The 103,605-nt window shown below is 31.6% G+C and overlaps 4 protein-coding genes and 1 long non-coding RNA gene across 7 annotated transcripts in view; 4 read left to right on the top strand and 1 right to left on the bottom strand.

The window, feature by feature from the left end:
* Positions 1-9,042: 9,042 nt before the first annotated feature.
* Positions 9,043-10,907, top strand: LOC134697381 (uncharacterized). Its single transcript, XR_010103106.1, has 3 exons — positions 9,043-9,141; positions 9,888-10,038; positions 10,729-10,907. It is a non-coding gene; the product is annotated as an uncharacterized LOC134697381 (long non-coding RNA).
* A 68-nt stretch (positions 10,908-10,975) lies between these two features.
* LOC134697910 (low-density lipoprotein receptor-related protein 4-like) lies at positions 10,976-21,030 on the top strand. Its single transcript, XM_063560197.1, has 14 exons — positions 10,976-11,016; positions 11,390-11,568; positions 11,936-12,175; positions 12,873-13,041; positions 13,634-13,761; positions 14,262-14,418; positions 14,908-15,017; positions 16,585-16,768; positions 17,460-17,638; positions 18,114-18,362; positions 19,310-19,475; positions 19,622-19,749; positions 20,148-20,304; positions 20,896-21,030. The coding sequence occupies exons 1-14, from the start codon at positions 10,976-10,978 to the stop codon at positions 20,990-20,992; spliced, it is 2,184 nt and encodes a 727-aa protein (XP_063416267.1). The 3' UTR covers positions 20,993-21,030.
* A 3,207-nt stretch (positions 21,031-24,237) lies between these two features.
* On the bottom strand, positions 24,238-35,931 carry LOC134696613 (hyaluronan-mediated motility receptor-like). The gene is made up of 9 exons (XM_063558481.1): positions 35,819-35,931; positions 30,317-30,635; positions 29,539-29,603; positions 29,087-29,152; positions 28,022-28,696; positions 26,566-26,782; positions 25,879-25,965; positions 25,123-25,209; positions 24,238-24,771 (listed from the first exon to the last, which is right to left on the bottom strand). The coding sequence occupies exons 2-9, from the start codon at positions 30,632-30,634 to the stop codon at positions 24,496-24,498; spliced, it is 1,791 nt and encodes a 596-aa protein (XP_063414551.1). The 5' UTR covers position 30,635; positions 35,819-35,931; the 3' UTR covers positions 24,238-24,495.
* A 3,811-nt stretch (positions 35,932-39,742) lies between these two features.
* Positions 39,743-82,637, top strand: LOC134696344 (centrosomal protein of 135 kDa-like). Of its 3 annotated transcripts, XM_063558072.1 has the most exons (25): positions 39,743-39,881; positions 43,237-43,559; positions 45,951-46,118; positions 47,446-47,675; positions 61,547-61,675; positions 62,765-63,001; positions 64,790-64,855; positions 65,258-65,408; positions 66,431-66,705; positions 67,682-67,807; positions 68,148-68,237; positions 68,638-68,700; positions 69,101-69,352; positions 70,395-70,546; positions 71,044-71,314; positions 71,949-72,004; positions 72,508-72,676; positions 73,223-73,333; positions 73,772-73,957; positions 75,788-75,997; positions 77,352-77,554; positions 77,802-77,906; positions 78,107-78,277; positions 78,894-78,915; positions 79,930-82,637. In XM_063558072.1, the coding sequence occupies exons 2-24, from the start codon at positions 43,244-43,246 to the stop codon at positions 78,898-78,900; spliced, it is 3,744 nt and encodes a 1,247-aa protein (XP_063414142.1). In that variant the 5' UTR covers positions 39,743-39,881; positions 43,237-43,243; the 3' UTR covers positions 78,901-78,915; positions 79,930-82,637. The 3 variants fall into 3 exon arrangements, with proteins under 3 accessions (XP_063414142.1, XP_063414140.1, XP_063414143.1); XM_063558070.1 differs by lacking the exon at positions 78,894-78,915; XM_063558073.1 differs by lacking the exons at positions 39,743-39,881; positions 43,237-43,559; positions 45,951-46,118; positions 47,446-47,675; positions 78,894-78,915 and adding an exon at positions 51,798-52,012.
* Positions 82,638-103,011: 20,374 nt separating this feature from the next.
* Positions 103,012-103,605, top strand: part of LOC134697909 (uncharacterized) — a 1,851-nt gene continuing 1,257 nt past the window's right edge. Inside the window, exon 1 of the mRNA XM_063560196.1 lies at positions 103,012-103,605. This exon is cut by the window's right edge and continues 1,257 nt beyond it. Within this exon, the coding sequence (XP_063416266.1) occupies positions 103,012-103,605 (594 nt within the window).

Raw genomic sequence — 103,605 nt, 5'->3', positions numbered from 1 at the left:
TATCCTAGATGAAACAATACGACACAATGAGAGGATAAATGACATCAAAATTATCATCTACAGGACCCTAAATCCTTCATCAAAACACGCACCACATAGCAAGCTATAAAAGGCAGCGAAATTAAAGGCGGATCCCCCCTTTTCATAGGAACAAAATGATTGATTATATATGGAATCGCTCAAGCATGACTGGAGCGCCCCCTCTCACTAGGTCAGTCAGTGGGCCCCCTTATGAAAAATTCTGGAACCGCCACTGGAATCTTTCAAATGTACTTCATAGTTTAAAAATGAGTAAAGGAACGCTTCGTATAAGAAAAATCGTGATCTTGGTGTGATCGTGTTGTACAAAATTTTGCAGCAGTGTTGAAAGTGCATTCACCCCTCGGTTTCTACTCAGGGTATACGAATTTTCCAAACCGGTGAAAAAATCTGTACACCCCTGATAACAGCAAAATAACGAGTAGTACAACCATTCAAATTGCAACGATTGGGGGGGGAGAGATCAGCAAACAATCGACAACCACTAAACTACAAGCTTCTGGCTTTGGTCAGACATTTATAGAATGTGACTGCGTTTAACATGTTTTGACCGCCTAACTCTCAGCCTAACTAGAGGCAGTGTTGCAACTGCATAACATAAAAACAAGGTTAAAAAATAAGTTGCAAAATGCTTGACTTATCATATCGATACAACGAAAAACAAACAGTTAATAAAATACTGTAGACTGAACTTACCGTTTTAGAAAGTACCTGCAGTTATTGAGTATACTTACAGTTATTGAGTATACTTGCAGTGATTGAGTATACTTGCAGTGATTGAGTATACTTGCAGTTATTGAGTATACTTGCAGTTATTGAGTATACTTGCAGTTATACTGAGAGTACTTGCAGTTACTGAGAGTACTTGTTGTTACTGAGAGTACTTGCTGATACTGAAAGCTAGTTCAATTTAATTACAACTACATATATTTATAATAAAGAAAAATCTGTTGTGTTTTTTTTTTGGGGGGTGGGGCGGTATATCGCTCCTGACAGCTCCATTACAGATGTTTCATTGTTTGCATTGTTCAAAGTTTAAAAAGCAAGAAACATTAAATTAATATGAAAGAAATTTGAGTTTAGGTCGATGGGTAATAACACAAAGTTCACAAAAAATAGGGACCTCTACCGCCTTATAATTTCCTTGTAATAGGAAGATGTTGTGCGAGTGCCAATGAGACAATTCTCCATCACAATAACAATTTATTAAAGTAAACCATTATAGGTCAATATACGGCCTTCATCACGGAGCCATGGCCCACACGGAACAACAAGCTATAAAGGGCCCCACAATTACTAGTGTAAAACCATTCAAACGAGAAAACCAACGGTCTAATCTATATAAAAAAAAACGAGAAACGAGAAACACGTATAAATTACATAAACAAACGACAACTACTGTACATCAGATTATGTCTTATAAGTCTTCGATCGACCATAGTGTAAAATAACAATTGGTACGCCAGGCGGCCGTTTCGTTGAAAAAAGACTAGGACTACAATAGTTCTGAGTTGATATAGCACTATATATCCCCGATCGTCTTCATCCTCAACGCCAAATTTCCCAAACAAAGAAAGACACCTACTGGCGAGGTTAGACGTTGAGATTTGACTTGTGTTCCTTTTGTTTTCTTTTTTTCGAGTTCTCAATGCTTTTAAAAAGGTCATTAAAGAACAAACTGGAAAAAATAGTAAACACAGAGCACTAACATATAAAATAACTATGGTTTAACGAATAATATAACCACATGTTCAAAGAATATGTAAATGCAATGGTATCATAAAAAGAATACTAGCAATTTCTGAAAACCCCACTCAAGGTGATCTATACCTGTTGAAATCCACTTACTGGTCTTGACCTCTGACATCGTTGGAAGCATTTCAATCGGCAAAGCTCGGCAGATTTGCCGAGGTATGCTGAATGTCATTCTCTCGCTCACTCTCTTCTCTTATTTCCCTCTCCCTATTGATTTCACTAACTTTTTTCCTGCTCACTTTTTCTTACTCTTACACATTACGAAAGTGTGTTTGAAAAGGGGCGACAAAAGTAAGCAGAGGAAAATAACAAAAATAAGTCAAAATTGTAAACAACTTGGTCTGGTAAAAACTTAAAAGATAAATAGTTTTGCACACGACAGCAGGTATATTCAGACACAAAATTCTGAAAAAATAGCATGTTTAACAACAGGCAAAATGGGTAAGCTTTGCGGAAAAAATATCCCTGCCCCTCCCACCCCTCCCGAATATCCAATGGTTTTCCCGTAAAACTCCCATGTCGATCTTGTGTAAAAAGTGTAATAAAAAAACGCCGAACTCTGAGGAAATTCAAAATGGAAAGTCACTTATCAGATGACAAAATCAAAAATTCAAAAACACATCAAACGAATGGATACCAACTGTCGGACTTGGTATACAGTCATTTTATTGTGTGACAAATGGTGTAAGGGATGGGGTATATTTTTAAATGCACACATAATGAATTCAAAGACAGCGATGTTAATTAAGATCTTACCTAAGTTCTCGAACGTTGTGCTTATTTGTCTGTTTCGTCTTTAAAATGATGTAGGAGTATGTGGTATGATTGCCAATGAGAAAATTCTCCACCGAAGACCAAACAAATATTATTATATGTCTCCATACGGCCTTCACCAAAGACCAAAACCCATACCGTGTATAGTGAACTTTATAATTGTTTATTACGATTGTCGCACGAACATGTCAACTCGACAAAGATAGCATTCTTTGCACCAAATATCCTGGTTTATTGTACTTAAAATCCTTGAGACAAAAGCCAGATGCGTTTTCTGTTTGTTTTTCAACTAAGAAAATAAAGTACAACAAAATATGTTGATACAGTAAAGTTCTTTTGAACAGGGAATAGCTTCTAGCAATATTCCATCAAACGAAGGCCATCTCTTATGAATATTATTGCATGCTGGCAACATTAATATTGACGCAGGCCCGTTTCTTATAACGAATGGTTCCAATGTATATATATGGCTTATTAAATACTTGTCTAGTAACTCGACAAATACGCCATTTATTCAACGCTTAAACTTGGGTTTTTTTGGACGTACTCCACCCGTTATTTTTATAAATTCGTCAGTGAACTAGTGAAAGGTAGTACAATATGGAACTCTATGAATGCCTTATGTTGATGATCATCGTTATATGCAGTGGTCCCAGCATTATATGCAATGGTCACAACATTACATGCAGTTGTCACACCATTATATGCATTGGTCACAACATTATATGCAGTGGGCACAGCATTATATGCAGTGGTCACAGCATTATATGCAGTGGTCACAACATTACATGAAGTGGTCACACCATTATATGCATTGGTCACAACATTATATGCAGTGGTTACAGCATTATATGCAGTGGTCACAGCATTATATGCTGTGGTCACAACATTATATGCAGTGGTCACAGCATCATATGCAGTGGTCACAACATTATATGCAGTTGTCGGAACATTATATGCAGTCGTCACAGCATTATATGCAGTGGTCACAACATTATACGATTTTTGTTGATGAAGGTGATGATCAGTGGTTGCAGTCATGTTATTATTAAGGCAATATACAATATATAAAACTCTGGTTAAAATAAGGAAATTAAGAAGTATGATTAGTTTACCAGGATCTGCTTACCCTTCAGGAGCACCTGAGATTATCCCCAGTTTATGTTGTGGTTCGTGTTGTTACGTCTTTATTTTTCTATGTTATGTCTTGTGTACTATTATTTGTCTGTTTGTCTCTTCATTTTTTAGCCATGGCGTTGCCGCTTCATTTTCAATCTATCTTTCGCTCCTCTTTATCCACAAATTTATTCTACACCAGGGGCATTTTGAACTTGTTTTGATCTTATTTCGATGATCGTTTTTTTATTATATCCCCAACTTTATATGTATATACGTATTAAAAGCATACATATCTAATTGTGCATTTCTGATTCTTTTATCCTAAATAAACATCTTCAGATTACTCGGGACTACAATGTAGATATATCATGACCCACTATCTTTCAAAAAGAATCGCCAAATATCTGTCTGAAGTAAACTGTTCATTGTATTTTGGAAATAAATTTGATATGTACATTGTAATAAAACATATCGTTCTAGTGTTAATCTGTAATTTAAATAAGAAAAAAGTATAATCAATATAAAAATATGAAGATGTTGTATGATTGCCAATGCGACAACTCTCTACAAGAGACCAAATGAACGAGAAATAAACAACTGAAGGCCACCTTACGACCTTCCCCAATGAGTAAAACCAATACCGCATAGTCGTCTGAAAAGGCCCCTAAATGAGAAATGAAAAAAAAATCAAACCACAAAACTAACATGATCAAGATTTTTATCTTGTTTTATAGCAAAAACAAATACATATCCTTCCCATTAATATATAATACCCAGTCCTCCTCCCCACAAAAATAAATTAGAAACGTTACGTTAATATGATTATTGTAATTCACTAAATATATACAATGATTAGGTACAAAAAGTTGTAATCTAAGCAGATTTGGATGCCTTGAACTGTGAAAATATTTATCTCTTGGTCTTCTATTGCGCATAAAAAAAGGTATTATCATGACGTAAAATGAAATGACCCTGTAGCTGTTTGTAATTCGAAATACATTTTGAAAGTTCAATTGGACATTGAAAAGCCAATGGAAATGACTATTTATCAGGGACAATGTGCTTCAAAAGTATATAAACAGAAAGGAGTAATGTTTGAGAAAAAAGACTTGAAACAACTCATTAACTATCAATTACTATTATAAGCACAGAATGAAAGTATTTCAGCTATTGCTGCTTACAATTGGTGAGTATAATATACTGGTAGTTGTTTTAATTATAATTTTAAATAGGGTGTCCATTGAAAAACCAGCCAGTGGATGGCACATGACATATTTTGTTTTCATTTTTTTTCCATCTATTTCATGTCACAAATTCATTCTTTCTCAAAGTTAAATTTTGTTTTTTTATTAACTGCAACAAATAAAGAGAAAAAAATACATAGATTGCACTGACAATTCATTTAAAAGGGGGGATAACTCTTCATTTTGTAATTTTTGTTGTTGCGTTGAACCTAAAAATCATTTCCTGAGCCATCCACTGTTGATTCAAAAATATTTTTGACATATATATATCCTTTGTATGATATAAACCTTGCATTGGGACCAAAAATTCAGTGGGGAAAATTAATGTATGTTGTGCCACCCATATCATCGGATTTGCCTGATATTGACGTGGACAGTTAACATCTAAATAAACGAAGCAACAGCTGATATATTGAACATATTAATACTTCTTTCAGCAATTCTATTGACCGCTCGTACCTTTTTAAAATGAAGCACTTCAGCATTTCATACAAAATGTACTTCGGTCAACACTTTTACACCCCAATAGATTTACACAAATAAGCGTTCAATTTTTAAAATAATAAATATAGAATTTGAGAAAAGTTTTTTATTTTAGTTTTGACTGTGAATAAACAACCCTGCATAATGTAATTTGTCCTAAACTTGCATGAAATATTTGTCACTGCATGTTACGAAACAATTAAACAATCCTTACGTAAAAAGGAATACGTAAAAATGGATTAAACTAAAGGACTGAATAACTGTTCATTTGCACGTATTACAGTTGACGTGTCTCTAAATCCATGATGTTTGAATTAACAGGAATCGCAAGCCTATATGGCTATCCAGAGGACAAAGAAAACTACACAGAAGAGAAAGACAATTCTTTAAGGAAGAGAAGCTCAAAAGGTAGAGTTTGCATTTTATTTTTTTGCTGTCTCTTCCTAAGTTTAAGTAAATCCTTACGTACAGTTAACTCTGAAGTTCTTACGGAAATTTCAGATATTTAACTATTTTATTTAACTTCAGTACGGTACTGAAACCTAGGAACTCGGTCATAAAACCGTTAAATTAAGTTATCGGAGTACATAGTTTGTGCTCGTAACACCAAATTCAGCATTTTGATTTCGAAGTACGAAACCTTCAAAAAAAATTGATAAACACAAGGCCTAATCTCAAAAGTGAATGTACTTCAAAGGTGCAACTGTATGTTTAGGAAAGTAATTTGAATGAAGGTTTGATAAAATGATTTTTTTTTTTAATTCTATATATGTTCCGGACCATATGAGTATTTGGACCATACGCGTATGGTCATGACGTAAAAATTTAATATTGATGCCATAGTTAGTTTTCATCGCTAGTTACATTCGTGCATGTAGGCTTGGATGAAATTCACATCGGTTTCAGTTACAAGTAATTAACTAATTGGAACTATTTTTAGAGAATAGAAATTTCTGAAATATAAAACCAAAAACTAATAACATATTAAGCTATATTTTAAGATAAAATTATGACAAGAATTTCAAAATGAGTGACAATTTAAAATTACTATTCATGTAGACGTTACGAACAAAAATATATATTTTCTTTTCAATAACTTGGCATAGTTAAAATCATAGTTTTCAAACTGTTTAGAGAAAGTTAGAAAATTATAAGCAAACGCTCTCGGTTTGGTGTTACATGTAGGTAAAATACTAACATTTCATGCATGCTTTTAATTTATTTTTTAAGTTGGAGGTCCAAAATGCTATACCTGCTCCAACATTGCTGATCCGAGTCAGTGTACTCAAACAACGCAATGTCACGTAGACGAGGTAAGATAACAGGTTTCTTTATAATATAAGAATAAAAAGGAGGCAACTTTCTATCAAAAACTAAGTGACGTGAAAGGCAGCACTCATGGGTCCCCATACGGTCTTTCAAAGAAGTATGTCTGGTAAGGACCGATTTTGGCCTCAAATTTCAGGTTCATCTGACGAAAGATTTTGACCACTTTTAAAACACTCAAGTGTCTATTTCATTTGATTCAATTAGCTTATTTGAAAGATTTTAACTGATTTAGTCATTAAAAACGGACCAATTCAAGCTCAAATATGAAAAGTCTACAAAATATGCCGAAAAATGTCACTTTTCAGATGGTTTTTGTCAAAAATGATAGTGGTCGCATCCGTGTTCATCCTCAACCTTTATATTTTATGTTATGTATTATCATCAAACACTTTCGTTTTACACGGATACCGTCTAAAATTTAACTAAAATGCTAGAATTGTGAAGATTTCAGTAATTTAGCATGACTTAATGGTGCTAGTACCCGATATATGTGCATTATATTGTCAAAAACGGCCCATATTTATGTAGAGAAGCATTCTACAGTCCAATAAAAAGATTAAATTTTAACAATTTTGTAAAACTGCTTTATTTTGGGACAAAAAAGGGGTCTTACTGGACCTACTCCTTTAGCAAATCTCATAACGCATCATGGTTCATGAACAAACCAGAACAAATATGACATACAGCAACAAACAACAACTACTATATTCAGGCTCTTCAACTGGAACAGGCTAATACAGAATGTGGTGGGGTTGAATATGATTTCGTCTTGGCTTCATTGTACGATGTTTTATCTTAAATGTTCAAAATATTGACGTACATGTATTGGCATTACTATTCGACACATTGTACGATGTTTTATCTTAAATGTTCAAAATATTGACGTACATGTATTGGCATCACTATTCGACACATTGTACGATGTTTTATCTTAATTGTTCAAAATATTGACGTACATGTATTGGCATCACTATTCGACACATTGTACGATGTTTAATCTTAAATGTTCAAAATATTGACGTACATGTATTGGCATCACTATTCGACACATTGTACGATGTTTTATCTTAAATGTTCAAAATATTGACGTACATGTATTGGCATTACTATTCGACACATTGTACGATGTTTTATCTTAAATGTTCAAAATATTGACGTACATGTATTGGCATCACTATTCGACACATTGTACGATGTTTTATCTTAAATGTTCAAAATATTGACGTACATGTATTGGCATTACTATTCGACACATTGTACGATGTTTTATCTTAAATGTTCAAAATATTGACGTACATGTATTGGCATCACTATTCGACACATTGTACGATGTTTTATCTTAAATGTTCAAAATATTGACGTACATGTATTGGCATCACTATTCGACACATTGTACGATGTTTTATCTGAAATGTTCAAAATATTGACGTACATGTATTGGCATTACTATTCGACACATTGTACGATGTTTTATCTGAAATGTTCAAAATATTGACGTACATGTATTGGCATCACTATTCGACACATTGTACGATGTTTTATCTGAAATGTTCAAAATATTGACGTACATGTATTGGCATCACTATTCGACACATTGTACGATGTTTTATCTTCAATGTACAAAATACTGACGTACATGTATTGGCATTACTATTCGACACATTGTACGATGTTTTATCTTCAATGTACAAAATATTGACGTACATGTATTGGCATTACTATTCGACACATTGTACGATGTTTTATCTTCAATGTACAAAATATTGACGTACATGTATTGGCATTACTATTCGACACATTGTACGATATTTTATCTTCAATGTACAAAATATTGACGTACATGTATTGGCATCACTATTCGACACATTGTACGATATTTTATCTTCAATGTACAAAATATTGACGTACATGTATTGGCATCACTATTCGACACATTGTACGATGTGTTTGTCTCATTGAACGTCGTTGTAGTTTGAACGCCGACTTAGCTTCACCGTAAAAGCGAATTTTATTAGTGTCATTTGTACGCCGACTGGTTACAGTGAACAACATCTTGGCGGCACTTTGTCATATCGTAGCTTCAATATACCACGTCTTGACTTCATTTGTACAACATCGTGTCTTCGTTTGAACGATGTCTTGGCATCACTTTTACTTCTACAGTCATTTTCAGTATAAGCGTTTTAACTATTTTTATAAGCGTGAGTCTTTTTTTTTGCAATATCTCTGTTAACCTCTTTGTTGTCAATATTCAGCATTATGTAATTAAATACAAATTGACTTTAAATTTCATGATTGCTGTTATTAATGATCTTAAATATCATTCCAGTATTGTAAAGAATCTGTTGTACCAGGAAGTCAACCTCAGAAATTCAATCTGGGATGTGAAAAGCTTATGGTAAGTTCGAATTTAACTGATTTGTGTCAATGGTAGCCAAACAGCAGTAGGTTCAATGATGCTCAAATGTGTTATTCATGGAAAATTTTTAAAAAAAAATCAGGGCGATCCAAACACTATGGTCTTAAACGATTTAGCTCGTTTAATTTTCTTAAATTGTGACCAAAATATTACTTAAATGATAATGAAATTTCAAGAAATGTGTACCACACATTTAAAAGGAATAATTTCCTTTTTTATATAGCAGATTAATAAGCACATATCTTGAGCAGCTTGGTGTCTCTCTACATATAATATGAGGTGAAAACGATCTGTTGATTTTTGATTGAGGTAACTCCCTTAGGTCTTCTCTGTATCCCCTTGAATGATGTAGACATGATATTTTGGATCAATTATGACCATTACCTCAGATTACGGTTACTTCCCCTTAAACTATAAAATTATTACCTGCTGTATCCGAGCATTCATGATTCCACAAATGACTCCAGCATAACATTATAGACATTATGCACTATTTTCATTGTGTGTCAAGAAGGAATTCCTATATTCGCGAAACCGGTAACAATTTTTACCCACCCCCTATGATACCTTGAAAACAGCCGTTTAGGAATTCTGTGAAAAGTTTTTGAGTCGGCGGCCTAGTTTACACATCCATTCCATTAAAAAAAAAAATTGCTTAATATTGTAATACAGTATATTTGTAATAAACTCTAGAAACATATTTAAATCATCCATTTTATATCTAGACTTGTGCTGGGCTTGACAGTGGAATTATTATCGGGAAACGCCATGAAAATACCCGGTCAATTGACGGGAACAGAAAACGACAAACCAACTCTAACTGTAATAGATGTTGTTCCAGTCATCTGTGTAACAACAACTTATGTAAAGCTGAAAGTAAGTGAGCTTTATAATTTAAGATTATTGTTTCCTAACCTTTCCTGTGATATTATTTGAGTAAAATTATTGTTTCAATCGATTATGATTCATATGAACATAGTCACCATCTACAGATTGAGTCTGGGAGTTGACATTGGTTTGGTAAAAGAAAATAGACTCTCTCGTGTCGTCTATATGTCTCAATGTTTATGGTGACGAGTAACATTTCATTATAAACTGTAAAATCCTTGAATGCTTACATCCACTTTATTTAAACTTAGGTGGATAGCTGTCTAATACCACACCTCCTTATTTTATAACGTAGTTCATTGACAAAAAAATAATTCTTTCAATTCATTAATTCCGCGAATATTATAGTCGTGACATGACTAGATTAAACCATAAGTTCTTATTCAAGGCGACATCGGTTGCTGATTGGTCTTAATATTTCATTCACAGTTTTGATGAAGTTGTGAGTTCGAACCGTTGGTTGCAGGTGAATTGCACTTCAATCTTAATTTCTAAGATTGTCAGTTTTCTTGCTGAAGGTCTGTAATTTCTACGGGGACTCTGGCTTCCTCGAACAATGAAAACTTTATTTTATCCACGATATAACCAATAAGGATGTAGGTGGAGTTAAGGGTCAACAATTAACTAATCATGTAAATCATGACGTCACCATAACTACTTATTTATAATTTTTAACAGATCCAGCTGTAATTCCAACAGTCCCAGGAAACCACCAAACATATGCAAGATTATCGGGCGGAGCTAATTCATATATGGGTCGGGTTGAAGTATTTCATAGCGGTTATTGGGGATCTATTTGTGATGATGACTGGACAGGGGTTAATGCAGGAGTCATTTGTGGAATGCTTGGATACAGCAGGTAACAAAGCGAAAGTAAAACAGTAACTGTACATGTATTTCGAGAATTTTTTTTTTTTAGGAAAACATGTATATGAGATATAAAGAGGAAAAATATTTCGTAATTATGTAATGTAAATGTAAGCGATTCTCAAATTGCTAAAGAGAGGACAATTGTGTACTGGTGATTCCATAATTAATGACTAACATATGAAAGAGAGCAAACGATCAGCGCTTACATCACTGTTGTTCTCACAGTCACATTGAAACCTCCAAAAAGAGCAACTCTCATCTCACATAATCTTTATAGCTAAAGGTGGTTCTGTGCATCGGTCTGCGCGCAATTCGTCAAACTGGTTGAATTTCTTGAACTTGCTTATAAACCACATACGTGTGACATGTGATGCAATATGTATACGTATCAATCAATTAGAGGATACTTCCAAAGACGTCATGCAACTTTTCCTTTTTTTATTTTACATGTTCTTTTCTTTGCAAACAGAGAAGGATCTGTCGGCGTTTCTGGAGCTGCATTCGGAAGTGCTCCTTCTACTGCACACATATGGATGGACAACGTCAACTGTACAGGATACGAAAATAACATCGATGAATGCCACTTTAATGGTTGGGGAAACCATGATTGTTCCCATGGAGAAGATTCTGGTGTTGAATGTTCTTCCGGTAAATTAAAAAAAAAATCATTATATTAGATAATTATTACTTTTTTTTAATTTAATTTGATAAATCATTTTGAAAAAGATTTGACCTTAACATATAACTGTAATCGATGTTTTGTTCTTCGTGTATTTTCGAAACCGGGATTGATAGAAAATAACTAGTTACGTGTTTACGAAACAATGTCAAACAGTCATACTATTATGTAAAAGCCGCTACAGTGGCCGCTTGAATAGTCTGGAAGAGCGTGTGTTTTTGTGTCGCTGGTTATCATATCAAAAACCTTAGCCATAATTATAGTGAATTGAATTGAAGATTTGAGATATCAACAATTATAGATAATGACTATAATGACACCATTTTTTTATTCCAGCAAGTCCAGAAGACAATATGATCTTCTTACTGGATATAAATGGTGACGGACTAATTTACAGAATGGATTTATACACACAAAGCTATGTCCGAATACCAATAAACCGCCTGTACACACCAACCGCCATTGACTATAACCCTATTGAGGGAAGAATATACTTTGTAGATGGTCGACTTAAACAACTCGCCAGTATGCATTTCACTGGAGACGACATTAGAGAACTTAAACAACTTGATACAAGTAAGTTAATTCGTGTTCCTGGTATTTCTTCTTTCCGTTAGGCAATGACCGTGGTATATAGCGTTACGCATGCCCGTTCCTTCGTTGTTTCTAGATTTGATGCATTAGTTGCCTGACTTTTTTATGTATGTGTCTGTCCCAAGTCAGATACTGTAATTCGGTGGTTGTAGTTTGTTTATGTGTTACATATTTGTTTTTCTATCATTTTTTTACATAAATAAGGCCGTTAGTTTTCTCGTTTGAATTGTTTTACATTGTCTTATCGGGGCCTTTTATAGCTGACTTTGTGGTATGGGCTTTGCTCATTGTTTAAATTCGTACGGTGACCTATAGTTGTTAATGTTTTTGTCATGTTGGTATTTTATGGATAGTGGTCTCATTGGCAATCATACCACATCTTCTTTTTTATATTTTGTTTTGCTACATATTATGTGTACCTTTTAAAATGCAATACGCGTTTTGTATCGAAAAACCTACTTTTTACAGACTATAGACAATTCAGGGAATTTGTGTCCCTAAAACATATCTAATTTTATATTTACATTTTTTCATATATATAACATGTTTACGTCAATATAATTTATTTTGACGTTTGGAATAATACAATATTTAGTCATGTATTCATGCAAAAAACATTTTAAGAATCTTTGTGTACATCGTTAGTTAATCCTTACATTTTTGTCCAATGTTTTAATAGATGCGGATTTAGAAAAGATTGAAGTTGATCCCATTAATAGAAGACTGTTCTACGCGGACACTGGAAATAATCAAATCGGTTCACTGAGTCTGGATGGGTCGGATTTCCGTATTATTGTCAATAGTGGTTTAGGTGAACCTAGAGATGTCGTTTCGGATCCAAGACATAGGTATATGCTTCTTTTTTTAAATAGAAATGTTATGCAATTGAGAGGTCTATCGATGATTTTCAAAAAGGGACTGTTGAAAAATCTCAGCGAAAATACAAAACAGTCAAATATCAGAAAAAAATGTACTTTAAAGTCCCAGTTTCAGCCTGCTGGTGGCCAAAAGCATCTGTTACTTTAAAAAAAAAAAAAAATACAGACTGGAGAAGGATGACTTAATTTACAGTTTGTGGCTCTTAGTTATTTAATAAAAGAAAAAAGTTTGATATTCAAGCGAAATGCATTAAAAGAGACAAATGTCACCCTATTAATATTTTTGAATTGATATACTTTGATGTTATATAAATGTGATGTTCATGTATCATTGCTGCATGGTAATAACAAATGATTATATATAAAGCCATGTTGATATAAAAGATATCAATAATATATGAAAAGAGATTTTTTGGCCCATGATTCTCTATTCTTTCTTTTTTTCCCGATTTTTCTCTTTTCTTCCTCTTTTTGGGCCTTATTCTACACTTTTTATACATAATTATATATTTTGCAAACCCCATACACAACATCAAAGACAATTTTCTGTTTTGATTGACAGCATAATATACTGGTCTGACTGGGGATCGTCACCAAAGATTGAGAAAGCAAATTATGATGGAACCGGAAGAACAGTGGTCGTGAGCTCTGATCTAAAATGGCCGAATGGAATGGCAATTGATTTCGATGGTATATATATTTATCATTTCCTATTGTCATTTTCCAGTCAGTTTAAAATGAGATATTTTCAAGTTCATTTGTTTGAACTTCAAGTTTACAAGGAATAACATGTATGTCGTAACAGTTGGGAAAATATAATCAGTAAAATAGTAAACAAAAAACAAAAGTTTTAAGTACTGAAAAAAAATCATCTTTTCTAAAAAAAAAAAGATCAATATAAATACTCTAAAATACACTGTATTTGTAATAGAATTCGAATTTAGCTTGAGATAGTTTTGTTCTTATTCTCATTTATGTGTCAAAATGGAAAACAAATTGTTTAGTCTGAGTTTCGCTGCATTGAAGACCTATTGGTGACCGTCTGCTGTTGTCTGTTCTATGTTCGGGTAGTTGTCTCTTTGACAAATTCCCCATTTCCATTCTCAATTTTATTTAATTTGTTTTATTTTTCATATCTATTGTCATAATATCAGCACATGTAACTAAAAAATTTTTTTTTTCATTATCAGAAAACAAGCTTTACTTCGTTGATGCTGGTACAGACAAAATTGAAAGCACTGATTTAAATGGAGGCAGTAGACATACAATATACACAGAAACTGGTTCCCATTTCTTTGCTATCTCAATCTTCCAACAGTATCTATATTATACAGACTGGACGGAACAGTGAGTTGTTTATTTCATATAGAGGCTTTATGTCTAAGAGGAGATAATTAAAACCCGAAAGGATATGATTTTTCAAAAGGTTTGGATTACATCGCAATATTAATTGTTTTCAGCCTTCGTTGTTTGATTCTATTGGGCATATATGTTTTGGTGATAAAGAGTTGAAATCTTTTGTATCATATGCAATAAAATGTTTAATTATGGTACTATATATTTTAGTTCTGGTATATGTGGCGAGTGAATATATTTTTGAAAGGAGATACCAAAGATACCAAAAGGAACATTCAAACTCATAAGTCGAGAATAAACTAACAACGGTATGGATAAAAACGAAAAAAAGACGAACAGACAAACAAAAGTACATAAATCACAACATAGAAATTTAAATATTGAGCAACACGTATATTTTAAATCGTTTTACGATAAACTATAATATTGAGTTCCAAAACGATCCTGCGATTCAAACCCATTAAATAAAATATTTTGTAGCTCTGTAATGAGAATAAATAAGGATGGGACAGGTAGGACGCATGTTGGAGCTGCGACATTCAGAGAACTGGCAGACATCAGAGTTCATAAATATGGATACGGTTTGCCAGGTATAGATACATTTATTATTCTTATATTTATATAAAAAAAACATTAGATATCTGTATCATATCCTTCATTTCAATTATATCTTTTTCCAGGCTTGCCAGATAAGAATTTAAAAGTTATGTGAATATTTATATTCTGCAATTACCTTTTTCCCGAATTTGTGTTAAGATTGGCCCTATGTTGCACCCTTTAAATTTATTTGTATATGGCTAAAACGATAAAACATTTTTATGCCCCACCTACGATAGAAGAGGAGCATTATGTTTTCTTGTCTGTGCCTCCGTTCGTCTGTGCGTCCGTTCGCTTCAGGTTTAAGTTTTTGGTCAAGGTAGTTTTTGAAGAAGTTGAAGTCTAATCTACTTGAAACTTAGTACACATGTTTCCTATGATATGATCTTTCTAATTTTAATTCCAAATAAAAGTTTTGATCCCAATTTCACGGTCCACTGAACATAGAAAATGATATTGCGAGTGAGGCATCTGTGTACTTGGACACATTCCTGTTTGAAATAAATTTCTGCATGAAGTTAGAGTGAATCTTGAAGTACATCCACTTTTTTTTAAACTTCGATTGTTGTTTCGTTGGCAACCATACCACATCTTCTTATTTCTTATACTGTTCATGCTGTTTGAGGATAATTTAAAAAAAGACTGTTAGACAAATGATGATATCAATATCAAGACAATTGTATGTAAAAGAGAGATTTACCCAAATGTGTACTAGGTAGGTGCGCCTAGTTGTAATTTCAACATACTAACTCATTTCGTAATAGAAATTCATTTCACCTTACCCATGTTACCCGGACACATGCCTTACTTTTAGCAGACCGTTCGTTTTTCTAACTCCTTGAAATCATTTGATTCGTGAGAGTTGTAACAAATACCCATTTCAAAGGCCTTGAGTCTGACTTTGTCTTTTTAAAACTAAAAACTCCACGCACAAGCGGTGACCATGCTTCTTCGCTTACATACACGAGGAAATCAGGGAGGTTCGACGACAAAGAAATGAGAGACGAAAATATTCTTTAAACTTATTGTTCATCATATTCCTCAAAGGCACCAGGATTATAATTTGATTCGCCAGACGCGCGTTTCGTGTACATAAGACTCATCAGTGACGCTCATATTAAAATAGTTATAAAGCCAAACAAGTGCAAGGTTGAAGAGCATTGAAGATCCCAAATTCCAAAAACGTTGTTCCAAATACGGCTAAGGTACTCTATGCCTGGGATAAGAATAACCTTAATTTTTCGTAAAATTCTTAGTTTGGTTAACAGAAAATTAATAAAAATGACCATATAATTGATATCTATGTCAACACCGAAGTGCTGACTTCTGGGCTGGTGATACCCTCGGTAACATTTATCACTTTGATACAACATTAAATGAGTAAGACCATATACAAAGTTGATGTATGCTTTGGATTTCAAATATTTTGGCCACGAGCATCACTGAAGACATGTATTGTCGAAATGCGCATCTGGTGCAACAAACTTGGTACCGTTGATTTTATTGCTGAAAAAGTGTTCACAACGTATTAAGTAATATAAACAACACATGTTTGTACAGGTGTTGTCACTCCCTCTCCAATTGTCATTGATGAAAGCCACATGTTTGTACGGTTAGTTGGTAGAGGAGGACATAATGAAGGAACTGTACAGGTATTTGTCAATGGAGTTTGGGGAACAATTTGTGACGATCACTGGGGAGATGTTGATGCTGGAGTTATTTGTCACATGCTTGGATTCGGAAGGTAAGCAACCTTTTTTTAATGTATAAAATACACCAGTTGAAAATGCTATATACTTTATCTACCATCTATCAGTAGATTGGCAATTTTCAAATGTATTTTTACGACAACCAAGGAAATGACTAGCTAGCACGTGGAACCAGCAGGGCGTGTCTTTTTGGGGATCTGATATTTTTTTGACTTGTTAAGTACATGACAGATGGGATTGCAAAAAATATGATTACACAATGCAAAATTCATCAGTGTTACTTACTCGTCACCTGTAAGGGCAAAGGTACAGTTTGTCTGACATAGGAGTTGTTCCCTTTTCAAAAATCTTAACAAAGTCGAACAATTTGTTCGTAATTTGAAAATGGACCGAACTAAGAATTACATTATATAGTCATACTAACGAAGGTAACAGCAACGACTTATTATTTAACTAACACAAGTATTTTTAAACTCAGTGTAAAAACTCATCAAATATACCATTCTTATAAACCGGATTTGTTTTATCTCTAGAGAACATGCAGTAGCCGTTTCAGGTGCACTATACGGTACTTCACAAGCAACGCCAGTATTTCTAGATGAGGTGGCATGCTCAGGAGCGGAAATTATTACGACTTATTATTTAACTAACACAAGTATTTTTAAACTCAGTGTAAAAACTCATCAAATATACCATTCTTATAAACCGGATTTGTTTTATCTCTAGAGAACATGCAGTAGCCGTTTCAGGTGCACTATACGGTACTTCACAAGCAACGCCAGTATTTCTAGATGAGGTGGCATGCTCAGGAGCGGAAACACATATTGCGCAATGTCAGTTGCCTCAAGGGTGGTCTATTCATGATTGTAAACATGATGAGGATGCTGGTGTGAAATGCCAATATAGTGAGTAATACATGTACAATGAAAAGGGATTTTAATGTTCATGAATTTTCCTAAAAACAATATGGCGATTGATTAGTGGTAATATTTTAATAGAACATTTAAAGTAAGTTTGAATCTTTTGTAACTTTTGGTTTTATAGACATATATGACAATTGGCTACTAGAGACATATATGACACGCACCATTACAATATACACGTCAATATTGAGCGAATATAACTGGCTTAAAACTAAAGCAACCGTTTCTAGTGTCTAAATGGGGTTTACAGAATTTAGTTGAATGGACACAAAGTGCAGAATAAAAGAGGTATAGACTACCAAAAAAGTGTTAAAATGTAAAGTTAAAGGAATAATGTCAAAACTTTACTTGAAAATAATAAATAATATAGAATTGAAAAACCCTTCATCGATACCTTCAGTCATGTGTAATTGTAGTAATTGTTTGGCTTCATCTTCGAAATAATAAAATTTTGTAGATCCGTCAACAATTCGAACATCCATCATAACCACAGACTCAAAAAGGTCGGAAATATACAGATTAGACATGGAAACCGGAAGTTATTCGGCCATTCCAAACTTTAATATCTCCAATCCAGTCGCCATTGGTTTTGATAGTAGTCAAAAGACAATATACTATTCAGATGTCCGTTTGCATCAATTAAGGAGCACCAATATTGATGGTTCGGGAATGAGCATCGTGAAACAACTAAATGGTGGTATGCTTTGTTTAAATATTCTATATCATATTTAGTTTTAAAAGATACCACTGGGAGAACAAAAAAAATCTAAGAAAAAGACACAGCGCCATGTCCAAAACTCAAAAAAACGAAAATAAATGAATCCACAGTAACACAAAAATGATTAACAGAAACTACTTGAAAACCATGGGCTAGTTAATGTGTTAATGTTACTACCTTACCGGTTAAAAACGTTGTATTTCTTTTTTAAATTATATTCATTGGTAACACTATATCCGTGTACGTAACTCATTTCCAAATGACATGTCCTACATGTATTGAAATGGCTTAAGGTAAAAGTTCTGGTCAAGCAAGTTTTCCCTGAATTTGTGCTTACGTTTAATACTTGCATCATTGTTCGCATGTTTATTATGGCGCGAGCGTCGGAATTAACGTCGATCAAACATATATCCGGATGAATGCAAACCTAGAAAAGCGCTTAGGACGCATATAATGTCAACAAGTTGGAATATTCAATATTAACTTTTCATTGATAATTGGTTGTATGAATCACTAAGAACATTAGATATTTGGTTTTCTAATTGTTGCAGGTCTTTTGTTTGCCTATCCATCCTTACATCCACTTTCTTTGAACTTTTGTGAATAGTTGTCTCGTTGGCAATCATTCTTTATCTCCTTACATTTATAGGACTTCAAGAAAAGGATATATTTCTTCATTCTCATCACCAAATACATCGATACAGAGAAGGCATGTAATGCAAAACATTGAATATATAGACGTAACAATATAGAAAAAAACAAATAAGTTTGGTGTTCAGTTACAAAGCACGTACTTCTAATAGTCATGACTTCAGTCGTTAATGGCTTATTTAAAGAAGTGTCACGTATAACATTTTTTATTATAAAGTAAATATTATCAATATTTGATACAACTTGAGAGGGCTCCAAATTAATGTAAAAAACATAATTTTAAGGTATCCCAGATGGTCTTGCTATCGACGAAAAAAATCGACTGCTCTTTTATACGGATTATGCAAGGGAACTTGTTGCCGTAATGAATTTGGACGGAAGTAGTGAACGCAATGTAACAACAACAGGAATTTCAAACCCTCGTGGTATAGCATTGGATACAACAAATAGGTAAGCCTGACCATTTTTGTGGATGAATCATGAATGTCTTCTTCTTTGAAATCTGTATATTTTATTTCAACTTTGAGGAAGAATAATTGCAATTGACACAACATTGTTGCTATTATTTATCGATTTTACTCTTTATGTTATTCCAGAATTATATACTGGACTGATTGGGGAAGCAGTCCAAAAATAGAAAAGTCCGGATATGATGGAACAGGCAGACAGGCTATTGTAACTACTGATTTAAGTCTACCAAATGCTGTTGTATTGGATACTAATAGTACGTAATTACAAAACAAAATCATGTTCATGTCATAGTTTTGCACGAGGTTTTTCCCTTGTTGCCCTTAAAGCGTTTGTCGTTTTTTATGAAAATTATAAAAAAAATTATATAGGATATGGCACATGTGGTACTTGCATTTTGTAAGTTTTTTTGGCGCACTCAGAAACAGTCATAACCGCTTTTCAAATATTTTTGTATATAACGTTTTATTATTTACATCATCACGTGTGTAATAAAAAAAAGTACTGAACTTTTTCCTCATAGCATTGTTTATATATATTCCAAAGATCATCAATCTTTCCCCAACAACAAGTGAAGTAACTAGAACAATCTTTCGATACGTCTCGTTAACATGTGAGGATTTTTTGCCATTTATTATACATTTATTTTTACAGCGGGCAAAATTATATTTGCTGACGCAGGAACCAACAAAATTGAATCTGTGAACGCAGATGGGACAGGTAGACAGGTCATATTTGAGGACACTGGTGCTCACTTCTTTGGACTTGACCTAGATCAAACATACATTTATTTCTCGGATTGGAACAAAGAGTTAGTGGAACCTTTATTGCCCTTTATTGTTTGTTACTTCGATCATTGACTTTCAAATGTTTGGTTTTGAGCTCTACTGATAAAAGTTAACTTCAAAACAGAAAAGCGCTATTCGGCTTAAAGCATTCCTGGTATAGATTAATGCAGGATGCACTTCAGACGCATACATTTTATCAAGTGTAAATTGGGAATATCCAATATTATTGTAACACTAAAGAATTTATAATATTTTGTTTTATAAATCGTATCGTAAGATAATAATAATACTAATATTCATATATCATTGCGGACAGTGCTTCGTCCATTCGTGATGAGTAAAAGCATCGCCTCGTTCATACTATAAATCGATGAGTATCTTTTATTAAAACTTTTATTAGGGCTTTTTAGTTTTGAAGTATTTAGATTTTTCGATTTTAAAACACCACCCTCTTTTGTCAATTATTAAATGCAAAGCAGCCATTTATCCTTTTGAGATAATGGGCCTTAAATCTAACATCACATAATCAAATTGTATTAATAAGTGTGATTTTAAATACATTAATGTTGGTCAAGAATATTTTACTATAAAAAGTATCTCCGATATTCTTTCAGAGGTATATTGAGGATTAATAAAGATGGGACACATGAGGTGAACATTGGACCTCCTTCATTTGGTAGAATGAACGGCATCAAAATTATAAATGGTTGAACAAGTAAGTATTCAAAATATATAAAAAACAAAAAAATACTGAACTCCAAGGCAAATTCAAAAAGAGAAAGTCCATAGCTTTTAATCAGCTAAACAAGTGAAAACCAACTGCCATATTTATTACATGGTACAGGCATATTTTTTGTTTAAACATTAAAGAGTAAAACTATGGACTGGCCATCAAGAACAACACCAAACAACAGAAGGGAATAAACTCATCATAGATACCAGGACTAAATTTTGTATATACACCAGACGCGCGTTTTGTCTACAACAGACTCGTCAGTGACGCTAGAATCCAAAAATATTAAAAAAGCCAAATAAAGTACGAAGTTGAAGAATTATCTGTTCTGGAAGGGCAAAGATTTTCTCTGCTGTGCGTTGTGTTAAAAATGACAGTAAATCAAAAAAGTCATAATTATTACATAGAATTATTAATAAGTAATGATGTATTGTTAACTGTGTCCCAAATATTTCATGTAAATCTAGTGTATATTACATAGACATGCTGATACAAAATGCATACGGTCTAACGAAGGGTAAACACAAAAGGCAAACAAATATTCTATGCCCTGTGATTGATGTACACACGCTAAATATGCATCTTTTTACTTTTGTATTTGTTGTTATAAAAAAACTAAACATAGCTGAGAAATATCTTACCATAAAAGCATATAAAACTAACTCGTATATTCTAAATACTTTATTTTATGATAAAACTATATTACTAAATTCTTATTATTTTGCAGAGCACGAAAACAAGGTTTTACACATATTTTTTTAATAAACATACTTTCAAACATAGTTTTTAAGTTTTTTGTGTTAATATCATCTACGTTGGAACCAGTGGATTATCTGATTAATCCAATCAACATAGATATATAATTGAATCTTAAAGTCCGAGTCGATGACAATCGAGATTGGATAAATCAGACAATCTACCAGTAACTATGCAAGAATCGGTTTCTCTTATGATTATTAAATACATTTTCATGTTTGATAGACAAACATACCCTTTGAGTGCGTTCGACATTCCACACGGTTGCCAATGTCACTAACATTTCTTAGAACATTTTGAGTTTCTTTGGTTAGCTGATATAGGTAATGACCGTAAACTCCTCCAATCATCTTATGAGAGAATCGACAACCACACGTTGATTTTTTTTTTATAAAATGAGTCCGGAAAGGGTTAAACTTAAGCAGAATTAGTGAAATAAGTTTTCCAAGTTAAACAAATTTGCAAAAATATAACACACCAACGCACAGACGAATTCGGTTTTAATAATCGTCGATCGGATAGTATACTGTCTTCAAAATTATGATTGAAAAGACCCGTTTTACAGTGATGTTTCCCCCTCAAAATGCATGGTTGATTATGCCAGTAAAATTGTCAATATATGATATGCACCAATTTCCTTACTTGTTTCGTATATACAAAAACCGTTGCATTTGATGGATGATACAGTTACATTATATGATCTTATATCATACTATGTTTGTGTCGCCAAACTAAACGATTTGTGAATACAGTAAGGATGTAGATATCACTACTTTTATTAAATTTATATTTATAATTTACATCTTGAACATCTGGAACATGCATTTCGTGAAGTTTACTATTGTTTATATGCTAACCAAATCATACAAATTATTAATCGTCTGAATGGGCGTTACAACTCGTTTTTACTCTAAAATTGGGATTTTTTTAAGGATATTTAAAATCAAATATCAACACGTTAAATGTATATATGAGGCATATAACAATCGCGAATGTGTTAGAGATATGAAATAGCACAATGACCACTTTACCTTGAATGGTATTTTATTTACATCTAGAAATACTAGCAATTAATAAATGACCTCTAATAAATGATGACTGACTATCAAGTACAATTTTAAGCGTTAAAATTTAGAAAATTATAAAGCAAATCAAAACATCGTGCTGTCGGAAATCTTGTCCAGAAAAGCTCTTAACATTTTTTTAGCAACACTATATGATATTATATATAGTAAGTTTTAAATACGTCTGTTTAGTCTACAGAATTGTATATGTCATCGACAATGAATTGATGTCATTAACGAAATGGCTTACAGTATTTAGTATTTAACTAAAACAATAAAATTTTGACAAAGTATTTACTTTGACTCTTTAACAAAAATATAAAAATTTCAAAAAATTTAAACCAACCAATTTATCAGAAAAATTACTGTGGTTATATAGCAGTAGGTCAAACGCTAATTTATAATCCTGGTACCTTTGATAACTATTTGATCACTGAGAAGCTTAAGATTCCCTTAACAACACAACGTAATTAAAACGTTTAGCTGATTTTACAGAGTAGTGTTAGGTATCACCTTAAACAAAACAATATACATTACAAAATTGTCCTTTCGATATGAAACAAAAATTAATATACACAAATGCTTCAAAATGTATGTCATCTTGAATCCAGCAAAATGGAAAAACTGAGAAGTAAATACTGTAAATTTGAATAACAATGAATGTGGTTTTCATGGAGACAACATTACAACAATAACAAATTCCCAATAGGCATCTTTATGTCAAGAGATGATTTAACAAAATAAATCTTTTCATATAAAATATATATAAATTGTAAAAATAAAAGTATAACAAGAATACCAATTGTTGAATAAGTGAGTATACAAAATACTTAAAAGGTATAACCAAAATACCGAACCCCAAGTCATATTCAAAATAGGAAAAGTCCATGAATACGAACAAAATCAAATCAACTGAACACGTCAAAAACAAATGTCAATTTTCCTTAGTCTGAATTATTATCATTACTTTTTCAACAAGCTATATGAGTATCAAAGATTGACAATCTACACAAAATTCGACGAATATTAAAACAAATGTTAAAGTGTTTCAGAGTACAGCAGAAGATAATGTAAAAATGTTAACTGGATTAATTTAACAGAATATTTCTTGTACTATCGGCTTCTAGAAAGATTGTTGATTTTTACCAACTGCAAGAAGCAAATTCATTGGAAGCAAAAATCTTTTTCCTAGATATCTGAAAAACCATCGTTTTCCAGACGAATATCAGTTGTGTCATGAAAGGATTGATGCCTTCGAAAAGCTGTATACTACTGTTGCCTTTTTTTTTACAGCGTTTGGTATTTCAACGAAAAACTTAATTTGATTCGATTTGGATATGCAACTTCCGTATCAAGTCATGGAAATTAGTGTTTTAAAAAAAGGTTGTTCAGCGGGTAGATGAAAAAAATTAATATGAATATTTTTCTAAAAAAAATAAAATATTAAGATTGTGTCCCCTTAAATGTTTCGTTATCCTTCTCAGCACATTACTTTCATATCACAATAATAAATGCAATCCATTATACAGCCTTTTTGGAATATAGTCTTTACAACTGTTAAAAAAAGTAGGCTAGCAGTAAACATTCTTAACAATAACCGTTAAATTTCCACATGGAACGGTAAAGGTCACAATAAAGTACTTTCTCTGTTTACTTTTAGCTTAACGTTTTTTCTTGATTGGTTGTACCACACTTTTTACCATCACAGGACCATCTGATGTAAGCCTCATGGTAGGCCAAACAACAAAGTCCACAATATCTCCAGACACTGTGAACTCTCTCATTAAGTCTTTATCTAGTTGAACTCCATGAGCATAGCTGAACTCGAAGGCGATTGGTGGATCTTGTACTTGTGTTAACCAACAAATAGCTATACACTCTTCTGCAAAATCTTTCATCAACCCGGATAGTTCTTGTTCATTCTGTCTGGCATATTGCTGAAACAATTAAAATGGTTCATATGTGTACGCTGGTTTATCTTTTCTAGTTTTTTTGTGTGTAAAAAATACCTTTTAAAATAGATTGGTATGTGTATATAATTATAAACGGATTGATATGATTGATTATTGTTTTATTGACAACAGTCCAGTAGCGAAAATTGCATGCATGTTTGGAACTAGAACAAATTGACAATCAATAGGAAAATCCAAAAATGTATAATAATTGAATGTTGTGTTGTTGCACTACCTTGGGTAAGGGGAGGGTTAAGCGCTCACACAATGTTTAACCCGCCACATTATCTATGCATGTTATAACATCATGACATATGAGTTTGACATGTTTTTTACCTGAACAATGGATGGCAGTGTTTGTTGAGCATTTGATTTCCTAATATTTCTAATCGTTGATATATCTATATTGCTGGCATTTTGATCCTAAAAAAAAAAAATTACATGTGAATGAAACCAGATTGCACTTAGTTGTTCAATAGTTGAATATAAATAATGGAGGAGCTTATTATTTAAAACTCATAACAGTCGATACAATCAAGATGCAAAGAAGTTTACTAAAAATTAACTTGCTATTTAAGGATTGACTATTATGATCGAGCCCAGTATTCGTTTTATAAATACCCACCCAGCTTTCAACCATTCAGGTTAATATAGAATCTTTGGAGATTTAATGTCACTATTATGAGCTTTGTCCTGTCTTCCTTGTATGAGCATTTCTCTTGCTGTGTTAACAATGTGTCCGAGGAAGAGGATGAACAATTGGAAAAATCGATGATCGTAGCAATCATTTTTTTTTTTCAAACAAAAAGACTTAGAAGAGCACTATGTTGCTCTAAAAGGTGCTCTCATAGTCATGTTCACATTTATAACCACGTTCATACATCAGAGATATAAAGACGAACGTTCACGAAGAAATAAGATACATGATATTACAAAGACTGCATGTATTTTCGGGTCAAATTATGTCTTCCTGGTCATACTCCTTTCAATGTAATACAAGTAGTTATACTACATGTACTATTTTATAACATAACATACTGAACGACAACGTAACTACATGAGCTTTGGGGAATATGAACAAAACATACGAACCAGATTGTCTGGAGAACAACATGTGAGCGTTGATATGATAGTTTTCTCTTGGTCTTCTACTAAATGTTTACAAAACTGTAGCACTCTCTGTCCAAAAATAAAAGGATTAAGAAAAATATAAAGTTCGGTAGTCACTGGCTTTAAATGTGTGTAGTAGCAATTAGGAGTGTTCTTAATGTACACTTCCCTCTATTTCATTAAATCAAGATTACAACTTCGAAAGCAAAAACAAATATTGAAAAAAAAACATAATATAACAATGTCACGAAGCGATCTAAATGAGGAAACTAGTATAAAATATTCTAATGGTTTTAAGCATTTGAAATGTCAGTTAGAAGAGTTCCACATTTCCACTAAGCATGTCAAGAAGGCTGTTATAACGGAATGTTGAATTTAAAAGACATGCAATTTGATTGATTGATGGTTTTGCCGCCTTAGTTCTAATTGGTCCAACTTTTTTTCATTTGCTTGTTTACGCTTTTTCAACTTAACAGTATCTCTGTTTTCATTCGAGCGCCACTGATGAGTCTTGTGTTGACAAAACGTCCGTTTGGCATACTAAATTATAAGTCTTGTAGTATATACTATGAATGTTCATAGCATTGTGATTTACTCTTAATAAAGCAATAAAATAAGTTTTGTAGAAGGAAAGAATTACGAGTTAATGAAAATTACTGAATTAAACACCTCAAAAATTGACATGATCTCCATAGCAGCCATTTTTTCTCTTTCACTGCTGCTACCCACATCGTGATACGAATCAGTAAGTTCGTCGAATATATCGGTCCAAAGATTGTCGTACAGTTGTTGGTACCTTTCTACTAGTTTTAAGGGTCTGTTGGGGTCTCCAAGATCTGTTATGTTTGGATCCCCGTCTAACTTGCTGGCTGATAAAGAGCTCAATCTAAAAACATAAAACGTACAGGCTGTTGGAATATATACTTGAACATCAATGTTGTTTTATTCCTCTATTTTGCACGTGTTCAATAACAATAACGGTACCATTTTTTTCTGCACCAGATGCACATTTCGACAATTAATACTTCTTCAGTAATGGGCGAATTTTTTGAAAATCCAAAGCTCATTAAAAAAAATTAAGAGCTTTTTAACAAAAAGACAAAAATGTTTCTCAAATCGGGTAAAAAATCAGAGCTTTGCATGATCATGGTGTATTTGTATTCCTAAATACAAAATATTCAGTTCCAAAACGTGAAATTGAAATAGCAAATCTTATTACACAATCCGTATTTCATATACTGGATACTGGGTTTGTGATACTTTCGTGGACCAACAGTCCAATCTGGTTGAAATCATTATACTAGTAATAAACAAATAGACTACTGCTGCAGGTAAAGTGCAATGCGTGCATAGCTGTGTTACAACGTTTTATAAATCAACAAAGACAAAAATATTAAAACAAAAAAATATTTTGAATTAATATCTACACTGAGGTGGTATTTTTAAACACGGAGTATCATCTGGGACATTACTAGAGCGCCTACTGTGGTTTGAGACGTGTCTTAATAAGAAGAAATCTGGAAGACTTTGAAAATTTGTTATTTGTCTACGTCAAACACATAAATTGTTAGGACATGACCGAATCACGAGTGTCAATGAGTCAACTCTCCATCCAGTCACAATTTATAAAAAGTAAACCATTATGTTCATATTCTGGAGCATTAACCACAAGACTTAAATAAAACACCATTTAAAACCGTGAACTATGAAGCATTTGTTAAAATGATAAAAAAAATTACACCCTCCCCTAAAATATAAATAAATAAATACCAAAAGACTGAAAAAGCGATGCTTTCGCAATCTACAAGAGTGTCTTTTACGTGTAAGAGTTAATTGCTCTCTCCTAACATGGGTCATCCATGTATCGTCCCCTCTCGACGGACTATCATGGTTTCTCAAGACCATACTCGCAAATGATGTCGAGGGAGAGCCACAAATTCAGTCCCTGGAATCCCCCCCCCCCCCCCCCCCGAACGGTGATCTCATTGACAAGGTACCATCGTGTTTGTAGTCTGAAGCGCTAACCACTACACCACGGTTCTCCTTTTTACAAATGATTGAACGTGTAATGTACATTCAGGTTGCATTTGATTAGTAAAAAGACATTAAACATACATGTACATACCTGTTTCGTAGATCGTCTAATTCTTCGTTTTTCTGTTTCAATTCATTCTGCATTTGCCCAATTTGGTCCTTTAGAGACTCACACTCTCGACTCTTTCTTTCATTAAAATCACTACTCCTTATCAGTTCATTACCAATGCTTTCTAATTCTTCGTTTTTCTGTTGTTTGTCTGCCCTAACTTGTGTAAGTTCATTTGTTAATGTATCTTTCTCGTATAGAAGTTCTTCCTTCAACTTTTGAAGTTCTTCCCTTTCAAGTTTTTCTTCTTTCTTGGTTTTCTGGTGAGCTTTTTGCTCCTCAATAAGTTGATTTTGTAGGCTTTTTAATTCTTGTAAAAATTCTTCTGACTTTGTGTCTTTTTCGTTTGGCATTTCTTCTCCATTTTGTACTACGGTTTTTTCAAGAAACTTTTTCTCGTTTTCCTCAATCGTTTCTTTCAGCTTCGTAATTTCTGTATGAGCCTTTCTCAATTTTTCTTCTAAAAATTGGATTTCCATTGTCCGCTTATTCATCTCTATTTTTCCGAGTTGCTCCGTTGTAGCAATAGTTTCCTTGTTACTGGTTAAATCCTGTTGTAACTTTCTATTGTCATCCTTTAGTTGCTCTATTACATTATCTCTTACTTTACTCAATAGTGCTTTTTCTTCTTGTTGTTTGGTAAGTTCTTCTTTCAATCTATAAACCAATTATTCAATTATGAAGTGCAAGGATCACTTCCCAGTAAGCACACAAGTTATGCTATGAAAAACTCTTATTTCTTATTTATAATAAAAATGACACAATATATCAAAAACGGGTTTCTTGCGTCATAAGCAACTTCAAGATTAAATGGTTCTAGTGAAGTTATATTTTTTTTTAAATTCTCACTGAAAATAAAAACATTCTACTTGTACTACAGTATCAAATTATCAAATTAACCGATCAAATCAAAACGGGAGAAATACATTAATTTCAATTAACACTATTCCATATCAGAATCGAAACTTTAACCAGTGTGGATATGTACACGAATTACAGTCAGAACTCATAAATTGAACTATGCAATTAACTCATCAATAAACTCACTTCTTTGCACTGTCCTGTAGTTCAGTAATTTCTACGGGTGTCAGTATTCCATCTCCGTTCTGGCCACTGTGATAGATATTGAAAGTAAAGGGTATCAATGAAATTAATTCACACACGGATCTCTTTTCAAATAAAGGCTGTCAATCCTCACTTAAATTGAAGGCATAATAGATTCGTTTGTATTTTTTTAAGAAGTTTTAAGAATGCCTGAAGATGGATTTTGACAAAGGAATACAGAATGTTTTCAAAGGAATGTTAATTTACAACAACAAAAAATGCACTTGGTGTAGGACAGAAAACAGTTTTTATTTTAAAGACATAGCTATTACATTTACAAAAAAAAATTAGAATTAGTATAAGTATAAGTATGTTTATTTCTAACTCGAATGCGTTTTAAAAAGGTTTCTATTCAGAACGTGTGAATAAATCGAATGCAATTGCATGTAACTTACTCTGAACGTTTTCTTTTATTACTTCTGCCTTTTGATTCTTGTCCTTTCACTGGTGTTGCCCATCCCTGTCATGAGAATACATGACAAATATTATACAATTTATCATAATGTAATTAACTCTGTCACGAATGGAACCTTTTCGTGTGTTCAGAAAAAGTTGGGGGGGGAATCGAAAATAATTAGTCCAATAAAAACGACAACTTCTTAGTAAAAATAAAACGAAAAAAGGACAAACAACAACAACAAAACTTTACATAATAAATTCTAAGCCATAAGAACGCCCCCAAAAAACGAGAATCAACTAATGTGTTTCGGAGAGGCAAGCGGTTCCTGTGTCTAATGTGTCACCCGTCATGTTGCTCAATCAAGTGAAAACCCAATAATAGGTGGTGTTCGGTTAATGTTAGAATTGAGGGAAGGATCGGAAAGTGATAACGATAAGTGGGACATATCAGTGGTCATATGTAACACGGGTATTCCCGCCATAACGAACAATCCAATTCATGATGTCATTATGATGGCATCCGTAAAACTTTCGAAAGCCTGACTAAAATTCAACTTTAACACTTAAATGGAATACGCATGTATGCATATATTTGTGAAAATAAAAAACTGAAGTCGGTGATTTTTGATTCACTAGTATGATTAGTATATCCCGCAACTTTGCATACAAGCTAGGAGATTTACATTAATGCAGAACTAAGCACCAATTAAAATACGTCAAAGAAACTAACTTTTCTTTATTTGGAATTTCGGGTAATTGTTTGCCTCATTTTACCTGAAAAATTTGTTGAGCTTCTTCAAAATTCTTCTGAACGTCTTTATTTGCAAGAACTTTGTTTGACGACTTCTGGATAGATTCTGCTAAATCATAAAGCGCTCTGGGAAGTTTTAATTCCTCATAAAAACCAGGAAGAGTGTTTTCTTTCTTTTCTGTTATTTTTAACGATTGTAATTTGTCAGCACTGTTAGATAATTCTGTTGCTGTATCCATGGCTTCCGGTTGTTCTGGTTTCTTAATTCTCGGAGATTGTCGTGTCCCTTTTGCTGGTGTCGTTTGGGACATTTTACCCTTCTTTTTCCCTTTATCACTCATTCTTGAAAAAAATATATAAAAAAAACAAACATTTTTAAGATATTTTTTCAGAAGGCAGAAAGAGGAGAGTTTGGGTAGGGTTCAAAGGATAGAGAATAATTGGCCAAAACTGCAGAACAAAATGCAGTAGTAGTTATATTTCTGTAGCTATTCGGATTCCTTGCATCGTTAATGTATTTTCAGATATAAAAAGCACACAATATGATTTACGAACTGCATGTGTAGCGTTCTAAGGTAGTAATGTATTATTAAAGACTATAAAGATATATATGTATTGCATACTATAACAGTTCAATTTTGAATAAAAACTCTCTGAATTTAACTGTTCGTTTTCGTTTCCTGGTTTCAATCGGTTTATATATCCCGGCACAGGTCTTATATATACATTTTATTAATAGTTTATGGTACAGTATCAGTTTTCTCATGATTGAATGCAGTATGGTAACATACAGCGTACATTTATGTCATTTGGTCTCTGGTCGAGATTCATAAGCGTAATTTTTACACCACGTATATTCCTTTTTACATACGAATAAAAAAGGGGGAAGGACAAAGTGCTACTAGGTAAATTAAATGACAATATATGACAATGTAGTCGTTTTCTGAGTTTGTTGTTTAAATGTACACATTGTCATTTCATTGCTTTCCTAACATGCAGTGTGTAAAAGAGGGACGAAAGATACCAAAGGGACAGTCAAACTCATAAATCGAAAATAAACTGACAACGCCGTGGCTAAAATGAAAAAGATAAACAGACAAACAATAGTACACATGACACAACATAGAAAACTAAAGAACAAACAACACGAACCCCACCAAAGAGGTGATATCAGGTTCTTCGGAAGGGTAACCAGATCCTGCTCCACATGTGGCATCCGTCGTGTTGCTTATGTGATAACAAATCCGGTAAATATTCTAATTCGTAGGTCACATTCATGAAAGGGAAGGGGATTGTAGTTACGACGTAAGGAACATATCCGATATCATTTGTGAAACAGTTATTCCATAACGGTCAACCAACTCGTGATGGCGTCCGTAAAATTTACGAAGGGATGATTTCAACTTCACCATTTGGAACTCTTGGTTTAATAGCTTCCTTGTGTGCAGCAACCCTCTATCAAGAAAATCATGATAGGAAATGCAAGCACGGGAATATCGTATCAATTGGGAGATATATATACCCCGTATGCAGGTGCTGCTGGAATGTTGCTACTTAAAAATGGAAAGTTCACAATTGGAAAGCTGAAATCAGTGTAAATCAGGTCGACCAGTCTTTCAATATCATCAAAGTCACACTATTGATTGCTCGAGATTGATTGTGATATTGCTTTTCATGTATGTTTTCATTTATGCTTTTAATATGACTTACATTTATATTAAAGTAAGAGATGTGGGATATAAGGGGTAAATAAGTGGGGATGTGTGATATAGGGGTAAAAAGGTAGGGATGTGGGATATAAGGGGTAAAAGGTAGGGATGTGGGATATAGGGGATACAAAAGTGGGGATGTGGGATATAGGAGTAAGAAGTTTGATTTAGGAAAAGGAAGCGAAGTGGGAAGTGGAATGTTGTTTGTACCTTATAACATTTTTATTGTTGTTTAAGGAGGTTTACGTAGAACATTTTTTAGTCTATATCATATGTACTTCATCCAAATTCGTTAGTTCTATTAGTGGAAGATTACATTGTTTTAAAACTCCTTTAATAATTGCACAAAGATTCTTTCCGTTAATGCATGCCAAACTATAAACACTCATATAGTAAGGTTTGCTACAATGTACAAAGTAATAAGTGTTAGTGCGGTGACTGAAGGCAGATTTTTTTTTCAATTTAATCTCCCCACCGAACACACACCTATATTATATATCATTGGAAAGAGGAAATCGTGTAGTATAATACTATGCCTGTCGTCATGAATTGATATGGTCACATTTTTTTTAAATTGAGGTCAAAGGTCATATGTAAAAATCTGTGAAAATTTGGGAGGGTTTGAATTTTGACATTTTTTTTTTATTTCTAAACTATACCTAAATACAAATGATACTGTTTTGGCTTTATTAAGTTTGTTTTTATACATTAACCTTAATCATTGATATTTTTTTTTATCAAAATAATTCCTAAAACGACGTTTTATAAACAAAACTTCAAAAATCAAGTTTTCAACCTATTAAATGTTTTGAGCACCTTAACCTTATGAAAAATTTCAATTTCGGTTAAAAAATCAAGTGTCATGCATGGCAATACTTTAAAATTATTTTTTAAACTATCATTTTGGTTGAGGTATCAAACCAAAGCAATATAACTCTTCAGTCAAATATGACCTCAAATTGAATTTGCGGATACTTTAGGTTTTTTATAGACTACTCACTGTTTTTGGTTGTTTTTCACAATTAATACTGCTTCCATAGTATAATCTGTTGTTGTGTATTTAACTCTGGTAAATATCTATTATATTATAGGTTTTGTACCTATATCCCCCCTTTTTTTCCTTGCAAAGTACCACAAACTTTAAACGTATTCCATATAAGAAAAAGAAGATGTGATATGATTGCAAATGAGACAATTACGTGTAACTTTCCAAATGAGACCAAAAGAGACATAAATTTACAATTATAGGTCCCGTACGGACTTCAACAATGAGTAAAAGTTATACTGCATAGTCTTAAATTCCCGAAATGAATAATGTAAAATAAACGAAAAATTTATCGACTTGATTAATATACAAAATAAATAAGAAAGAAACACATATAGTTTATAGAAACAAACGGCAAACACTGCATTACCGTCTCGTGACTTGAAACAGACACATACAGAATGTGGCGGGTTATAACTTTTTTAAGGGCGCGTCAACACTCCCCTAACCTGGGTCCTGGGACCGTGTGTACCAGTGCAAAAAGCTTTATACCTAATCAACCGTCATCCCCATCATCTTCTTTTTCATCAACCGTCACAAGACATGTTTTAATATTTCTACACATTTCACTCATGGCCACAGGTCTACACATGAAAGGTGCTGCTCAAAGCAAACACCTTATTTTGAGTTTTTCTTTACAAGTACAGACAAGGTATTGTAGGAAATCCGAAGACATTTGTTCCTAAAAAATAACAGCTTCAAACCATTCCTATCAATTCATCCAAAATTCAACAGAGCTCTAAAGGGGTTTTTGGAAACTGCGATGGCATCCATATGCTTGTCTGCAAATATGATGGGAAAACATTATCCGAGACGAACACACTATCTTGAATTTGCTCAATTTCATGGTTGGCAACACATGAGATAGCGTACTAGCGTCGGACCTCATTTTTAGAAGCTTAAAATCCATTGGCATTCAAAGTTTCAAAAAGGTGTTTTAAACAAAACTCATGGTACATTTGTAATGCCAATCCTAAATGAAAAGGAGGGGGGAAAAGGCCACACAAACGACTGACTCAACATTTGATTAAGATTTACGCAATTTCTCTGGTGCCATTTTCCGAGAATAGTCTTAGCTGTATGCAATTTCATCGAGTAACCATAAAATGAATTGCAATAAATACGAAGGCATTGGCTGAATTGAAGAAGGAAGAGACAATTCATCCGAAGTTGGGTATTCTTCTGTAGAGTCTCGATGTCTTTTCTAAGCATACTTGCAGCGGAATGAAACATTTGTCCGCGATTTGTATCTATTACAGTTGACATTGAGATTCCGAGGTCAGTTTTCAATTGACTAGCAGCTGATATGACATCTCGAATAGTTGTTTTGCTACTAAATATTGTTATATTTGCCTTGAACTTGTTGAAATTGTTTGACAACTGAATTTCCATAAAAATCAAATGATGAAATTGAGAAAGGAAATGGTGAATGTCAAAGCGACAACAAACCGACCATATATAGAGCAGACAACAGCCGAAATGAGTTTAGACTGCATTTTACAAGTAGAATGTTTTAAATCTGAATCAGCAGGAAGGAAAGATCTATATTTATCAAGTAACGGTGTCATGGGAATAACCATTAAATTGTTTTCAATAGCCAAAAAAAAACTTAGTAAAAGTAGTATCGTGATCTGATATATCTGCTTCCACGGGTTTGGATTTATTTTTTTTCGTTTTTAGCAAATAATTTGTAATGCAATCAAAACGACAGTGCTTTAAGTTTAAAAGATGGACGGGAACCTGTTTTAACTTTAACCTTATCTGACACGGATAAAACATTCTTAATACGCTCATCTGATTCAAATTTCAGTGGATTTTTTTAAGCACTGCATAAAATTTAACGACTTTTGTCTTTTCTTTGGACTAAATGGAGCAAGTTGCAACGGACTTAATATATCACGGAATATTTACTGAAACTATCCGTCAATTATTTTGATTTTACAATAAGACTTTTCTGACAAAGTATATTTGATGTTTTATAACAAAAAACCATAGAATATAAACATATTCAAACAACGTATGTGGCATATATCAGTGTACATTAATGAAAATATGTGTATATAATAACGAAAAAGGTAGTAATTCCATGTATCAGTTGAGAGCAAATTATTGACTAATACACAAAATGTGACGGAAGGCAAGTGATTCAGTTCCGTGTTGAAATTGAAGTTTTTTTCTCATTCTTATTCCATTGATTTCTTAAGGTTTCTTTCATATTTTGGTTCCGAAATTTTTATCACTTATTAGTTTTATGAATTACTATATGCTTAACATATAATGGGATAATCTTTATAACTACTATGAAGAAGAAACTGAAGTTTGTGTCTAAATTTGCAATTAAAATTACCTCAATTTTGAACAGTCCAAACTTCGCAAATTTTATAGATTAGAAGAAAATAAAAAACGGAATAGAATATTTTGATATATAAAATTAGCTCCAGGAAAAACTATTTCCATTAAATTTAAGCAAACATACACAATTTTTCATTTTGAAAAAGGGGGGTTGAAACTCTCCAATATACTACTAGTCATTAAAACGACTTTTTAGAAAAACGTGACCGTACGAAATTTTGACGACAGGGCAAAAACGAAAGAAGACATATTTGTCTTTAAGTTAAGACCATTTTCAGCCGTGTGTTATTTGGGGAGATTAAACTCGCGATCTAGACGACTTTTTACACTTCTGTCACCGCACTATGTGTACAGAGAATATAAAATATATAGTTGATATAAGATACACAAACTTAACTTAAAGTAACACGTGCACGTACTTGCTAACTGGTGGTCCAAATTTTTGTCAAATAACTTGAGTTTCTAGTCGACACAAACCCTACTTTCTCTTTCTCGTATAGACTATCGACATTTGTAAACAATTGCCTTCCTTGTCATGTTCATTTAAATGTTTAAAACTTTATAAAAATTAGGCCAAATGAATTGTACAATATGTTAAGGAAATGTTCGTTTAATTCGTTCGTTTGACATCTTTCAACCATAATCGTGTATATAGGTGATATAAATAAGAATTTTGAATATATCTTTGTTTAGCTCACCTGGATCGAAGGGCCAAGTGAGCTTTTCTCATCACTTGGCGTCCGTCGTCAGGGGCGGATCCAGCCATTTAAAAAAAAGGGGGGTCCCAACCCAGAGTAAAAGAAGGGGGGGGGGGGTTCCAGCTAATGCTCCTATTCAAATGCATTGATCGGCCAAAAAAAAGGGGGGTTCCAACCCCCGGACCCCCCTCTGGATCCGCGCCTGGTCGTCCGTCGTCCGTCGTCGTCGTTGTCGTTAACTTTTTACATTTTGAACTTCTTCTAGAGAACCACTGAATGGAATGAAACTAAACATGGCATGAATGTTCCTTATGAGGTACTGACCAAGTGTTCCCTTATTTCTTTGTAGCCGATCCATCATTCAAGATGGCCGCTAGCGGGGGACTTAGTTTATCATAGGACCCTATGGGAAATGCATACAAATGACTTCTTTTAGAGAACCACTAAATGGATTGAAACCAAACATGAGATGAATATTCCTTATGAGGTGCTGACCAAGTGTTGTTACTTTGTAGCCGATTCATCATCTAAGATGGCCGCCAGGGGGGACTTAGTTTAACATAGGACCCTATGTGAAATGCATACAAATGACTTCTTTTAGAGAATTACTAAATGGAATGAAACCAAACATGGCATGAATGTTCCTTATGAGGTGTTGACTAAGTGTTGTTACTTTGTAGCCGATCCATCATCCAAGATTGCCGCCAGCGGGGGACTTAGTTTAACATAGGACCCAGGGGAAATATATACAAATGTCTTCTTTTAGAGAACCACAGAATGGAATGAAACCAAACATGGCATGAATGTTTCTTATGACGTGCTGACGAAGTGTTGTTACTTTGTAGCCGATCCATCATCCAAGATGGCCGCCAGGGGGGGGCTTAGTTTAACATAGGACCCTATGGGAAATGCATACAAATGACTTCTTTTAGAGAACCACTGAATGGAATAAAACAAACCATAGCATGAATGTTCCTTATGAGGTGCTGACCAAGTGTTGTTACTTTGTTGCCTATCCATCATCCAAGATGGCCGCCAGCGGGGGCTTAGTTTAACATAGGACCCTATGGGAAATGCATACAAATGACTTCTTTTAGAGAACCACTGAATGGGATGAAACCAAACATAGCATGAATGTTCCTAATGAGATACTGACCAAGTGCTGTTACTTTGTCGCCATTTCAACGTCGAAGATGGCCTCCAGTGGGGGACTGAGTTTAACATAGGACCCTATGGGGAATATATACAAGTTTCTTCTTATAGAGAACCACTGAATGGAATGAAACCAAACATAGCATAAATGTTCCTTATGAGATGCTGACCAAGTGTTGTTACTTTGTGGACGATCCATCATTCAAGATGGCCGCCAGTGGGGGACTTAGTTTAACATAGGATCCTATGGGAAATGCATACAAAAGTCTTCTTCTAAAGAACCACTGAATTGAATGAAATCAAACATAGCATGAATGTTCCTTCCCTTATGAGATGCTGGCCAAGTGTTGTTACTTTTAGCCAAATTTTGTATTTTTTTTATATGATTTCAAAAACCCAAGTAGAATAAGGTGAGCGATACAGGCTCTTGAGAGTCTCTAGTTTTTTACCAAAACAAGTTAATATCTAAACAAACTGAAATTACACTTTACATCAATTATGATTGGTGTCTAAATTGCTTATTGAAATAAATAAGAACAAAAGTTTTTATTGAACACACAGTTGTACCGATGCAGGAAAGCTTAAAAATAAAGGTTAGTTATATTAGCTAATATTTGGCCCCGAAACTGCATACATAGTGCAATTTTCCAATGTTAAAAAAACATGATTTTATAAGAAATTATAGGATTTGAAATTGTTTAAATCAAAGTCTTTATTATTTGTCTTAATGTGTTAAAATAAGTTTACGAATATAATAGTAAAAACTCAATTCTATCAAAACATATTCAAGACAAGACAAGAAAATTTATTACAACTTAGGCACACGCATGGTGCTACAAGAGGATAACAATTAATCATTAACAATTACATATATACTTATACATTTACAAGCAAGACACACAATAAATACATAAGTGATATCATACAATAAAACTGAAATACATTTACATGTGTCTATTATATAACAGCCTCATGCCTTGTGGTCAAATTCAGAAACATGGATGGTTGACTAATTTCTATTCTGAACTAAAGAGGCAATCGGCAATCCTCAAGTGAATCCGCTTATCTCCTTCTTTCGTTAGATGAAGGTACAGAATCGGCCGAGTTGTGACGAATTACTCAAGAAGGTCCAACAGTTGCCTATCATATCTTCTTCATTCTTGTTCAAGTCATTTTTTTTTTAATTTTGCGCGGGAAAGGGATGTAATTTCATAAAAGATTGTTTTTAGTGGTTTCATTGTTTTATCATTTTGTTCTCATGTCATAGTCTAACGAAGTTCGTGTATAATTACTTTGTGTATTGTGGCAATATGTTTTCTATACGAAAGCCAACAAATGAATACAACATCATCAGTATTAATGTTTACCAAGGATTATTATGAATTGAGCCTCAATGACAACAGTTTGATATTATACCAGAAACACATATATATGAGGGTACTTTTGAAAAAAAAATGAGGGTATTTAAAAAAAAAAAGGAGGGTACTATTAATATGGCCTTCCAAATACCGTTTAGACCCCTAACATCACTGAAGAGACATTTATTGTCGAAATCCGGATCTGGTGTACTAAAAAAAATATTGACACCTTATGCTTGTGGCATAACATCGTGGCAACAATTAAAAAAAATCTGTTTAGTAAAAATATATATTAGGATCCATTTTTTTCATCTTGTGATCAATTTTATTTGGCAATCGCCAACGGCAGTCAGTAGGGTTAAAGAACATCAGTTTTTCGACCTGTTAGTCAATGCGTTTTGTTTAAATATTCTTTTTCACTTTTTTGGTCTGTTGGGAAATGTTGTTTGCGCTGTTTTTAGACCCTTCTATACAACGATTTTTTTTTTACATGCACACGTATAAAAATTGCGGTTTTTATCCAACGCAATCAAAGGTTTGAACGTAGTTTTCAATTTAGACTCTTATATATATATATACATGTATGTAGTATATGAGGGTAGTAATAACAAAACTTGTCGTGGCATGTTCCCCAATGACAACAAACGGTGATGTGGCCGATTAAGGGAATCTGGGGAGATGTTTTGATGTTTGCCACTTGAACCTTATTTCGTTATGAAATGGGGATAGTGCAACTACCAACATGTGCTATGTGACCTAGACACTTCGGGGGCCCTCAGATCCCTTGTCGAGCTTCGGGCGTACATTTTAAAATGGGCTGGCTACGCCACTGGATACCTCCATGAAGGAATGACGATAAAAATCTTCTCGGCCAAATGATGTTAATTTTAGTGCATGGCGATAACATGTACAGTTTTTAGACGATAAAAATCGACTGATTTGATAATCGCGTTCATTGTTTATTAATAATTTTTTACTGGCGTTTTATTAGAATCCATATCATTATCCTTATATATTTATCCTATAAGTTTTTTCATGATTTCGGCTTTCACCTGAATAAGTTCGTTGTTGTATACTTCTTAAAGTAACTTTCGATCGGGGGCTTAGCTCTACTTTAGTACCGGAAGTTAATTATTCCGCCATATTCAAATAACAAAACTTGTCTTGGCATGTTCCTCAATGACAACAAACGGTGCTGTGGCCGATTAAAGGAATCTGGGGAGATGTTTTGATGTTTGCCACTTGAACCTTATTTCATTGTGAAAAATCGAAGTGTAAGAAATGAAATTTCCATGAGAAAACACCCTCGAAAATAGATCTACACCTAAAATCATATTGAGCCCGATCATTTACAGTAGATCTTCCGTAAAGGTAGATTTTGCAAATCGATATGACCAAAATGTCAACTTTTGAAAATATTTAAGGTGTTTCCTGTTTGAGAGTACGATGTCTATTTGAATAACTATTTATATTCTGTTTTTTGTTGTTGTTGCAACATGTAAATTATTTACAGTAAAAGACCTTTAATCTTGAAAATAAAATTTTACTACATTTGTATGTTTAAGACTGCAAACTATTGATAATTTGGTATTTTATGTTCCATTCGTGATCAGATGCGCTCTAATTAAAGTTAGTTCTCTGCACCTGCTGCTGCACTTGATCCTCGTTTATGTGTTGCACATAGACTTCCACACATAATTGACATATATAAATAAGGAGGATCAAGTGGTGTGAGTACCTTGTCGCTATTTGTCTGCAAGTACTGGACATCACAAAAGTTCCCATAAAATTTTGACATCATGATTGATAATAGAAAAGTGATGTATAATTGAAGTCAAAAGTTCAAGCAAGATTTTCAGCAAATATAATACACCATATCGCTATTTGTCCGCCATTTCTGGATATCACACAGGTTCCTGTTTCTTAAAATTTTGACGTCATAAAACAAAATATCTGACGCCACAATGGAAAATGGAAAAGTGATTGTTGTATGTGTCAAAAGGTCAAGCGGCCGAATCGGCCGGCCGACTAGGCTAATAGCGATAAGATGTATTGATAAAATGATATTTTATTGTAAAACAGGATGTAGGTTCATGATGCCTATTTAAGCCAATTTTTCTACTTGTACCTGGGTCGCACAGACACTGCCATAACTTTAGGCCATCAATTTTGAAATTTCAAAAAAACAACTACAGCATGATCATGATGATGCTATATGAACCAGGGCCACACTATGAACTGATGAATAACTTGCTTAACCAAATTGAAAAAAAACCCAGAAATTTAAAATGTCATTATACAAATTATGAACACCATGAACACAGCAATGTACAGAGCACTTTAAAAAACCACACAATAACAATTTCCATAATAATGTGCCAACCTTTGTACTTCGTTGTCACAACAGGATATTGAGGTTATACATTTTTTGTAGTCATGAATACAATTTTTCGGAATCCATTTTTGGGCCATAAAAAAGAATAAGTATGTTTGCCCTAACCCTACCTACCAAGAAAGTAGCTGCATACTCAAAATCTGTTATGGCCTTGATTTGAAAAAGTTTTTTTAATCAGATTGGCATGACAAACAAACACTTGACACTTTAATTTCTCTTTGTCTTTTAAAAAAAAGAAAATGCCTACCTACCTACATTTACTCATTGTCTCTACCTTCATGACCTTTGGGTAGGGTTTGGGCAAATCAAATAATTTTAAGTGTGGTTGTTGTTTGCAGTAAAGACAGGATTTGTTGATTTCATATCAATATCAGAAATATACATTGTATTTGATTAGAGCAGGTCACTCCAAAAAATGAATTGAAATGGTCATACAATAAAACTTGACATAAAACTTTTCCTTCTAATATACCAATTGAAATTTTAACATTTACAATGTATACAATCCTATTCCTCCACAATAATGATATATAATTAAATCTGAGCAAAATGACTCTGACAGGGTGAACATGAATCTGGGGAAATGTCTTTGATACAAAAAAGCAATCCGCACAAATGACCCTGATTTTGTTGAAAAGTCATTGCAGTACGCAGTCTGCACGGTTATCCAATAGTCTGATGCCCCAGACTAGTAAAGTTTCGTTCAGATTAGTAAGTTTTTGCAAAAATTTGTTTGGACCAACAATAAAAATGTCAAAATATTGGTCTTCGGACAAGTACGTAAAAAAGTTTTTGGTGCAGACTGACACCCTAGTCAAGATTGTAAATAGACTCTAAACCTAAAGTGAATTAAGAGTGTTGGCTGATTTGTTATTTAGAATTCAAATTAACAACTGTACTGAACTCCCAGATAATGATTACTGTTGCCACCCATCAAATCTGTTGAAAAATGCTTTTCTGTAGTTATAAAATTTGATTTTTATAACCTTTCAGTCAATTTCCAGAAAACTTTGCATTAATCATGTTTATTGACCATGCCAACATAAAATTAACTGACAATTATCATGATTATATCCTATGATCAGTCAGGGGACTTACTTAAATGAGTAATTGTCTAAATCACTGATTTAAGTAACATTATTTACACAAAGGTTGAAAGTAAGAGTTGTCTTTCTTTAATAAACACCCATTTAAGTAGTACAAATTAATCACTTGAAGAAGTGATTTAATTTTACTGTACGTAGGTTTAAATATAGAATACTAATTATCCAGCATGTCCAGGGACTAATTATTTTTCTAAACTTATCAGAACCAATATCTGTGTTGTCTAGGATGACCAGGTCATTTCAGGTGATGACCTTGTACTGAATCTAGGATAATGACATAAAAATCACTTGTTTAAGTATCATACCTCAATTTCTTTCCCAAAAATTACTTCTTTAAGTATCATTATTTTAATAACCCAGAATAGTGAAATTTTAAACGGGAACAGTAGAATTTTATTACATAAATTATAATAATAAAATCTGAAAGATGAAACCTTGAACTTCACAGGAAAAATACTCCCACTGCTGGAAAATATCTTTCAAAAAGGTATCAGTTCATTATGTAAAGCCTTATAGCATTTGTTCAACTAAAATAGAGTTTGCAGCTAAATGATTGCATTAGAGGCATAAACCTTCCTACATGTACTTAAAAGAAGCATAAAGGTAATTTTTTTCAATTTTACCAATGAAAAGATATTATTTAAACCTATGTCATGTATGTGTTTAAAATTTTGGTAAAACTAAAAAATCACAATTTATGACAAAACTTTGAATTTGCTACTTAAATAAGTGATTTAAAAATCACTTATTTAAGTAAGACCCCTGACTGACACATGACTGACGATAAACGAAAAAAAATTCTTTGTATAAGTTATACCTGACTGTATTAAAATAAGGATGTGCATTTAAATTAAGTATTCTTTTAAGTTTTATTTTAGATATTCCTCTTTATCATATACATGTACATGTTTATCATAAATGATAGAATATTTTTTTTTAGGTGTGTACATTTAATGTGTCTTTTATATGCAACCTGGTCAAGTTATACTTCCAACATCAAGAGTTCTATAAACATGCAATAATTTTAACATTTTCAGCACCAAATTCATCATTGTTCACTTATTAAATGTCACAACTGGGGCATTTTTATCTTATCCATTTTTCTTTATCTTAAATCTTGTATTTCAGTTCAAACATGACGGACAAGACCTCAGCACAGGCGCAGCAGAAATTCACTAATCTACGTAAGAGATTGGACCAGCTTGGTTACCGCCAGACACTAGGATTGGAATCTCTGCCATTGGTGGAAAAGTTGTTCGCTGATCTGGTCCATACTACTGACAGTCTGAAAAATGCCAAACTAGAGTTAGGAAAGCAGACAACAGAAACAAATGACGTTGAAAGTGCAATAGAACCTTATAAAAGTGACAATGCTAAACTTGTAAAGGAAAATAATGACCTTCATCAACAGCTTATTAAACAGAAAGATGAATCAGATGCTATAGTCAAGGGTAAATATAAGATTCAAAGGGGAGATAATTAAGGGTAAAATATAGAATTGCAGGGGAGATAATTTGAAGAAAAATGATTGATTGTTGTTTGTTTTACATCCAATGGCAGATAAAAAAAAAATGGTTGATAGTGATTCACAGTATGACTGTTGAGTGGAATAAAATGGAGTATTTTTGTCAATGAGGCTTAAATTAAAATATTGATTGTTTGCCCTTTACCGACCGACCCTATAAATTCGTTGCGCCTGAAAATCTTTTATTTGTATTTACCACTAAGATTTTATTTTAATTTATTTTTTCGTTCCTACCAATAATCTTATATTTGTACTTCCCGCTCAAAACAATTATATCCAGAATTCTCAAGTTTTATTTTTAACGTATAAGGTCCAGTCCGTTTGGTATCACCTGAGCGTTTGACATGAACACTTGCATTTGAAGTTTCAAAGCATTTGTTTGAAATCGATGTTCAGCATGTGAACGCTTCCTTAAATCACGTACGCTACTCTGTACCTTTATAAGAGCAGGGTTCATTTACAAATAAGTTCGTTTGATACAAAATTATCAACGTGTGTACAAACTTATGTGTAAACGGACATTGTGTTCTATGTAGGGATGGCCTTTTGTGATCTGCAGATCAGGATGATTATGTTAAGGATGCCGCTATATTATTTATATCTGATATGATACAAAAGTGACAAAACCCTGAAAAGTGGAGAATATCTGGCAGTAAAATCGCCAAGTTGTCCATACAGATCATTTATAAATGCGATGTAAAATACGTGACAATTGTCAGAGTTTTAAGTCTTGTAGCATTTTAATTGGAAACAAAGGCACATAGATGTTTTTAACACTAGGGACTTTTTCTATGTATGTCTGCCGGGACATAGATCTAATCAGTACAAAGTTACTTTTACAGAAAATCTTAAGTAAGCATACAAGGTACGTACGTAGTACAGAATATAAGTGCAAGTTCAAACTCTTCAAAGTTCCAGACATATAAACGTTGAAGATATGCGGCACAGCTCTATATTTCGATATTTTGAAAACAAATTAGTACTGTGCATATGAATTAGCTTCACATTCTACGTGATATTTTTTTTAAACTAATAGTCCCAGAAAACTTATTTGCAAAACAAAACGAACACAAATGACATTATGCAGAGTTTGTATCTATAAAATAAAATATTATACCTACCTGCCTACCCATGACAAATAATATACCATTTGTATATATACCGAGCCAAGTTATTTTTTTGAGGAAAAAAATAAAATATTTTACCTACCTACCTACCCTGTTTCAAAACATAGGGTCGGAAAAGGGCAAACAAACAATATTTTAATTTAGGCCTGAGAAACATGTATCAACATGAAATGTATTTGACTCATTTAGAGGTTGCATTTGATATACAGTCATTTAAAAAATTGACAAATGTCTACACAGTTTGTCAAGCTCAAATATGTGGTGCTTTTCACTCATTCTTATAGGAATTTAATGCTTCTTTTTTGTGATTTGATAGGTTTTTGAAAGTGTCTATAGTGGACACATTTCAGTATGAAGTAATTGGTGCTTCATACAAAATATGCTTTGGTCAATACTTTCAACACCTAAATGAAATTAAAAAGAAAAAATCATATCTTAAATTATAATACAACATGTAACAGTAAAATTATAAGTATGAAGAAACTATAACACTATAATTACATTTGTTTCATTATATATGTTATTCTGATTGGCTAACTGCACATTACATGTTATTCCTTAAGCAATTGCTTTACACAATAAAACTTATCAATCATGATTATAACACGAGGTCCGACAATAAAGTGCACAGGTGAATTAAATAGAAAAATGATAAAATTTTTATTTTCATGAGCCTAGCTTAAAAAATGTAATTATAAGTATTGAATGCTTCTTTTTGTAACTTCATAGGGTTGTAAAAGCGTTGACCATGCACACATTTTTAGCGCTTCATACAAAATGTAACTTCGGTCAACGCTTTTACACCCCAATGAAGTTACAAAAAGAAGCATACAATTCTTAAATGAACACAGTCAAAATTTGTACTTGTTAGGAAAATGTTCTTTATAAATTTGCAGCAGCAAATATCTCATTTGAATAGACCTGTCAGTGTTCTTTCTACCCAAATGGCCTTTACCATCATAAAATTTGAGGGGAAAACAATGTACAGTTTAAATAGTTTAAATGATGTAAACATGCTGTCACACCATCAAATAGGGATATAAGAAGCTTATTACTGTCATTGTATACATTTTATTCACCTTGTTCTTGTCCTGAATATGCATGAAACATTTGCCACTGGACGTTAAGCAACCAACAATCAATCAATCACCTTGCAATTTATCTTATTTCATATACTTATATATTTCTAGAACTAAAAGCCTCTCTAAGAAAACTAGAACATGAGAATGCTGATTTGAAGTTCCTAAACAATCAATATGTACAGAAAGCAAGACAATTGGAGAAAGAATCCAGGGAGAAATCAGACAGGATTCTCCATCTACAGGAGAAAAACTTCCATGCTGTTGTTCAGACACCTGGTAAGACGAGAAAAAGAAGCACATGTTTTGAGCAGTCTGCACCAAAAACTTTTTCAAATATTAGTCCGAAGACCAATATTCTTACATTTTTTTTATTGGTCCGAACAAAGTTTTGCCAAAACTTACTATATTCAATGAAATTTTTCTAGTCTGGGGCATCAGACTAATGGCTAACGGTGCAGACTGTTTGAGGGATTCTGGCCAAACCTTAAATTACGTTTAGAAAATTGTATATGTCAAACTCCATGTGTATTACAATTAAGTAAGTGTTCAACCAAAAGTACTGATATCAAAGGTCAGATGATTATAAAATTTTTAATTTGTAAAAAAAAACATTGGTTTATTATCATGTGAACTGCCATTCATAAAACTAATTGTAAATTGCAAGAGTTACCTCTCTTTGCATTAAAAGCGCAAAATATTGGAGGGACATTTTAACTCAAGTCCAGAATTAACGGACAAAGCCTTTGCTAAAAACACCTAACAAAATCAACAGCTAAGAAAACCAGTCAAACAATAGTACACAAAACACAACACTGAAAACTAAAGAACAAACAACAGGAATCCGACCAAACACTAGGGCTACTGAGGTACTCAAGGATTTAAGTATGTCTTGTAACCGTGGTAACAGAAAAAAAACTTTATACATCTTTGATATTCAAGGATTTAAGTATGTCTTGTAACCGTGGTAACAGAAAAAAAACTTTATACATCTTTGATATTCTTTTATTTTTATTAACATCAGAATACTTGATTTAACTTCCTTACACCACAGTATAAAAAATATTAATTGCCACCAAATGCACCCAAAAATTGAGAATTCAAAATTGAAAATTTTGGTTTATAAGGGGAACAAGCTATGAAGTTGACAACAAATATTATTTTTGATTCTTTTTGTTTCCAACATTTATAAAAGTGAAATTGAGAAATAATATTTTACTCCCTACTTATGTTCTGTGCAATTTTGTCAAAATAGGCTGAGAAACATTGATGAAGTATAAACTTGCACATCAATAATACAATTAGCCAATTACAATTAAGCATCCTTTCCTGTGTAAATATAATAACATTTACATAAGGTCAAATGAACTATGGAATTCTTCTGTTTGATAAGATGTAGTCTGGTCTGAAATACACACAAAATGTTGATTACGAGTCCATGCATTGAAAAAAAAATTATTTAGTTATTTATGCAATTTGGATAGACGTTTAAGTAGGTAATGAATAAAATGTGAGACTTTGAGGCCATTTACAAAACATGAATTTAACAGCTAATGCTCCATTAATGTTTAACAGATTGTAAAATTTCTACATTATTATATTTTAGGAGGTAAGAAAAAGACAATCCCCTTCAGAAGACAGAGGATGGAAATAGACACCATTGTCCCAGAATCTGATGGTCCAAGTAGATTACTTATCCCCAATCCAGAGGACCCCTACATTGCTGATCTACTACAAGTGGCTGATAACAGAATAGCAGAGCTGGACCGTGAAGTCAGAAGGCTGAATGATGAAAAAGATATTACTGAAAGAAAAGTCAAGAACTTCAGAGAACAGGTAATTGTGTTTTTTCGATTTTATGATGATGATGACAATGAGAGAAAGCTAGGTCAAAGTCAAAAGTCCTGGACCTTCCAGTACCAAATGTTAATTTGAACCCCTGACAATATATGATATTATTGATATCTTCCGTTTCCAGTATGAAAAGGGAAATTTAGAGATTTCATACCTTATTAAAAAGAAGATGTGGTATGATTGCCAATGAGACAACTATCCACAAAAGATCAAAATGACACAAACATTAACAACTATAGGTGACCGTACGGCCTTCAACAATGATCAAAGCCCATACTGCATAGTCAGCTATAAAAGGCCCTGATAGGACAATGTAAAACAATTCAAACGAGAATACTTATGGCCTTACTTATGTAAAAAAAATAACGAAAAACAGGCACATATACATAAATAATGTGCTGGGGTTAAACATGTTAGCGGGATCCCAACCCTCCCTTAACCTGGGACAGTGGTATAACAGTACAACATAAGAACGAACTATAAAAGTCAGTTGAAAAAAATGACTTATTTTGAGTCACAGTTATTTCCCTTTGCTGCCATTTTGAAAGTCAATGTGTACAAATTTTCTCATTTTATTTCATGATGATGATGATGATGATGATGATGAGAGAGAACAAGGTCAATTTGGTTTATACTATTCAAGATTTTAATTTTTGATACATAAATGTTCACTTTTATTTAACTGTTTAAATACATTATAATTGATATTTGGAACTTCTCTGCACACACTGATTATTAACTTACTTAATCATGAGCTGATTGGCTATTATGACAAAAGTGTGTCAGAAATCATATCTGATATTCTTCTCCTCAGTCATCATTCCATCATTACCGTACTGAACAAAGAAATAACATGATGGGTGCTGTATACGGTGCAGGAAATGCTATCCTTCTGGAGCACCTGCTTGTTAGGACAAGAACTGATTGATATTATAAAGGATGAATCAAAGAATGTTTCAGGATTGAAATCAATTGATAGTGCATTCTTATTTGAATACAAATATCATTTTCAGATTTGAATTAACATTTAAATAAAAGATTAATCATCTTTTTTTTTATTATTAGTACATGTATCAATATATTTGTATTGAATTGTATCTGTAGTTTATTTTACTTCTACAGAAAAATTTCTTATGTGACTGTTTTCTTTCTTGATTTATCAAGTTTAAGGGGAGACAATTAATATTTTTTTATTTACAAGTGTTTCAACTGTGTCTTGCTTTTGATGAAAGTGGCTCAAGCAGGAAGTTGTTATTGCTTTTACGTTGTCACAGTAATTCTCAAGGATATTTTAAATCAACATGTTATGGATTTTTCTAGCATTACAAAGAGTCCGGTATTTGAGTCCAGTATTTGGACCCATTCCCAGTGTCAAAAAACAAACATTTTCCTAAATTTTTTGGCAAAACAAACAATCTCAAAATTCATTATCATCATACTTCATGACAGTAAGTCATGATGTGCTAATTTTTTCAATCATTAATTTTTTGCCAAAAATAATCAAAAAGAAATGTGTAAATTTAGATAAAAACATATCTGATAGACAAAAACAACACTAACAACAATGGATGCCAAAAAAATGAAATGTAGACATTACTTTATTGGATCACATTCCAGGAACTACTAAGTCTATGCCTGAATTTGCCGATCAAATAACAAAAAAAACAAGCAGGTCACAAAATACAACTATAAACATGATGAAATATAAAACTAGGTTTTAATCACATGTGTGCTTGTAGAACTCATTATTTTGACATTAAAAGATCTTTAGTTCCTTGTCGTTAAGTTTTAAAAAAAACATAAAGATAAAACAGAAAATAAAATTGTAAATAGCAATTATGTAGTTTCTTACTTTTTTTACAAAAAATATTTTTTTTTATAAAATTTAAAACACTAAAATTCACACCTGGTATATTTATTGTTTTTCCAAATTTCATTTAAAAAGACATTAAAAAATCCTAAAACTGGCCAGGGTCCTTTTCTCACCAAAAAAAACCCCAGAAAAAACTGCATTTGGTCTAGTAAACAATTCTTAACTGAACCAGACTTATTTTTAATAGACATCTACACTTATGATTCTACCAATATTAAAAAGTTTTACTAATCATTTGGTCCTGTAATGCATATCACTTAACTGGACCTAATCAATTTTTACTGAACTTTGCCCAATGTCTGGCAACCTTCGGAATGATTGTTGGCAACAGGATGCATAGCATCATTGTCAAAACTTGTTAAGTTTCCTGCTTATGTTGGTTTGATAGGAACTACATTGTACTTACATTTTACTTGTGACTATTCAATTATAAGGGCCAAGGGATAGAAATCATTCTCAAGTTATGTCAACTAGAAACTATGTATCAGTCTCTATATTGAGTATTTCTCATAGCTTTGGACTTTTTAATGGCATAAGATTGGTGATAAATACCTTATGAAATCTTGACAGATCTCCATCTTTAAAAAAAAATTGTTGAGAGAAATGTGTGGTGAAAGAACTTATTTCTGAATTATTTATCATGCAGTATTTTATCTTACATAACTTGGAAGGAATGCTAAAATATAATTGTTAATTTTGATTCATAGTAAACTTTGAATTTTGTTTTTATTAATTGAGGCATTAATTTGTTAAAATCACATGTCACTCAGTGTCATATAGTAAAGGCACTTTATATAGTGTTTACAAACCATCTACTTAGATGATATTACTAATTTTTACATGCTTGGGTTCAGTCTATTTATTATATTAGAAAAAAACAGAAAGATTAAGAAATAGTCAGATTTTGTTCTCCTCTCTAAAAGTGAGAGATTGTACCTCCTGTCAGTTAACTTGGGCTTTCTTACAATATTATACTTGATGTGCACACACATAAAATGGAACCTGGCCATTATAGAGGGTATACTCAATTCATCTAGTTTGTTTGTCAGTCAGAATAATCAGCACTTCATCCCTCAATGAACTATGTTGTTATTGTTGTATATCACTCTGCGTTTGTAATCAGGAATAATTTATATTTTGTCATGAACTTCTAACCTTTGAGTGCACACATTCTTCAACAGTACATGAAGTTGTGCACCTGAATAATCTAAAGACTACACTAGCTGACAACACACAAAACATGTCTTCTCCATGTATTCCAGTCTTATTGTCAGGTTGTGTAACATACATTTTTATTCTATTGATATATAGGTCATGAATCCAAATATAATATTTTTATGTGCTAAAAAACTAATCTGACATGATTGACCTCAAAGAGTTCATTCATATATATATTTATGTTCATCTATACAGTCATGACAGAAAACTATTCTTATTGGATAATTGATGTCACGAAAAACGATAAGTTATTGAATTTTAATGATGTAAATTTTAGAATAATTTTCTTCCCTAACAACTCGCTTAGTTCTGCTGACCTATCACTATCTGGAAAAGAATTAAGAAATTCAAGTTTGGTCGTAAAATTATCAAACTGTTTGTTGAATTTTCTAACACGGTGATCGACTCCCTTGGCGATACCATAAAAACTTTACAGATAAACGCTAGTGTAAACTTATAAGAACCTCTACATACTTATCGTTGCTGAAAAGTACGCAAACATTTTATTGATATGTACGACTGATAAAAATAAATCTCTCAATATATATTGATAGCTTTGTTCAAAACCAATACACAAATATTTTATCTGCAACGTTCAACCACATTTTAAATTTGTCACGAAGGGTTTCAATCTTCCCTATAAATACAAAATGCACCCAAATTATTAAATTTTCTCTCTTAGGTCTTTTTCTTTTAAACAGTATAATATTTTATTCCTTTTAATTTGTTTTCATTTCATATAACCCTATAATGTCTCTCTTTGTATAAGTTTACATAATTTAAAACTTAAAGGTATAGGCTTTTAACAGGTAACAAGATTGAGGGGCCATTTAAAGGGGGATTATAACACAATATTTAAATTTATTGATCAATGTTTTAATCAGATTAGAAAAGGTCACTTGCTGACATAAACCTAAACATTGACTTTATTAAATAGCCTATTCAAAATTTTATTTATCAAAATATTGATTGGTTTGTTGAAAGCCCCTCATGTGAGGCCCCTGCATTCGTCAATAAATCCAAATCTATTACAAGTCCGTACATGAATGGGATATAGGGGATATAGTATTTGTAGTAAGAAAGATCGAAGCGGGAATTTGTCACAGTATATGCATGTTAAATATTTTTCTCGACACACTAAGCCTAATCAAGAATTGTGGGTCATATTCTAATTTGAAGGACTTTTGGCGGGGCATAAAAAAAGTAGATTTCTAAACATTCATTTAAGGTAAGTTTTCCATTTCATTGCAGATCTATATTTAAACAATGGTTTTCAATCATTGTATTGTCAATTACTTGTATGGGTTATTGATTTCATCAGAAATAGACATTTGTCTTTTGTTTACTTGTTAATTTCCTCCAGGTTAATAGCAGTGTCCTGTTAGCAGGGAAAAATACCTTGATTAATTAATAAAGAAGATGAAACACTTATTGATTTTCAGTTATCACCTTGGCAAGAACTTTATAGATATAATTTTGTATTGAATATATTTCATGTTAAATTGCATTGATTAGAAAAATATTTATTGTCTCTTTCCCTTTCATTTTAAGTTGATGCATTTTAAACCTCAGACCTCTTTTTACAAGAATTTATATATATCATTAAAAGCAGATTTGCATATACTCCATATTAACCATTGTTAAAGCAGATTCAAATTGAAGGCCTTTAAACTGTTTAAATTCCAAGTTTAGAATTTAAATTCAACTTTGCACTTGTCATGTGTCATCAAATGTTTATTGAAATTGATGTAAATGCTTTGAACAGTTTTCTGAATTGGGCACAGTAATATCTATGCATATACATGTACATGTATTTGAATTAATTTTCCAGCAAAGCTGTAGGAAGGAGTTTGGATTTAAAATATATGTACACATATATATATATATGTAAACTAGCTAGCATGTATCAGTTCCTGTCTAAGGACTACTTAAAAATCATTTAAAATTTAAATTGATTCATTAGAATTTTAATTATGAATGACTCTTAATTCTATGATATCATAATCTTGTGTGCAGGTTTAAGCATGATTCAAAGTTATCTGTTTAGGGCAAGTTGACAAAAAAACTTCCCTTTCACTATTTATTGAGAGGTGTGATAAATAAAGATGCCATTGATAAGTTATAACAATAGAATGTATGATTATGAATAACATGAGCAAAATGATGAGTATTAAGAAATGAGGATACAAAAATGTTTTTGCCATGTCCTTAAACAATCATATAAAAGATATAATCACAAGTGAAAGAGCCACAGGAATCGTATAAAAAGTTGCAGTCTTTATAAGAAAATAGTAACATGTTTAACATCTTGACGTCTAGACAGATCGTAACATACCCCCCATCCCTTTTCCCCTTTCCAGGCCCCTTCCTGAAAGTTTTCTATTTGAAATTGAAATTACTTTTTACTAGCTTATCAACTTCGAATTTGCAAGTTCTAGCACCTCATGAGGCAGCTGGGTTTGTATTCTCTCTAGACCTCTTGCTTCAATTTCATCAATAAAGCTGGCAGCCACAATATAGCCATATAGTGCTGAAAGTGGCTTCCTGCATTGATAAAGCTGGCAGCCACAATATAGCCATATAGTGCTGAAAGTGGCTTCCTCCATTGATAAAGCTGGCAGCCACTATATAGCCATATAATGCTGAAAGTGGCTTCCTCCATTGATAAAGCTGGCAACCACAATATAGCCATATAATGCTGAAAGTGGCTTCCTCCATTGATAAAGCTGGCAACCACAATATAGCCATATAATGCTGAAAGTGGCTTCCTCTATTGATAAAGCTGGCAGCCACAATATAGCCATATAATGCTGAAAGTGGCTTCAAAAACCAACAAATAATCGTCAAACTTATCACATGTATGAAATGCATAGGTAATCAAAAGGGAAAACAAATTTTTTGGGGGGCATAGCTTGATTATTATATTCTCTTTCATTGTTTAAGAAGTCTCTAGGTTTTAGTCACTGTTCTATATCTAATATACCGATAAGAATCCATATATTGCATATATGTACAGTTCAAACATGTCAAATAAATACAAAAAACAACATGCATGTGAAATACCATGTCAATATGACTAATTGAATACCATATATTGGTACAGGATTCCAAGGTGTCACTGCAAAGGTCCCAAAATATTCAATAAAAGTCAATTTAAATGTAATGAAAATTATAACATGGTTTAAAATATGTAGGTAGGTGGGGAGATCTGATAGGTTGTAAAGTTGATTGTTTAGCAAATATTTGTTTGTGTTCAAATTTAAATGCTTTTATTAGGGTTCTGTCTGTGTTTTGTAGAAATTGAACTTTTGGAGATAAAAGTAAACAATGTACTTGTTGAAATAATTGTTTATAATTTTTTATGGCTGTTTGAGTTGTATGTTTGTTTTAAATGGAAAGTGGTTGTAAAAAATAAGACTGATATAATATTACTCCTTGAGGGGTCAGTTGGTGGCCTTATGCATGTAAAAACTTCTGCCTTAATTCATTAGTCTATCTCTGACATCAGTGACAGTCCAAATTTAGTTGATGGGCTTTCAACAGAATCAGTGTAAAATTGCACACATCAGTGGCGGATCCCAGGGGAGGGTTCCAGGTTGGCCCCTTTGTCCTGGGTTGGGACCCCCCTTTTTTAAAATGGCTGGATCAGCCCTTGCACATCCAAATCATTTGAATTCTGGTGGATATTTGTCTCCTTGCAAACCATCTTATTGATTCAGTATTGTTTAATTTTTACTTTCATTAACATGTGTGAAATATTTGCCACTGGATCAGATAGACAAAAATCAATTAATCTTATACATGCTATACAGGGCCTTTTTTGTACAAAAAGGAAAATAAAGATTTAGAATAGCTAATTACATATACTATTCAAACTTATATATATTGCAAAAAATTATTTATTTGTACTGGCTAATTTTAAGGGACATAATCTCTTTGAACCGTCAAGCATGAAAAAAGGGGGGACATGTGTATGATTGATTGTTAAACAAAATCATGCATCAAAATGAATTCAAATAAAATTCAAACCTTTTCTTTTTTAATTCAGGTTTTACATTTTGTCACCATGGGGACTTTTTTAGCATTGCTGTAAGACAGAGTTTGCTTATTGTTGAAGGTCAGGTGTGGTCACTTGTAGTTTATGAAATCCTTGTCATTTGATCTTGAAATAGTTGTCTCAATCATGCAGGTTATTGTACCACATGTCCTTATCTGAAAAACAATTTTTATAATGTGGTAATTTTGTATTTTTATGCGTTCATTCTGGTATTTTAAAAGTCCCTTTTTTGACTTTTACCATTCAGGAGTTATGGTTCTTGAAAGATTGAAAAATGACTATTCCAGTTGTGTATGTGCATTTACTCATGAACTGTTCAACCAAAGCTTTTCAATTTTTAATATGTTGTTACTGATGACAAAATGGAGGTCAAGTTTAATAATGACGATTTTGACTTTTACCGTTCAGGAGTTATTGTTCTTGGAATATTGAAAAATGGCATTTCCAGTCGTGTCTGTGCATTTATGCATGAACTGTTCAAACAAAGCTTCCCAAATTTTAATATATTGTTACTGATGACAAAATAGAGATCAAGTTTAATAATGATGATTTTGACTTTTACCGTTCAGGAGTTATGGTTCTTGAAAGATTGAAAAATTACTATTCCAGTTGTGTCCGTGCATTTACTCATCATCATGCACTGTTCAACCAAAGCTTTTCAAATTTTAATATGTTGTTACTAATGAGAAAACGGAGGTCAAGTTCAATAATGATGATTTTGACTTTAACGTTCAAGAGTTATATGGTTCTTGTGATATTGGCAGGACACAAATAAATGTTAATAAATCTGGTTTGCTGTCATTGTGACAGCCTCTTGTTATAATGTGGTATTTTTGTTTTTTTATGCATTCATTCTGTCATTTTAAAAGTCCCTTACTTTTTTAGTACATTATAGTTCATCTGAATAATTTTTTTACCTATTATCACCTTTTTTGCCAAATAAATCATTTTATATTTTAATGTCAAATCTAATTCAATTGATTTTCAATAAAAACTTTGATATAAAAAGATGTATTGAATTGCTTTAAATATCTCTAGTCAGCATAACATTATCATAAATTTTTCAACCGAAAAAAAAAATATAGATATGAAATCTACATTCCTTTTGTCAGTTTCAAACTCATTCCTTATCCAGGCATAGAAAAGCTATTCAATTTTGTTTTTATCAGTATTTAGGCTGTTATAAAAACGAAATTATTTTAGATAATATTACATTTTGATATTGTCCATTCAAGTGGTAAATATATCTTTCATGTGTATTTAAACTTTAAAATGTTTGTTTATTCTTTAAACATGTTAAAAGATATGTCACATTGAAATGTACAACTGAATAGAGGCCCATTTTTCCTGATATCGTGTTAGCAACTCACTGACGTAATTTAGGTCCGTTAAAATGGGATATAAATCATTGCTATAAAATTTCAATGTTTGAACATGCATAGATATACGACAAATTTGGTTATTGATATCTCAGATCCATTTAAATCCAAATTGCTTTCATTTTTTAACGCTGTAAATAGTCTTGTTCAAAGTTATGATAAGTATTTTGAGATAAATACATTTTTGTTTTCTTTTCAAATTTGTTTATTTTAAGATCAATTCAAAGGCATGCATTTTTTTACAGTAAGGAGACAATTGAAATGCAAATGAAATTATTATTTACATATGTATTAAAGCATCTTTTACAAAACTGTCACATGACTTTTTTGCTCTAAAATTATTTCATAATCAGATATACATGTATTTAGAAATCCTTTCAGTTTTAAATTTTTTTCTGCCTTAAAATTCAAAATGAGTGTATTAGGCTCTAACAATTTTAAATGTATTATCAAATTTGACAGTTCACCCTACACAAGTTCTAAATGTCTTTATCAATGAATACATTTGAAGGTTCAGTATTTAATATCATAATATGATTCCACTGTACACTTGCAGCTCTGGAGGGGGGCTATGAATAGAGGAGGGATCTACATACATACATACATACATACATACATACATACATACGTTACATACATACATCATTTTAAGATATAGATGATGGCCACTTATTTTCTGTGATTGAATAAACATGAATCACTCCATTGTTTGATGTTTAAAATACTCGATGGACAAGTTGTTTAGTTCAAATATTTTATTAACAAAAATATATATAAGATTAAATTGGAATATGCTAGCCTTTATACTATAGATATGTGTATTTTGGTGGGAATCAATTTCATTGTATATTGACAAGATTGAATTTTTTGGGGAACTTCAAGTAGCTTCAGAGTTTTGGCAAGTTTTGCTTCAATTAAAGGCTAAGAAATTTATTAATTAACAGTGTTCATTATGTTAACCAAATACCCGCTATCAATTAAGTTTAGTACCCCCTGAATGATAAATGAATCCACAGTTGAATTCCACTCCCCGCTAAACACGGTGTGAACTCCAACTGATGTAGGAATTTTCTCTGGATTTTATTTACTCTCTATGGTCCGTAGGGGATCAGTAGTGAACCTTGAATTTATTGCATGCAGGACTTTTTCTGCTGCATTTTGTAGAAGAATATATACAGAACTTCATTTATAGGTGACGTCATCTTTAACAATAGACATGACGTCAAGAACCCCTATGAAATTTACTAACCCCTACGAATCCATAGGGGGCCAGTCACCAAGTGACAGTATTAAACCAATCACAACTAGATAATTTACCTGTAACAGGTGGGATAAAAATGGATATCATCTAACTTGATATATCAAGCATTAGTTGGTAATGATATAAAAAATAACATTATTTAGCTAATTTGCAATCAATTCTATCTTCAGGTCTAATATAACATCATTATCATGTACTCTTACAACTCTAGATTCTACTGACAAGGAAAGTTAACACTTAGGCCACCAAAAGATGAATTACTTAGTTCAGTGTAGGTTGCCCAGTGGTTTAGATCTAGAGCAATGGACACTGTGCTGGTGGTGGTGTCTTGTATCCCAAATTTTCTCTTGTCCTAAAAGTTTGTCACACTTCAAGACTAGCTGATCTTAAAAATGAATTGAAAAGTTTAAACACCCTTTAGAAAATTTGCTTGTTTTGCAACTTTGTCTCAACCTTTAACACATGAATCATGGATAATATTGAAATAAGTATTTGAATATTTAATAGAGAATGTTTTATTAAACTGTAACAAACTGTGTGCAATCATCAACTTCTAGCTGGTACACATACATAATGTATAGGATTGTCAACTCCATGTTCAGACGTGTTTAATAAATTCTCGTTTAAAGTCATTTACCGAACGACAAATTTACATTTTAGATCCACAAGTATTGATATTGTATAGGACCAATTTAAAATTAATTTTGTTTTAATCTGCATTGACCTGGAGTGGTTTAGGTTATCTGTACCTGTTTAAAACCCTCTGCAAATTTAATAAATGTCGTGTGAGTGTTTATGGTCCATTTATGATGTCTTTGGTCTATAACAGATCTTTGCTTATCTAAATTAGTTGTGAAGTTGTAAACGTGTTACAGACTTGTAGTTTTGTTGTAGTAGTTCCCAGAACATTGTTTTTATCTGAATATTTTCCCCGAAGAAGTGGAGCAGATATTTTTCACGTCATACATATTCACAATTAATTTAAAACGTTCAAAGAACTATTGGTAGCCTTTGGCTGTTATCTGCTCTTTGGTCAGGGTGTTGTCTATTTGACATATTCCCCACTTCCATTTCTAATTTTAAAGTCTTTGGGTATGAATAAAAGCAGGTGTTTAAGGTGGTACCCAACACTTTCACTAAAATTAATTTGGCTCTTTTAATTTTCATAAAATTTTTTACAAAGTATTTACTTTGACCCTTTGACAAAAATAAAAAAATTTCAAAAAATTTGAACCAACCGTTTAGTTGTTTTATCAGAAAAATTACACTGGTTATATAGCAGTTTGACAAACACATATTTGGTCATTGAGAAGCTTAATTTTCCCCTAAGACACAACATAATTAAAATGTTCAGCTGATTTTACAGAGTTATCTCCCTGTAGTATTAGGTACCACCTTTAAAGACAAGCATTATTGAGAAACTGCAACCTTCACCCACCACCTTAATGATGGCATAATGATAATAGTGCAAAAGCTTTCTATGGTTTCCCTAAATGATGGCATAATGATAATAGTGCAAAAGCTTTCTATGGTTTCCCTAAATGATGGCATAATGATAATAGTGCAAAAGCTTTCTATGGTTTCGGTATAAACACAAATATTAAGTACAAAACAAGTAAGTTCTAGAGAGATTTCAACCAAATATATGCAATTCATCTTTTGGAAAGAAAAAAAACAAGTAAAAACCTTTTGAATTAAGATTGATTGTAAGTTTTATAATGTCCAGTGGCATATATTTCATGCAGGTTCAGATTGATATTGAATTAAGAACTAATGTAAGTCATTCAGAATATAAAGACAATTGATAAAAATGAAATAGATGAAATTCAGGAACTCTTTAATGAAATATGTAGGGGGTGGGGTGAAAATAAGGTGGTGTGTGTGGGGGGGGGGGGGGGGTTATACAATATACAATGCATTTAACTTGGTTAGCTACAGAAATAGTTCTTTAACTTGACAATCAATTAGTTTTCATAAGATGAGCTATTAAGAATTTGGTAAAAAAATAATAAAATTTCACAAATATTAACGAATTCATTTTATTAATGACAGATTTGTGTATGAATAATTAATTATTTATTGGTATAACAATAGTCATATGTGTTGTTGAATTTTTATAGCAACCCAATATGTGGCTTATAAATATAAAATAAGGGATTGAATATTTTATGTTGTAAAATTACATTATTTTATTTTTTGATCATATTCTTTGAAAGGTTATATAAATTGGCATTACTTAACTGTTAATTTCTTAAAACCTTATGATTAACTGAAAAGGGATGGACATGTAATATTTAAGAAAGCAATAAATAGTTTAATTGTTCAAACAATAAAAAATATATACATATTTGAAAATACAAAAATCATTTTATGGTGAGTGGTAAAAAACATAAATGGTCTTGTCATTTTTATATTGATCGATGTCCACCCATAAAGTATAAATGAAAAGTTTAAAATAAACATAATCCATGTTCGATTGGTGTATTTACAACTAAGTGTACTTAAACTCAGGTGTAGAATTATGCTTGCTTGTGTATTTGTATTTTAAATTGTATGAGCATTATTTGTAGTTTAAAACTAACTGACATTCAATCTGCAATTGGATATTAAAACAGAATTTGCTTATTGGTATAAAACAATTTCAAGATAACTTGGTCAGATAGAAATAAATTTTCAATAGAAAACAATGTTACTTTAAATGACTTAATCCAATCAGTGGTTAGTTTCTAATTACTAGTTGTGAATTTCAATTGTTAATTAATGAAGTTGAACTATCAAAGCTGGGGTTAATGAGGTATGGCTGATTTTGTTTTAAGTGGCCAAAACCTTAATTTGACATAATTAACTATACTTTTGCTCATTTGCATGTCTGAACAAAATTTGAAATGTTGATTTTAATTAGAGAAATGAAAATGAAATTAACATGACATCGTATATATTGGATAGATATTATAATGGGAGGGTAGTGTCACAAAAACCTCCCAAAATGCATAGGCATCAAAGTTTGAGGTCTGATTATAACAGACCAAGGGAATCATCTAGGGAGAGATTATTTCTTGAGCCAGGATCTAGACCTAGGGAATGTAAAGAGAGATTGTTTCTAGAGGCAGGAGTGAGTAAAAAAAAGTTGTAATGATAAAAACTTTTGAAGAAAATTTTTGAAGAATATAATTCAGATTTTTGCACTTGCTAAATTAATATTGTAGTTTTGGTGTTGATAAATTTTGAAGAAAAAATCAAATAATTTAAATTTGCACATGGAACAATTTTTTTATAAGTTAACATTTAATATTCTTAGCAAAATCTATTCATTACAAAGATGTTAAAGTAAAAGCTACAGACCCTTGTATGAGGCTTTAATTTTATTAATACTATAGTTTTTGCCTGAATTTTTTATTTTTTTCATATTTTTATTTTATTTCGAATATATACATATTTAGCATTAAAAAGGTTTTAAATTGAATTTATAACAGAAAATAGGTTTCTTTTGTATGATTTGACAAAAAGATTTTATCTCTAAGTTGAAAGACTAGACCTTGAAAAGCATAAAAAATAGTCTATTGTTTCAGTTTGACAAAGACACTATTTAAATTTCACATGTTTGAAGGTTTTAAATGTGTATTGAAATTTTAAGGCAGGTGTCATATAATTGTGGTTTTAAACTTGGTACAAATTTACAAAAGTGACCAAAGAGTCCTTGTGTTTTTTTTTTGTTTTTTTTTGCATGTTCTCAATTTATAAGATAAATATCATTAATAACAGAGCTCCCTTAGTGTTCTAGTTTGTATTGCTAATCCTCATTTAGAAAGTTCTTGTTTGAGCTTTCATGATGATGATGATGATGCACCAAAACTACACCCTGACTAAAGATATAATTGAAAATTCATGCTGTTTTCAAACATATTTAGCATAGTGAAATAGGTCAAAATTTCATTTAATATGTCAGAATTCACACATATAGATGAAAGTGTGAAAATTAGATATAAGATGAAAAGGCAGAGAAGAAAGTCTTGGAAATGACTAAAATTTACAAAACAAAAAAATAAATTTTCAATTTTGTTTCAGGTTGATAGAAGAGATGAAGAAATAGAAAGACTGAACAGAATGTTGGACGGAGGAAGACCTTCAGATGTCGTGGCCCTGGAGGCCCGGAACAGGGCTAACGAGAGGATGATATCTCATCTTAATATACAGGTGAATAAATATGCAATACTTAGGATTCTACTTTTTTCTTGAGTTCTTATTGTGAATTCGAAATAATGGTTTACTGCGAATCAAGTGCAAAAATTTTCCGTAGATTTGTATGCAGAAGTTTCTAAAACTACAAAATGAATGATCTACGAACATGACAAAAATGGCAATATTTTCCTTATCCACCAAAATTTTTTAAACCAAGAAAATAGTAGATAACATAGTAATTTATAGCATACCAGTTGCAGTGAAATATCTAATTTGCCAAAATAAGCTGCTATAATTATCACACATCAATTCACGAAAAGAGGGGAAATAAAACCTTAGAATTTGCTCTTATGATATAAAAAAAAAGTCAAAGTAGTAACTTATTTTACATTCTTTATGGATTTTACTGTATCAAGACTTTGTGTTTTGATTTTTATAAAAAAACCAAAATGATGTTGTATAATTGCTAAGAGACTTACAGCCTTCAACAATGAGCAAACCGCATATTGCATAGTCAGCTATAAAAGTCCCCCATAATATCAAATGTAAAACATTTCTCACAAGAAAACTAACGTCCTAGACAATGTACAAACAAAAATAATGAATGAAAAACAAATATGTAACACAGCAGCTAAAGAAAACCTTTGAATTATCATGATTATAGACTCCTGACTTGGGACAGACACATGTATACAGAATGTGGCAGGGTAATGTGCTTACTATGTCAACACAGAGGCTATGAGTTCTTAACCTGCTTATGGCTAGTTTTATTTGACTCAAATCCTTATTAACTTTGCCAGTGTTTACTGCCAATGTTGGGTATTTGCTTCCTACACCAATAAAACTGTTCACAATAGTAACAGGAGGAGTGTTGGGAGTGGCATTAAACTCCATCAATCAATCATGTTTCAAGTTACTTGGTGGTCCACTGCGCACCAAAATGAGAGTAACACGTACGAATAAATTCAGGCTTTTTGTCTAGTAAAAATTCACATTTACTTGTAAGATATGCATTATACTAGTATGATTATGAATTGTCTTTTGTTTGTGATGTCTTCTTGAACTCTGAACATATATTTTACTTTGTGGTTATTTTCCTTACAGATTGACTTTTTACAACAAAAGAATAGAGAAATGGATCGAAAGATGAACGAAGCTTTAGCAACGAGAGATGAGTATGAAAGCATGTCATCAAAAATGAATTTAAAAACAAGACAATTAGAAGCTAAGAATAAAGAATTGGAATATGACCTCAATGATGTTGACCGCATGGCCAAGCGTCTGCAATGTGACAAAGAAATTGTTGTAAAAGAGGCAGACAGAGAAATGACTGAGGCAAAGGTAAATAGATTTGTCTGAGTTTCAGAACCAAATGCATTTTGGGTAGAATATTTGCAAGAATATCTATTGCTGTGTCTGGTTCAAAATGTTTTACACAATAGAAATTTAATTAAGGTGGTCCCTAACACTACAGGGGATAACTCTGTAAAATCAGCTAAACGTTTTAATTACGTTGTGTTGTTAAGGGAATATTAAGCTTCTCAATGATCAAAATTAGTGTTTGTCAAACTGCTATATAACCAGTCTAATTTTTCTGATAAATTGGTTGGTTCAAATGTTTTGAATTTTTTTATAATTTTGTCAAAGGGTCAAAGTTAATACTTTGTCAAAATTTTATGAAATTTAAACGAGCCAAACTAATTTTAGTGAAGGTGTTGGGTACCACCTTAATGATATGATGCTATTATCATTTTGTGTACAAGCAAGGAAATTCCCCTTAGTATCGTACATTCTGTAACTGAGAATTCCATTCATAGAAGATGGATTACAATTGAAGCAAGATAAACAAAAAAATGTCTATTTTTGATAGAATTAACCTTAGAACTTTATATCAACCAAGCAAAATCAAATTCAATTGTTGCTACTTGCAATTTACCTTTAAATATGTTTAAAGTATGAAAGGAAGGTTTTGAACTAGAAAATATTTCATGAAGAGAAAACTTAGGATATTAATTTTTTTTTTAAATGACCTGACGATCAAGATTAATTATTTTAGATATGTTGTCATCTGGTAAGAATATTAGAAAAATGTATAATTTTACATGCATGCATAAAAAATGCAGGGTTTATGCATGTAATACATGTGTAAAGTAAATGTCGAAGCTTTTTAAATCTCAATAATTACATGGAATAAATGCATGTTTTTTTTATAGATAGTAAATAATAATCAAGGACTTTTCAATTTGATATATATGTTTTAAAAAAAATATTAGTTGATATTTAGCTAATTAAGCATGCACACAATTCATAGATATGTTTTAAATGTGGTGTATAAGAGTTTAAAAAAAATCTCTAGCTATATAGTTTGCAGGATGGAAAGAATAAATGCATGAAATTAATCAGTTGTTGGTAAAAAGAGTAAACTATCACAGCGGTTATAACTTATTTGTGTGCTTAATTAGAGTTTTGTTCACTGTAGTTTAAAAAAATATTGAAATATTAAGCATGATCAATAGTACATGCTTAAAATCATATAAACTGCCAACAAATAGAAGTAAAGAGAGGGGTAAAACAAGATGGGAAAAAAACTGTCTGTTTCATAATACATGTAATAATGCCACACTGATTGCATCTTAGAACTTCAAATTACAATTTATCAGTTTCTCATTAAACTTCAAATGCAGGAAAAAATAGCTTGAATGCACATACAAATGAAGAGTTCAGTAAGAATATAAAGTGTCAGCCAAGTTTGACCAGAATTTTAGTTCGTAATTGATGTCATTCCAAAACATGTGAATCATTTTAAGGAGTACAAACAAGCACTTAATTGTCACCTCACAAACAGAAAAAAATATATTCAAGCAGTTTGTTCTTTGAAATTTTATCCTTTGGGCTAGTATGTGAATCTTCAAAAAAAAAATACACAAACAAGGTATATTGGTTATAGGGGCATTTTGAAATTTCCTATGTTCACACATTTCTTTTAATGGAAGAATCCTGAATATGTATGTGTGATATTGGCTGCTGAACCTAATACATCAGATCATTAAATGTGCCTGTGTTTTTGGAAAAGCCATTTCAATGTTACTTAAGTTGACCCATGTTCATGATGTTGTTTTATATTTTCAGGATGAATTAGAAAAATCTCGCCATGAGCTTGAAGACTTGGATCAAGTTGTGGCTGAATTGAAAGCTGTAAGTGATATGGATATAAATAAAGTCATTTTCAATGTTCAATAAATTTTCAATATTTTATCATGAAAATTAATAACTATTCAGTCAATTCCAGAACTATTAACAAGAGTGTTCAATAGCTATAACTTAACCTTTGCCTTTCAATTCAGAAATTTCACAAACTGCTACAATATTTTAATTCATGCACAAATTGCAATAGTTTAAGTTTTGAAGAAAGGAAAAAAAAACGTAAAATTTGAAAACATTTATAGGGAGCTTTTGTTCAACAATCCCTGTATTAAATTAATGTGCGCAGAAGTTTCTTTCTGAATATCCAGTATGCACTTGGCGTTAATCCTGAAAAAGGAATATTTTGTGTTAAACTTTTTAGAGAGTATAAATGTTTGTTTTATAATTTTATAGGGTAACCAGTCCTTATCTAGACAGCAAGCTGAACTTAAGCAGCAGTTATCTGTAAAGAATGGTGACCTGTTGTGTCTTGAGGAACTGTTAGACAGAGTCACTGAAGACAAGAAGAGGATCAGTCATAGAGTCAACAAACTTATGGCTAATGGTAGGGATTATTTTATGAACTTATTTGTCATGTTTGTAGAACTTTAGATTCACTTAGGACTTACATTTACTGTAAATTGAAAAATTATTGTGAAAAAATGTGACTGAGTTATAATGGCAATAATTTAAACTCACTTTTAAAAAAAAATTATATAAATTGAACAGTATTTTACTCAATAAAGCAATAAAAATCGCTTTTTAGTCTAAAATACCAAAATCGCAATAATAAATGCATGCACTGATTCCTGAATTTTACAGTTTTCTTCATGAATACCAATTTCATATTGTATGTTTATGTTTTTATTTATTTTATGGTTTTGCCTAAGTCTGTATTTAAGTCTACAGAAAGTGTGTACTATGTTGAACATTAGAATTTGCGGTTTAACATTACCAATGAAATCGATGAAAGTTGGTATTAAACGAATAGTATTGAATCCACAGTAGTGGAAAACTAATTAATGTGAATTCATATTTATTCGTTGGATACCAATTTTTCCCGGGTTTCGTGGTTACAGGGAAACCATGAAATCAAATGTTCAAAGAATTACAAATATCATATAGGCTTTGTATACAGAGATTGCTAAACCACGAAATTAAATAGCCACGAAAATGCAAGTTTTCCTCAATTCACGAAAATTGATACCCACGAAAGTAAATGAATCCACATTATATTATGAAACAGAAAACCAGTACCCTAAACATAAAAACTATAGAGCATGAGCGTGACAATATAGACATTTGAAAATTAAAAATCTAGCAGACATAAATATACAAAACAACACTGAACCGCTTTGAATATAGCAACATATAAACACACACATAGAAGAGTGAAATGGAAAGGAACAAACAAGACCAAGCGACTAAACAGCATTGGGTTAACTTCTATTTTCTATTTATAAGAAAACATTAAGAATATCATATTCTATGAAAGAATATGTTTTGATATACATCGTAAGAATAAAGTTTATACAGATATACAATGTTTTTGTTATTTTTAATTCTGTATTTTTCTTTCAAAATCAGAAAAGGAACTTGTGTTAGAGATTGAAAGACTGAAGAAAAAGAATGGTCCAGCACTAACAAAGAAAGGAAAAACTTCTAGCAAACTTGATGCTTTCATTCGCAGCATTGAAGAAGAGAGAAATTATTACAGAGATCAGGCAGATGCTCTCCAGAAAATGTTACGAGGGGAGATTCCAACAAGAAGTCGAAGTCCTGTAAGGTCAAGGTCATCTTCTAGAGCAGGAAGTCCAGTACGGGAGGCTGCAGGAACACCTACCTCAAAATCTGATAAAAAGGTTTGTATATGAGGAGTATTCTACATTAGCCCTATCCGCCATTGATTTTTTTTTTTGCATACTTGATTCGCATAGGATTTTGCAATAAAATTCTAAAAGTATTCTTTAAAGTATTAAAATGCATTGTGAAAAACAAATATTTCATCAAATAAATTTGAGTATTAAAATGCATTGTGAAAAACAAATATTTCATCAAATAAATTTGAGTATTAAAATGCATTGTGAAAAACAAACATTTCATCAAATAAATTGAAGTCGGATATTCTAATAAATATCCTTTACATATTGGATACAAATTATATTAAGTTTGATGTAGACACATTGTAGTCATAGCATTTCAACTGAGGTACTACACAGGCGTCAAAAGGCATGTGTAGTAAAGTTGTGGCGTCAATAGACGTCATTAGGGAGGAAAGGGTTAGGGCCCTTTGGTCTCTGACATTTGTTTTTATACCATGTCAACAGGTTGTGCTATCGATTTTGTAATCATACAGTCAACATCATAACACATTTCAATTGTATTTGAATACATAGCTGCTTTGAAATCAGGAATTTTGTGGATTTCATTTATTTTCGTTGGTACCAACATTCGATGAAATATGGAAAAAATTGTTATTTCACTGAGATTTCATTAATTTTTTTTCAAATGTTTGTATACGAAGTAAAAATAAGAAGGGTTGGTATGATAACTAAAGAGACAACTCATAAAAGATCAAATCACACATAAATTAACTATAGGTCATTGTACAGCCTTAAACAATGATTAAAAAAAATATTGTCAAAGGTTTTAATACTCCATTAAAGACTTGTAATTTGTTGTTACACTATTCTCAAAAAATCAACAAAAAATGGTTTTCAACAAATAAAAATAAATCTGCATTAAATTATCATTGGATGATTTCTATGCAAGAACTATGTATCTCAATTTTATTTGAAACAAAATATTTATTTTTATGATTTTTTTTTTCATTTATAGACTGTAGCCCAATATGAAACTGTGATACGGGTCATGGAAGAAGAGAAAGAATACTACAAGAAAGAATATGAAATTCTGAAAGCCACAAAGAAAACAATTACATCTGCTAGGGCTACACCAACTAAGGTTTGTCTTTATAATCCTTACACAAAATAGAAACGACATTTGTGGATTTTTTTTCTGGAGTTATATCCCTTTGACCAGTTTATTGCAAAAACAACCCAACCCAAACCATGGAAGCATTTAATATCAATTAAAGTGACTATGATGACATATTTTCCACCGAATATTTTTTTTCTATTGGGGAAAAAAAAAATTTAATCAGTTCACAAAATTACACAGAAGGTATAAATCATCAGAACAATATTAAAAAAATATAATTTATACATCTTGAATATATTTTAAAAATGGGTGGTAAGTAGAAAATTTGATTGTCTGTTATACTAATCTTTTAACGTAATTTCAGGGACTTGATGATCCAGAAGTTTCTAAATTAATTAGAGAAAGAGATGAAATGAAAGCTTTACTAGATAAATTTGAAAGACATATGGCTGAGGTTAGTACAACATGTTTATCATGAAAAATAATAACTGTAAATTCAGAAAATATTGCATTTTTTAATAAATGCAAAGTATCACAATAGAAAAAACTAGCATTCTGATATCTAATACATGAAAAACAATGAAAATGATGGAGAAGATAAACAAAAATGTAGACAAGAGAATAATACGCAGATTTAAAGTCTTTAAACAAAAAATTAAATATGAGAAAACAGTCTTGAATTTGCTGTAAACCGTTTTTAAATGCAAGTTCTACAGTTTCGAAAGGGAATCATTTATTTTATTTATATATGACCTGTAACGACTTATCTGGCCCAACTAGGTTACAAAATGTTCAAATATTAGACATTTATCTCACTATCATCTTAATATAACCTTTTTAACTTTGTATTTCAGATTCAAGCTAATGTTAAAGTTTTGACAGCAGAGAGAGACAAACTCAGCACAATGTATGATGAGGTAAGACATTGCTTCTTAATAAAGTAAACATAGGTATCATTAAGGATGTACTTAGATGAAAGTAAGAAATCAAAATTATAAAATTATAAAATTGTTACTTTAATTTGGAAGAGAATTATTTTAAGAACAAAATAAGCTAAATATTTATTGATAGGTTATGAAGCTTCTTTTGAAATATTTGATTTTTAAATGGCCGGAAAAGGCTGAGTCTGACTTTTACCTTATATTTTCATTAGAATTATTTGGGTCTCAAATCGAAAAGAAAAGAAATCTTGAATCTGCTTAAATTTTGGTAAAAAAATATATAAGAGCTACATCAATTGAAGAAAAAACGGGTGTTATGGGGCAAAATAAAACTCTTGTATTTATGATAATCATATTTTTATATTATTGTTTTTAGACCAAAGATGAGCTCCAGAGAATAAGGAGAGAACTTGTTCGATCACCCAAATCTCCCAAAACATCATTGGCAGCTCAGGCAATCTTAAGGCGAGTGGAAAATGAAAGAGATGACGGAATTTCAGACCTCAGGAGAATGACAACCGAGAGAGATAGTCTCAGAGAGAGGTTGAAGATTGCAACAGAATCTTCCCTGTCAGACAGAGCCAAGCTGGAACAGAAAATTGAGGACCTGGAAAATGCTCTACATAATGTAAGTCTTATGTATAAACTTTCTTGGGAGAATAGTCAGAAGCTTCTGAAAAGTGATTTTTGAAACCGGAGATTTACATATTATATTTTCGGCCATTTTATTTGTTCAAGTGAAATAAATGAACAAAAGCATGACATTTTATATATTAACAAGAAAACTTTATTATTCCTTCCCTCTTGGAATAGGACTTCACTTACAATATTGATGGTTTTTCAAGTTCAATCCCCTGATTTCACTGTCTAATTATTTATTTGTAACACTTTTCTCAAATACTATTGAATCAAATGACTTCATACAGACTTCTTTATAAAAAGATTTTATATTAATTTATTGAGATAAGTTGTAAGGTGTTAGCATCTACTTCCTTTCTATGCCCCACCTACAATAGTAGAGGGGCATTATGTTTTCTGGTCTGCGCCTCCTTTCGTTCGTCCCGCTCCAGGTTAAAGTTTTTGGTCAAGGTAGTTTTTGATGAAGCTGGAGTCCAATCAATTTGAAACTTAGTACACTTGTTTCTTATGATATGATCTTTCTAATTTTAAAGCCAAATTAGACATTTGACCCCAATTTCACGGTCCACTGAACATAGAAAATGAAAGTGCAAGTTTCAGGTTAAAGTTTTTGGTCAAGGTAGTTTTTGATGAAGCTGAAGTTCTATCAACTTGAAACTTAGTACACTTGATGCTTATGATATGATCTTTTTAATTTTAAAGCCAAATTAGACTTTTGCCCCCCAATTTCACGGTCCACTGAACATAGAAAATGAAAGTGGGAGTTTTAGGTTAAAGCTTTTGGTCAAGGTAGTTTTTGATGAAGTTGAAGACCTAACAACTTGAAACTTAGTACACATGTTCCATATGGTATGATCTTTCTAATTTCAATGCCAAATTAGATTTTCTACCCAATTTCACAGTCAATTGAACATGGAAAATGAGAGTGCGAGTGGGGCATACGTGTACTTAGGACACATTCTTGTTCCATATATTTTGAATATTTTTAGCGCTATAATATCCACAACTTCATGTTTTTTTCTTTTTTCCAGTCTGAAACAGAGAAGAGTGAATATGTTGTCAGAGTAACAACTCTAAGAGAAGATGTTAGACACTATGAGGACCAAGTGAAAGACCAGGCCCTTCGTCTAGGCCATACTCAGGACGAGGCCTCTCAGCATAGGTCTACAGCTACACAAATGAAGTAAGAAATTTACAGGTCTAGAAAACAAAAATGTGGGCAGGGATTTACACTCAAACCTTGAAATTTTATCATGGGTGGAGAAATGGTGGTGATTTACAAATACCTCACCTTGCAGTCCTACTCAGACTCGGAAATCAATTAATCAAAATAATGGGTACCAATTTTCATGGATGAAGAAAACTTGCAGTTTCATGGACATTTAATTATTGGTTTTGCCAGAATCTGCATATTTTCCTATAGAAGAGGGGCCTGATGGGTTATTTTCGTTTACGTGATCTGCGCATTTTACCTATTGTGATCCGTGTTTATACAGATTTTTTTTTAACAATATTTTCATGATCTGTGATCATGGAAATTTATATTATTTTCTGTGAATCGTGATTGACAAAAAAATCAACTTGTGAATCATGACAAAAGTAGAAAAATGTACTAGTTTTTAAAAAACTCGATAGATTTGATAATAATTTGTGTAACTAAATATTTCTTTCTGCTTTTAGAATGCTTGCTGAAGAGACAGAGAAATCGTTAGAAGATGCACAAAAACGTCTGGGAAGAAGAGAACATACTGTTCAATCACAAGAAGAAAAGATCTTGCAATTAGAGGACAGGATCGCTGAAATGAATAGAGCTCTTCTGAATACCAAAGATGAGGCTGGTCAGCAAAGACTTACCATCAGTTCACTTGATAGAGAGAAGGATGGTCTGCAACTGGCCATTGATGAAAAGACAGAAAAAATTGCTAGATTGAATGAAGATATTTTAGTGAAGGTTGGTGCAAATATATAATCTTGTACAATATAAAAAAGAAAATGTGGTATAATGGCCAATAAGACAACTCTCTACAAGATAAGAGACCAAATGGCACAGAAATTAACAACTATAGGTCATCTTACAGCCTTCAAAAATGAGCAAAGCCCATACAGCATATTCAGCTATAAAAGGCCCCTAAATGACCAAGGTAAAATAATTCAACGGAGAAACCCAACAGCCTAATTTATGAACAAAAAAATGAACTAAAAACAAATACGTAACACAACAAAAAATGCCAAACACTACAGGCTCCTGTCTTGCTTACCAGTCTTTTTTTAAGGCTACAAAATATTGTGTTCATTCAAATTTTAAATCTAGCCTTTGGTTTGACTCAGCTATCACACATGATGAAGCAATTTGCCGTTTCAGAATGTAATGCATTATGGGTAATATTTTTAAAAATGTACACCAAAACGTTGTGATTGGTTCAAAACGTTGTCAACAATGGTAATTCAACAAATGACGTGATGATATTTTCATTGTGGTGTACGAACAATGAAATTACCTAAAGTCCTTTAGATTCCGAAACGGCTTATTTTGATATCATGTATAATATGGTTTTAATATTTGATAACTTAATTTGTCATTTCAGGAAAAACTTATGAGTGATTTGAAGATCCGAGTCAATGAACTGGAAGCTCAGCTAGAGTAAGTAAATCATGGAAAGAAATTGAAAATGCTATTGGATTAATAAATGAGGCAAATTCAGAGTTCCATAAAAAAAAAAGTATTTTGAAGAACTCAGGGCAAGCCACAAATGAATCTAAATACTTCCACTTGTAAGTTTAAGACAACTCAGACTGATAGCTGGTTACTAAGCAAACATCATTTAATTATTTTATCACAGTATTTTGTTTTAAATATTGAGACAGTTACATGACAATCGGATGCCAAACAAAAAATAAATTCATAAAAAAAACCATTGTGTATTTATTAAATATTCAACAAAATGCAGCTTTTCTATAGAACTGTAAAACCATGGAGAAAAACCAATATCCATCAAAATATGTTATCAATTTTAAAATTTTCTATCACAAGTACCATTCATCTTTTAATGGAAAAGTCATAACAAATGCTTTCAGTAAATATTTGAGATATAACCATAACCATGTACATAATATCTTTAACAATTTGCTTTATTATTTTTCCAGGCATGCTGGTGATAACTTAGGTCTGAAGGATAGAGAGATTAAGAGTTTACACAGACAGTTTGATAGCACTACTGAAGATCTGAGTGAGACAAGTCGTAGTAAAGACATTGCTCTCAGAGAGAATAGACGGCTTCAAGATGACTTGGCTGTAATGACAAGAGAAAATCAGGTATTGGGATTTTTCATTAATGTTTAATAGGCAAACACACGATTCAAAATTTGTTTGGACAATTTTGGATGTCTTTCAGCTTATTTAAGTATAAAAAGGAAGATGTGGTATGATTGCCAATGAGACCAAATGACAAAAAAATAACAACTATAGATCAATGTACAGTCCCCAACAATAAGCAAAGCTCATATCGCATAGTCGGCTATAAAGGTCCGGAAATGACAAATGTAAAGCATTTGATGAAAATACTTCTTAAAAAAAAACAATGAAGCAAAAACTAGACAAAAAGGCAACTTTATCAACCCATCATAAATAACATTTCTTAATTTTTCTTATCTTTTTGAAGATATAAAAAAAGATAATACAATATTAATGTTTGTATATATAAGATTATATATACACACAAATGAGAAGGAAATAGTGTTAAAAAATAATTATTAAGGTCTGTGAGTTTTAATTATATAATGAATAATACAAATATACAGAAAAGAAAAAATGTTTGTTTTATTGGAAATGTTTTTAATCTATTTATATTTTATTTTGTAGAAATTAAATCAAGAGTTACAAGATGCTTTAGATGACAGGGAACAGTTGAAATCTCAAGTACAGGATTATATGACTGAAGTGAAGAGGACTGAAGATTTGTTAAATAGAAAGGTACCAGGCTAAAAAATCTTGAAAATTGTGATAGCGATCTGCGGCCATCTCCAAGTAACAGTTTGATGTTGGGCTTGGCTGAGTGTTGAAGGCCTCAAATGTACTTTGAGATGAAGAACAAAAATATATAACAGTTAGAATTATTCCTTTATCACACTTAAATAAATCATTGTGTGTCAAATTTATTTTCAACTATAAGAATAGAAAATGATAACCGTGATCGTGTCAAAGAGATAACAACCTGACCATAAAGCAGACAACAACACAAGACCAAAAAGAGCCATCAGCGCATCGAAACAATCTATGAGTCTGTTTTGTTATCTTTGAAATTATCCTTAAAATTTAAGAAATAAAATCTGGAAATATCAAAGAAGCAAATATTTTTTTGTAAAATAAGAAATTTCATCAATATTTATATTTTTGTTGTTATATTGTTAGGAATCAGAACGATCTGACCTGCTGGAGCAGTATAGAGCCTTATCAGTGGAAGCTGAACAATACCAAACCTCATCACATCAGTTGGAGAGTGAAGGCTCCAATCTGAGGCTGGAACTGATGACCAAAGACTCAGAGATCAGAAGAAACAGAGACAAAATTGACAACTTAGAAAGAGAAATTCAAGAGGTAGTGTTTTTATGTACATGATGAAGGATTATAAATTTTTTTAATTTCTGTTTTAGGCCAAAGAAAATATATGTGTGGTCCTAGTTACCTGTTCTAACATAGATCTATTTTTTATGCCCCATTTAGAGGCATTATGTTTTCTGGTCTGTCCGTCTGTTCGTTCGTTCCTCCTTCCATTCATCAGTTTGTCCCGCTTCAGGTTAAAGTTTTGGTTGAGGAAGTTCTTGATGAAGTTGAAGTCCAATCATCTTGAAACTTAGTACACAAGTTACCTATGATATGATCTTTCTAATTTTAATGCCAAATTATAGATTATCCCCCATTTTCAAGGTCCACTGAACATAGAAAATCATAGTGCTGATGGGGTATCTGTGTACTTGGGACATATTCTTGTTTTAATTTCTAGGATGTGTATAATACTAGAGCTGAAATCATTAAAAAAAAATTGTGCCGGATTTTGAGGACCCATCAAAAAACCTACCTATTGACCTGTTTTTTCTTCAGGACATAACTGGAACCACACATATATTTTTGTTTGGCCTTATTTTCATTTCATCCATAAAGGACTATTATTTTGAAAATTGTTGATGAAAAACATCCATCATAGTTTTTGTACTTTGGTAGGTGAAATCATTACAGGTTTAGTTATCCTTCTTTAGGGAAGATTTGCATTTCATAAAATGTACCAGACCTAATGATTAAAGGGAGGTAACTTCAATTTTGTTACAGGACCCACTGCAGAATGATTCCACCTCCAAGGTATGATGTTGGCCATTTGAATTATTCATTTTATTTTATTTTATCCAACAGCAAAGGAAAATTCATTTTAAGAAAAATGTTATTTTATTTAAAATGATCATATGCATTGCTTTCCATTATTTAATATCAAAATCTTTAGAAAAATCTGTAAAAACAAAATGGAAAATTAATGTTTGTCAAAAGTATCTTAAAAAGCTTGAAAAAAATAGATTTTTCATAGTTTGGTTACAGTCTGAGGCTAAAATGTATAAATAACTAGAATTAGGATAACTTTATCTTTTGCTGTTGTACAGAAAGATATTTGCAACAGTGGGACTTGAGTTATTTCAATTAAAATTTCATTCCAACAATTTTGTAGTCCATTTAAGAATGTGTCAAGACAAAATAATAGAATCCATTCCTAAAAAGTTCAGCAATAATAATTCAAAATTTGCATTTTTAAAATAGAAAGTTGAATGCAGTCCATACTGTTCCACTGTTGTACCTATAGATCATGGTTTATTTTCCATATTCATACTTTTCATATTTTTAGTTAAGCTTATTCATTGTATGCATGAGAAAAAAATAGCATTATTTTTCTTATCATTTATTTAATTTTGATGCTATAATGATGTTATGTATTGATAAGCCATTTCAAAGCACATGTTTTTATAGAATTATTATCATCATTTTCATGGACATATACATGTATAACCATTTTTTTTTTACAAAAACATTATTTTTCATGAATTTTGCAGAGCTCTGGTTCTTTTTTTTTTTTTTTTTTTTTTATTACAACCGCATTCCTTAAAGTTTTGGCAACCAAATAAATATTATTTCTATATTTTATCTATTAAATATCTGCATCATGATATTTTGTCCTCATTATCAACTTACAAAACTAAGATACAGTGGAAATGGAATTTCTGGGCTCTCCTCTTAATAAAAATCATATGCTCAAATTAGATACCTTTATTAGCTCCTTTGAGTAAACTTTGAAGTTGTACAGAAAAAAGTTGTCTTGAAGTGAGCAGTTTGTTTAAAAGTTTATAACTTTAAATATTAATTTAATATATATTTTTTTTATTTTAGCATTTGAATGCTCAACAGGCCTATGAGCTCCAAGTGTCCAACCTTACAAGATCTGTTGGCAATTTAGAGGAGAACCTCCGAATAGTGGAGGAAGAAAAACAGAACTTACTTATAGATCTGACAGCAGTGAGAGAACTTTGTGCCAAGTTAGAGGGCAGTAAAGAGTCATTACAGAGACAGTTAACGTCTGCTTCATTAGATAGAGAACAGGTGAGTTAGGTTTCAGTGAAAAAAGCGGAAAGATTGTGTCTCCACAGAATCAGCTTCTGCAATTTTCAAGTTCAATAGTATTTGATAATGCACTTGTATTGTGCTATTTAAAGTAAAAGTTTATATACCATGATATAAAAAAGAAGATGTGGTATGATTGCCAATGAGACAACTATCCACAAAAGACCAAATTGACACAAACATTAACAATTATAGGTCACCGTACGGCCTTCAACAATGATCAAAGCCCATACCCGCATATAGTCAGCTATAAAAGGCCCCTATGAGCCTGTTGCAATTGCGCTGAATAATTATTCTACAAAAGAGTATACTATTCAATTTAACCTGTCAACCTTTAATTATTACAGAAAAGAATGAAAACTGCTTAAGTTGAAGGGTAGGCAGAGACATTCCGAAATCCTCATGATTCTTTGTATGATTCTGCATACATTTTTTGATGAAAATACTTCTTAGATGACTCACTACAAATGTTAAAAAGTTTCCATTCTTATTCTTTAAAACTAAATTTCATAAAATATCTGGTTTCAAAAGATAATGAGAAAGTTTTGAAGTTAAAATGTGTTTTTTTTTCTTTCAAAATGTATATTTATGACACAAACACACTTATTGTAAATTTACAAACTATTAAGTGCATTTATTATTGCAATTTGGAAAGAGGGAACAAAATGTGAATTTCATTAATGAGATTTTAGTAAAATCTACATACAGATTTAGATATAAGATATCAAAATAAATATTCCCATGATTGCAATACTCACCCTGCCGCATCATTTGCAATAGTATATTTATGAATTAACAGTAGATACACCATTCAACTTGGTACTTTATTTGGCCTTTTTAACTTTTTTGGATTCGAGCGTCACTGATGAGTCTCTTGTAGACGAAACCGGCATCTGGTGTATATACAAAATTTAGTCCTGGTATCTATGATGAGTTTATTTATAAAATTCTTCTAATTTCATTGATAAGGATGTACTTAGTTGAGAATTAATAAATCAAGAATTTAAAATTGATTCTATAATCTGGTAGAGCATTCATTAAGGATAAAAATAAGCTAAAAATAAAAAAAGACTCCAACTTTTACCTTATGTTTGCATTGGTTTTATTTGGGTTCCAAAACATAAGAAAGAAAATTAAGAATCTTCTAAAGATTTGGTAAATGATCTTTCATGAGCTATTTAGTCTTGTATGAAAAAATAAATGGGTGTTATGGGGCCAAATATTTTACCTTATTTTGTATGAAAAAACATGAAGAAGTCCGAAAATTTTACACCAATTTCAAAGCCTCACCTAAGTACATCCATAATTACTTTTCCTTTTACCATGTTTACAGTTACAAAACTTAGTAGACGATATGAGACAGGAAACAGACCTACTGAAGAGTCAGGTATCAGCTGAGAGAACCAACTTAAAGAGCTTAGAAGGGCTTCTACAGAATAACCGTGAGAAGGAGTTCCAGACACAGTTAAATCAACAGGAGAAGAGTGCCGAGATACAGATGCTCAAGGATAGATTGTCTCTTAACGAAAGTAAAATGTAAGTTGTAGAAAAACGAATAAATATATATATTCATTTGTTTATTTAAAAACCAAATTAACAAATATTTGCAAGGATTTATAATGCTAACAAATTATTTTTCATTTATTTTATTTTATCCATTAACTTCGCTAATTTTGTTGGAATAGAAATCATTACAAATAGCTTTTTCAAAATAAAGTATGTTTTTTTAAGTTACTGGATCAACAAAAAGAATATTTGTAACATTAATTTTTTTTGATTTCAGACAAAGCCAGGGTAGAGAGATAGCTTCATTGAGGACAAGAAATGTTGAACTGGAGGGAGATGTTGAAAGACTGAGAAGAAATCTTACAAGTGAAAAGTTTGAAAGGTGTGGGAATTAACTTTTATATAAAGAGTTACAAATCAAGTTTTTTGATAGATTGATATTAATTGCATATTAGTCTATAATGACAAAATCGCAATAAAAATGCACTCAATAATTTCTAAATTTACAGATATATTACCAATATATCTGTTTAGTACCCTTTGATATTTGTTGTGAACTTTATTGTCCTATTTTTCTTACAGAGAGAGAGCATGCCAGGAATTAAAACGCCATGGATTTAATCCACCCATTCCAACAATGGACTTTTCCACCAGTGCTGGAGGCTCCTCCTACAGTTATCATCGAACATTGAAAACAACTACCACCAGCAGAACTAGGTCAAGGTCAAGATCTAGGTCACCAAGTCCTGCAAGGTATAGATAATTTTTTTTACTCGAATTCATTTTAGTTTTAATTATATATATATATATATATTGAAAATAAAAAGATGTGGTATGATTGCAATTAGGACAATTCTTCACAAGAGATCAAATGACAAAGAAATTATTGTGTAGTCTGATAGTACTATTATATTAAAATGTATGTGGGAGGTGGGAAGGGACTTACAAAATATCCCTACAAACAAGAACCACTTCTTTAGATAATTTTGCATAATTGTAATGGAAGATTAATGAAAAAAGACCCATGACCCACATTCAATAATTTAACTTCCCTTCCTACCCTCCATATACATTTTAGTAATAGCACCTAAATTTCTATAAATCTCATGATTATGTTTAAAATTTAATTTCATATTTCATAGATGTGGGTTTTTTTTTAATCTTTTCCTCATTGTTTTTTATACATATATAATATAGTAAGCTTTATAAGGGACAAACATAACAAAATGTAAACATTTGAATAAAAAAAAAAACAACAAACATAAAACATTATCTGATTTTGGACCAAAATATAAAGATTATTTCTGTTTTTTGAGAAGATTTTTCCAAAATTTCATATATCTTAAATCTTCTTATTTTTCAACTGCAGAGAGTAATTTTTATTTTCCACTGTAAGTATGGGTGCTATGAATTACCCAGAATGATATTCTCAATTAATTATTAGTGATATGTATTTTTGCATTGTTAGATTTGTATAGTATTCAGTTATATTTTGAAATTATTCAGATTTTACTAACATTTCAAGCTGAAGATTTTCAGTATTTGTTGAATTGTCTCCCTTGTGTTCTCGTAACTTAATTATCTCCCTTTGTTTATATCAGTTGAAAGTGCTGTTTGTTCTGCCAAAAAAATCACATATATATTTTTTATTCACATCTATATTTTTATGCAGTTCTATATGTTTAAAAAAACAACTTGAATCAATAGCATGTACTTATATTCTTTAGTTATTAAACAAAGTAAAGGTTTTTAGGTACATATGCAAATATGCATGATATGTATTATAAGAATAGAAAATTGAAATAAAACACAATTTATTTAGAAAATGATGGTATAACACTAATGTTATATGAAATTATGAGATGTAAAGTCCCAATTAGATTTCAGTGTTGAATATTGCTTGAAATTGTCGTTGAGTATCAATATATAAAAGGGCATTTTGCTATTTAGGTAGAAGTTTTAAGCTTTTCATTGTTTATTCTATGCAATAGCTCATGATTTAAATAAATGTTTTGGGTTGGATTTTTTTTGCCTTAAACCAGTGTCTGTGCAAGATCTATTTGGTTGAATTTTTATTATTATTTCTAATATGTTGAAGTAATTATCAATTTAGAGTTTAATTTATTCACATCTCAGTACTGTGGATTCATTATTAGTCGTTGGATACCAATCTTCGTGAATTTCATGGGCACAAGTGAACAACGAATTAAAATTTTCAACGTATGACAAATTTTTGTAGGCTTTGTATGCAGAAGTGGGGAAAACGACGAAATCAAATATCCTTGAATATGCAAGTTTTACTCGATCCACAAAATTGATTCCCACGAAAATAAATGAATCCACAGTATATATAAAAAATGAAAAGATTTCATTTTGTTTTATATAAATTTAAATTTATTTTTCAGATATCGTAGTCCCAATACTTCCTACCTGGGTTATTCTGCACATCGTAGTCGATCACCTGAACGAAGCAGCTACCTTGATGACATTGACACATCCTTGAAGAGTTTAGGAAATGATGTGCTTTGATCCAAATTTTATAACTAATTATTTAGGTTTTAAACAATTTACATAGCAACAAATGTGATATTGACTTATAGATCTGGTTGCCATGGGATACGTAGAAAAATTGATGCTAGGGGTTTCCATGGCTACAATATTATATACCCACTGCCAATAAGCATTTTATCAACAGACTGTTCTGTGATACGATGAAAGTTGGAGTTTCCATGGAAATTAAATTTTCTCAGAATTTTTCAAATTGCAAGTATTGTGTTTTCATTGGTCAGAAAACAAATTTATGATATCAGCAAATTTAGATAACTATTAATCATCAAAATAAGAAAAAGGTTATTTTTTTTCTTCCACAAATTTCAAACATACAAGGCATCCCTGTGATAGATTGTTTAACACCAATTTTGGATAAGATACTTGCATAAAATTTCGTTATAAAACTGAGAAAATTTCGGCCCATGAAAATCTTTTCTGCTTTCGGTCAAAACCAAAGTTCCAGCAAATATCAACTTTGTTATTAATCATCATATAAACAAGTACATTGTACTATTTTTTTGACCCACATGTCATTTAGTCCAACTCAGTCAATATGAACGTAAATTTTTTACTGCATGATATTGTTCAGTAAGTTTTAAGACCTTTCAGTAAAAAGGAGGGTTAAAATGTCTCTCTTTAAAAATAAATGTCAAATTGTGGGAAGGGTTTTTATTGTTTTTCTTTAATCAATCTGTGATATTTTTCTGTACAGTGCTGTGTTTTATTATTTATTTGTAGATATGCAAATTATTAATGATAATTTTTGGTTACAGTGATATTAATTTTAGATACAGTAGAATCTGTAAAATTAGAAAATATGTTTGGGGTTTAAAAAAATTCTGTTCTGTAAACCTGATTTTATCTTAATTTATTTTTGAATTATAATGTTATGTATTTTGATTTGTAAAAACTGTCAGATGTAACATTCCTACTTTTGTCTCCTGGTAAGTTGTAGCTTGCCACAAAGAAAATTCACTTGTCCTTCAAGATTCCATGACCTTGAAATGTCTCATTTGGCTGATTGCTGTTTTATTGGCTTTAAACAGACATCTATTTTCAAACATTTAGAAAGGGACATAATTCTTGTAATTAAGGGACATTACTCATTTTAGAAGGTTTTTGAATATTCACTATAATATGTCATTAAAATGAAGTACAAAAAGATACTTTCTAAGAATTTTACTGTGCTTTGAATTTTAAGAATTTAATAAAAAAAACAAAAATTTGGAAAATTGGTGCTAAAAGATTAAAGAATAGTATGCAGAAAACAATAAGAAATTCAAAACGCAAGAAACAGCAGTGTCTTGTTGGATGAATTCAAATAAACCAATAATATGTATGTACCGGTAATTAAATGAAGTCCTGGATACTATTATTTCATGAGAGTTAAGTTCCATCCATTAATTAAGAAATCCGTCCATCTTCATTTGAGAAGAATTTGTATGTTTTTTATTTATTTTTCTTGTTTATGAATAATAATATTTTTGCATTATATGTGTATGGTAGATAATAGTGAAAATGTATGAAGAATGTATACAATTTTTATTTATTTTAAAGAAATCTTGATAAATGTAGTTTTTGCCTCTTGGAAAGTTGTTTTGGAGTAATGTTATTATGTTATCAAAAGTCAATTTGCCACAAACTTGCAAGCATACAATGTCATGTGATTCTCGTCATGATACTGATTGGTTGATTACAAATAGAATGTCATATGATCTTTGTCATGATACTAATTGGCTGGTCACAAATACAATGTCATGTGATTCTTGTCATGATTCTGATTGGCTGGTCACAAATACAATGTCATGGGATTCCTGTCAAGATTCTGATTGGCTGGTCACAGCAATCAAGGTTTTCATAAAACAGCTGTGCATTTTGCAAGCCATTAACTACATAGCATTTACATTATTTATGCAGATGTCATATTTTGATGATTTTTAATATATTATAACTGTTAGTTGTTACCAAGTAGATATTAGCTAATTTTGTAAACACTTCAAAAGTGAAAGTACAGAAAACTTGAAAGTGAAAGTAAAATGGTTATAGAATGAAATTTAAGAAAAAAAGAAATTATTTACATTCGACGAAAGAAAATGTCAATTTATGAAGCTTCATGATTTTTTTTTGAAATTTAAGCTTTTAGAGTCTTTAATTTGGAAAGAAGCATAATTCCATTTTATCCATCTGTTAATATCTTGCAAAGTCATAAAATTTTAGATTTTTTTTTCTCAAATTTAATTTATTTTTGTAAAAGGCTTATCTTTAATTACAAAAATTGAACTTTTTCCCCATGAAAGAATGTCATTATGTAAATTAATGGATGAGAGTTTAAAGTTGAAAGCAAGGTGTAAATTCTGTTCTGGTAAAAAGTTTCCAGTACTGTACTAGCAAGTGGTTTGGATTTTTCTCACCAACATTTAGAGTGAAATTTGCTTGCCACTGTACATATAACAGTAATATTTGCCAGACTTGTTAAGCATGTTTTTGTGCTGTACACATTTTGGAAGTAGTTACTGCTTTTTCGTACATCAAAATTTCTTAATAAAGTATATTTTTAAAGTTATATTATTTGTTTTTCTTTTTGCAACAATTTTGTCTTATGTGATGAATGAACTATTGCTGTTATATATTCCCCCTTTAAACCCCTCATCTGATGCCGACATCTATAAGTGTCTCTTCATCCTGTTCCACTTATGAACCCACACTGCTTCTAGCTATTTGATAGATATTACCCACATACTGTAGTTTTATCTTAAAAAAAAGTTGTAGGACATATGTATCACCACCACATAACATTTTTAGAAAACTTTTTAAATATGTATCAGGGACAGATGAATTGATCTTGAGATTTTATCAGGAAAAATCGAGACAATGTAAAGGTAATTTCTTAGCTGTATTTGGCAAAACGTTAAGGAATTTTGGTCCTCAATGCTCTTCAACTTCATACTTTATTTGGCCATTTTAACTTTTTTGGATTCGAGTGTCACTGATGAGTCTTTTGTAGTTGAAACTCGCGTCTGGCATATATACTAAATTTAGTCCTAGTATCTATGATGAGTTTATTTTCAAGCAAAAGTCAAAAATGAAAAAGAACAAAGATCACAAAAAATTAACGAATGATAAAAATTTCATGAAAAAAAAGATTATTTTAGCAAAACAGAGCACATCTAAAAATCAAGTGTAAACTTGGATAGCCTGGAAGAGTAAGAATTTTCCAATCCAATAGTGACACTTGTTGAATACTCTAACCACCTAGATTCACACAAAAAACACAACACCAAAAAATACCTTTTAAATAATTTTCTTTAACATTTAATGTAAATTATAACTGATGAAACCTTTTATAACTGACTATGTGGTATGGACCTTACAGTAATCTACAGCTGTTAATGTCTGTATAATTTGGTCTCTTGTGGAGAGTTGTCTCATTGGCAATCATACAACATCTCATTATTTAACAAAGTTCTACACAATTTTTGTTATTATTAGGATCAAGGAAGGGCTTATAAAAACCATTTACAATTGATGCGATATTCCAGTGATATCTCGAGTATCTGTTTTATAGATGGTGAAGGATATGTTCCAATCATTGAATACACAAGCCTGTCCTTGTTTCCCCGAATTTGACATACCAAATATGACTTATTACTGTGGTTGTACTGACACAAGTAACACGATGAGTGCCATATGTGGAGCAGGATCTGCGTACCCCCTTGTACATGGTATTATTTGTTTTCTCTTTAATATGTAGTATATTCTTGTTTGTCTTTTTTTTTATTTAGATATTTCGCCATGTTGTCAGTTTATTTTCGAGTTATGAGTTTGAATTTTTTTTTTGGTAGCTTTTGACTCTGTTTTTGACTAATTTTTTTTCTTGACTATTTTTTTTGTATTTGGGTTTTTTATAGTAAACTCATCATTGATACTAGGATTAAATGTTGTATTTACGTCAGACAGTCTTTTAGTCTACAAAAGACTCATAAGTGACATTCGAATTCAAAAAAGTTACTAAGGCCAAATAAAGTACAAAGTTAAGCATTGTTGACCACAATTCCTACAGCTAAGGTAATCTATTCCTGAAGAAGAAACACCTTAGTATTTAAAAAAATTCAATATGACCATATCAATGATAGAATTGTGCTCTTCAACTTTGTAATTTATTTGGCCTTTATAACATTTTTGATTCAAGCGTCACTGATAAGTCTTTTGTAGACGAAACGCGCGTCTGGCATAAATATTAAATTTTATTCCTGCTATCTATGATGAGTTTATTTGTTTATTCACAGTTTTTCCCCATTCTATATAACTAACAAGGATAAACATATCTATTAAGACACCATCTCTCTATTAAATAGGGGGGAAAAAATTGAAATTGAAAGAAATGGTCAAAAAAGTTTTATGGACCCGGCTACTGTATTTTAATTAAGTTTATAACTCATATCAAACGATAACACACCACACACGAGCGGTTCATTGAATGTCTTGTTTACGTTTTCAAAAAACGACAAATTCATAAACAATATTGATACATCTAAATTCTCTAAACCTCAACTTTGTCCCATTGTAAACGTTTGGAATCAAGTCAGATTTATGATGACTAAGGATAGATACGGCTTTCTCATAAGAAAAAGCAGTGGTGTACAAATTTAAAAAGAAGACCAAGGACAAGGTCGAGTGCTCAAAAAAGGTAGGCAATTTCTGCTCCACTAGACACACACGAATGATTTTCTTTTAACTTATTGACAACTGGATTGTTAGGAGTTAAGTTTTGTTTAGTCTCCGTTGTTGATTTTAGGGATGAAAATTTGCAGGAATATTTAGATGTTCAAAAACAATTGCACCTCATCGTTTAAATTGAATCGTTACCAAATAAATATGAGATTCGGTAGGAAAACTGACAATTCTAGTCAATATATAGATGTTTTTTTTATCAAGGAATTTAACTGATATATATTCAATTCCTCGATTTTATAGTAATTTCAATTTTTGTGTAATAGCCACCATTGGAAGAAGGTTCAGTTACTTATAACGATGTTTAAATTCGACAAATGTTCAAACCTGACATCCGGAATAAAATCTTTTTATATGATTGAAAAACAATAATTTGAAAATAACATCAACAAAACCAAGACATAATATGTATTTCATAATTACAGAAGCTACCTAAATTATCAACTGTCATGAATTATCAATTATAAGCGCTTTGATAGTATAATTTGTGGTTTAATGGTATCATGCGTAGACTGAAGACTGTAATGTATTACAATGAAAATATGCACGAGTTCGAAGCTTTCACCAAAACTCGTTTTTGGGATGTTGAAAGATTGTAAGTTAAAAATAAAAGTTATAATATAATTTAATACAGTGTTCAATGGTTTCTTAAAAATAATCTATTGATAGAACGATAGACTCACGACAGAGAAATGGATTATTAAGATGGTAGGTTTTTTTTTGGGATTGTATTGAATTCATTAAACATATCCATATACGTAAATAATTTGGTTATTACAAGTTTTTCCCCATTCTATAAAACTAATAATGATTAAACATATTTATAAAACACCGCCTCTTCTCAGTAATCCTTTTTACTTTAGCTTGTACAGAACTCAAGTATTTTTCAACAATAGATTCTATTTTATATTTTCAAATTCCATGTTAGTTTTCAATAAAAGTAAAAACAAAAGTCGATTTGACGGAAATACGTTAACACCTTTAACCTTAACAATTTCAACTAACTAAACATGATGGCAGGTAAGATACTTTTAAATATATTTCAGGATTTTTTTTCTCCTCAATGCTCTTCAACGTCGTACTTGAGTTGACCTTTTTTTGATTCAACTATTTTGTAAACGCAACGCGCGTCTGGCGCAAACACAAAATATCAATTCTGGTCTTTATGATGAGTTTATTTATGACTCATATCCAATAGTTGCACATCACACAAGAGGCGTTGTCTTGTTTACTCTTTTATAAACTATAAATACATAAATCATTGGTACATCTAAGTTCTAGAGCCCTACATTTTGACCCAGTGTAAAAGTCTTTAATCGAGACAGCTTTCATTACAAATAATGTATACAATTTTTCCATGCAAAACTGTTTATAGAATATAATCAAGCTCAAATGGTCAGAAAGATCAAATAGTTCCAGCTTCAAAAGAGACATTTTGATATTTTGAGTTTTGCTAATTACTGCCGGATTGGTAAAGATTATGTTTTCATACTTTTGTATTTAAAAGCAATATTCTAGGAAAATAACTGATTCTCTATAGATTTACGGATATGTGAGATTTTCACCTAGCAGTATTGGCACCCAAACTCGAAAGTTCAATATAGGTGGTTAGGATATCTGGTATATGCCCTTGAATGTTACACCTATTTTATCATGCGTATATCAAAATATTTTACTTCAGAATCATATGACGAGAAGTCTTTTAGAATTTTTAATAAATCGAATATGCGTTTAAATAACTGAACGTTTTGGTTATATGGGGTTTCGGATTACCAGATGGCAGCTATTACTCGAGTATTGAATTGTAAATTCGAGTTCTCGAGTGAACTGTTCTATTCGATTTATCGAATACTTTGTTCTAACACTCGGATCTTATCGATACGATACTTTCATGAGAGTTAATCTCAGTTTTAATTGATATTTCAAATTGTTTTTTTAGTTATAAATCTTAACATGCAAAGAGTTCAACGTTTAAAGCAAGACAATTAACGAAACTTAAAATACAATGAAAATGCCTCGTCGACTTCTTCCGTTTCATATACTCGGGATACACAGAAAAAAGATGTACAACAAAACAAATAAGGAACCTCCAAGTACATTTCAAAATCGTACATCTTTATTAGATGGTTAAATAAAAAGGTCAGACACATATCAAACGAATATAAAACAGCTGTCATATTCCTAACTTGGAACCGGAATTTGAAATGACTGTTTGAATCTAAAATATAAGAACAAGAGTGAGAAAGTTCTAATTTTAACAAGATTTAAATATTTTTTTTGGGTTGCATTTCTTTAAACATGTTAATTATAGTTATAGACATTGAAATTTCTTTTAGGCTAAAATTGTGCCTTCTTTACTACAAAGTTTCGCCAATAAATTTATCCTAGACTATTTTCTATTAAAAAAACATTGTGCTGCATTTATCAACATTTATAAGCCCCGAACTTCTTAGGGTTTAGATTATACTTAAGTTATGAACTATTTCTCCATTTGCTGTAGGTTTTTCTCAGAACGTAAGTCCCCGCCATGTTAACTCCAGTACTTAAACAAACTAAAATATCTATGAATGTGATATATCTCCCTTAAAGGGGTGTGATTTGTTAAACAGCCGTATATACAAAGTGTGACGACTGTTTGCAGTTCCTGTCACATTTGTTCTAAATGAAACGATGTTCTTTTACTGTACTCGTCAAATCTTAACTAGGTAATACGCAATTATCCCAGTTGCAGTACCTCCAATTGTCTTTCTAAACAAAATCACTAAGATGAATATATTGACCTTGCTTAATACTTAAGACATGGTTAAGTATTTTAAAAAACATGTATTGATTATGTTAAAAAGATGGCAGATTATACCTGGTTTTATAGTTTACTAGAACTTTTAACGTGTAAGACAGTCGCATAAAAGTCCGTGGCAATAGCAAAATTGTGTTAACAAAACAAACAAAAAAAATAGGTTAAAATATGAAAAATATTGATACAGAAGTCAACATTGTGTATATTGTGTAATAATTTTATCCACAATAAAAACCTATAAATATCTAACCAAGAAAAACGAAAAGGCCAATATACAATATGACATAACCAAATTGCAGTAACACAATGATGGGATGTATAAGTACCGAGCCACGACAGAGGAATGTTATTAAAAACAGACTTAACAATAAAGATAACAATTCACAATAACAAATTATCTTATCAAATCGTATATGCGTATTCTCATTGTTAATAATTCACTTACTTTAAGAGAAATTTGAAAAAAAGGTTATAAAGGCATTCTTCACTTGAAAACGTTCGATTGCCGATATTATGGAGTATACTTGAAAAAATAATATCAATATTAGTTAGCAGGGAAAACATCAATAATTATAGTTTATTGTTGATCATCTCAACGAGATTGGTTTTCTCGCTTGAGTCGGGAAAGCGAAAGCGAGAAAAGCAACCGAGTTGATGTGACCAGTGATAATCTGTTTATCGCTATTTTACCTATGAAGACGTGGTCAATTTTATGTCAGTTTCGATAGAAATGCCACGTACCTCCTTAGTATCTAGCTAGCTTCATGATGTTAAAAATTATCAAAAATAAGATCAAAGGAAAAATGCACAAAATAGCGATTATATTAATTAATGATCATCCACAAGCTCCAAATACTAATACCGAAAAATTTACCATATACACGATGTATCTCAACAGTAAACTAAATTTCATTCAATATAGTTTATCATTCTTAAAATCACATTTTTATCTTTTTTCTTATTGCAGACAATATAACGTATGATATATCAAAGGCACTCTATGGTTATTTGTGTCAGAATATAGTAGGAACAGAAGATTATGTTAAACAACTGCGATTGACAAACGCTGCTAGGGACAATTTGTCAAGTGACCAGAAAAAACAGTTATTACAAGTGAAAGCTTTGGAGAAGGACTTGAGATGCGAGGCAGTGACTTGGATTTGACTTTTATAGATAAAACTGTCGCTGTTTTTTATGATGTAAAACCCTATTTCAATGAAAATATAACCTATTTTTCATTGGAAATAGACGATGTAAAACCGGGTTATGCTAAATTGCAATTACAACATAACAACGGTCAGTACGATTTAAAAAAATGTGTGAAACTGAAGGGTAAATATTATTTGTCGAGCGCATTACACAAACAACAGCACTTGAAAATTGAAAATACTACAATTCATGGACCATCCAATTCAGTCGGAGATGGTTTTATTGACAATGTATTCGGCTTCCATTGTAAACAATGGATATCACCTGCATATCACTGGATTACGAGATCACGTAATTCATGGCCGGATTATGATGTCAAACAGAGTATTTTTAATCACGGAGTAATATGCGTACCGGTCGGAGATAAAGGATCACCAAAAGAGGATATACAATGGCGGATATCATTTTCAGTTGCAGAAAGACTTTTGATCAATATCTTTACACATACCCAATTATTATGTTATGTTCTCTTTAAAATTTTGTTGAAAGATGTAATAGCTCCAAACTCTGGATGTAACGATTTACTTTGCTCATACTTCCTAAAAACCATTATTTTCTGGATATCCGAAGAACTACCACACTCTTTTTGGAAACCAGATAACCTTATACCTTGTTTCATGCGATGTTTTAGGAGGCTGATTTATTGTGTTAAATTTTCCGTTTGCGTGCATTACTTCATTCCAGAGAACAACATGACTGTTTGAAAAGAAAATAGAGGGACACGCTCGCAAAACACTTTTAGAGACGCTAAATTCCTTGTATATTTATAGATGGCAAAGCATCTTATTGTCAGACCAAACATATAAGGTTCATTTATCCTTGAGGAATAACTCTCTTATAGATACTTGGAATATTCACACCGATCTAGTTATAATGCACATACATCGAGTTGCAAAATCACTTGATTCTAATATCCTGCCTATTGCAAATGCAAGCATAACGAATTCAAAATTAGTGAATATGCTCAAAAGAGGAATTCAAGAGACAATTTCTTGCAACCAAGTATCAATTAAATTCCGATATATTTATTTTATGTCAATGTGGTGTGCATCAAGAAGTCAGTCTATACCACTGAATAATAGATGCATTGATAATAAATGCCGATACAAACAGCACAAAACTCGTCTCTCAACTTTACTTTACATTGATAATAAATGCCGATATGAACAGCACAAAACTCGTCTCTTTACTTTGCTACTGAATATCCATCATGACGCTGTATCTGGATGGCTGTTGTTAGGCTCGGCTTTCTATAAAAGAAAGCAATACAGCAAAGCTTTGCAAATAATCAATCATTGTATATCGAAGTTCACCTCCGAAAAACTATATCACTTCATTGCTATGTCGAATGTTCATCTCGAATTGCTAAAGCTGCCATCGATCCAGAAAATAGGTATTGCACATCTGTGGAAAATACTCTTTGTGGATACTATAATATTTGAAACTAACTCTGAATTAATACCAGATGAACAACTAATAGGAGGTAGGAATGTGCAACAGTGTATTCCGTCTATACCTTATGCCTATTTCCTTCAACTTCTTTGTCATTATCATCTCAAAATGTTCGAACAATGCGAAGATTCCTTTATAAATCTACTCAAAGTTGCATCAAAAAACTATTATAAAACAGACCCGGATGTTACATTTGCTGCTTGTAACATCCTTTGTATTGCTACAGTGTTATTATCGAACACATAATCTGCACATATCTTTGAAATCCCTAAGAATTAATGTAGTCAATACCTGCAATTCTTCTCAGGAACTATTTAAATGGCTATTTAGTCTGATACTCTTATGGACTACAATGAGATACAGGAAGGAATAATATCGAAGTAGATGTCTGACGCAGTGATCGGTTGAATGTTATATCTCGTCATTTAGTTTCAATACAGACAGCATGCTAAAGTAAACAATTATGACTTCTTATCTGAAGGGTGACTTTTATTTATTCCAAAGGAAGAAATTGTACGACATGTAATTACACCCCGTATAATCCCGATACAAATGAATTGACGCGTTCGAAGCTATAATCAAGACATTATTTGAGATGACAATTTCGAAGGCCTTAATAGAACTTAGTTGAGTATATATATCAATATTTCCATGTACATGTGCATAGTAGTTTAAAAAATATAGTACAGGTAATAACACTTTCATTTTTTTCGCTTTTAACAATTTGAGGATCTTTCAAATGCCGATGTTGTTCCAAGTTCGTCGAAACGGAAGCAGCAAGATGAGCCTTTTGAACATTGTTTCCTGATTGCATTAAATGGCATTCCAACTGTTTGTTTTTATTATACAGAAATATGTAGATGCGTTGTGATAGCCAGTCAGAAAACTTTCCACCAAAGTTCAAATGAAGCGGGTGTATGCTATTATAGTCATTCAACAATGAGGAAAACATAATAATCCTGTATAGTTGGCTCTAAAAGGCCTTCATTTAAATAAATGTGATTTTTTTAAAGGAGATAATTAACGGTCTTATTTAAAATAAGATAATGTTAGTACAGATAAAATAAATTCAAAAGGTTAAACTACTGTTCACTTCAAAATCTTTCCCTCAAGAATATGTTTCTAAGGATCAAACGTTTCCATGAAATGTGGCTATTTACAGTAATTTACCATAAGTAACGATATATCTCATTTTTAATTAGAAATCGACAGGTATAACGAAACTTTCTAATAAATATTTATTTTATCCAGGACTTTATTTAGCATGTTTGGAGCCTGTTATTCAGTTGTTGTCGTTTGTTTATGTGTTACATATTTGTTTTCGCTCATTTTTTTTTACATAAATAAGGCCGTTAGTTTTCTCTTTTGAATTGTTTTTCATTGTCTTATCGGGCCTTTTATAGCTGACTATGCGGTATGGGCTTTGCTTATTGTTGAAGGCCGTACGTTGACCTATAGTTGTTAATGTTTGTGTCATTTTGGTCTTTTGTGGATAGTTGTCTCATTGGCAATCATACCACATCTTCTTTTTTAAACTAGTAAAGTCTTGTTTCTGTCTTAGTTAATGCAGATGATGCCATTGACTAGCAAACATGTTTAACCAAATCTTACTATGAACCGGTGATACCAAAGGGTGACTTGGGAGTATTGGCAATATTGATATGATCACTCGGTCTTTTGCCGACAGTCAGTTAACCCTCGTCGAAATGGGAAACCCGTTTAGCTTTGCAGGATATAAAATAACCGCGCAGCCACACATATGGTTTGACTTTGAAACTGAATAACAATAAAAACACACATTTGTTTTTATAAATTACTCAGCGTTAATGACTAAATATTCCTTTCGTATTTTTTAACATGTTTAACGGAAAGGAAATATATACTGATTTCACGAAGAAACCCAATTTAACATCCCTTCTTTAACAAACTTCAAAAATCTCGAGATAAGCCATATCTTAAGGATGTTTTTCTACAAAATCATGTATTGTAGGGTTAAATATACTAATTTTTTATTTTATCATCTTAAGTTTTATATGTTTTTAAATTGAATTTCAAGCGCATTCATATGAACAAACAAATTTGAAAATGAAAATAGCGAATGTGTCGAGGACAACAACCCGACAAAAGAGCAAATTCGGCCAAAGGCTGTAATGATATGGTTGCCAACAATTAAATTACAGATCGAGATCTAGTTAAAATATGAGGTATGAGTGTAATATAATTGAAACAAGTTATTGTTATGTATATTAATCCATTTCCACTTTGCGTATAATCGAAGGCCAAATAAAATTTTAATTTATAGATAAGTTTAAAGTTGAAAGTCGAAATTGTAATTAAAATTACTACTATTGATTTTGATATTTAGTTTAGATTTCTTTATCAAAATATTTGGGTAATGGTTTGTGTCTTCAGTACCGCGTATTAGACTAAATTTTCTAAAGTCTAGTCTCTGTTCATGCTTATGGGGATAATTACTAAAACGATTTAAACAGTAATATGCCGGATTTCTTGATATTTCTATACATGTATCAAAAACTGCGTTTAAAGAGTAGCAGTTTTTATCGAAAGAATTATTAGACAACTTTATGTGACACCGTAACGGCATTTCTAGTATATTATTTTTGATAATGTGTTTATTTGCAAAAACTACATGTATGAACAATCATACAAATGTGGTAAGTAAGTCCATAGTACATCAGCAAAATCGAGTTAAGTACATATAGTTGATATTCATAACAATGATGTTAAAATAAGAAAATCTAACCTGGGCAGCGAATAGAATCATTGATTTTAACTGCAAAAATAATTTGAAACATGTTTTAAATGATGACAACATAAAGTAAAACAACATCTGATTATTGAGACTAGAGCTGCATTGCAGTATGAACTCATATATTTATCTTATTCATACATACAACAGGTTCAGTCATGTTCAGTTATAAGATTAGCATTCTTCTTCATTTTCAAGACAAGTCACTAACAATGAATGTTTTGTATTATTCATAGCCAAAACTAGGATAAAGTAGATTGCATATGTTATTAGCAGAAAAGGAACATAAATAATTCATGATATGATTGTAGAAGTTCGAATTTATTTTTAGACTTCTTAAAATACTCAAAAAAATACTTTTTGGAAGACTGTTTTGTATTTTAAAATGGCAATATGAATTAGAGATTACATGGTAAAGGTAAATAAAATAACACACAATAACAACATAACATTGTAAAAAAAGAAATTGCAAATGTAAAACAATTCAAACGGGAAAACTACATGTAACAGCCAAATGTATGTTCTAAAAAGTATGCTACATGTAATTTCGTTGAGTATTACTTTTGATGGTAGTTTAAATTTTGAACATTTGTTATCGTAGCTAGATAATGTGTACTTCAAAACGTAAGGGAAATAATACTTGTTATTCCTGACAAGATAATGCTAAGTATTACGTAGTTGTAACGTTTAAATAAGGAAATGGGAACGAAGAAGATTTTAAAAACACTGGAAAGGACTCAACAAGATGGCAGGTATAACATAACTTAAGCATACGTTGAATAAAGTTCGTCAATATTAATCTAAATTATACATTAGTTATTTTTTCAGCACATGGACAAATAATATTCGAAAACAAGTTATAAATCTGGAAATACACTAGAAATTAAAAATCAAATTTGTCGTATTGAATTAAGAGTTCGAGTTAAATTTCAAGTTGAAAATATGTTTTGATAAAAGCATGAAATAAATGTTTCAATGAGACAAATACCGAAATGAAAATTAAAATAAGAAAATTTTAAAGTTGAGAGGGATTCAATCTTAAAATCTAAAATCGTTAACTGCTAATACAACTGTTCTGTATGTGCCTGTCCCAGGTCAGTAACCTGTGTTTTTGTGCTTAACTGGCATCTTTGTTTTGCGTAATTTTTATTGATATAAGTTAAAGCCGGTATTTTTGTAAATCTTAATTGTTGAACGTTCGTTATTCTGGACCTTTTTGAAAATGGGTATATGGTTTATGGTTTTTCTCATTGCTGAGGGCCGTACGATGACCGATAATTGCGTGTACCTTGTTGTTTTAACTCTTTTGGATTGTTATGTTATTTACATGCATAATACATATTTTAATTTGTATGTACAAAAATGGTAAATAAAAATCATGTAAAGATAGGGATTTGAATTAAAAAAGATTAAAAATAGTTAGTTTTGTGAAAGATTTATTGATTTATTGTTGGTGTTTTAACGCCATTTTTAAGCGCCACCTTTTTGGCTATTTCGTGGTGGTTAGTTGTTATAAGCGGAGGAAGACGTAGGCCGATAAGAAAACTGACAAACCTAGTCAACTAAGATTATAATCCAGTGGTCCCGCAAGGGCGGTGTTCGAACTCACAACCTTGGGGTTGACTGGCTAGTGATTACAGTAGTGACTACTTAGACCACTTGGACATTAAGTCCTTTATCTAACCTAAGTGACACACAAAGTGCAGCTTGTGTCCCTTTTCAATTGTATACAAAAGAGGCATTTTGATTTTCTAAGAAATATTCATGTTCCGATAGTTGTGTTACTATGTTTCTATCCAAATATTTGTGAAACTTGAATTAGGAGAAAAGTAGAACAATACATAGATATCAATATTTTAATTAGATTGAAATAAAACTTTGAATCAAATTTTAAAATTTATCACCCTAAATTCCAACAGGAAAAGTGTCATGTTATCATACTGTCTGTATTACTTTTCTTATTGTCGGATTAATGATAAACTTCTATTCAATTTCACAAGAGCAGTATTTAAGCTTATTCAAACACTCATTTAAGTTACCCCTGTCGATTTAAAATTACAAATCGGATGACTATATACTTGAAATAAAAATTAAGACCGCGAACATGTCGGTAGGGAGTTCAGAAACCGATACACTATTTCAGTCAACCAATTCTTGATGAGAACCGTAAAAGTTATGTAGTGTCTATTTTGGTGGTTCTTCCTCATCTATTGGTTGGAACAGCTTTTGTGTGCGTTTTTTGAACGAATAAAAGGACCTCCCCTTTTTAACGAAGTCCACATTTGGGAATTCTTCCTTTTTGATATTCTATCTGAGGATGTAATTTAAAAATTTTCAAATAAGTGGTTATAAGTTTTTTTTCTTTATTCAACAATTTTAAGTTGCATGTATGTAAAAAGAAAGTTAGATTTTATCGATTTCAACAAATGTTTGACATGATTTTTTTCTGTTTGTATATATTTTACTCAATGCCTGCCATTCGCTTCAGTTGGGGCAATATTTTTTTATAAATTAAAACGCAATGGAGACCCAAGATTCCAACAAATGATGCATGCAAGACTTAAGACAGTAATGTTATTTGGTACGACAGGTCTTTCGGATTTAGAATCTTAGAAATGCTTACATATAACCAATCTCGCTGACCACTACAAAATGACCATTACGACGAAATGTCAACAATACCATCCAAATAATTGTCAAGAAATTCCTAAAAATGCTTCCAGTTACCATCTATATTATGTCGGTGACATAACAATTTAAGTTCAAATATTTTGAGGTAAGATGTGGTTTTGTATGTGCCCCTTATCCATGGCACTATTTTCAACTGTTTAATGATGGCATGGATAAGGTATGTTAACAAAGTTACTTTATATATAAGAAAAAATATCACAAACATATCACAAAACTGAATTGTGACTTTTTGTCCTTGCGATTATCTTTCCTACATTCTTATCTTTAAGCTCACAACATCTTTAATAAAAATTATGGTCATTGGTCAACATATGGTCAAGAACATGAACTCTGTAGTATTTGCATTGTAATACACTATTTAGTCAAGGTGGTTTTTTTTATGGTTAAACACCTAAAAAACTTGAATGTTTACTTTTGTAGTCTTTTGATTGTTTTTAAATTGGCATGATCTTAAATTTTTCAATCGTTTCACATGTTTCGCAGAACTTGATATTGGCCGATCAGTATTCAAAATGAAAAAAAGGTTACTCGTGTTATTGGGTACTTTTATTTCTAAAAAACTTATGAATGTACTTTTCACTTTAAAAATAGCCAATATGAACATGCAATTATAGATTATTACATGGTATATTTCATATTGGCCCTGATATCAGCCCTAGACTCCCTCTGGTTTGATATGGGTCGTGGGCTGAAACCACGGACCATATGGAAAATGACATGTAATAATCTATTTGTCACATATTTTTAAACAAGAGAAAAAAGATAGCATATACCAAATTATGTTTGATATTTTCAATAAAAAATTTAAAAACATGTAGCAAAAAAGTTCAAAAAATGTATCACAGTGAACGTAGGAAGTTTGTATCACAGTAAGTAAACAAAGTTTTTTTTTTTAAAGTAAAGCAAATTATTAACAATAAATATATTAATTCTCAGATTTGTAAGTTTTAAACGACTTAAAGGGTTACATTTCCGATTAATGCTGAGGAAGAATACACCATATCGCACATTTCCGATTAATGCTGAGGAAGAATACACCATATCGCTACTATGACCGCTTGAACTTTCGATGTCATACAACAATCACTTTTCCATTGTGGCGTCATATATTTTCTAAATTTACGACGTCAGAATTTTACAGAAACTTTTGTGTTTTCCATTGTTGATTTTTACCTTTTTTTCAACTGCAGATTCGGAATTTTCAAAATTTCTTTTCATTCTGTTCTCATTTTTCATATGAATTAACATGCGTCGACATTTGATCTGTGAGAAACCTCTCCTGATTGTCTAGCTGCTTCGGATGACAACTTGTAAACAAATAGTTTTTGATTGACAGGTTATTGGACGTTTAACTTAAGGGCTCAATATCAATACCAACCTTAACTTCCGGTTATTATCGGCCATGCAAATACGTATATATCAATAAGCATAATGTGATTATTACAGATAAAATGTTTGGTAAACAATACATGAACAATAAGCAATATAATACTGACTTGATAATATAAAAAAGGAGATGTGGTATAACCGCTTATGAGACAACTACGTGTAACCAATCTTCAAATAAAACAGATGTAATCAATTGTAAACAATCGTACGACCTTCAACATTGAGAACATTCACAATAAATTGTCGGCTTTAACAGTCTCGACTTTAAACATATGAAGCAATCAATTAAGAAAACTAAAGGTCTAATTTATAACAAGCAGTTAAAGAATAAACATGACAAACATGAACCAATAACAACCACTGAAGTACAGGGTTTTGACTTAGGACAGGCATATATAGAATGGCGGGGTCAAACTTGTTTGAAGGTGCCAATCCTCTCCACACGAGATCAAACTTAACAAAACAATGAACAAAACACAAATATAAGAAACAGTATTAAACGAGAACCACTTATTACAGGCTCATGACTTGTGACAATAACTTTTAGAATGTGGACGGATTAAACTTGTTCGGAGGCGCCAATCCGTCTCATTCTGGGTACAGTTATGTAATGACAAAGCATAAAATTAAACTTGACTAAACAACAAAAGAAAAACAAACATGAGAAACAACTATAAACGACAATGACTCATGCAATTATAGGCTCCTGACTTGAAACAGGCACTTTTAGGAAATGGTTGGATTAAGCATGTTTGAAAGTGACAACACCTCACCTGGGACAGTGGTTTTAACGTACAACATTAGAAAGAAATATCAATATCACTTAATTGGATTTTTTGAAATACTCAGGCTTTTCTACCTCAGGCATATATTACCTTAGCTGCTTTTGGCAAAACTTTTAGGAACTTTGGTCCTCAATGCTCTTCAACTTCGTACTTTATTAGATATAGGAAGATGTGGTGTGAGTGCCAATGAGACAACTCTCCATCCAAATAACAATTTAAAAATTAAACCATTATAGGTTAAAGTACGGCCTTCAACACGGAGCCTTGGCTCACACCGAACAACAAGCTATAAAGGGCCCCAAAATTACTAGTGTAAAACCATTCAAACGGGAAAACCAACGGTCTAATCTATATAAACAAAACGAGAAACGAGAAACACGTATATATTACATAAACAAACGACAACTACTGTACATCAGATTAGTCTTTTTAACTTTTTTGGATTCGAGCGTCACTGGTGAGTATTTTGTAGGCGAAACGCGCATCTGGCGTATATACTAAATTTAGTCCGGGTATCTATGATGAGTTTATTTATTCAAAAAGAGCGTAACACATCAGTCGATACAGAGAAAAAACAGACCGGACGTGGAATGGTATTTATATACCCCTAAAAACAAAAGACAAAATTTAGTACAGATCTGAGTGTACTTGCAGTTATTTGCAGCTAGTTCAAAACAATTAACAACTACTAAAACAGTCATGCACATGCACCTTGAACAAAAAACATAAACATGTTGGAAATATGTATATACATGCATCATGAGTCAGATAGATCCCCATTTCTAAATTTAAAATGTCATTTCACAATGGATCTGCAAAATATTTGATCCTTAACTCAAACATTTGTCAAACGCACGAAGTATGGTACATACGAAAACTTTATTTTTAGTAGATTGGTGTTTTTATTATATAAAACATTGAAAATTGGCAATAATCTTGAACAATTGAAGATAAAAGAAAATGATTATTTTTATTTTTATATGAAAAGTTTAAATCAGCAATGTCTCAGACAAATTCGAAAATTAGTGCCCTCAAATATTTTTTTTAAAAGAGTTATGCCCTTTTTCAATATCGACAATAGAATTGTGAGCGCTCAAATTCATATCAAAATGATAATGTTAAAGTCTCGGGAAAGTTTGAAATTAGTACCGATCAAATATTCTTAAAATAGTTATGCGCTTTGGAAATATTAATTATGTCTCGAAATGGCTTCGTGTTTGCTCTCAAGCCTTTACATGCTTTATTTAAACATATAGTTGTTTAGTTGTTTAATAATTATTGATAACTGCCTACATATAAATGTTAATATTTCATGTGAATTATCTACTGTCAAGGACTATAATTAAATTTTAAACCTTAATTCTTTTGTTTTTTGTTTATTGACTTTTCAAAAATGTTATGAAGAAAGAATATAAAACAAGATATACTATTAACTGTCGACTTTTACAAATGAACATTATTATATATCAGATATGTGACTTTTTTCTACAGGTTTTTTTATCATTCAGACACTGTTTTTAAAAATAACATTAGGCTTGATTTCGTATGAAGAATATTTACCAATTCTTTTTAAAAATTTAAAAAAAGAATTTAAAAAAATTTAGGGAAATAAACAGCAAAAAACTGTTTCTTTCTTCTAAATCCTGAAACTCTGATAACAATTGATTATTACTTAATAATTTCTATACAATTTAAGAGCATACCTATGTTGAGAAGATGATCTAACAATTTTAACAAAAAACGCTTGTGTTTAACTTTTGAAACAAAAAAGTATCCAAAGGATAAAAATGTCCAAAAAAACTTCAATTTTTAGTAAATGTCTAAAATTTCGACAACAGTTATCTCTTTTAAAAAGTTGCACACACAGGTCTATTTTTAATAACATAACAATTTTGAATTAACTAGTTGAAAAATAGCTTGTATGCAAATTTTAGTAAAAAATCAACACGGGATCAAAGGGCATACGATACAGTTACAGGGGAGGTAATGACGTTGTTAATGATAATTGTTATTTTAGCGACGTCAAACTGTGACATTTCGGAGAAAAGATATATTTTCGACTGTTTCTTAATGATATTAACTGATTTAGTTTTAAAACGAATTCATGGATTCATCTTTTTTAAAATTGCATCGTTTACCCTGAAGTGGTTAGGGTGAGTCGTTGGAATTTGTAAGTATTTCAATCTTTATGTCATAGAAAATGGTGAACTGCATTTTTTTTTATTTGTTTGCTGTGAATATTTAACCAAAAACGTTGTTTGCCCTTTTCCCTTATTCAATGGGTGAAAAACATTTGGATGGCCGGTCATCGCAATATATTAAAGTATTTTTCAAATACCTATGTAGCAAGGTTTACGTCCACAAAGAACATAACGAAGGATTTTGAAAATCTGTCACTTTTGCCACCCTTTGAGACAATAACTTTCTCTGAATTAAAAAATAAGGAAGCTTATAATACATGTAATATAAGTATATAATCTCTAAGATATGAGAAATCCCTATATTTTTTAATGTAATTACGACTTTTAGCTAAAAGGTTTACTTTTTCCATAAATATCTATGTTAGCGGCAATAAGTGAAATTAGGCATTAAGCTGAAATCCTAGGCAATAAGCTAACGCCCAGGCATTAAGTTATTGCCTTAAATTTTCAGGCATTAAGCTTATTGCCTGAAATCTGATGATGATTATTCATCCTATTGCCGAACATAGTTTTAGGCAATAAGTGAACTCTGGAATTTATGCATATTAGGTGATTATTCTTGATATAAAGTTGTTTCCTAATAATATTTCTAGTATTACATGTGTAAATATAAATCCATTTGACAGATCTTCAAATTAAGCATGTTTATTAAGTTTATTTAGTAATTTAAGCAGTTAATTATGGTTGAAAACTGAATTAGCTCATACTTTTTTCATGTTTTTGTGGTATAACAAAATATTAAAAAAAAATAAAAAAGTGATTGTATTTAATTCAAAAAGGGGGAGATGCTATAGAACAATTAAAATATTTATTTGAAAATATAGTCTAGGTGGTTTGAGCTGGTCAAAATTTGATAGATAAATTGCTTTTGTTAACAGTCCCACAATTTTGTTTAACACAAATTTCTATCAAGTTTTCATATTTTTTAATTTATTATTGGATGCGTTTTAATCTAAATAACATATTTTATCAGTGATCTTATTTCCGGTCTCTTGTGGAGAGTTGCCTCATGGCAATCATACGATATATATATTTTTTATAATTAGAATGAAACTGGGCCCTGCATCAGGAAAATTCGAATCTCTTCTCCTGCTCAGTCCTATTAACACGCCTGTCGTATGTTATTTGCAGCAATAAAATGAAATTGTTGAAGTACTCACAATTTGAATGAAAGATGCACGAGATTTGATTTTGAACTTTTAAGTACATGTGTGAAACCGTGACACTTTAAATTCAGCTCCCTCGTTATATTTACAATCAGTTTGTTCAAATCTAATATATAACGTAGTTATATTTTTTTACTTATATTTTTGTTTCATAGAGTTTAAATGTACAATTAATATATCAAAACTATTTATAAACTTTAATTAAAAACTAATAAATATTTTCTGATAATTAATCGGTTTGGTTTTATTAAATTAAAATTGTTGGTTAAAGTTTATACAATATTTCAATTTTTTCATTTGGTATATTTCTTTAACCCTAATACTTAGGAGTGCAGTTATGACATCCTAGTTCAAATAATCCCAAGACAGCTTCCATGTGCATGCTGAGACATGTGGTCAGTCGGTCCATGGAAGTATTATATTGACAATATAATACTTCCATGGTCGGTCATACATTTTTTGTAGCTTCATTATAATTTCTATTCGAAGAGTATCTCATAGGACCGATCTTAGGACAGTTTGATAAACATATCTCATAATGCTATGATGTGACAAATAATTTTTTGTTCATTTAAGTAAATAAATGTCTTTTATTTACTCGCATTTATAGTTTAGGCATTAAGCTTAATGCCTGCACACATTTTTCAGGATTTAAGCTTAAATCCTAGGATTTAAGACTAATGCCTAACATCATTTAGGCATTAAACTTACTGCCTAGGCGTTAGCCTATTGCCTAGGATTTAAGCTTAATGTATAATTTCACTTATTGCCGCTAACATATATATATATTGACTCTTAAAATTCAAGAGTTAATCTAAAATTAGAGTACTTTTTATATGGCCTTCCAAATACCGTTTCGATCCCTAACATCACTGAAGAGACATTTATTGTCGAAATCCGGATATGGTGTACTTAAGAAATACTGACACCAAATGTTTGTGGCACAACCTCTTGTCCACAAGTTAACAATTTTTTTTCTTTCTGTGACGTATTAAATTTATATGAGAATCCATTTTGTTACATCTTGTGATCAATTTTATTTGGCAATCGCCAATGGCAGTTAGCAGGGTTAAAGAACATCAGTTGTTCGACCTGTTAGTCAAATGCGTTTTGTTTAAATATACTTTTTCACTCTTTTGGTCTTTAGGAAAATGTTGTTTGTGCTGTTTTTAGACCCTTCTACAACGAAATTTGTTTGACATGCACACGTATAAAAATTGCGGTTTTTATCCAACGCAGTCATAGGTTTGAACGTAGTTTTCAATTTAGACTCGTTTATATATATATATATATATATACATGATATATCTATACAAAATACTCTAAAATGTTTGAATAATTTAAATTCATACAATTTTCTTATATGACCGGTCCCCATCCCTTATTCTTTTTTTTATATATATTTTCGACGTGTATATTGTACAGATTGAAAAAAAATATATTACTTTTATTTTAGACAACCATACCACCTTTAGTTAATTTAATAATCCTACATGTCTTACATTAAATACCTTATTTAATTGCATAAACATGTATATAATATTTAAATAGTTTTGTTAAAAGTATTTAATCAAAACAGTTATACGATGTTGTCTTATTCTATTTAAATATAAACATGTGTCTATATAGATATATATATATCTCCATATTACAGACCACTCAACGCAAATATCATCATTAGCACTGTATCGTTATTTGTGTGAGAATATAGTAGGAACAGAAGATCACGTAAAACAAATCAGATTGATGAACGCTGTCAAAGACCGTTTAACTAGAAACAAGATTTATACAGATATAACAAGTGGGAGCTTTGGAGAAGGATTAGAGATGCGAGGCAGTGATTATGATTTTATGCAGGTTGACAAGAGTATAGAAGTTTATGTTAAGAAACCCCCTTTTAAACCAAATATAACATATGTTTCAATGGATACAGACGATATTAAGCCGTGTTATAGTCTGTTGCGGCTTGAACATATTAGTGATTATTATAAACCTCTACATGTTCCAAACTGTGAGGAACTAAATGGTAAATATTATTTATCGAGTGCTTTATTCAAACATGGGCTCTTATCTAGTGGTTATCCAAAAGTTCATGGACCGTGTCTAACTAATGAAACTGGGCTGTTGGACCTTGCCGCTTCCTTACATTGCAAAAATTGGATAGCGCCTGCTTTGCAATGGATAACAAGATCAAGTAACGAATGGCCCAGTCACAATATCAAGCAAAGTATTATAGAACACGGAGTACTTTTTGTACCAATCGGAGTTAAGGGATCACAAAAAGAGAATCTAGAATGGCGAATATCATTTTCTGTTGGTGAAAAAATATTGATAAATACC

The sequence above is a fragment of the Mytilus trossulus genome, chromosome 14 (assembly GCF_036588685.1).
Source record: "Mytilus trossulus isolate FHL-02 chromosome 14, PNRI_Mtr1.1.1.hap1, whole genome shotgun sequence".
Classification (NCBI taxonomy): Eukaryota; Metazoa; Mollusca; class Bivalvia; order Mytilida; family Mytilidae; genus Mytilus; species Mytilus trossulus.
The sequence above is the reverse complement of the archived record's forward strand: the minus strand, read 5'-3'. Positions and strand labels throughout refer to the sequence as shown.

Coding starts and splice junctions, on each gene's coding strand:
- LOC134697910 (XM_063560197.1), top strand. CDS start 10,976: ATGTATATGAGATATAAAGAGGAAAAATATTTCGTAATTAT. Junction 13,762..14,261: donor AATGGCAATTGATTTCGATG/GTATATATATTT, acceptor TTTCATTATCAG/AAAACAAGCTTTACTTCGTT. Junction 20,305..20,895: donor TTCTCGGATTGGAACAAAGA/GTTAGTGGAACC, acceptor ATATTCTTTCAG/AGGTATATTGAGGATTAATA.
- LOC134696613 (XM_063558481.1), bottom strand. CDS start 30,634: ATGAGTGATAAAGGGAAAAAGAAGGGTAAAATGTCCCAAACGACACCA. Junction 29,153..29,538: donor AATAAAAGAAAACGTTCAGA/GTAAGTTACATG, acceptor TATCTATCACAG/TGGCCAGAACGGAGATGGAA. Junction 25,966..26,565: donor AGATCATGTCAATTTTTGAG/GTGTTTAATTCA, acceptor ATTTTTGGACAG/AGAGTGCTACAGTTTTGTAA.
- LOC134696344 (XM_063558070.1), top strand. CDS start 43,244: ATGACGGACAAGACCTCAGCACAGGCGCAGCAGAAATTCACTAATCTA. Junction 67,808..68,147: donor CTAGGGCTACACCAACTAAG/GTTTGTCTTTAT, acceptor ACGTAATTTCAG/GGACTTGATGATCCAGAAGT. Junction 77,555..77,801: donor TCTCTTAACGAAAGTAAAAT/GTAAGTTGTAGA, acceptor TTTTGATTTCAG/ACAAAGCCAGGGTAGAGAGA.